Below are 138,180 nucleotides of genomic sequence, written 5' to 3'. Positions count from 1 at the left end.
TTACATTTACAAACAAACTTCAAAACAGAGTGATGTGCTATAAGTCAAAACCACCATACGTTGTCACTTAGCTACCATGCACTTTGTTCACTTCATCTGTCCTGCATCCCTCAAATTCTACTTAGTCTTTGCATTAACAAGTCTGTTCAAATCAGAGAAGTCTGAGTAATCTCAGTTAGGCTAAGCGTCTGGGGCAAGAGTGGCAAAAATCTAACTGATAAGGCGGCGAAATCCGTTTATGGATCGAGTGGGAGTTTAGCATTTCAGCTCAGCAATGACGCCAGGGGAATGTGTCCATTAGGCACAAAAATGTGAACTTCAAAGTTAATTCAGTAATCATAAAATGCATTTTTCAGGTCACCTCCACTGTAACAAGCTGATAGACTTGGGGAAAGAAGAAAAAATATTCAGCCTCAGAAATGAATGGCGGATAATCGGTTTGCAGAGATTAAACGGAACATTATCCTACAGTCCCCTAATTGCTTGTATGAACTACTTTAAAAGGATTGGATTAAAATATTTTGTGTATTGCTTGTGCCCATATCAAACATGCCTTTCAACAAAAACACCAAGGTATATATTATTTCTATATAACAACCGTATTAAAGCATCAATGCCCACGATATTGGCAGAGAATTGAAGGGTCAGTGCCGGGGAAAAGGACCAGAACTTAATAGCCACAGTGGCCCTGTCTGCCACCAAACAGCTGGATGTTGATCAAACAAGCCAGTAATGGACCAGAGAGGGCCTGGCTTCTATCATCTGGCCGTCCCACTGGACAGATGGGAATAGTGGCTGTGTGGTTCTAAAGGTCAAAGAGGGTCCCAGTCCAGGCCCAACTCCATTAGTTGTGAATGTATTACTGTAGTTCTGCACTCAAGTCAAAGTTTTGCTATTATAAGTCATGGAGGTTAAAGCATAGATTGACATGAAGTTAACTTGCTTTTCCATAATTCGCTAAGTCCCTCGGTATGCATTGGTAAAATCAGGGTCAGGTGAAACTGAGTGACTTCTCTATCTCTCTCAGACCCAATTCAACACTAACCACATTAACATACGAGTAAAGTCATACTGTATAAAAAATATAAAAAACACAACAGTTGTGATGGAAACAAGAAGTCTTGGTAGAATTTAATAAGTGCAGAAAGATAATTTGTTCATTCGACATGGTGGGATCTTTTTGTGTCTAAAATAAATTACGTGAGGTGAAGACGCCTTTATGTGCAAATATTTATATAAACCATCATATCGAAGTAAATTTGGAGTCACATGATGATGGTGTGTGGTCCTCGACTCGGGATACCATGCAGTTTTAGGCGACAGATTAAATAAATTATGAACTTCACAGGGTGGTTAAAAGTGCACGATGAGCTTAATGCCCCTTTCCAATACATATCGAGGATCTTATTCTTTGACATGATGATCGATGCTTGCAGTTTGACAAAAATATTATCGCTCTTTCCATAATAACATCATCATATAGACTAGCCTACCCACACTAGTGCTGAGCAACTAACTAAAATCTTTGTCGGTTTTTAAAGAACTAATTGACTGAGATCAGTTCCAACTGTGAGCTCAAAGCACACATTGTGCAGTTTCTCTAGAGATAAATCAGATCAAGCCCAAACTGTGCGATGTAGTAAAGAGTTGTAGTTTCAAACAGGCCAAGGTTCTACATAGTGTAGCGCAGAAAAATGTGTAATAAACTACAACGACCACAATCCATTGTGCATCTACTTGTCCGGTCTGTGTTTCTTTTACACCTGCTTCATGAAACAGACAGACAACGCGTGATCGAGAGATAGACAGCAGTTAAAGTCATCAAATAAAATAAAATGTAGTAAGTTTTTTTTAAATTAAAACATAACAAAAAGTATGTTTGAATGACAATGAGGGGCAGTATTTTTACAGCTAATGCCGGTTTGCCTGAGGCTGATGCCGTGTAGGTGTTTGTACACATGCATATACACACTCATTCAAATGCCCACATGTGCACATACACGGACACACACACGTAAATACTGTAATACATGCACTCAAACATATTTAGTTGGCCTTGCTGTTATGATTTTTGTTGTCCTTGATGTCTTTAGTTTTTTGCATTGTTGTTTTCTGTTTTCCTTTGTCTTTCTTTTAATTTTGTTGGTGCATTGGGGGGTGGGGGTCTTGGGGGTGGGGAATGGAATATTAATTTATTTAAAAATATATAATTCTGTGGGGGGAGAGGGTCTTGGATGCTTGAGGGGCAGCTCTTGGGGAACTGTGGGAGGGGTGTTGGAGGGCTGGTGGCCTGGCGGTTGGGAGCTTGGGCCGGTGACTGATGGATCGCTAGTTCGGGTCCCCGTTTTTGACCTTGTGGGAGATCTGCCGACGTGCCCTTGAGCAGGGCGTTGACCGTGGTTGTTTCTGTGTGTCGCTCTGTATGCGAGTCTGTTAGATGATTAATATGATGTAGTTGTTGAGCGGCGTCACTGCGAGTATATTTCATGTTTTAAAGAACAAGAAATACACAACTGAAATATTTCATTAAAGAAATGTGAATAAATTATGGTTAATAGTAATAAGAAGTCATGTGCAGTCACTACCATCATGGAACTTTTATGAATTCATTTATTCAGTGTTGTTAAATAATTCAACCCACATAAGTGCATTTTAATGTAATTATTATTTATTTTTTACAGAAACCAAAATCCATGATTATTTTATAATTGAACCAGAACTCAAAAAGCACTAACCCTGCACTGTATCTGCATGCTGTTGGCTAGAGAGCATGTGTCAAGACCAGAGTAGGCACATTTGCTATTTAACTCAACAGTTTGTAACAAAACTATCAGTAGAGTTGAAAATGCAATGGTAACACATTGAGATTTTTATTCAGTACACGAAAACACATTTTGAGTGCACTACGTCACGCACTGATTTTTATTTGCAACAAGTCAGTTTGGTGGGAAAATGGGCATCTTTTCTTTATGCAGATTTTATATTTTATTTATTCGCATGAAAATCTGTTGCCACTTGGATGGAAACCAAGTTAGTGGTGCGGAAAAATCCTACTCAAGGATCCAGTCCTATGATAACTGTTCATCAATTTCTGCTCACTTAAAAAGGCTTTATTTTCTTTTGATGCCAATTCATCATGCAAGATTAAAGAAAAAACTAGAAAGGTTTGTTTCATGTACAGTTACAAGATGACATGGCGTCATAACCTGGGTTGTTCTGAACAGAATGAGCCTGTCTATTGTGACAAATTTGCAGTGGAACTTCTTTCTAAGCATACCAAAATGATGATACATCTCTTTGAATTGCCCTGTGAAAGCCTAACACTAAGATCGTATTTTATAACTTAGCTAGTCATGTTCACAAATGAACAAGCTTTCAAATGTTGCCCACCTGACGCAGATTGTGATTTTTAACAGGATGTTTTTGGATTGTGTAAAGAATAATTGTGTGATGTCGGGGATTCAGGGTTGTGTTCCAAACAAAACTAAAGTGTGCGTGCTTTAGTTCCTCAACAGCAGAGCAAGGAGAGCTAAAAAAATAAATAAAAAAGAAGCACCCTATAGTTGAAGACCCTTCGAGTTAAAAGTGCATTTAAATTACTTAAGAGCTGTGCACACTTTGGAGAGGTGTGTATCCTCTCACTCAAACCCATCATTGTTTTGTCTGTTGCACTTACCCCACATTTTCCAGGAATATTCTTATGTTACTGAATGTATCCAGAGTATTTTCAGATTTCATTAACAGAAGTGCCAAAAAGTACAGTAGAATGCAAATAAAATCAAAAATGTGATGTTTGGATTTAGTCTGGTTTCAGGTGAATTGTTGTGTCCTCAATTTTGGTCTAATAATTTACCCATAATCTCCAAACTGTTTCCTTTTAATTGCTACCATGCCTATGCATATGCATTTCATATGTGGGTCTTTCTATAAATGCAGGTACCAGTGAGCATTTCTTGTAGTGGACAACTGTTTGGAGCTGTCACAAAGTCATGCATAATAATTTACCTTATTTCTTCTTCACATGAATACATTAAAGATAAACACTGAACAAAAATATAAATGCAACATGTAAAGTTTGGTCCCATTTTCATGAGCTGAAATAAAACATTTAAAAATAACTCAAATATTGTGCAAAAATTACATCCCTGTTAGTGAGCATTTCTCATTGCCAAGGTAGGCCACACCAGTAAGGTAGATGGATTATCAAGAAGCTGATTAAACAGAATTATCATTACACAGGTGTGCCTTGTGCTGGGGACAATAAAAGGAGCTGTTGCCAAAGTATTGAATGTTCATATCTCTACCATAAGCCGCCTCCAACGTTGTTTTAGAGAATCTGGCAGTACGTCCAACCGCAGACGACGTGTATGTTGTCGTGTGGGCGGGTGGTTTGCTGATGTCAATGTTGTCAGAGTGTCCCATGGTGGGTTGGGGTTATGGTATTGGGCAGGCATAAGCTACGGACAACGAACACAATTGCATTTTATCGATTGCAATTTGAAGGCACAGAGATACCGTGACAAGATCCTGAGGCCCATTGTCATGCCATTCATTCACCACCATCACCTCATGTTTCAGCATGATAATGCACGGCCCAATGTCGAAAGGATCTGTACACAATTTCTGGAAGCTGAAAATGTCCCAGTTCTTCCATGGCCTGCATAAATCACCAGACATGTCACCCATTGAGCATGTTTGGGATGCTCCCTATGTTATGGTGTGCACACATCCCAAATAATGTATGGATTGAAAATCGAATACTTCTAACACAAAGCATAACTTTAACATGATGAATCAAGACAAATCAATACGTCATTAACAGGGTTCTTCAATAACTCTGCATAATAGTTGTTTGAGGCGCATATGATCTCCGGTTGTTTAGTTATGTGGGGAAATTGTCGATTTTGGAAAGGATTTTCTGAATGACAGTCAAGTGATAAGAGCCGGAGTGATACTGCCTGGGTAAGGGGGTGGGCTCTAGACCATCCTATCAGCCAATCGGGGCTGTGTATGTAAATATCTTAATTTGTTTCCCAACGCCCACATGATCAGACTGAGCATTTGAAGGGCCAAAGGAGGCTCAGGGAAATAAATTATTACAAATGAGTTATTTTCATTAAATAAACAGTGATTTAGACATACAGTGATGATTTAAAAATAAAATTCCAACTGCATGGGGGCTTTAATAGCAGTCAAGTACCTGCTTCCCCTGTCCTTGCATTTCCTTGATTCATTGCATCTGCTTTCCTCATCTCTTTCTCAAAATACTTTTATGAGAAGTTCAGAGGTCCTTCCCCTCTCACCTTATCCAATGGGTTTTCCCCATTCCTCGCCTTCTCAAAGGACATTGGGGGAGAGGAGTCAAAGTTCCTCCCCTCAGGCAACAATGCACATTCAAGAAGAGGCAAGGAGTGGCGAAAACAAGGACAGAGGAAGCAAGAATTTGACTGTTAGTCTAAGACAGACACACACAATGCTTGAAGAGTTTACTGAATAATGATTGTATTATATCAACTATTAAAACATAAATTCTGTTGATCTTTTTCATGGTGGTTTCATGGTGGTTTGGGGCGGCAGGGTAGCCTAGTGGTTAGTGTTGGACTAGTAACCGGAAGGTTGCAAGTTCAAACCCCCGAGCTGACACGGTACAAATCTGTCGTTCTGCCCCTGAACAGGCAGTTAACCCACTGTTCCTAGGCCATCATTGAAAATAAGAATTTGTTCTTACCTGCCTGTTCAGGGGCAGAACGACAGATTTGTACCGTGTCAGCTCGGGGGTTTGAACTTGCAACCTTCCGGTTACTAGTCTAACACTAACTGACTAACCTTAAATAAAGGTTAAAAATTATTCAGCTATGTTTAGCATGACTATAAATGGAGAAGTTGACTAAAGCACAAAAAGACCTGGCAACAACACATGAGAAATAAACATGCTGTGTCCATGTTTCTTGTGACATTTTGAATGACATGTAGATGTTTTATTGCTGTTAGGTAGATTTACAGTTTCATTGTGCCTACCTAGACTTTTATTCTTGTAACTACACGTGAAGCTGCAAGAAAATCATGTTTAAATGTGTATCAAATCATTTAGAAATGTTGACCCTGATGTCACACATTGGCCCCTTTATTTATAGAAAGACCCATTTCTTCTGTAATAAACATTTAAATCTAGCCCTATCCATATAAGTGTAGTGTTGAAGACATGCTCTGGAACTTTGGTGACTAGTAAGTATTCTTTAAACCTCCCACTTTGGGCTGGATGTGTCAATGTGTAGTTCATACCATGCGTAATCTATGAGCAGAATTACTGTCTTACCTCAATTAGCGACAAATCCCTAGTTTGAAAGACACTATTTACCGGAAGCTGTGTGGTGCCATTTTCCCCACATTTTCCTCCACGTGGGCCACCCCACTAGCAATTCGAGTTTCAGCCAATGAGCTTTAGCCCCTCGCCCTTTGAGTGACAAACATCAAGATGCACACCCAGCAGAGCGAGAGAACAATGACGTAGTGCCCATAGCTGCACATATGTGACATAGTAAATAAATTAACGGTCATAACTGTGGGGGGGAACAAACAGCTGACTGAAGACAGGACGCCTGGGCATTCTTTCCGTTTCTGCAGGAAAATGGTGCTGAAATACATGCTAACACGTGCCACTACAACGTGCTGAAACCACAGATAGGAGCCAGATGTCTCTCAGGATGTATAAATCAGAAGCATCCGTTTAGATAATTTCTTGTATATTACTTCTGAGGCACAGCTGAGAACATAATTTGCTTATTGTTTTTACTGGACTGATTGACTGACCATCAGATGCAGTCCGAGGGGAGGGAGATTGCAGCAATCAGGGTGCCTCTCACCCTAATCAGTGTCCCGCCGCTCTCCCTCCTTCCGCTGAGAAAAAGGGAAAGTGTTCCAGCTCACAGCGAAACTCAAGTCGCACTGCATTATTTGCCTCATGCACCAATTCATGTCGTTACTCCTATGACCAAAAAAATGTGAATTATTCCTTGATATTAAAAGACAAGCCGCTAATAATACCGCTAAGACAAGCCGTTAAATTAAAAAAAGCTTAAATCGGAAACACTTTGCGATACTCATTCATTGCAGCTATCATGCTGGTTGTAGGGAGAAGTACAGTACCAGTCAAGTTTGGACACACCTACTCAATTCCAGGGTTTTTTCTTTATTTTTATTATTTTCTTCATTGTAAAATAGTGAAAACATCAACACTTTTTTGGTTACTACATGTATCCATATGTGTTATGTCAATATTTTATATTTTTAGATTCTTCCCAAGTGGCCACCCTTTGCTTTTGACAGCTTTGCACACTCTTGGCATTCTCTCAAACAGTTTCATGAGGTAGTCACCTGGAATGCTTTCAATTAATGGGTGTGCCTTGTTAAAAGCTAATTTGTGGAATATCTTTCCATAACGCGTTTGAGCCAATCAGTTGTGACAAGGTAGGGGTGGTAGACATATTTTTTTATTTAACTAGGCAAGTCAGTTGAGAACAAATTCTTATTTACAATGGCGGCCTACCAAAAAGGCCTCCTGCAGGGACCGGGGCTGAGATTAAAAATATAGGACAAAAACACACATCACAACAGTACATAAAGAGAGACCTAAGACAACAACTGTCCAGTTTGAGTGTTTGTTGCAGCTTGTTCCAGTCGCCAGCTGCAGTGAACTGAAAAGACAAGCGGACCCAGGGACGTGTGTGCTTTGGGGACCTTTAACAGAATATAACTATTTTTAATTTAATTTTACCTTTATTTAACCAGGCAAGTCAGTTAAGAACACATTCTTATTTTCAATGACGGCCTGGGAACAGTGGGTTAACTGCCTGTTCAGGGGCAGAACGACAGATTTGTACCTTGTCAGCTCGGGGTTTGAACTCGCAATGACAGCTCCCGAGCAGTTTTCTGTGACGCAGTTTGTCCGTGACGCCAACCATGACGCAGGGCTCAAGTAGCTTGTTAGCTACGGGGATGGTAGTCTTCAGACGTCTGGACAGAAGGCGTTGTGCTGGGCTGCTGTCCATGTTTTCAGTGGGTGTGTTCCTCCACTGTAAGATCGCTTTCCATGGGTCGTTGCTGTCGCGCAAGGCCCTGCTTAACAGGTTTTTTGCAATCTTGACAGCTGATTCTGCCTTGCCATTTGCTTTTGGGTGTCTTGGAGGAGGTCACGTGGTCAAACTCCCATTCTGAGGCGAAACGCTTGAACTGTGCAGTGAATTGTGGGCCATTGTCCGTGATTACCTTGTCAGGCTGACCTTGCCTTGCAAACTGCGCCTTGCAGCGCTTTATGACCGTCTCTGCAGACAAGTCAGGGAGCAGTTCAATTTCCCAAAAGTCAGAGTAGTGATCAACGATGAGAAGATAGTCCTTTTGTCTGTGGCTGAATAAGTCCATGCTGACGATTTGCCAGGCCCTTGTGGGCAGTTCGTGTGACATCATGGTTTCCTTTTGCTGTTCATGAGCGTACTCGTTGCATGTGGTACAGTTGCTGACAAAGTCTTTAATTTCTGCTTGCATGTTTGGCCAGTATAATGTTTCACGAGCCTGGCGGTAGCATGCATCACCTCCAACGTGACTGGAGTGTATGCGGGTAAGCATCTCTGGACGTAGTGATTTGGGAATAATGACCTTCTGACCTCTGAACAAGACGCCATTTTGCACGCTGATCTCATCTCGAAAGGTCCAGTATTCTCTCACTGTGAAAGGTGTCTCCTCTTTCAGGTATGGCCAATCTGCGAGAGCCATGGACTTCAGTGACTGTAGGCGTTCGTCCTTGTCAGTGTGTTGCCTTATCTGGGCTAGGCGGTGATCTGTGACGTTTAAGTAGTCTGCCTGATTGATCTGTTGAACATCTTGTTGTTCCTGCTGTAGCGAACAGATGGCCTGCCGCTGATAGACAGTGCCTCTGCCTGTACATTGTGTTGTTGCCCTGCTCAGTGTGTCGCTGATGTACATCTCTGGTCCTGGCTTGTAAATGACCTTCAGGCTGTAGTTTTGCAGAGTCAGGAGCATGCTTTGAAGCCTCTTGGGCGCGTTGAGGAGAGGTTTACTGAATATGGCAATGAGTGGTTTGTGGTCAGTTTCAGCGATGACCAGGTCTCGCCCATATAAGTAGTGATGGAATCGCTGGCAGGAGAAGACAATGCTGAGGCACTCTTTCTCAATTTGTGCATAGTTTTGTTCGGTGGGGGTGAGCGCTCTCGAGGCAAACGCAACGGGCTGGCCTTCCTGCATAAGGCAGCATCCAAGTCCCCTTTGGCTGGAGTCCCTCTGGATTGTGACAGGCTTCATGACGTCGTAGTAGCGCAACACTGGCATGGATGAAGCCAGAGATTTCATCTCCTGCACTGCGGCCTCGTGCTTGGGTAGCCAGTGCCATGGTGTGTCTTTGTCCAGCAACCGGCGCAGAGGCTCACAGACTGCTGATAGGTGTGGCATGAACTTTGCAAGATAGTTTGCAAAGCCGATGAGACGCTGTACTCCTTTTGCAGCAGACGGGTTTGGCATGTCGAGGATCGCTCTGACCTTGTCTGGGTCCGGCTTCAGGCCTTTTGCCGAGAGAATGTGGCCATGGAAGTGGACGTCTTTCACCTTGAACTGCAGCTTCTTCAGGCCAAGGCGAAGCTTAACTGATCGGCAGCGCTCCATCAGTGCCAGGAGCTTCACATCGTGGTCGCATACTGCTTCTTCGTCTGTGTCACCACAGCCTACGATCAGGACATCATCTGCGATGGGTTCAATGCCCTTGAGCCCAGCCAGTAACTCGTGCTGCTTACGTTGGTATATCTCAGGCGCCACCGAGACACCAAACGGGAGCTTGAGCCAGCGTTTCCGACCCCAGGGGGTCCAGAAGGTAGTCATGAGGCTGCTTTCTTCATCCAGCTTGCATTGAAGGAATGCATCTCGGGCATCCACCAAGGTGAAAATCCTGGCCTTGGGAAGCTTATAGAGGACATCCTCTAGTGTCGGCATGATGTAGTGGGATTGTTTCAGTGCTTGGTTCAGATGCTTTGGGTCGATGCAGACCCTCAGCTTCTCTGGTTTTTTCACTATGACCATATTGCTGATCCAGTCAGTTGGTTCAGTCACAGATGTCATGTGGCCATCAGCCTCATACTTGTCCAGCTGGGCCTTCACAGCCACTTTCATTGCAATGGGCACATTGCGAGGAGCACACTGGACTGGAGTGATGCTCTCATCCACTTCAAAGTGTACCTCCCCAGGCACAGATTCAACGGGCATGTTGAATACATCGTCATATCTGCTAAGTAGTTGTTCTTTGGACAGGGGTCCATGCTGGACATGATCCACGATGTGCAGGTCATTTGGTACAGTGAACTGCATCAGTCCCTGGCGTTCGCATGTAGAGCCTGAGAGGAGAGGATGTTGACTGGTTTTTACAATCTCAAACTCCAGCTTGTGTTTGCATCCCCGAATAACACATTCGGTCTCAAAGGTGCCCATAGAGCTCATTAGCTCTCCTGAGTAGAGCTTTAGTCTAGTATCGCTGGGCAATAGATGTGTGTCAGGTGCCAGATTGATTTTGTCTTTGTAGCTCATTACGTTGCATGTAGCACCAGAATCCAGTTGACATTGTTGTTGCTTGTTGTGTAATCGTAGTGTCACAAACCATTTCTTCCCTCGAGTGTACAGCCCCAATGGATTCATGCATGTAAATGTCACTTTCACTTTTCAGCTCTGAACATTGAATGACATCAACAACACAGTGAATCTTGCCCTCACTCACCCTTCTTTTGCTTTTGAGACACACTTTTGCAAAATGATTATTAGTTCCACAAGCTCTGCATGGTTTTCCGTAGGCAGGGCAGTGCTCTTTGCCACGTGTGTGTGTGTGTATTCCCACAGTATTTACATGCTACGGGGCTCTCTGTGTTCACCATTCGTGTTGAATTGCTCTGCCTCGATTGGTTTAGTCTGAATGTCTGCCTAGCAACAGCGTGAACGGTATCAACGTCGGAGCGTGGGGTTTCGATTTCCATTGCTCTCATTCTCATGTCAGTGACTTCAGCAGTGCGGCACATTTCAATGGCAGTTACTAATGTTAAGTCTCTCTCTCTCAGTAGACGCCGGCGTGCATCCTCATTTGCAATTCCCAGCACTATTTTGTCACGAATCAATTCATCTTTCAATCCCCCGTATTCACAAGTGGCGGATCTCTCTCTCAAACGGGTTACAAAGTTGTGTACTGACTCACCCTCTTCCTGTTTACAGCTTCCGAAAACGAACCGCTCATAAATTACGTTTCTGGCGGGTTTGAAGTAATTCTCCAATGCATCCAATATAGCCTTTGCATCACACTGTTGACGTGCTGTGAGGGTGAGATTGTGCCGGTAGATATGCCTGCATTCGCTGCCCATTAAACTCCTCAGAGTTGCCGCTTGTACCTCGTTGGGTTTCTCATGTAGACCGGTCGCCAGCGCATAGTCCTCGAATTCATCCCTGAAGTTGTCCCAATTAGTATTCCAGTCCCCTGTGAGAACCATGGGATTTGGTGGCGGAATGTTCGCTGCCATAGCAATGGAATATGAGATTTCTTTGCCTTCAGTCATCGACGTAGGTAGTGATGCTAGCTAGGCAGCTAACAACGAGTTGATCAGTGTTGTGAGTAGGAAACGGTGTGTGTTCGCATATGGAACGTAACTGCGCCTATCGCCTATACTGTATTTAGCTACAAAAATAACAAACGTGTGTTTTCCGAGCCACTTCTGATACCATGTTTCAGTATGATATGTTAAATAAAGGAATAACGACAGACACCAATGTCAGGTTCAATAGCCTTGTTTGTGCATTGTACGAATGGCTACAACTGGAGTCCGGGGAACAGTCCGGCTAGTCGATTACCTATCAACTAGACTCCGTAACATGCATGTCGACTATTTACGTAATTGACTATTTAGATTGAATTCAAGCCACACCTCCCTTTGTTGTACAAAGCAGTTGGGTGAGGTAACACTGCCACGTAGAAGGTAGAGGGATCAATGCAACAGGTCAATTAACAACTAAATAGCAGTATTATAGATTTAGGATGTGTCGTCCTTATCCGAATCTGTTATAGGCTATTAAATGGAGAAAGAGAGAGGTGGAGAGGAGGATGTGTGAGTAGTGTAGGATCCGGAACACCGACAGGCAATAAAACTAGACAATAACAGGTCACTTATGCAATAAACTCATGACAATTGCTTTCAGCTGATAGTATTACAGTTAGGGGTGAATGTAGACATGTTATGCAAATACATTGCTTAGCTAATTTCTAAGTGTGCAACTCATGCCTTGACCGCTGCCAACCTACATTCTCTTTCCACCACAACTTTTACAGTGTAACGTCAGAAATCAGAGTGAAATGTAACAAGACGGCTAAAACGAAAGATAACTCCACAGAGTGAGAGTGGGGATTGTGCAGAGTGTTTGTGGTCTGGTCATCTATCTATGCAGTGTCCACAGACAGTGACCTGCGGCAAAAGGCTCACCCTGTCCAGTAAGTGTGTGGCCTTCTCCCCAGGCAGAAGGCAAAGGCCTGCGGTGGCCTTGAGGACCAGAGAAGTGCTGCTCCACACAGAGGAGGGAATGCAGTCCTGGGCCACCTCCAAGATCCCTTCTTTACACTGAGAAACAACCCACAGAGAAGGCAAGGGATTAGATTTCAAAAGATAGTCAGGGCAATAAGAAATTGCCTACATTCAGGACTTACTACCTCAAATCTTCTTGGGTATGATGCTACAAGCTTGGCACACCTGTATTTGGGGAGTTTCTCCCATTCTTCTCTGCAGATCCTCTCAAGCTCTGTCAGGTTGGATGGGGAGGGTAGCTGCACAGATATTGTCAGGTTTCTCCAGAGATGTTCGATCGGGTTCAAGTCCAGGATCTGGCTGGGCCACCCAAGGACATTGAGATTTGTCCCGAAGCCACTCCTGCGTTGTCTTGGCTGTGTGCTTAGGGTCGTTGTCCTGTTGGAAGGTGAACCATCGCCCCAGTCTGAAGTGCTGAGCACTCTGGAGCAGGTTTTCATCAAGGATCTCTCTGTACTTTCTCTGTTCATCTTAGCCTCGATCCTGACAAGTCTCCCAGTCCCAGCAGCTGAAAAACATCCCCAAAGCATGATGCTGCCACCACCATGCTTCACCGTAGGGATGGTACCAGGTTTACTCCAGATATGACTATTGACATGCAGGCCAAATAGTTCAATCTTGGTTTCATCAGACCAACGAATCTTGTTTCTCATGGTCTGAGTCCTTAAGGTGCCTTTTGGCAAACTCCAAGCGGGCTGTCATGTGCCTTTTACTGAGGAGTGGCTTCGTCTGGCCTCTCTACCATTAAGTCCTGATTGGTGGAGTGCTGCAGAGATTGTTGTCCTTCTGGAAGGTTCTCCCATCTCCACAGATAACTCTGGAGTTGTCAGAGTGACCATTAGTTCTTGGTCACCTCCCTGACCAAGACCCTTCTCCCCCGATTGAGCCTTTTGACTTGGTGGCCAGCTCTAGGAAGTCTTGGCAGTCCCAAACTTCTTCCATTTAAGAATGAGGGAGGCCACTGTGTTCTTGGGAACTTCAATGTTGCAGAAATGTTTTGTTACCCTTCCCCAGATATGTGCCTCGACACATTCCTGTCTCGGAGCTCTACAGACAATTCCTTCGACCTCATGGCTTGGTTTTTGCGCCGACATGCACTGTCAACTGTGGGACCTTATATAGACCGGTGTGTGCCTTTCCAAATCATGTCCAATTAATTGAATTTACCACACGTGGACTCTAATCAAGTTGTAGAAACATCAAGGATGATCAATGAAAACAGGATGCACCTGTGCTCAATTTTAAGTCTCATAGCAAAGGGTCTGTATACTTATGTAAATAAGGTATTTCTGTTTAGTTTTTTTTTTTTACATTTGCAAAAAATTATAAACCCATTTTCAATTTGTTATTATGAGGTATTGTGTGTAGATTGAGGAAAGATGTTAAAATAGATTAAATTAGAATAAGGCTGTAACGTAACAAAATGTGGAAAAAGGGGTCTAAACTTTCCGATTGCAATGTACATGAAGTTGATTCCCTTTTCTGGATCATCAGCATATGCAGATAGATCTGGTTTTATTGCTCTGAATGTTTCATGTGCCAATTTAGGAGCCTCTGTGGGAGAAAAAAAGACAAAAACAAGAGTTTTATAAAGCCCACTGCAGAAATCTACTTATTTAATTCACAATTTAAAGGGAATTGTAGGGTGATAATGTAGATTTAACTAATGCTAATAGTTACCAAAGGCAGAGATCCATGGCAAGCTGCGTGCTATTATACAGTAGCCTACATAACACTGCCTTAACAAGTGACTTGTTCCATCTTGTCAGAATTTATACATTTCTTCTGTGATGCTTATGACCTACTGACATGTCTCTGCAAAACGATTAAGGCTATTTCAACAAACAGCAGGTGCTTGGAAACCATTAGAATAACAATCATAGATTTAACAATAATGCCAAAACAGCACTTATGTGATTTATCTTAATGTTGAAATAATGCGATAACTAAGCCATTTGGCAAAGCTTTACAGAAACTTTTTTTTTTTTTTAGGATTCCTGATAGGAGGCATCGTAAGCCTAATATGAGGCTCTAAATGGAGTAATGAATTTGTGCATTTTGTAATGGCAACATCACATAATACAAATTAAGCCTGAAAGCCTTCTCACATGAATTCAAATCTGTAATTAACACTTTTTGCTGCCTCACATGGCTGACAAATGCTAAAAACAATGCAAAAAGCTACATTTAATTGATTCCGTTTGGTAAACTACATTTGCAGATGCAGCTTATTCTATGTACATGCACCCAAACAAGTCCATGAATGGATGGAATAGAGCCTATATACATTTTCGGGTTGAGAGGTATGGAAGTAAACGTTCTACATTATTTTCTACCTCTCCCAGGCAAGGGGTGTAATATTTGTTATCACATGTACCGTACCATTGTCCTCTAGTTGAAACTTGAAGACATGGATCCTTGTCCCTGTGCTCCCAGCATCAAACATAACACCATACTGGAAACATCCGCTGACCACTTCTGAGGAGGTTGGTCTGTTTGGGCTCCCTGACAAACCCAATCTGGGGTGGAAGTGAGGTGATATTTTAGAGATGGCTGGCCTTACACCATCATAGTGGTGCTTAACAAACATCAGGTAAGCCACCAGGCAGCCCAAGAAGACAAAAACACTGATCTTCGGTAACCTCGTGGTGACTGGTGTATGTAAGGCACATTCTGCAGTTCCATACAGAACTAAAGGCTGTCATTTCTGGTGTTCCTCCTATAAATGAAACAGACATACAGCAGTTAGCCATCTGATAGAAAGCTGTTCAATAATTGACAACAAGGTTTAGCTAGCTAGGCCACCTGTACTCATAATGTTAAGATTTTCAATTCTATCAGTAGAATGTAGAAACTGTTCCAACTAGTACTAGCTAGCTACATAACTACATTTAAAAAGACACCCTCCAGTGATTTTGGAACTTTTTCTTTTGAAAAGCAATATCCCAAATATAAAAAGTACACACACTAATGGGAGAAAACATTTTTTTGAGCAAATGTGTGTTTTTTTTTTAGACAACTAAACTTCAAGTGGTATTGCATTCAAAGAGTGGCAGGTACCCTAGCGGTTAAGAGCTTTGGGACAGTAACTGAAAGGTCACGTTTCAAATCTCCCAGCTGACTAGGTAAACAAAATCTAAATGAAGTGCCTTGCTTGTGATATCACCAGCCTCCCCCTTGCTTGAGGAACAATAGAGGTGCAATAGACAACAAATGAGGAAAGCCCGCCCCATCCACTTGTGCTATGTCATGACTTACCTGTGCCTTTTGTTAAGTATATCAGGTGTTAAAGCGACACTCCAGTCTCCTCCTCATATCATTTAACACTCGATTTACATAACAAAAAGGCACATTGCAATAGGTGATCCAGGTATGTCATGACATAACACAAGTGTGTGTGTGGGGGGGGGTTCTTAGGCACAACGCATCACGGCATGCCTGGACACAGCCCTTAGCCGTGGTTTGTTGGCCATATACCACAAACCACTGAGGTGCCTTATTGCTATTATAAACTGTTTACCAACGTAATTTGGGCAGTAAAAATACATGTTCTGTCATACCAGTGGTATACGGCTGTCAGCCAATCAGCATTCAGGGCTCGAACCACACAGTTTATAAAGGTAATTAGCACAGGTGGTCGCGTTGTCTTCCGTAAACAAGCGCTGTAACATGGAGATATTGCCGTGTGAGAACCTTATCAATGTTTGAATTAATATAACGGTTTGAATATGTTTCCTCCCTGATATGAAAGACAAGGTCCTTATGCTTCCATGTTAGTGTTCAGACAAAGCTTCGGGAACTTTAACTAAAACTTCCTACGGGCCATACAGAAGATGCCTTTGTCCAACAATGACACACAATGTGTAATGGAACAGAGAGTCATTATCAAAGGCTAAGTTTCTCTTGACCTGTGACTTCTGTAAGACAAGACATGGGGTGGGTTTCTCACTTTTGCATTGCTAGTATGAATTCGTATGTACCTAGAATAGTGGCAGGCTAACTGTCACTGTATTTTAGGGCTGTGAGAGATGTCAGAAAATGTATTCGCAGCTAGCAAGCTACTGTAACTGGCGTGGTCCCTGGCTTGCTGATTTTGAAGACAACTTACAAAACAAAAGATGGATACATACCTATGCGTGGATCATAAGTAGTTACTTACTCTGCTTCCAGTTGCATGTTCGATATTCCTATTTCGGACGATGGCTTGACTAATACTCACGATATGTCAAATAATTAGCTTGGTGCACGAAACTCAACCAGAGAATTTTAAGGAGAAGGGGAAACTCCATTGGAATTTTATGAACGCTCATAGTGTAAGTTGCTCATCCGTCGACAATGGGCCGCGCGGTGCATTCCGGTAAATTATGGAACAAGGAGATCTATCAACAACAAAAAACTTACCATGAATTTAGTTAACAGAACTACACCATTAAACATTTTCCCGGATGTGGGAGAATTAATTTCTCTAATATTGTATCGCTTTTGGAATCGTGACATTACGTACTTGAGGAAAGTAGGCAGGTTTCTTGACTCATACCCTGACTTTGAGAAGGATTGCTTGACGATTCATTTAGCAACCGCGTGACGCAGCATGAGAAGGTGAACGCAATTGGTCGACAGTCTGCTGGGTGAGGCGTAGTAAGTTTCTCCACTGCCCTATCCTTTTTTATTTAAACTGTTGCACGTTGTGAAATACTCATACAATGATGCTGGACTGTTGCTCGTCTGAATATTAATAAGCTTGCCTTTCTGTGCTTTGCAAAATGTGCTTCCATGCTGGCCAGATTTATGAACAGATTTGTCTATGTACACAGTTCATTTACTCTCAAAAAAGAGCAACTTACATTGTATTCAAAATGTATTAGTATGTTTCACCCATTGCAACAAAAGCTACATTTTCAAATCAAGTAGAAGTTGTTCTCCCCGAAGCCAGGAGAGCATTGACGCTCATATGAAAATTGTTGCGTCAACGAGAACCATACCTAGCATGATAAATTAATCACTTATATAAAAGCAACCTAAAAACAATAGCTAGTATGTTAACAAAATCAATTTCACACATCATGGACACACTGGCTTAAATATGTATAAAAACTCCATCCAAGGTTAAATTTGTTTTGAAAACTGTGTCATCTTAAAAGGTTGTCCTCCACCTTGTTCATACTGCCACCGTTTTGCCCAAAAGTAAAGTTTGAAGAAGCAGAAGACAGAAAAACATCAGGCACACTTAATTTGTCTCACCGGAAAGCAGTTTCTACCTTAGGGCCAATGGAATGGATTTTTTTTAAACAAAAAGAGAACAGGTTCTGCCCTATTCTTTCTCTAATATCGCTCTATTCTTTCTCTAATATCGCTCTATTCTTTCTCTAATATCGCTCTATTCTTTCTCTAATATCGCTCTATTCTTTCTCTAATATCGCTCTATTCTTTCTCTAATATCGCCCTATTCTTTCTCTAATATCGCTCTATTCTTTCTCTAATATCGCTCTATCCTTTCTCTATCATCGCTGCCTCAAACCAACCCCCGATACCGCGTTCAAACCACTCGGAAATCTCCGACTTAAATGCGTTCAAGGCAACTGGGAACCCCAGTTCTATTGAAAACACAAGAGTGTCTGTTTAATTATGTCAGTGTGTGGTGATGATGTGGGAAGAAAAAAACAAAGAGCTCCCTGGTGTTTTTAAGACAATGGCGGACTCTGGAAAAAAACGAGATCAAATCATGACATCAGTGATCTTCATGTCGAAAAGACGGAGTTCTATAAAGATGCCAGAATTTCAGTTATTTGGATAACTGTTCAAAACTATTTTCCCAGTCGGAACTCGTTTTTTTCTCAGAGTTCGCAGTTCTTTTGAACACAGAGTAGTCAGATTTTTGAGTTTCAATTTGTTTTGAACGCTGCATATCTTCTCCCGTTTTGGTAGCTTCAATTTTATTCGTTTTGTAACTGTAATATTGATAAGATTCCTACAAAATGATCTGCAGACAAGTGTTCTTAGCGTGGTAATTAAAATTAAACAAATTTTCGCAGAGGTATTTCATTTAGAACAATAAGTATATTTCTTATAGAAATATGTCTTCGCTTTTTAAGAACTGATTTGATTATAATGATATCTTACTGGTAAAACAAACGTATAATGCATAAGGGTTGTTACTCAATCACTAAGAATTTGTATCTCTTTACAAAATCCCTGTTAGCTAGACAGTTCGCCATAGTCAGGGGCTCCCGAGTGGCGCAGTGGTCTAAGGCACTGCATCTCAGTGCTAGAGGCGTCACTACTACAGACCCTGGATTGATTCCAGGCTGTATCACAACCGGCCTTAATTAGGAGTCCCATAAGCGCACAATTGGCCCAGTGTCATCTGGTTTAGGGTTTGGCCGGGGTAGGCCGTCATTGTAAATAAGAATTGTTCATTATAAAAAGTTTAAATAAATAGTCTTGATCCTATTCCATCCAGAACTCCCATGCTGTTTAAAAGTGTAACCAGCCCTCACCTTCTTGAGACCCTTGCTTAGTCCAGTTGAGTCTCTCCAGTAGGAAAAATGTGTTTTTCCTTGCTCCCTCAGAACAATAACATATCTATAGGTTATTTATTTCAAAGGGATGTCATATCTATTCCTTAGTCCCAATTAACTGGACTACGTTTGTCTGTTGGAAAAAGGTTTGGTCATTAGCACACAAATACTTGCTTGTTAATAAGATGGTCAAACAGGTCTCTTTCAGAATTATCCATTAGTATAACCCTGCAAAAAATTACTTGAAGAAACTAAAAAAAAAACACATTCACATTACCCAGCGCTCCCAAGTGACGCAGCGGTCTAAGGCACTGCATCTCAGTGCTTGAGGCATCACTACAGACACTCTGGTTTGATTCCAGGCTGTTTCACAACCTGCTGTGATTGGGAGTCCCATAGGGCGGCGCACAATTGGTCCAACGTCTTCCGGGTTTGGCTGGTGTTGGCCGTCATTGTAAATAAGAATTTGTAATTAACTGACTTGCCTACTGAGCATCCAGAAACAGTTTGGCATTTATTTTGGCATTGTCTGCATGTGAAGAGATTCTTGCAAGATATTTGTAGATGTATAATTGAAAATATTCTTGATGACTTTTGTTTATTATAGGAAAATGTACTGCTCGGTTTCCTTAACTATAATAAGGGTAAAGAAAACAAATGTTCCTCTTAAATGTAGTTATGCTAATGGTAAAATGTCATATTCATTCTTGTGAATGTATGTATATTCACTAATAAAAAATACTACTGTTTTCTATATGGAGTTTGAGACGTTTGTATACTTCCTGTTTCCGGAAGTATACAAATGTGTTTTATGCAATAAAAAAGGCACATTTTTCAATATACTGTTGAAGATAATCTACTCTACGGGCATATCAAAGTTCCAGAATGAGATCTCTGCTAGTTGTAAAGTTAGTGCCCATATGATACAGAGAAATTGGCATAGTAGGCAATATAACCAATCACAGCTCTCCTTTTACTTGTATCATTGCACATCCTGCAAATCACCAGCAGAGGGCAGCCATTTTGAATCCATTTTCACATTCACTCTGTTTCTAATGCTTACAAATTGGATCATAACTCTAAAAGTAGCAGAGATCCCACTCTGGAACTTTGATATGCCCGTAGAGCAGTGTTTCCCACTCAGTCCTCGGGACCCCAAGGGGTGCACGTTTTGGTTTGTGCCCTAGCACTACACAGCTGATTCAAATAATAAACTAAGCAGCAGCATCATCATTTGAATCAGCTGTGTAGTGTTAGGGCAAAAAACTAAACATGCACCCCTTGGGGTCCGGAGGACTGAGTTTATGCTCTTTTTTCTGGAATTATACTCAACAATATATTGACAAAATTGCCCAAATGAAACATTTTATGTTTTCAATATTCATGTTTATATTTTTCAACATTGTCAATAAATGTAAGTTAAAAAAAAACATTTAAATCAAAGTAATACTAATTTGCTTTTACCCAATATCCCAAAATGAATCATTTAAAAATAATTATATGAAGACACAGGGTGTTACTAAAATCTGTAATAAGGGATCTTAACTCAACCGGACAGTTCAAAAGCCTAACATTTTTCCTTTACCCAACGTTTCCCACCCTTTTTTCAAAGAGAGATACAGAAGCAATATGGCACCAGCTGGTCTGCCTCTGGCAAGCTCGTGTCAGAAGCACTTCACCTCCCTCTCCAACAATCAATAGTTTTGTTAACGTTTACTAGCCTGTGGCAATGGGCCCCTCTTGCTACTCTATTCATTACCTCAATTAACGATCATTAGTCTTGATATATGGGCCAATCTGTTTTCTTTTGGTGTGCTTTCCCATGCACACACACACATGCAATGCTCTTAACGTACCCACCCACCCACACGTCTCACTCACAAAGGAGTGTGAGTACGCTAGTGTACACACACTCATACATATATAAGTAAATAAATGACTGACATTTAGGGGTCTTGGGAATATGAAAGGAGGTTGGTGATGGTTTTGTAGATATTCAATTAGAGGCCCTTATGCAAATTGTCTGCAGATGCAGAGGACGCTTTGAAAAGACCATATGCCCAGTTGTGTGTGTGTGTATCTAGGTCACAAGGTTCTGAAGGACCGACTGACCCAGAGGCCTTTCTCTGTTATCAAAGATCAATAAGGGCTGAATGGGGGTTAGTGTGAGCAACCCTACCGTCAAACTGTTGCACACTTGCTGCTATTGGAGGAGGGACTGGGCCCCTCTCTCTCTCCAAATGGATACACACATGAGTAGATCTATTGTATTTCTACCAGTCATTACATATGCCCATCAACAGTTTCTGCACAAAAGACCACACCCCCTGGATCCCCTGAATCAGCGACCTACTGCGCGCATTGTTTAACACAATTAATTTGTTAAGTGGCGGTTTGCAGGCTGCTTCAGGCTCAATTTGTCATAGCTATTCAAAGGATATAAAATGGTGCATAAGATGAAAATTCAAAAATTCATTGTGTTGCATGATGTCAGGATTTATGCCAACTGATATTCAACTTTTACATTAGAAGAAAATGGTAAAAAAACAAAAAATAGTTATTTTTATCTGTCTCTCCTGCAGGTGGTTTTTCTGAGCTTTCTCCAGTGTAAAGCATTTATACTCTCCATGAGGTAGAGAAATAGCAGTTTCCTCACTTTGTGGTCCATATACAGTACCAGTCAAAAGTTTGGGCACACCTACTCATTCAAGGGTTTTTCTTTATTTTTACTATTTACCACATTGTATAATAATATTGAAGACATCAATGCTATGAAATAACACATATTGAATCATGTAGTAACCACAAATCAAAATATATTTGAGATTCTTCAAAGTAGCCACCCATTGCCTTGATGACAGCTTTGTGCACTCTTGGCATTCTCTCAACCAGCTTCACCTGGAATGTTTTTCCAGCAGTCTTGAAGGAGTTCCCACATATGCTGAGCACTTGTTGGCTGCTTTTCCTTCACTCTGTGTTCCAACTCATTCCAAATCATCTCAATTGGGTTGAAGTCGGGTGATTGTGGAGGCAAGGTCATCTGATGCAGCACTCCATCAACTCTCCTTCTTGGTCAAATATCAACCTGGAGGTGTGTTGGGTCATTGTCCTGTTGAAAACAAATGATAGTTCCACTAAGCGCAAATCAGATGGGCTAGCGTATCGCTGCAGAATGCTGTGGTAGCCATGTTAGTTAAGTGTGCCTTGAATTCTAAATAAATCACTGAGTGTCACCAGCAAAGTACCATCACACCTCCTCTTCCATGCTTCATGGTGGGAACCACACACGTGGAGATCCTCCATTCACCTACTCTGCATCTCACAAAGACACAGCGGTTGGAACCAAAAATCAGAAATTTGGACGCATCAGACCAAAAGACAGATTTCCACCGGTCTAATGTCATTTGCTCATGTTTCTTGGCCCAAGAAAGTTTCATCTTATTATTGGTTTCTTTAGTAGTGGTTTCTTTGTCGCAATTTGACCATGAAGGCCTGATTCACGCAGTCTCCACTGAACAGTTGATGTTGAGACTTGTCTGTGAAGCATTTATTTGGCCTGCCTCATGAGAGCCAGTTTCATCATAGCACTTGATGGTTTTCGCGACTGCACTTGAAGAAACTTTCAAAGTTCTTGAAATTTTCTGGATTGACTGACCTTCATGTCTTAATGTAATGATGGACTCGTTTCTCTTTGCTTATTTGAGCTGTTCTTGCCATAATATGGACTTGGTCTTTTACCTAATAGGGCTATATTCTGTATACCAACCCCACCTTGTCACAACACAACTGATTGGCTCAAATGCATTAAGAAGGAAAGAAATTCCACAAAGTAACTTTTAACAAGGCACACCTGTTAATTGAAATGCATTCCAGGTGACTACCTCATGAAGCTGGTTGAGAGAATGCCAAGAGTGAGCAAAGCTGTCATTGAGGCAAAGGGTGGCTACTTTGAAGAATCTCAAATATAACATATATTTGTATTTGTTTAACATGATCCCATATGTGTTATTTCATAGTTTTGATGTCTTCACTATTATTCTACAATGTAGAAAATAGTAAATAAAGAAAGAAAAACCTTGGAATGAGTAGGTGTGTCCAAACCTTTGACTGGTACTGTATGTAATTTCATCTTTAAACCCCTAATAGCATTTTGTCAGTCAGTGGGTCAGACAACATGCTTAATGGTTCTGTAATCTTTCTCCTCATACAAGCAAACATTTTAATAATAATGATAATAACAACAAAAGTATGTTGAGTGTATCCTAATCGGCCCAGAGATTTACATACAAATGACATTTAGAACAATTACGTCAGATCGTTAAGGAGCACTTCCAATGGAAAGATGACGAATCCAACTAAGTTGTTAAGCGAGACAGAACTGTCTATGTGTTGAGGAAAGAGCCCCTCTGACCTGCTTCTGCTCACATCATGGTTATGATCTTGGATTCTCAAAGAAGGTCTTTGCCCCCGTAGTGCTATATGGTATCTTTTAACCACTTGTGAACAACTACTACTACCACTACTAGGCCTACTACCACTACTACTAATACTACTACTACTAACACTACTAACACTACTACTACTAATACTACTACTACTAACACTACTACCACTACTACCACTACTACTACTACTACTACTACTACTACTACTACTAACACTACTACCACTACCACTACCACTACTACCACTACTACTACTACTACTACTACTAGGCCTACTGCCACTACTACTACTACTACTACTACGAACACTACTACCACTACTACTACTACTACTACCACTTCTACTTCTACTACTACTACTACTACCACTACCACTACTACTACTACCACCACTACCACTACTACTACTACATTGCTACTAAATTGTTTACAAGTTATTGTGATCACCAGTAGCAGTATGAATATAAGTAAAAAGTAATGGTAGTGTTTTCTCAAGGTTCTAAATAACGAGTAGTTGTTGGAGTAGTAGTACTAGTAACACTAGAATATACTATAGTAGTAGAGAATACACAGTGCAAAGCATGTGTATATTGCTATATTTTAAGGATGGCCCACTTGCTCTCTAGAGGGCTGAATTCTAAGAATTTCACTCTTTCCTTTCAAATTCCAAATACAGTAAAATCAATAAGCTCAACACAGAGGATGATTGAGAGAAATATTGTCAAATAAATATCTCAATGCACAGACTTTGCTTCCCTCCATTGTGGATAGAAATGGGTTAGGCAAATTCCCCTCTTTTCACAATTATAGCATCATAGTCTCTTCTATGAAACACTTGAGTCCCAGTACATCAAAACAGCAGGTTGACACTGCTTTGTGTGTTTACTGTTAAAACTAGGATGACTCAATACTAGATATTATGTTATCAGAGAGACCTCCAGTGTATAGCCTATTTGACCATTTATGTTTCTCTAATGGCTTGTTTTCCATGCACATAGTTAAGCCCTGCGAGCAGTACACCCTGAAATAATAAGAAAACCCCTTATTAATCTCCTTATAAAGTACCAAACAGTTGTCTAATCCAGCTCTTATTGGTTATTCTAAATACACATAACCTCAGAAAAATCCACGACCTGCTGTATTTCATGGGGACAGAGCACCATTGGATGAGATTACATTTAATCGACTTTGGGAGAATTAGTCATTCCTTATTACCATAGTGGTTTTTCAACTAACATAACAGGACTTTCCTAGAAAATCCCATTGAACACACATTTCAATTTCATTTCTTCAGCTCAATCATGTTGAAGGCAACGTAAATAATCCAATGAGATTAATCAGTATACTATTTATTTTTGCAGAGTTTGGTATGGTTCAAGAAAGGCTGGAGTACAGTCTTTCAGTCTTGGGTTTGAGATTGTTGAATAAAACGGCTTTTCTGAATATTATGATCCCAATTACTGAAGAGGATGAAAGATAATAGTACATAACAATACATCATTCTTGCATAGTCAAAATGTCCACGTCTTGGGTCAGTAGTATATGAGCAAAGGACTTTATGAAACAACCAATGAAATACATAAGGACATGCATAAGAGACAAATATTTACTTGGAAAAATTAAAGGTAGCTCAGACCAGATGTCCATGCTGTTCATCTCGTAATCCATGGAGAACCCTGATTTAAAATATGAAAAGTGAAATATTCTATTAATTGTTATTCTAATATACTGTACTTACACTGAATTATATGCCTATAAATCCTTCAAGTTATTTCCTAATAATCCTCCTTATAGTATCATCATAATGGCGCTCCGGAATTGGCAGACACTAGTGTCCCTCAATTTCTTATGCTCATTAACCTAACCTAGCTTATTTTGCCGTGACAGGTAGCCTAGCAGTTTAGAGCGTTGGGCCAGTAACCGAAAGGTCGCTGGTTCGAATCCCTGAGCCGACTAGCTGAAAAATCTGCCAATGTTCCCTTGAGCAAGGCACTTAACCCTAATTGTGCTAACTGAGCTAAATGGTGCAGGTTCAAACGTCTGTGACTTTCAGGTTGTAAGTAAAAACCCATTCAAAGCTTGAACAGAAAGTGTTCTAAAGCATCAACCATGTCAGCAAACCATGAAATTGTATACAAAAGTAACCATACACCTCCACTATTTTTCAACCCATGTAGGCACAGGACCTTAGTTGCCCTTTGTGGAGGCTATTGCTATTATAGTCCGGTCCCAAGTATTTCATTTATAGCCGATTGCATTATGCAGTTTCAATTCCATTTTCTAGCGCAGGTCCTTTATAGATGGAAAATTAAAGGGATACTTGGGTAATACCACTTTAATTCATTATATAATGAATTCAGGGGGTGCAGGCAGGGGAACTATAATAATGTTGGGATAATTTAATGCAATTTTCAATATTTGATGTGTTCTGAATCGTCAGGCTAATCTGCAGACATTGTTTAATACATTAAAAAATGAAAGAATCCAAACTATGGCTAATCCCTCAGCCAATGTCCTGTTGGGGAGCAGTTGGGGATGATATATTTAGAATTCACCAAGAGACTTTCAATTAGGGAAAATTAAATTAACCTAACTTAGCTTATTTTACCGTGGCAGGTAGCCTAGCAGTTAAGAGCATTGGGCCAGTAACCGAAAGGTCGCTGGTTCAAATCCCTGAGCCGACTAGCTGAAAAATCTGTCAATGTTCCCTTGAGCAAGGCACTTAACCCTAACTTCTCCTGTAAGTTGCTCTAGATAAGAGCATCTGCTAAATGACAAAAATTGAACTCTATTGTATAAGGAGAAGGGGACAGTCATAACAGGTCAAGTGCCTTCAGAAAATATACATTCCCCTTGACTTATTTCACATTTTGTTGTTACAGCCGGAATTCAAAATGGATTAAATTATTTTATTTTTCTCACCCGTCTACACATAATACCCCATAATGACAAAGTGAAAACATGTTTTTAGAAATGTTTGCAAATTTATTGAAAATGAAATACAGAAATATCTAATTTACATATTGTAAGTATTCACACCCCCGAGTCAATACATAAAAATCACCTTTGGCTGCGATGACAGCTGTGAGTCTTCCTGGGTAAGTCTAAGAGCTTTTGCACACCTGGATTGTACAATATTTGCACATTTTTCTTTTAAAAAATTCTTCAAGCTCTGTCAAGTTGGTTGTTGATCATTCCTAGACAGGCATTTTCAAGTTTTGCCATAGATTTTCAAGCCAATTTAAGTCAGAACTGTAACTAGGCCACTCAGGAACATTCAATGTCGTCTTGGTAAGCTACTCCAGTGTATATTTGGCCTTATGTTCTAGGTTATTGTCTGGCTGAAAGGTGAATTTGTCTGGAAAGCCTGTTGCCTGTGCTTATCTCTCATTCCATTTCTTTTTATCCTAAAAAACTCATTAGTCTTTGCCGATGGCAAGCATACCCATAACATGTTGTAGCCACCAACATGCTTGAAAATATTGAAAGTGGTACTCAGTGATGTGTTGTGTTGGATTTTCCCCAAACATATTTGAGTTTAGTGTCTTATTGAAGACAGGATGCATGTTTTGGAATATTTTTATTCTGTACATGCTTCCTTCTTTCACTGTCATTTAGGTTAGTATTGTGGACAACTACAATGTTGTTGCTTGATCCTCAGTTTTCTCGTATCACAGTCAATAAACTCTATAACTGTTTTAACCATTAACCTCATGGGGAACTCCTTAGCAGTTTCCTTCCTCTCTGGCAACTGAGTTAGGAAGGATGCTTGTATCTTTGTAGTGATTCCTCTGGCAAGTGTCTTCACACACAATTTCAATCTCTCCTTGTCCCAGTCTGTAATTGCAACATGTTTCAAGCTGACCACCATTGTTCCTGTTCCCAAGAGCTCCAAAGTAACCTGCCTAATTGACTATCGCCCTGTAGCACTCACATCTGTAATTATGCAGTGCTTTGAAAGGCTGGTCATGACACACATCAACACCATCATCCCAGACACCCTAGACCCACTCCAATATGCACACTGCTCCAACAGATGCCACAATCTCAGTTCCATTTCACACTGCCCTCTCTCACCTGGACAATAGGGTGAATAAATGTGAGAATGCTGTTCACAGACTATAGCTCAGCATTCCACACCATAGTCCCATCCAAGCTCATCACCAAGCTAGGGACCCTGAAATTTAATCCCTCCCTGCAACTGGATCCTGGACTTCCTGACGGACCGGCCCCAGGTGGTGAGGGTGGGCAACAACACCTTCGCTATGCTGACCCTCAAAACGGGGGCCCCTCGGGGTTGTGTGCTTAGTCCCCTCCTGTACTCCCTGTTCATCCACAGCCTCAATTCGTTGGGGCATGGACTCTACAAGGTGGCGAAGCATTCGACATGGATGCTGGCCCATGTTGACTGCAATGCTTCCCACAGTTCTGCCAAGTTGGCTGGATGTCCTATAGGTGTTAGACCATTCTTGATATACACATGGGAATCTGTTTAATGGGAAAACACAGATAAACGGCACTTCAATCCTTTGTCTTGGCACACATACATAATCCACATTTCAGTTTTCTCAAGGCTTAAAAATCCTTCTTTAACCTGTCTCCTCTCCTTCATCTACACTGATTGAAGTGGATTTAACAAGTGACATCAATAAGGGATCATAGCTTTCACCTGGATTCACCTGGTCAGTCTGTCATGGAAAGAGCATGTGTCCTTAATGTTTTGTACACTCAGTGTATACACGCCATATACACAACCACTCACACACACTACGTTGACACTCCCACACAAAACCTGCACGCACACATTCACATACACTACATACACACACACACACATAACACATGCAGACGCATACCGCCACAACATTTAAAAAATCACATTACACAAGGCTCAGTGTTTTTATCCATGCGAGGGAGGGTGCTAGAGTATTAAAAACAGGGGTGCAAATAATTTTGACCCTTATCTTTTTAAGATTTATTTTGATTACTTGATAAACAAGATCTCTTTCTCTGAGCAATTGTATCAGTATAAAATAATATCATTTAAAACCAATTTGGAGCATGCAATATACACTGAGTGTACAAAACATTAGGTACACTTTCCAACCCGTAGCACTCACATCTGTAGCCATGAAATGCTTTGAAAGGCTGGTCATGGCTCACATCAACACCATTACATTTCAATTTGCATACCGCACAGATCCACAGATGATGCTATCTCTATTGCACTCCACACTGCCCTTTCCCACCTGGACAAAAGGAACACCTATGTGAGAATGCTTTTCATTGTCTACAGCTCAGCGTTCAACACCATAGTGCCCTCAAACCTTACCACTAAGCTAAGGACCCTGGGACTAAACAGCTCCCTCTGCAACTGGATCCTAGACTTCCTGATGGGTGTCGTGGAAATTCAGTATTGAGAGAGACTTGGTCATTTCTTCAAACAATCTTCTTTATTTAATATCGATTAATTATTGCAATAATGAGACCGTCAGCCCACCAGTCTGGACTGACTGTTAGTCTGAGAGTCTAGCCTTTACAGATGATGCAAAGTTTTTATATAGCTGATACCAAGATTGCTTAGTTAGTCATTTCTAACCTTCCCTTAAGCCATGTTGGTTATCTACACAGGATGGTTTTACTTAATTTCCCAGATGCCAGGAAGATGAGACAATGAGGCATTGTTCTCAACTCTTCCAGGCTCTCTCTATCTCGAGTCACACACACCACATCTTGTCTATAGAATGTCAGCTTCAAGCTATCTCTAGTAGAACCCATGTCCTCAACACCCAGACTAGCTGCAGGGTGCTAGAGTGAAGACCATAAAACACAGCATTAGCAGGATAGAAATATCTTACTGTTTGTTAAGGAAATAATTGTTACATATCCAACAAACAAGGTGAATACATAATTTTCCCCTCACACGGGCCACCCCCAGGTGGTAAGGGTAGGTAACAACACATCCGCCACGCTGATCCTCAATACGGGGGCCCCTCAGGGGTGCGTGCGCAGTCCCCTCCTGTACTCCCTGTTCACTCATGACTGCATGGCCAGGCACAACTCCAACACCATCATTAAGTGTGCTGATGACACAACAGTGATGACACAACAGCCTGATCACTGACAACGATGAGACAGCCTATATGGAGGAGGTCAGAGACCTGATCATGTGGTGCAAGGACAACAACCTCAACGCGATCAAGACAAAGGAGATGATTGTGGACTACAGGAAAAGGTTGAGAGCTTCAAGTTCCTTGGCGTCCACATCAACAACAAATTAACATGGTCCAAGCACACCAAGACAGTCGCGAAGAGGGCACAAACGAAACCTATTCCCCCTCAGGAGACAAAAAAAGATTTGGCATGGGGCCTCAGATCCTCAAAAGATTTTACAACTGCTCCATTGAGAGCATCCTGACGGGTTGCATCACTGCCTGGTATGGCAACTGCTCGGTCTTCGACCGCAAGGCACGTACGGCTAAGTACATTACCAGGGCCAAGCTTCCTGCCATCCAGGACCTCTATACCAGTGTCAGAGGAAGGACTTAAAAATCGTCAAAGACTCCAGCCACCCTAGTCATAGACTGTTCTCTCTGCTACCACATGGCAAGCGGTTCCGGAGCGCCAAGTCTAGGTCCAAGAGGCTTCTAAACAGCTTCTACCCCCAAGCCATAATCATTTGTTTTTCTTATCTCTTTCTTTTTTCTTTAATTTTGTAGGTATTTTCTTAAAACTGCATCATTGGTGAAGGGCTTGTAAGTAAGCATTGTTGTATTCGGCGCATGTGACAAATAAAATGTGATTTGATTTTAAATATTGAGTTGCACCCTCCTTTGCCCTCAGATCAGCCTCAATTCGTCAGTTATGCTATAAAGTAATATAAGATATCACTTACACTGTGACCCAGGCAGATTGCGTTGCTATAATATACAATTGTTGGTGAACTCTCAGATAAATGTATATTCTGGTTTCTTTCCCAGAGTGTTTTGTTGATTTATTGAGCACCATTAAACCATTACTATAATATTCCATACATGCAGGTTGGGTAGGTTACTTTCTAAATATAATCTGTAACAGTTACTAGTGACCTGCCCAAAATTGTAATTAGTACCTTAACTTTTGGATTACCCAAACTCAGTAAGGTAATCTGATTACTTTTAGTTATTTTCCCCTTTAGAGACATGTATACTAACATTTAAATAACCAATTGAATGACATCTATGACAGGATAAATCAATGTTAGAGTTTATATAGCTGACCATAAATGGATGTTGCATTCTACTTTATGGGTTGGTTATGTAGGCTTCTTCTAACCCATTGCTTTTAACTACAGATAATAATATGATTAGGCTATATCTTTACATTAAAAACCAAAGCCTGTCTGATGTCCAGGCATTCCAATTCATTTAATACCCCATGATCTTCAAGAATAGGACTTGGAAATATGGAAATATAGATTATCAAAGTTGTTTGACCTGAGCATAACCCAAAACAAATGATTTATTATCTTATCTTGTTGTCATGGAGGATTGACTGGGCTCATTGATTTGAAAAATAAATGCTGGTGTCATGGAATGACATGCTTTGATCACTACCAAAAAGTGCTATTTGCATATGAAAATTATTGCCACATGCTGCATTTGCTATAGACCTATTGTGTGCGTTTTTGTTGGTAACACTTTAATATCTAGATAATTTGCAGCTGTTTAAGTCTATCAATGGTGTCCATTACACCTATGAAATTTGCAGCACAAATTAGATTGAGCAATAAAAGCCCCACTCGTGGTCTTCTTAAATTAAACTTGTTTTTGACAGTTTGGAGCACATTTAGAAGGGAGGAACACCCTCAAACTTTTATTCCATAGGCAGGGATCGGTGCTAGACTGAGGTAAAGACAGATTCAGGTTGGATATGCAACAGATATTCACCTGTGGTTTTCCTTACGTCCACCAACAGCAGTTAGGGACCGTCAACATAGTGACAAATCAAATTTTTCACATTTCAATAGCTCTTTAACCATTACTCCTAAAACTTTCAAAACAGATTCTAGCTAACTTGATGGCAGAGACACATATTGCTCACACATTATTTGTCGATTTACATCTCGTGCTATTTAAAATGATTTATTTAAATGTTTGAAATTCAATAGCACCTTGGTCATGTGACCCACACACCTCAAACAAGGTGTATAATGTACACTAATTGGGCCTACACATTGCACACCCTTTTGTTTGTCCATTTGCATCTCATAAGATTTTACGAGAATTTGGAAGTTTCAAATTTCAATAGCTCCTTAGTATTATGACCTACAACCCTCAAACATCTTTCAGAATATCCACGGAGTAGCCTTATATGTAGAACAACCTTTTGTTTGTCCATTTTAATCTCACACGATTTTACATTAATTTTCAATAATTCTCAATGTTTCTAATTCAATAGCTCCTTGGTCATGTGACCTACAACCCTCAAACTACTTTCAGAACATCCACTCACTAGTTTCATATATTGCACACACTTTTGTTCATCCATTTTCATCTCAGGTGATTTTACATGAATTTATCTATGTTTTCATTGTTTTGAATTTCAATGGCTCTCTGGTCATGTGACCTACAACCCTCAAACTGCTGTCTGAATGTACACTGACAAGCCTGATATATTTCACACCATTTTGTTTGTACATTTTCATCTCACACAAATTTACTTGACTTTTTCAAATGTTCAAATTTCAATAGCTTCTTGGTCATGTGACCTACTGACCTCAAACAAACTTCAGAATGTTGATGGACTAGCCTTATACAGTGGCAAGAAAAAGTATGTGAACCCTTTGGAAATACCAGGATTTCTGCATAAATTGGTTTTAAAAAATGTGATCTGATCTTCATCTAGGTCACAACAATAGACAAACACAGTCTGCTTAAACTAATAACACACAAACGATTATATGTTTTCATTTCTTTATTGAACACACCGTGTAAACATTTACAGTGCAGGGTGGGAAAAGTATGTGAAATCCTTGTATTTAATAACTGGTTGATCCTTCTTTGGCAGCAATAACCTCAACCAAACGTTTTTTGTAGTTGCAGATCAGAATTGCACAACGGTCAGGAGGAATTCTCTTTACAAAACTGTTTCAGTTCAGCAATATTCTTGGGATGTCTGGTGTGAACTGCTCTCTTGAGGTCATGCCACAGCATCTCAATCGGGTTGAGGTCAGGACTCTGACTGGGCCACTCCAGAGGGCGTATGTTCTGAATGGCTTCTGTTGAAGCCATTCTGTTGTTGATTTACTTCTGTGTTTTCGGTTGTTGTCCTGTTGCATCAACCAACTTCTGTTGAGTTTCAATTGGCGGACAGATAGCCGGACATTCTCCTGCAAAATATCTTGATAAACCTGGGAATTCATTTTTCCGTCGATGATGGCAAGCTGTCCAGGCACTGAGGCCGCAAAGCAGCCCCAAACCATGATGCTCCCTCCACCATACTTTACAGTTGGGATGAGGTTTTGATGTTGATGTGCTGTGCTTTTTTTTCTCCACACATAGTGTTGTGTGTTCCTTCCACACAACTGTAGTTTCATCTGTCCACAGAATATTTTGCAATTTGCTGGTGCACTTTTGCAAACTTCAGACATGCAGCAATGTTTTTTTTGGACAGCAGTGGCTTCTTCTGTGGTGTCCTCCCATGAACACCATTCTTGTTTAGTGTTTTATGTATCGTAGACTCGTCAACAGAGATGTTAGCAAGTTCTAGAGATTTCTGGAAGTCTTTGACACTCTAGGATTTTTCTTAACCTCATTGAGCATTCTGCGCTGTGATCTTGTAGTCATCTTTGCAGGGTGGACTCTCCTAGGGAGAGTAGCAAAAGTGCTGAACTTTCTCCATTTATAGACAATTTGTCTTGTCGTGGACTGATGAACATCAAGGCTTTTAGAGATACTCTTGTAACCCTTTCCAACTTTTTGCAAGTCAAAAATTCTTTACCTTACGTCTTCTGAGATCTCTTTTGTTTCGAGGCATGATTCACATCAGGCAATGCTTCTTGTGAATAGCAAACTCAAATTTTGTGATTTTTTTTATAGGGCAAGGCAGCTCTAACCAACATCTCCAATCTCGTCTCATTGATTGGACTCCAGGTTAGCTGACTCCTGACTCCAATTAGCTTTTGGAGAAGTCATTAGCCTAGGGGTTCACATACTTTTTCCAACTTACACTGTGAATGTCACGTTCTGACCTTTATTTCCTTTGTTTTGTATTTAGTTAGTATGGTCAGGACGTGAGTTGGGGTGGGCAGTCTATGTTTGTTTTTCTATGATTTGGGTATTTCTATGTTTCGGCCTAGTATGGTTCTCAATCAGAGGCAGGTGTCATTAGTTGTCTCTGATTGAGAATCATACTTAGGTAGCCTGGGTTGCACTGTTTGTTTGTGGGTGATTGTCTATGTTAGTGGCTTGTGTCAGCACAGGTCTCATTTGTAGCTTCACGGTCATATTTGGTTTATTGTTTTTGTTACTCTTTTGTATAGTGTTCTCTTTATTAAAATTCACTATGAACACATACCACGCCGCATATTGGTCCTCTGATCCTTCTCACCTCTCCTCTTCAGATGAAGAGGAGGAAGACCGTGACAGTGAATATTTAAATAATGTATAGACAAGAAAAATACAATAATTTGTATTAGTTTAAGCACATTGTTTGTCTATTTGTCTAATTTGTCTATCATCAAATTTGATGACCAATTATTTCAGAAATCCAGGTAATTCCAAAGAGTTCACATACTTGTTCTTGCCACTGTGTATTGCACACCCTTTAGTTGGTCCATTTTTATCTCACGCTGTTTTACATTCATTTTAATTTCAATAGTTACCTGGTCATGTGACCTACCACCCTAAAACCACCCTAAAACAACACTCACTATGCCTTCATATTGTACACTCTGTTTGTCTACTTTCATCTCACGCTATTAGACTTAAATCTGTAAGCCTGAGACCCAGTAGGTGTGGACATTGCTGCACAGTGGACACCCACACTCAAAGGGAATTTGGGTAAAAAGAGAGTATCTGACTGACAGAGTAGTTAACAGTGATTACTATTATCTGTCGGAACCCCTTGTACCCTCAAACCCTTTCAGGACATTACAATCTCACCATGCAGGATATTCCATGGTCCCTAGACTCCTTTCTAACAGTCCTCAAGCTTCAATAGGATGGTCAAATACTGTGTAGCTGTTGAAATTCAGAGTTAATGTTATAATTTTTTGTAAGTCTTATGATCGAGCATAAAATGTTATCTCCAGTTTCTTGCTTTCTCAGGTCCTGTTGAGTGGACGGCATTGATGCCTTTTCAGTCTAGCTCCAGTCAGGTGTCATTATGTTATAAGCACCACGCCACCACCCTCCCGTTTCATAACACCCCTCTCACCTTCTACCATTTGTCTACACTTCAAGAACCATGAGAGCCCTCTAGCTGTAGACGCCCCCAGATCCATGACAACTGAGATTCCCAATCCACAGCCTTCTTCCCAGAGACACCGTCACGTCTATTAACCTGACAGGAAGGATGGGTAAAGACTCACATGTGTCCGCACGATACAAAAGGAATATCGGGGGCCAGGTTGTCTGAGACCCCTGCAGAGATAATATGTACTGTATTGTAACACTACCTGCAGGATCACTTTGTTCTGTATGCAAAAGTGCTGACATGCCCTTTGTTTCTTTGATGGCTGACATTAAAGATTGCCACGTTTTCTTACCAGATCAGATATACTTCGGTAGAGGGTATATGCTCTGCCAATTTGTCTGTCCATTTAGGATGTTGTGTGTATTTGTGCAACAAAATCCAGAACTCATCCTGAAGCTTTTCCCCAAAACACCTTTGTTTCTTCTCTATTAATCATAGGTCCTTATGTTTGGTTCAACATGTCTCATTCTTCACCAGTGGTGTATTTATTTCAAATGTGTGCTCATGTAAGCAGGCCACTAGTACTTCAAAGACCAATAGTTATTTTCATGGAGGACAACCTGCAGATTTCTTACATCCAATTTCTTGAATAAACCTGTAAACTTCCACAATCTGAGTATTTGCGGTAATCTTTTGTCATAAATGATTAATTATTCTATATCACAAAATTGTTATAAAAGTTAGAACTACACAAGTAACAATGACATAGCAGGCCCATCTTCACCTGTAACTACATTCAACTTTTGCAAGGTAATAATAAGGAATACACTAATAAATCCTTACATTTGTGTGACTATCTTAGAGGGAATCATGTTGTCTTTGAAGAAGAACTAGAATTCCTGAAATGTTTTATGAGTAATTTAGAATGTCTATATGACTATGTTTTTTTCCCCCTTGGGTAAGCTGAGATGCACATTTGCCCAGGCTAGTAAGCAAATGGTCAGCTGGAGACAGCAAGTCTGTTTGCCTCCAGAGAGATAACAGTTGCTATTGCTAATTGATACAGGCACCGTCATGGAAACAATCTGGCAGTGTTTATTGTCAACGAACAAAGCAACACAGGTTCTTCTATTATGAATATTCATTAACAATATGCTTGAACCAAAGGCTTTTACCCAGTCGGGCTGGAGACCTTGCTTTTCCATGTTAATGTAAACAAATATCTGTCTCATGGCCCACAGAAACTACATAGTCTGAAGCTTCAATGTAGCTTGTAGGTCTAAAGCGTTTTTGTCCTTGCTATTTCGAAACATCAAAGACTAAGCTTTTAATGTGACTCTGGTAAGTCATTTCAAATCGAAAAGCCTTGTTTTCCCTGGTACATAAACGTATACTACTAATGTCACGACTTCCACATGCTTCCACGTCACCGGCTTTCTAGCCATCGCTGCTCCATTTTTCATTGATCCATTTGTTTTGTCTTGTTCCCTGCACACCTGGTTTTCATTCCCCAATCACACTGCATATATTTATTCCTCTGTTCCCCCTCATGTCTTTGTGTGAAATTGTTTGTGTTACGTGTTAGTTGTTGATGCGCCAGACTGGTTTGCTTATACCGTGTTGTTCACAAAGATGTATATTGTTAAACATAAATTATTGTGACTGTTTGCACGTTTTGCACTTTTGTCTATGGGCTGGAGGTTTTGACACAGTTGTGTCCGTCTGTTGGTTTCTCCTGCCTCAATAAAGTGTGCGCCTGTTCACAACTTTCTGCTCTCCTGCACCTGACTCCGCTACCAGTACGCACACACCTGACAACTAACTAGTTCTGTTTAATTTGACTTTGCAACATAAAAATCTTACTGGCTGTGCAGTTCACTCTCCATCCCTGCTTTGGACAATTAATAACATGACTCTCGTACTTGACCCTTTGATATTAACAAAGATATTGGTTGATATTAACAAGGAGATATATTTTTTCTCTATCCTATTGTGTACTGCTGATAAATACTGTGGCAAAATAAAGACTTAAGGAAAGGGAAAATAATCACTCAGAACTACCAATTATTATAGGTAAATATTAAAGAAAAGGGTATACACAACACTGGACTGAACCCCCTATTTATCAAACTAATATTAATGTACATCAATATAGAAGATACATAACTAGAGGTTATGCAATATGGGTGCATATCCACTACACACTTCTTAGGTGTGTAATTGACATGACCAAGGAGCTATTGAAATTCCAAATTATGAAAAATGTACGTAACACCGCGTTAGATTACAGTACACAAACAAGAGTGTGCAATATATACGGCTCGTCCGTGGACATTCTGAAGTTTGTTTGAGGTCAGTAGGTCACATGACCAAGGAGCAATTGAAATTCTAAAGTTAGAAAAATTCATGTAAAAACATGTGAGATGAAAATGGACAAACTAATGAGTGTGCAATGTGTAGGCCCACTGAGTGTACATTCTGAACCTTGTTTGAGTTCAGTAGGTCACATGACCAAGGAGCTCTTGAAATTCGAATGTAAAAAAAAGTTTGTACTTTGTTTACGCTCCCTAACTAATTCAACTAGGAATACGGAATGCTGCTCACATTTCCACATATTAGCTTTGGAAAGCGAATTCATGTCCAAATCGTGAAAATAAGACCTGTGCAATGTTTTGCACAATTTTTCAAACATGACACATCAAGTCCACTGGTCGCAAAAACAATGATTGGTAGACAACTTGAACTTCTTAAATTCAACCATTATTGGGATAAAATACACATATACATTTGTGAACAGTCATCCACAACAACCACAATCCGTAAGGCGCAAACAGCTAAATGAGAGAGGAGCAGTGTGATTCACATCAATGCGCTATGTAGATATCAATAAGTGATATCCATATCACCAGTAGGCTAGGCCTACTACACCAGTGCTGTCGTACTTAACTCCAAACATTTATTCGAATTTGATAGTATTTGGATGCAGACAGTAGACGCACCATTAGAAGACATAGCTTGGACTGTACACTTTAAAGGGCTTAGCATGCATTTGACAGTACCTTACAGTAAAATTCTGTATTTCATATTACAGTTCACATACTGTAATATATAAACACGGTATCAAAGCAAGTATTGTGTAATGACACAGAGTACATTATGCCACCTTAAAATTGACTCTATTATACTGTAAAAAAATTAAAAAATAAGCAAATGCTCCCATAATCGTAATGGATGAATGAAACTCATTGAGGGAGGGGGTTGTATTTCACAATATTTAATGTAATTACAAGGGATTTGTGCAAGCAAATTGGGTGCTAGGTAAAGTGTTTACACATAAGTGTTTACACTTTACAGCATATTATTAATGAGTATTTGGTGGCACTTCTCGAGGCCTTTAACAACAGCTTCCAAACTGGCAGCAACTACAGGGCAAAACAGACCAAAAGGACATGGCAAAATGCTCAACCATTTAAGGTTTAAGAATTTCTGCTATTCCAATCTGTTCTTTACACAAGGTAAACTGATGGGGCACTATAAACACATAAGAGTTCAATTGGTACAGCATTCTCACTCACAGGTGCAACAAATGCAGGTTCTTTCAAGGCAAGCCTCAAAATAGGTTAATGAGCCAGACACTACAATACCATGCAACCACTAATGGTCATAAGGTTTTTAGCGTTCCAAAGATACGGTACAGGACTGTAATCTGTGGGGTTGAATTACAGTACCATTATTTCCTTGCCCACAAAATTTTCCCACAATGCATCATCATTTACAGTATGCTGCAGGAAAATGTTTCAGAGTACTTTACTGTTCTCAAATGACCGTGTTAATTACAGGTTTCCGTAATAAGCCTACAAAAGCTTATTCCTGTTCTTTTCACGTGATCCATCAAACGCATTTGGTGTGTCGTCATAGTTGTCTCTGGCTTGTGCTCAGACTCGTTTAGGCTGAACAAACTTAAATGTGTGCCTTTTTTCAATGCTGATTTGAATGTCATTCAGAAAACAGAAAGAATTTCTGAATGTGGAAGTAATCCTAGAAGTAATCATCTCGTTTTTGCAAAAGTATCTGTAATCTGGTTACAATATGTTTGCTTCTAACGTAACGCATTAGTTAGGTCTACAATTTTTTAAAAATCAAGTTACATGTAAAGGATTACATCTTATCCATTACTTCCCAACCCTGCATACATGGTATACACTGAAAATACCAAACACTAGGAACGCCGGGGCATGGCCTCTACAAGGTGTCAAAAGCATTCCACGGGGATGCTGGCCAACATTGACTCCAATGCTTCCCATTGTGTCAAGTTGGCTGGATGTCCTTTGGGTGGTGGACCCTTCTTGATACAAACGGGAAAATGTTGAGCATGACAAACCGAGCAGCGTTGCAGTCCTTGACACAAACCGGTTCACCTGGCACCTACTACCATACCCTGTTCAAAGACACTTCAATATTTTGTGTTGCCCATTCAACCTCTGAATGGCAGGCATACACTATCTGTGTTTCAATTGTCTCAAGGCTTAAAAATCTTTCTTTAATTAACCTGTCTCCTCCCCTTCATCTACACTGATTTGAAGTGGAATTAAGAAGTGACATCAATAAGGGATCATAGCTTTCACCTGGATTCACCTGGTCAGTGTGTCATGGAAAGAGCAGTAGTTGTTAATGTTTTGTATACTCAGTGTATAAGCAGGAACATTATGAGCATTCATTAAAAAAAAAATGTTTTATTGGGCTCTGAGACTGTAGACCCAAATCCTTTTCACATGCTCTTTTAGGCTGAAATGAAATTCAGAAAATACAATTGGTAAAATAAGCTGCAGCAATCAAAACTCCCCCAGTTTAATCATAAAATAGATATTGCAAGAATACATATTTCCACATAGCATATATCCTATGCAAACAATTGCAACAACTTACAGGAGATGAGTTTTTATAAAGACAGTAACAGCTTTGTGACCTTGAATATCAGAACGATACCAGAAAATACATTTCACTGATAAATCTTTTTCAATCAGATTTGTGAGAAGTGGTTGAAAAGCTGATTTAAGGAACTGTAAAACATAACTTTCCCCAGGAAAAGTCTTAAATGATTTGTGTTGCCTAAAGGTCAAGTGTCAAAGTTGTCACCCCAAGTGTCGATCAGCATGGGACATCCCTCTTCCCCAATAAGCAAGGGCCTTGATTCAACTTAAAGTCGAGCCCCTTTAAATGCCAGTCAAGACTGCCCCCCACTTAAATTAGAGTTGTTTAATTTGACTGATAACCTGTTAATTTTATTGTTTTCTGCTTACATTACATGATTACAGCAATGACCCAGGGAATCAAATCACTTATAGCATTATACAGAATGATTTATTGAGGCCAGGCCAGGCACTCACCCTCATTTAGTCAGATGACTGTTGATATTTGCTTTTAATTTAAGCAATTCTAATCCAGTACAAGACTCATTAACGTGCCAGTAGATTAACTAATTTGAAGCAGAGGTTATCCTCCCCTTAATGCCTTTTTCATGAAGGATAATCCGAGTTAACTTGGATTTGGGACCTACAATGAGATAAGCAGCAAAAATTAAGTGATGGCCAAATAAATAAGATGCCTCCTGATGCAACCTGTGGTGTGGGTCCTGGCTTTTGTTGTCTGATCTCACAGAGGATGATTGTTTTTGTAATTTATGGTAATTCCACTGGAGGCATTAAATGTGCTTAATTTGTAATGTGTGTTACTGTCAGTCATTGTAGCTCACAGCTCTGAGGTGACACTGTATTTAGGAAAAACAATTATTTTTGAGGTCCCCATTTATGTCACATACACTCTTAGAAAAAAGGGTTCCAAAATAGTTCTGCTCCTGTCCCCATAGGAGAACCCTTTTAGGTTCCAGGTAGAACCCGTTTTCGTTCCAGGTAGAACTCTTTTGGGTTCCATGTCAATCCCTCTGTGGAAAGGGTTCTACATGGAACCCAAAAGGGTTCTAACTAGAACTAAAATGGATCTACCTGGAACCAAAAGGGGTTCTTCAAAGGGTTCTCCTATGAGGACAGCTGAAGAACCCTTTTTGGTTCTAGATGCACCTTTTTTTCTAAGAGTGTACTCATGTGTAGGCTGTATCTTTTGTGTGTGCCTGCATGCTGAATTTACCATCAACCATTGGGAAATGCATGGACATGACCCATTCAACTTTCACAGTGTAAAATGGTGTGAAAGAAATTCACAATGAATTGTCTTGTGTGTAGACGTTCACAATGTGGTGTCTGTGTGGTCTTTTCACTGCTGTAGCTTCATTGATAATATATTCATTACTAAAACACATCGAGTCACTAGGGAATGACCCTAATAAAGAATAAATTATCCTATCAAGGATACAACCAATTCTGACCAGGCATCTGGCAGGGCACCGGGAGGATGTCAAGGAGCATATGCGTTACATTAGGGAGCAACTGTTTCACCTCAGGGAGGGATTGGGGGTCGTAGATCCAACCAGGCTACTTCTGTTCCCCCTGTCAGAGGACTGCACGCCCCACTGCACAGCCACATAGGCTACCCTCTTTGGAGTCTCACAACAGAGACACTCTGGAACACAGGCCAATGCTACTCTGAGCATGGATGGTCGAAGATGGCGATGCACTCTGACATCTCTGTCAGACAATCCAGTTTAGCCACGGACAGTGTAATGTGTATATGGAGAAAAAAACAAGAAGAAGGATACAACATTATTTATATGATGACATGATGATACTGTACAGTCAAATGTAGTCTGGAGAAAATTAAATGAGAATGGCAACTGTATTGACAGTAGTGTTTGCCAGTGCAAACAATATAGTTCATAAATGTCCAATACATGTCCTCTGCAATCTCTATTCTGTGCAGCATTCATTTTTGGACCAATTTTAGCATACAGTAGTTCACAAAAAAAATGCCATGTCCACTCATTGGCCACCAGGCATCTACCAATCATCTCATAGTTTTGTTACATATTTCACTGACTTTTAGGAAACACTGACCTGAACGCCCACATGGAGGTTAAATTCATTGTCATTAATTGTGAATTAAACGTTTGCATTTTAAACCGATTTTCTTCTTATTTTACTTTTCCCCTTTTTTCTAATCTGTTCTTAGCCTCATTTGTTCTAATCCTGCCACACAGTCGGTGGGGCAGGACGAAGCGGGCACACTTCTGTAAGACAGAAGCAAATGTTAATGGGAGGCATTACTGCCCTGGACACTTTCCACACATCACCCAGTAACCCCCCGCCCCTGCTTGCCTGATCCCCCCTTCATTCCCTCCCTCTGGTCTGTACCAAGCCAGGGCATGACGAATGGCTCACAAACTGCCGATAGTAGCCACCAAGGATTATCTTCAGTGTATTAAAAGGTGTAAATGAGCTATATTCAAGCCTAATGTATTTGACATACTTTTACTACATCAGACATAGCTTAATTATGTTGTTTATATAGTCATGATTGGTAAATAGACAATAATAATAATAACAGTTGAAGTCGGAAGTTTACATACACTTAGGTTGGAGTCATTAAAACTCGTTTTTCAACCACTCCACACATTTCTTGTTAACAAACTATAGTTTTGGCAAGTCGTTTAGGACATCTACTTTGTGCATGACACAAGTAATTTTTCCAACAATTGTTTACAGACAGATTAATTCACTGTATCACAATTCCAGTGGGTCAGAAGTTTACATACACTAAATTGACTGTGCCTTTAAACAGCTTGGAAAATTCCAGAAAATGATGTCATGGCTTCAGAAGCTCCTGATAGGCTAATTGACATCATTTGAGTCCATTGGAGGTGTACCTGTGGATGTATTTCAAGGCCTACCTTCAAACTCAGTGCCACTTTGCTTGACATCATGGGAACATCTAAAGAAATCAGCCATGACCTCAGAAAATAAATTGTAGACCTCCACAAGTCTGGTTCATCCTTGGGAGAAAATGCCTGAAGGTACCACGTTCATCTGTACAAACTATAGTACGCAAGTATAAACACCATGGGACCACGCAGCCGTCATACCGCTCAGGTAGGAGACGCGTTCTGTCTCCTAGAGATGAACATACTTTGGTGAGAAAAGTGCAAATCAATCCCAGAACAACAGCAAAGGACCTTGTGAAGATGCTGGAGGAAACAGGTACAAAAGTGTCTATATTCACAGTAAAACGAGTCCTTTATCGACATAACCTGAAAAGCCACTCAGCAAGGAAGAAGCCACCGTTCCAAAACCCCCTTATAAAGCCAGACTACGGTTTGCAACTGCACATGGGGATCGTGCTTTTTGGAGAAATGTCCTCTGGTCTGATGAAACAAAAATAGAACTGTTTGGCCATAAGGACCATTGTTATGTTTGGAGGAAAAAGGGGGAGGCTTGCAAGCCAAAGAACACCATCATGAAGCACGGGGGTGGCAGCATCATGTTGTGGGGGTGCTTTGTTGCAGGAGGGACTGGTGCACTTCACAAAATAGATGGCATCATGAGGAAAAAATATTATGTGGATATATTGAAGCAGCAGCTCAAGACATCATTCAGGAAGTTAAAGCTTGGTCGCAAATGAGTCTTCCAAATGGACAATGACCCCAAGCATACTTCCAAAGTTGTGGCAAAATGGCTTAACTTCTTAGGGCTATTTTCTTAGGGCTATTTTTCTCCACTTCCTGTCGTGCCCAAAGTAAACTGCCTGTAGCTCCGGCCCTGAAGCCAGGATATGCATATAATTGGTTCCATTGGAAAGAAAACACTTTGAACTTTGTAGAAATTTTAAAATGATGTAGGAGAATATAACACAATAGATATGGTAGATGAAAATCCAAAGAAAAACCAACAGAATTTTATTTTTGAGAGAGACCATCCTCTTAGAAATGCAAGAGAAATGTCATATTGAGAATTTGCTCCCTGGGTGTCAGCAGGGTGTCAACAGTCTATGTTCAAAACTTCAAAAACAAATAAGAAATATCAGTTTTAGCAGAAGGACACAGTCTTGGAAATTCGTGTTTGCTCATGCCATGAAAACAACGATTAAATATTATCTTACTTTTTTTGTGTGTTTTTTTGTTGTTGAATTTGACCCCTTTTTCTCCCCAATTTCGTGGTATCCGATGTTTAAAATCCACAATATTTATGATTATTTGAATTGCGTGCCCTCCAATTTCACCAGAAGTTGTCATCACAAAGCCCTGACCTCAAATTTGTTGGCAGAACTGAAAAATCAATGTGATGTGCGAGCAAGGAGGCCTAAAAACCATTCCTCCAGCTCTGTCAGGAGGAATGGGCCAAAATTCACACAACTTATTGTGGGAAGGTTGTGGAAGGCTACCCGAAACATTTGACCCAAGTTAAAAAATGTAAAGGCAATGCTACCAAATACTAATTGAGTGTATGTAAACTTCTGACCCACTGGGAATGTGATGAAAGAAATAAAAGCTGAAATAAATAATTTATTCTGACATTTCGCATTCTTAAAATAAAGTGGTGATCCTAACTGACCTAAGACATGGAATTTTTACTAGGATTCAATGTCAGGAATTGTTAAACTGAGTTTAAATGTATTTGGCTACGGTGTATGTAAACTTCCGACTTCAACTGTATATGCCATTTAGTAGATGCTTTATTATTGCAAAAGAGTAAAACTAATTCAGGCCTGCTACTTTTCAGTGTCACACCCTGATCAGTTTCACCTGTCCTCGTTATTGTCTCCATCCCCTCCAGGTGTCGCTTGTTTTTCCCAGTGTATTTATCCCTGTGTTTCCTGTCTCTCTGTGCCAGTTCATCTTTTCCCGTACACTTGCTTTGCTATTCTCTTTTTCCTAGTCCTCCCGGTTTTGACCCTTGCCTGTTCTGGACTCTGTACCCGCCTGCCTGACCATTCTGCCTGCCTTGACCACTAGCCTTTCTACCACTCTGTACCTCCTGGACTCTGATCTGGTTTGGACCGTTTGCCTGTCCACAACTATTCTCTTGCCTACTCCTTTTGGATTATTAAACATTGTAAGACTCCAACCATCTGCCTCCTGTGTCTACATCTGGGTCCCACCTTGTGTCATGATATTCAGAACTCCCCTTGAGTTTACATTGTTTCATGGTTCCCTGGAGACTAACCCAGGTCCCTTGGCCTGGGTTAGTCTGTATGTGGGGACTACTGCCTCCCCACTGTCCTCACATATACCTCCCATCTGTCTTGTATCTGTTGCCACGTTGGGAATGTCTGATGGGCACGGGTCTTCATTTACTAAGGAGGAGGAAGAAGAGGAGGAATAGCTAAGTGTGGTCAATGTTTTTAATCATCAAATGATAACACAAGACATCTGCTTCCAAGACCACAGTGGCACTGGCCTGGCGTCACGTCGATGAGTATGCCAGAATACCGTAATTCGCACCAAGGAATTGCTTTATTCCTCTGTTCCTGCATATTCACAGCTTAATCCCAATACATAACTTCCCTCCCCCTTGCATGCACACTCTTTAATAATCTTGTGTAAATACTGCTGTAGATACAGGTATTATCCCAAAAATATATGACTGGTACAATCTGTTGAGAAAATAAATCCCCCAACCTCACAATGAATTTGTTCAGTTTTGGATAAAAGAGAGGTAGATTTTTTTTAATCATTGCGTTAAGAATAAAGACACATGGCTTAGTCTTTGCATGCAACCCGATAGATGCGGAACAAAACCCACATTTTTGTCATTGCCAGAGAATGGAATATTAGATACTAATAACTAGGTAATCCATCAGAATAATTGCACTTTTCTATTCTTCCCTCTCAACATGGACCATATGCCTGATTCTGTACCATATGTGATCTTTTCTACCAGAAAAAAAAGTGCAATAGCATTTTTTTAAATTCATCTGCAGATTTTTATACCACAGTTATTGTTTAAATCAAGGGCAGATTTTGTTTTAATTTTCTTTGTATCACTCTTAAGGTTTCTCCATAACACTTTCAACCAGTCTTCACCCAGTTAAAGCTGGACTCTCGTCCCTTGAGTTTAGAGAGGATTTCTTTCAAAGCAGGTGGACATATCTCTAACCTTATGACCACCTGATGTTTCAATAGTTCGTAGAAAGACGATTACTTGTATCAATCTTGGTTTGAATGATTACTTATAAGGCTCAATCTGTAGTTTAAACAACAACAAAGCGATCACCCTGCCACCGGTGAAGAATGGGTCTGGAAAAATGTAACCACTCTCAAATTCATACACAGGGCTAATAATGCAAGGACTATCCACCCATAAGATGAAAATTATAGTTTTAACCATGTGTTAAGGCTATAGGCCCTACAGTGTTCATTTGATTACAATTACATTGTTTTTTAGGCTAAATTCTGGCAATTTACAAAAAAGTTCCGCCTTAGATTTTAAACAACAAATGAAGAGATATAGAGAATGCTACAAACGTATTGTGCTGTATTTAAACTAATGACAGGAACAGTGAGGGAAGTTGGTCATAGGAGCAGAACCTTGGACTCTGCCTGTAAAATCATTTTTGGTGCGCCAGCACGGCACACTCTAGACTGCCACTTAATGACTGGTTCTTTTTTTTTGTGTCCAGAAAGCATCGTTGACACTGGTTGACTGTCAGTCTGGCCCAACATTCCCTAGCTGAGGCCCATTAATGAGTCTCTCCATAATTGACTTGATGATCTCGGTGTCTAATTAGCACACTTTGAGAAGGTGGGGAGAGAGGGAAGAGGGAACGAAGGAGAGATGGAGAGCGATCACCCTGGAATGGACTGAGTCAAACAGACAGGCTTTTGGCTGAGAAGATAATGGCAGCATTGTGAGACTTGCTAACTGAAATACTTTATTTTTGGGGGGCGAAGGCTGGGGAGTCCGTTGGCTTCAGGCAGCCTATTGCGACCCATACAGACAGGCCCAATGAGGCGACTATCCGGAAAATAGGGGTTCTCTACCATGTCCCCCTGCCTAGCCCTTTCTCTGTGATGGAACATTGGAGGGGCCAGCGCTCTATATAGATAATGTTTTAGATCATGTTTTTACTGTATAGGAAAAAGGCAGAGGCCATTCATTTCATAAAGTTCATAGATCATGAATAAGAAAATAAAAATATGAATAGTTGAAAGGGACAGTTCTTTAAGTGTCCATTTAGAATGAGCATTTTGAATAGTTCATTCACATTGAGACTGGTAGCTGTCGGACCACTCACACCATATCACGCGTTATCTATTCCAGCACGGAACCCCATCCAGCTAGCATCTCTAAGCTTGCCACTCGCTGTAAAGCATAAAAGAACAGGACAACAAGGAAGAATCAAGACATGCTGTTTTGATTTAGAACATTCCTTTTGTGGACTAAAGATCCGTTCAACTGAATCCCCAACTCAAGGATCCACTCAAAATGGCTAACTCCAATGAATGAGTACGTTTTTTAAAATGAGCTTTAAATGGCAGCTGATATTTTGATTACCTAAAAGGTCTTGACATTTCCTGTGACCGTCCAGATAATCAAATGAATACCTCCAGTCACAGCTCAGCCGTAAGCAGCGACCCCGTAGACCACCATTGGATCTCTTCACCATTCAGCTGAATACCAAACTCAAGGATCCACTCAAAATGGCTAACCTCCGGTCTTTTGAGTGTGTTTTTTTAATGAGCATTTAATGGCTGGCATGGAGATTTTTGAGGTAGTAGAGAAAGCGGTAGTGGAGTACCAGGAGGAGATTTCCTGATCCAAATAGGAGAATAACTGGCTACGGAGACTGCTGCTTTATCGGAGATAAAGCTATGTAGAGAAGACTCCCTCTAGTTCTCTCTTGCTGTCTCTGAGGAGGAGGTTACCCCTGAGCAGCAGCACTATGAACAGGACTGGAGCCCCAGTCTGGTGCAGGAGGACTCAGAGCCCACACAGATTAAGGAATAACAGGAGGAACTCATGACCTGTCAGGAGGAAGAACAGCTTAATGGGCTCTTTGACACCAAAAACTCCATATTCACTACTCCCTTTGTGAAAAGTGAATGTGATCAGGAGAACCCACTTCAGTCCTTGACTCTTCCCCAAACCCAGACTGTGGAGAACAGAGAGGGTTTTTCGAGTGACTCTTAACCATTTAATTCTCAAAGCTTTTGACACTGTGACCCACCTAAAGGGTCTCCACATTTCCTGTGGCCAATATTCCCGCTAATTCCCGCTAATCACTGAGCAGATTTCAGGTCTGCTGAGCGCAACTTCCGGTGTGCATTTACTGTGAACACAGAGGTTGTACCTGCTTTAAGTTAGTTTTGACAGTGGTCAAGTAGGCTACTGTGGCTGATCATAATATAGGCCTACCAGAGTGGCCTACCATCAAAAACAATGGAGAAAATGCATCCCATAACAGGGCTTGACATTAACTGAAAATGTTGTTGTGTTGTTTGATTCAAGAAACCACTTTACAAAATAAAATTCACCATTATTCCCATACCATTATTGCAGAAAATCAGGCAAATTATACTACCCTCTGCCTATTGGGTACTTAGCTTATTCAAGCCTGTCTCCAAATACAACTCTGCCATTTTAAGACAAAAAAAGCTCTTTAACTGACTCGCTTTTCAAAGATTTCTAGAAATGCACACATTTTGTGCTCTTGTAGGAAGCAATCACTCCCCCATTGCTGACTACAAATTATCTATAACTGGGCTAATAACTCACTAGCTAGCAAAGGATATGAACAAATGTACAAATGTGCACACGTCACTACATGTAGCTCTCGCTTTGACCTCAAAACAAGGGCATCTACTTACTACCGCTTATGCTGTAACAACAGTCCAGTTCAAAGTGAATGGCACAGATCCATATATGGCAATACTCTACTTGTATATAGGCCTACTGCAGCACTGATTGTTTACAGTGCACTGGTCTGTGCACTGGTGCACTGGTTCCTTTCAATGCAATAGAATCCGACTCTGATGCGTTCTACCTACAACAAAATCTCTTGCATAGTTTAATTTGTATCGGTATGTTGCATTGGAAGTGGCTAATATTGCATTGATTCGATTACAATTCCCACAGTAAAGGGAAATGTTCATAGTGGTAACAAACGGGGAAAACTCTAGAAAGTTGAGTGAAGTTTAATCTCATGATTCTCTGCACGGGCTGATATTTTTCTGAGAGATAGACCCAGGGAGCTGTGCACCCGCGCACTAGCGCGACTTAGAGGGAACATTGGCTGTGACCCTCCTGATAATCAAAACAATGCTTCCAGTAACAGGTCTGCCGTAAGCAGCGACCCAACAGGACTTGACATCAACCCAGCACTAAATCCAGGCCCACATCTAAAAAACCTCACAGGTGTCTTGACTGTGGCGAATGCTAGCCAGCTGATGATGCACTCGAGGATTCACTAAGAGGACAAACCATTCAAAATGTGGTGACCGTGGCAAAAGATTCAATTGCAAGAAGACCCAGAACAGGCATATACTGACTCACACAGGAGATACAACTATTGAACTGTGCTGACTGTGGAAACAGCTTCAAGAGGAAGGGACACATAACTGAACATAATGACTCACACAGTGGATACATTATTTTACTAGAACTGTTCTGACTGTGGGAAAAGCTTCCAACTCAAATTAAACCAGAACAGTCATGTACTGTTTATCCACAAAGAAAGAGAAACATGCCCGAAAATGGAAAGAAGAAAGAAAATTAAGACACAGAGATCATCTGTCGAGAGATGGGAACAAAAAGGCAGGATGTCAACACTGTTAGGAAAGAAAAGCAAGAATTCTTGCTGTGAGTTTCGGATAAATTGGTGTATTATGAATTTACTTTTGTAAAACGTTCTATGTATATGCAGTTTATTTATATGTTTTATACTGATGTAATTATCAAACTGTACCAAGTATTTTAGGAAAACCATGAACCATTGTTTGAAGTCCAAGGAAATGTTGGATCCAGCTGGTCGGAAAATAGAATTTTAGGGCCCTATTCAATCAAACTTTTGTGATTTCAGTCAATTGCAACAAAGGACTGCACCTTTTGGATCCATACACTCAAAACATTTACAAATTCATATACATTCAAACATGGTAGAAGAATGTTACTTTGTATTAATCCCAGAAATGTACTTGCTTATGAATTATATTATCAGTGATAAACCACTTTTCTTGAGGTAAAATGCATGTGAAAAGTACTATAGAATGCTGTTCCGTTTCAAAGGCAGCCTTCATGCCAATATCATTTTTGTTTTCTTACCTGACCTCATTCTAATGTTATGAAGGACAGTTGTAGTAGTACTGTCGGTTTGGATGTGGCCATACATTTCCTTATTGTTTCCTCAAATGTCAGTTCTATGTCCCAAATTGCATTTTGCATAGATAATTGTTATTCAGTCACTTTTAGAGTAAAATGGAGGTTAAGAGATTGCAAAATAGTGTATGTGTGTGCTTGTGTAGTTTATTTGACAGATTGGCACGCGTACCAATTATGATTTGTGTGCCCACATGGCTCCCCAAAAGCGTGACTGGACACGTGCGGTTGCTGCCTGGTGTTTAAGAAATGGCCCAGACATGGTGTCAGTATACCGTTAAACTTTAATCATTAGCCATTACTGCTAATGCCAGTAGACAGTGTGATTGTATTGTATTGTGTTTGTGAGAAATATCCTGAGTATGTCATGTCTGGCTTGGCCTCACTTTAAGGGTGAGATTAGGAATATATAATGAGGGGAAACGCCCATTGGAAGACTGCACCCAGACTTCCAGACTACTAGGGGTCATTATATACCCTTGTCTAATTGACAAAACTTTAATCCCAGTCGAGGAGTTGTTTACATCACAGAATTAGGTTAATCTATCCTGGGCTATTTGCATAAATGTGATTTTTTAAATAATTACTGGGCCAAGTCCGACTGTGGTGGGTTGATTTGCGGGTGGATGACGTGTGGCCAGACTGTTGTCTCCTGTGCCGTTGTCTCAGATAAACAATGGACCTGCAAAACAATTAACAACACAAACAAGAAGGCCTGTTGACCAGCATCCTTTGTGTTGGTGACCTTGGGCATTATCACTGCCTGGCAGGAGAATTATTGGGCTCCAATTACTGCTATCACTTACAATGCCCTCTAGACTAAATTATTTCAGTCATATGCAGTACGGTCATTGGGTAGCAAAAGTAGAATTAATGTGAGGAAATAATTGTATGTTAATTGTTTCATTGATTAAATTAAAAGGGTTTTATGATAATGTGTGAAAATATTGTGCTGGAAACATTGTTGTACTGTTTTGTTGTTATTTCTTCAAATCCATTAGTGCTTGTCATTGTTTTCAATTAACATTGTCGATTCATGTTTTTCAATCATTCTCTTAACCATGTAACCACTGTACAGTATGGGTGTTTTATTATCTGTACGAATACAATTAGCAAGGTTGGAGAAAATCTTATGTCATTTGTCACACTGTAGATATTGTGTGCCTTCTTCCACCTTAGCAACTATCTCCAACGATTTGAACTATACCACACAATAAGATGACAGGAGCTAGTCTGAATATATATTGCACAAAACACGTTTGATTAGCATTTCCAATCACACTTGCTTATGCTTTAATACAAATTTACCATTAAACAAAATTAAGCTTTATGTCTTTTTTTTTTTACAGATGCACTGAACTGATTGCTTTTTTCCTCTATTGATGTTCTGAAGTGTGTAAACTATGTTATCAATCAGCCTCACTGTCTTGTTCCCAGGTGGGTACTTAAAGGACAATGTCTCCATTCTCATTCAGCTTCCCAACGCTTTAACGTGACACCCCGTCCTGATTAACAATTCTGCAGCCCCCAGCTGAAAGACTATATACTTTGGTTGTACTGTTGTCAGTAACAAACAGAAAGGTCCGCACACTCTTTAAGCTCCCAATTCACTGCTTTATTTCGATCTTCGTCATTTCGGATTGAAACCTAGTCAATAAAGCGTTGAATTGGGAGCCTCAAGGGTGTGTGGGCCTTTTGGTGTACTGTTGTTGTTGTCATTTGTATCAGGATAAGTAAGGTATGACCCAGATGCAGACTGTGTCGAAGTAACAATGTTTATTACAGCAACAGGGGCAAAGGTACAGGACGGCAGGCAGGCTCAGGGTCAGGTCAGGCAGAGGTCGGTAATCCAGAGACGGGGCAAAGGTACAGGACAGCAGGCAGGCTCGGGGGCAGGCAGAGTGGTCAGGCGGGTGGCCTCAGGACAGGCAAGGGTCAAAAACCAGGAGGATGAGAAAAGAGCGACTGGGGAAAAGCAGGTGCTGATACAAAAACGCTGGTTGACTTGACAAACAAGTCGAACTGGCAACAGACAAACAGAGAACACAGGTATAAATACACAGGGGATAATGGGGAAGATTGGTGACACCTGGAGGGGGGTGAAGACAATCACAAAGACAGGTAAAACAGATCTGAGTATGACAATTTGTCTTCTTTCTTAGCATTAATAAGAATATATAGCCTTTACTGTAGATTAGAGTTTGTTATTCAGAGATGGGAAATAAAACCATTGTTAAAATGAACATTTAGTCATTTTTTTGTAGTTAAGAGCCTTTAATAAAGTGATTGCCTTCATGTCTGATATGTTTTTGTACCACCCCCCCAAAAAAAAATCATAATGGAAAATAAAAAGCAATCATTGAGGGTTGCATTGTTAATAATAGAGAAAAATACCTTAATTTATATGTGACGGTGAGAGCAGGAAGACAACAGAAACAATGTAATGTTGCTCTAATGCCACCATCACACACGCTGTGACCTTTTGAGGATGGCCTCCCCTTATTGGTGATAATTACAGAAAGGAGCTGGTTTTAACAGATGCAATGCACCACCCCCTTTTCAATCCATCATGAAGCCATCCAATGGAATTAAAGTGCCTATAGAAAGTCTACAACCCCTTGAAAATGTTTAACCTTTTTTACCTGTTGCATTAAAACGTGGGAATGAAATAGATTTAGTTGTCATTTTTTAAAATGTTCTACAGAACATAATCCATAATGTCAACGTGAAAAGAGAATTCTACGAATCTAATAACTACAACATAGTCGTAGAATACGCATTCATCTTCTTTGTTAAGGCAAGCCTAAATTAGTTCAGAAGTCAAGTTTGGTTTAACAGATCACATAAGTTATAATGACTCACACTGTGAAATAATAGGGGTTGACATTATATTTTGTTATGACTACTCCTAACTCTGTCTCCCATGCAGACAATATTCTATAAGGTTGCTTAGTCAAGTATTGACTTTCAAGCAGAGATTCGACTACAAAGACAAAGACCAGGGAGCTTCTCGAAAGTCTCATAAAGAAGGGCAGTTTGGTAACATTAACAAATCAGACATTGAATATATCTTTAAGCATGGTTAAGTGAATAATTATGCTGTGCATGATGTATTAAACCACCCAGACACATCAAAGATGCAGTCTTCCTTCTGAACAGAGCTGCATGACAGAAAGGAAACTGCTTAGGGATGTCACCATGAGGCCATTGGTGATTTTAAAACAGCTACAGAGTTCAATGGTTGTGATGGGAGAAAAGTGGGGACGGATCAACAACATTGTAGTGACTCCACAATAATGAAGAAAATGACAGAGTGAAAAAAATAATACAAATATTCGGAATATTCCAAAACATGCATATACAGTTGAAGTCGGAAGTTTACATACATTACATCATTAAAACTTGTTTTTCAACCACTCCACAAATTTCTTGTTAACAAACTATAGCTTTGGCAAGTCAGTTAGGACACAAGTAATTAAAAAAAAAAAATTGTATACAATTCCCGTGGGTCAGAAGTTTACATACACTAAGTTGACTGTGCCTTTAAACAGCTTGGAAAATTCCAGAAAAGGATGTCATGACTTTAGAAGCTTCTTATAGGCTAATTGACATCATTTGAGACAGATGGAGGTGTACCTGTGGATGTATTTCAAGGCCTACCTTCAAACTCAGTGCCTCTTCGCTTGATATCATGGGAAAATCAAAAGAAATCAGCCAAGGCCTCAGAAAAGAAATTGTAGACCTCCACAAGTCTGGTTCATCCTTGGGAGCAATTTCCAAACGCCTGAAGGTACCATGTTCATTTGTAAAAACAATAGTATGCAAGTATAAACACCATGGGACCATGCAGCCGTCATACCGCTCAGGAAGGAGACGCGTTCTGTGTCCTAGAGATGAACGTACTTTGGTGCGAAAGTGCAAATCAATCCCAGAACAACAGCAAAGGACCTTGTGAAGATGCTGGAGGAAACAGGTACAAAGTTATCTATATCCACAGTAAAACGAGTCCTATATCGACATAACCTGAAAGGCCGCTCAGCAAGGAAGAAGCCACTTCTCCAAAACCGCCATATAAAAGCCAGACTACGGTTTGCAACTGCACATGGGGACAAAGATAGTTTTGGGAGAAATGTCTTCTGGTCTGATGAAACAAAAATAGAACTGTTTGGCCAGAATGACCATCGTTATGTTTGGAGGAAAAAGGGGGATGCTTGCAAGCCGAAGAACACCATCCCAAGCGTGAAGCACGGGGGTGGGAGCATCATGTTGTGGGGGTGCTTTCCGACTTCAACTGTATATGCAACAAGGCACTAAAGTAGTACTGAAAAAAAAATAAGGTGTAGGAATACGCTTTTTGGCCTAAATGCAAAGCCTTATGTTTGGGGCAAATCCAAAACAACACATTACTGAGTAACTGCTTCCTTATTTTCAAGCATGGTGGTGGCTGCATCATGGTATGGGTATGCTTGACATCAGCTAAGACTGGGGAGTTTTTCAGGATGAAAAGATACAGGATTGAGCTAAGCGCAGGCAAAAACCCAGAGGAAAACCTGCTTCAGTCTACTTTACAACAGACACTGAGAGAGGAATTCACCTTTCAGCTGGACAATAACCTACAACACAAAGCCAAATCTACACTGGAGTTGCTTACCAAGAAGACAGTGAATGTTTCTGAGTGGCCACGTAACAGTTTTGACTTAAATCTGCTTGAAAATCTATGGCAAGATCTGAAAATGATTGCCTAGCAATGATTAATAACCAATTTGACAGAGGTTGAAGAATTTAGAAAATGATCATGGGCAAATGTTGCACAATCCAAGAGTGAAAGGGCCGTAGAGATTTACCCAAGAAGACTCACAGCTGTAATCACTGTCAAAGGTTTTTCTAACATGTATTGACTCAGGGGGGTGAATTATTATCTAATCAAGGTATATTAGTGTTATATATTTCATCAATCTTTAAAAAAATGTTTTGGGGATGTGGGTACGCAAACACGCAAGCAACTGCAGCCCCTCATGATGAGTTCAGATTATTTGTGATTGCTAAACTTCTAGATTTACAAAGCTTCAACATCGGTTTTGATTGTATGATTTGTGCTAGGTTTACTGCTCATCCAAAATCTACAAAAGTGTGTGTGTGTGTGTGTGTGGGGGCATGGGGGATGTCGTAAAAGCCGATGCTCACTTAAGCAACCTATTTCCAACATGGATTGTAATTATATCAAGAAGAGGATTAATTGATTTGGGGGGATGAATAATATGTCCAGATTAAGGTTTTTAGATTCTTAGCCCTTCAGAGCTTTTATCCTGATCCAGATTTCTGCTGGTTTATCTCATTGTTTCATATCTTAACATTCTAAGGGTTTCTCGGTTTTTGGTTTTGTAATTAATTGCATGTGTTCTGTAAGCACAGCAACGTTTAATTCAATTGGATGGCTTGATGATGGATTGAAAAGGGGTCCGTGCTTGCATCTGTTAAAACCAGCTCCTGTCTGTATTCATCACCAATAACAGGTGGCCATCCTCAAAAGGTCATGTGTGGCCACATTACTCTATTTCTTTTTCTGTTTTGTACTTTTTCCCCTTTTTTCTCCCCAGCTGGTAGTTACGGTCTTGTCCCATCACTGCAACTCCTGTACGGACTAGAGACAGGCGAAGGTCGGGAGCCATGCGTCCTCTGAAACACAACCCTCCCAAGCCGCACTGCTTCTGGACACATGCTTTGCTTAACCTGGAAGCCATCCGCACCAATGTGTCGGAGGAAACACCATACAGCTGGCGACCGAAGTCAGCTTGCAGGCACATGGCCAGTCACAAGGAGTCGCTGGAGTGCGATGGGACAAGGAAATCCTGGCCGGCCCAACCCTACTCTAACCTGGATGACACTGGGCCAATTGTGCACCGCCTCATGGGTCTCCCGGTCACGGCTGGCTGTGACACAGCCTGGGATTGAACCCGGGGGTGTGGTGCCGCCTCAAGCACCGCCTTAGACCTCTGCGCCACTCAGGAGACCCACACATAACTTCATTTCTGTTCTCATCCTGACCTCGTTGTCTCTGCATCAGGACAGTCTATTATACCACTGCTGTTCTCTTTCCTGATCTCCTTGTCTCTGCATCAGAACAGTCTCTTATGCCACTGCTGTTCCCTTCCTGATCTCGTTGTCTCTGCATTAGGACAGTCTCTTATGCCACTGCTGTTCCCTTCCTGATCTTGTTGTCTCTGCATCAGGACAGTCTCTTATGCCGCTGCTGTTCTCTTCCTGATCTTGTTGTCTCTGCACCAGGACAGTCTCTTATGCCACTGCTGTTCTCTTCCTGATCTGGTTGTCTCTGCATGATGACAGTCTCTTATGCCACTGCTGTTCTCTTTCCTGATCTCCTTGTCTCTGCATCAGAACAGTCTCTTATGCCACTGCTGTTCCCTTCCTGATCTCGTTGTCTCTGCATTAGGACAGTCTCTTATGCCACTGCTGTTCCCTTCCTGATCTTGTTGTCTCTGCATCAGAACAGTCTCTTATGCCACTGCTGTTCCCTTCCTGATCTCGTTGTCTCTGCATTAGGACAGTCTCTTATGCCACTGCTGTTCTCTTCCTGATCTGGTTGTCTCTGCACCAGGAAAGTCTCTTATGCCGCTGCTGTTCTCTTCCTGATCTGGTTGTCTCTGCATGATGACAGTCTCTTATGCCACTGCTGTTTTCGTCCTGATCTCGTTGTCAGTCTTCTTCCTTACCGACCCATGGTACTCTACACAAGGCATACTGGGCAGACGGGCAAATCCTCTCTGGGGTGGGGCATAGATAGATGGGGTGTGACTGCACGGTGCACACTTGACGAACATGTGTTGTGCAAGCAGATGGACTGGACTGAATCCAGATGTTTCAGACTCTCTATTAACGTTCTTCAGGATTGGTAATCACCAAGAACGTGAGACACCACTGTCGTAACATATTAATGGAGAGAGCTACTTATTCCCTCATCAGTCAATGTGAGGGACCTCCTGCCGTTCCCTTCTTGATCTCATAGTGTCTGCATTAGGACAGTCTCTTATGCCACTGCTGTTCTGTTGCTGATCTTGTTGTCTCTGCATTAGGACAGTCTCTTATGCCACTGCTGTTCCCTTTCTGATCTTGCTGTGTCTGCATCAGGACAGTCTCTTATGCCACTGCTGTTCTCTTCCTGATCTCATTGTGTCTGCATTAGGACAGTCTCTTATGCCACTGCTGTTCACTTCCTGATCTTGTTGTCTCTGCACCAGGACAGTCTCTTGATATATGGCCAATATACCGCGGCTAAGGGCTGTGTCCAGTCACTCCACGTTGCGTTGTGCATATGAACAGCCTTTAGCCGTGGTATATTGCCCATATACCACACCCCCTTGGGCGTTATTGCTTAATTAACCTCTTTTTTAAAAATCAGGGAATCCTCCTGAGACCAATGTCCCTTTTACAGATGAATTATTTCTGAATTACAGAAATTACAGAAATATACATATCAGAATACAAATGCAAAATGCAAGCAGAAAGTAAACATGGTCATAAAAAACAAACACATTCCTCAGCAATAAAGTCTCAATCAGCTTTCTGAATTACACTAGAGGCACCAAAACATCAAACATTACGATTTTGAATAAAATAAAACAATATAACAGCCTTTTAGCCCGCGATACTTTATGCTAGAAACAAACTGTTAAATACCTGGGAAAGACCTGACTTCAATGCATATGGGGATATCATTGTTTCATTTCTTTGACAGTCAAAGGCTGAGCTCCAACCTTCTATACCCGAGGAGACAAAAAAATAGAGCTGGGATTTCATCTAATTCTGTCTTGATCAATTGATTAAGCTATTCACTTTCTGTAAAATAGACTTTGTTTAAACCCAAACAGCTTTTAGGGAAACACTTGTGACCTCGTTGGGTTAAGCCATGGAAGAAGAGTAGCCATCAGTTAAAGCTGCATCGGTAGGCCAAATACAGTGCATTCGGAAAGTATTCAGACCCCTTGACTTTTTCCACATTTTGTTACATTACAGCCTTATTCTAAAATTGATTTTTTTTAAACATCCTCATCAATCTTCACACAATACCCCATAATGACAAAGCAAAAACCGCAAATGTATGAAATAAAAAAGTTTTCAGACCCTTTACTCAGTACTTTCTTACAGCACCTTTGGCAGCGATGAAAGCCTTGAGTCTTCTTGGGTATGATACTACAAGCTTGGCACACCTGTATTTGGGGAGTTTCTCCCATTCTTCTCTACAGATCCTCTCAAGCTCTGTCAGGTTGGATGGGGAGCGTCACTGCACAGTGTTTTCAGGTCTCTCCAAAGATGTTCGAACTGGTTTAAGTTCGGGCTCTAGTTGGGCCACTCAAGGACGTTCAGAGGCTTGTCCCGAAGCCACTCCTGCATTGTCTTGGCTGTGTGCTTATGGTTGTCTTCCTGTTGGAAGGTGAACCTTTCCCCCTCTTCCTGTGCGCTCTGGAGCAGGTTTTCATCAAGGATCTCTCTGTACTTTGCTCCGTTCATCTTTCCCTCGATCCTGACTAGTCTCCCGTTCCCTGCAGCTGAAAAACATCCCCACAGCCTGATGCTGCCACCACCATGCTTCACCGTAGGGATGGTGCCAGGTTTACTCCAGATGTGACTATTGGCATTCAGGCCAAAGAGTTCAATCTTGGTTTCATCAGACCAGAGAATCTTGTTTCTCATGGTCTGAGTCCTTTAGGTACCTTCTGGCAAACTCCAAGCTGGCTGAGTGACTTCCATCTGGCCACTCGATCATAAATATCTGATTGGGGGAGTGCTGCAGAGATGATTGTCCTTCTGGAAGGTTCTTCCATCTCCACAGAGGAACTCTGGAGCTCTGTCAGAGTGACCATCGGGTTCTTGCTCATCTCCGTGACCAAGGCCCTTCTCCCCCGATTGCCCAGTTTGGCCGTGTGGCCAGCTCTCGGAAGAGTCTTGGAGGCCACTGTGTTCATTTGGGACTTTCAATGCTGCAGAAATATTTTGGTACCCTTCCCCAGGTCTGTTCCTCGACACAATCCGGTCTCGGATCTCTACAGACAATTCCTTCGACCTTGTGGCTTGATTTTTGCTCTGACATGCAGTGTCAACTCTGAAACCTTATTTTGATAGGTGTGTACCTTTCCAAATCATGTCCAAACAATTAAATTTACCACAGGTGGACTCCAATCAAGTAGAAAGCTCAATTTCGAGTCTCATAGCAAAGTGTCTGAATACAAATAAGGTATCAGTTTTTTATTTTTTATATATTTGCTAAATAATATAAAAGCCTGTTTTTGCTTTGTCATTATGGAGTATTGTGTGTAGATTCATGAGGGAAATTTTTATTTAATACATTTTAGAACAAGGCTGTAACGTAAAAAAAATGGGAAGGGATCTGAACACTTTCCGAATGCACTGTATGTCTGGGGTGGAAAGGTAGGCCTAACTTTTGATAGTAAGCACCATGCTAATGACTTCTCAGATTTAATTATTTGCAAACAGGGACATTTTCATTGCAAACAAGACACATTGATTTATCATTGGAGAAATATGATATGATGAACACATTGGTCTACCTGTCCATTCTTAGCCAGTCATTTCTGCATTTTGGTGGTATTAAAAAACATTGCACAAAAAGTTGATAAAAGGCAACAAGATACAATTGTACAGGCAAATACAATGGTAGATTCATGCAATGATTTACCTATAAAGGATATCTTTCCACCTTTACTTTGGTTCACTGTGGTCTGAGAATCCACAACCTTCTGGCCATGTTGAAGAGAGGGCCATCCATTTTCATTTCAGAAATCCGGTATCAAAATCCATGTAACCTTTAATTGTAAATAACATTCACTCCCTAAGGGTTAGTAATGATGTTAGTTACAGTGGGAGTTTTTTTTTGTAAACAAGCTAAATAAATGAAAACATGTATCAACCTAAGTGACATCAAAGAGGGACAACTAACTTTCAGGTATAGAATGCAGGGATGAGTACTAAACCTGTCTCCCGTAAAAGCGCAGTGCGCTACGATATACTGCATCTAACGGCTTTAATGAGGTGGCAGCTGCGTTCGTATCGATGATGTCGCCACAGTCTAGGACCGGTGAGAACATCGACTGAATAATCTGCGTTCTACTACTTAGCGAGAGTAATGAACTGTTTCTATAGAAAAAACACATTTTTATTCTCAGCTTCTTAACTAACCCATCAATATGCTTTTGAAAAGACGTATTTTTATCTATCCAGATACCCAGATATTTGTAAGCAGGGACACGATTAATATGGACACCATCCAAAGTACCATATGCTTAAATCATTAGAGTTCTTTTTATGTGCTCTAGAGAACAACATATACTTAGTTTTACCTGCATTCAATAATAAATTAAGGTCAATAAAGTTTTTCTGTAAAAAAATGAATGGAGACTGTAATTCAGATAGAGCCTGGTCAACGGTGGGGCAATAGCATACACAACAGTATCATCGGCATACAAGTGCAGGCTACAATTTTTTAAAGAGAAGTCAATATTGTTAATGTAAACAGTAATCAATACAGGACCCCGAATCGACCCCAGTGGGACACCTTTCGTTATGTCCAGAAAACCTGATTAAACATAATCTGTAGATACACATGGAGTTCTATCTGTCAAGTCATTTTAAACCAGTTAAATGCAGCCTGGTCTAGGGCAATTGAGGAAAGCCTCTGAATTAGCAGTGAGTGATCAACAGTATCAAAGGCCTTTGACAGGTCAGTGAAGAGGGCAGCACAATGTTGCCTTTAATCCATACAGTTAACCACTTCATTTATAACTAGGGACACAGCAGAGATAGTGCTGTGACCTGGTCTAAAACCCGACTGAAGTACATTTAGAATATGTTTCATAGATAAGAAAGATCTTGGCTGAGAATAAATCAAGGATTCTAATATTAGCTAGACACTTTTTTTTTTAAATAGGGCAAAAGTTCTTTAGTTCCCAAGGGTCACCTCCATTGTATAGAGGGAGTACATGAGCCGCCTTTCAAACCTTGGGGATAGTTGTTTAATATTTTTTATATTTATATTTCACCTTTATTTATCCAGGTAGGCTAGTTGAGAACAAGTTCTCATTTACAACTGTGACCTGGCCAAGATAAAGCAAAGCAGTTCAACACATACAACAACACAGAGTTAAACATGGAATAAACTAACATAAAGTCAATAATACAGTAGAAAAGTATATATACAGTGTGTGCAAATATATACAGTGTGTGCAAATGAGGTAGGATAAGGAAGGTAAGGCAATAAATAGGCCATGGTGGCGAAGTAATTACAATATAGCAATTAAACACTGAAATGGTATACAGTATGTGCAGAAGATGAATGTGCAAGTAGAGATACAGGGGTGCAAAGGAGCAAGATAAATAAATAAATAAATACAGTATGGAGATGAGGTAGTTGGATGCAGTGATCTGTGAGCTGCTCTGAGGGCTGGTGCTTAAAGCTAGTGAGGGAGATATGAGTCTCCAGCTTCAGTGATTTTTGCAGTTCGTTCCAGTCATTGGCAGCAGAGAACTGGAAGGAAAGGCGGCCAAAGGAAGAATTGGCTTTGGGGGTGTCATGACTTTGGCCTGGGGGTAGGTTTATGACAGTCATAAATACCTCTTCCCCCCCTTTCCCTCTCTCTACCCTACTGATGTTACATTTGCAAACACCTTGGTTAACATAGAGATTCTGGGAACATCAAAAGGTGGGGGGAAATGAACTATATTCTGGTAATCCGATTGAACATATGTGGTGGTACTTAATGAATATGATGTCAGTTCGGTTGTCATCTGAGACATTCTTATCAATGATAAGATGACATAAACTCTACAGTGGAAAGTCTACACATCAGAGTTATAGGATTCACATGGAATTGTTGTTCGATTTAAATGTTTGAATATGAAATGATTCGTGATGGGATGAAAAAATAATAATAATAATTTTAGCTTCTAAAATGTGAGATTTGGGTTTTCATAAGGTTAGGGCAATACTCAATCAGTGGCCCGTTCCTGTGAAGGGACATGGGCTATAAAACTTTTCAAACACGCCCTCCTCTCCCTTCCTATATAAAGCCTTGATGACAATGTAACCTCCTGTTCCGAGGATGAGAGGACGACTGTCACGACTTCCGCCGAAGTTGGCTCCCTTGCCTGTTCGGGCTGTGCTCAGCAGTCGTCGTCACCGTCCTAGTAGCCGCTACCGATCCCTTTTTCGTTTGTCTGTTGGTTTTGTCTTATTAGTTTCACCTGTGTGTATTTTGGTTTAATTAGCTTCCCTATATGTAGTAGTTTGACCCGCCCTTGTTTTGTGCGGGATTGTCTTTTGTTACGTGTGTACATATTAGGTTGTGGTGTATTTTATATTCTATACTGGACACCCTGTGGTTTTGGGTTGTCTGGTATAGTGTCCTGCGCCCTGTATTGTATTGGGCTTATCAGTTTGGTGTGCAATAGTAAAGCACTTTACTCCGTTACTCTCTCTCTCTGCGTCTGATTCCTGCACACACACCTAGTCCCGCGTGACAATGACGGTCCAATGTCAGAATGGTTCAGGTAATAACTACAGAACGAAGCCAACATCAGCGTGAGCTTTGGTTGCGAATGGTATGAACTTTTAACTCTTATTCACTACAGAAGTGATACCTCCTAGCCGTTGAGTTAGCAACAGCAGCTGCAAACGCAGGTTAGGAAGGAACAGACAGAGTATCCCATCTACCATATAACGACATTACTACAACGTATCCAATTTACCAGCAGAGACATTCTTCAAAGGACAAAGGACTCGGTTGGGCAACACGGCCTTCCATCTACCACCAACCTACCGAAGCGCAGCTCAGAGTAAATATTTATTGCATTTTCCTTTTCCAAATGGGCGGTAATTTAGAATGCATAAGATACTGTATTTACGATAGCACAGCTTCGCCCTTTTTTCCTTAGTCTTCCCACTCTTTTACTCAAACCCAGACCCTTTTCTTTTGTGTAACGAGCTGTCATATCTGTTCCGCGCACTAGGGACGTTTTCCTTCATGACGTAATTTGTAATCAAGTTATGATTAATTATGTGTATATGTAATTCTGTGTGATTAGTGAGGTATTTAGTAAATAAATAATTAAACCCAATTTTGTATTGCTGATTCAACTTGTTAGCCAGGGTTCGTGCAGATGACCAAGAATTTACAACTTTCAGATGAGACTGAATTAAGTTGACGATTAATATTGACTGTTATTGATGTAAAAAATTACTAGGTCTTTAAGAGTTCATTCGGAAGATAACAGCTCTGTAAATATTATTTTGTGGTGCCTCGACTCTCTAGTTAATTACATTTACATGATTAGCTCAATCAGGTAATATTAATTACAGAGAAATTATTTTATAGAATAGCATGTCATATCACTTAATCCGGCATAGCCAAAGACACGACAGGGGTGACCAGTGAGATATACCTGCTGGAGCGCGTGCTACGGGTGGGTGCTGATACGGTGACCAGTGAGCTGAGATAAGCCGGGGCTTTACCTAGCAGAGACTTGTAGATGACCTGGAGCCAGTGTGTTTGGCAGCGAGTATGAAGCGAGGGCAAGCCAGCGAGAACGTACAGGTCGCAGTGGTGGGTAATATATGGGGCTTGGTGACAAAACGGATGGCACTGTGATAGACTGCATCCAATTTGTTGAGTAGAGTGTTGGGGGCTATTTTGTAAATTACATCGCCAAAGTTGAGAATCGGTAGGATGGTCAGTTTTACGAGGGTATGTTTGGCAGCATGAGTGAAGGATGCTTTGTTGTGAAATAGGAAGCCGATTCTAGATTTAATTTTGGATTAGAGCTGCTTAATGTTAGTCTGGAAGGAGAGTTTACAGTCTAACCAGACACCTAGGTATTTGTAGTTGTCCACATATTCTAAGTCAGAACCGTCTAGAGTAGTGATGCTGGACGGGCGGGCAGGTGCAGGCAGCGATCGGTTGAATAGCATGCATTTAGTTTGACTTGCATTTAAAAGCAGTTGGAGGCCACGGAAGGAGAGTTGTATGGCATTGAAGCTCATCTGGAGGTTAGTTAACACAGTGCTCAAAGAAGGGCCAGAGGTATACAGAATGGTGTCGTCTGCGTAGAGGTGGATCAGAGAATCACCAGCAGCAAGAGCAACATCATTGATGTATACAGAGAAGAGAGTCGGCCCGAGAATTTAACCCTGTGGCACCCCCATAGAGACTGCCAGAGGTCCGGACAACAGGCCTTCCGATTTGACACACTGAACTCTATTAGAGAAGTAGTTGGTGAACCAGGTGAGGCAATCATTTGAGAAACCAAGGCTATTGAGTCTGTCGATAAGAATGTGGTGATTGACAGAGTCGAAAACCTTGGCCAGGTAGATGAATACGGCTGCACAGTAATGTCTCTTTTCGATGGTGGTTATGATATCGTTTCGGTAATCTGTTTGTTAACTTGGCTTTCGAAGATCTTAGAAAGGCAGGGTAGGATGGATATAGGTCTATAGCAGTTTGGGTCTAGAGTATCTCCCCCTTTGAAGAGGGGGATTACTGTGGCAGCTTTCCAATCTTTGTGTCACGCCCTGGCCATAGAGAGACTTTTTATTCTCTATTTTGGTTAGGCCAGGGTGTGACTCGGATGGGCATTCTATGTTATTTTTTCTATGTTTTTGTATTTCTTTGTTTTTGGCCGGGTATGGTTCTCAATCAGGGACAGCTGTCTGTCGTTGTCTCTGATTGAGAACTGTACTTAGGTAGCCTTTTCCCACCTGTGTTTTGTGGGTAATTATTTTTCCGTGTGTGTTTGTGTGCACCTCGGTTGCATCACGTTCTTTGCTGTTTACCTGTTTTGTTTTTTTGGTTGTTTCGGTTTCACTTTCATTAAAAGATGTGGAACAACATGCACGCTGTGCCTTGGTTGATTTATGACAGGGAGTTTGAGGATTACGAGCGTGACACTTTAGGAATCTCAGACGATACGACAGAGAGGTTGAAGAGGCTAGTAATAGGGGTTGCAACAATTTCAGCAGATCATTTTAGAAGGAGAGGGTCCAGATTGTCTAGCACGGCTGATTTGTAGGGGTCCAGATTTTGCAGCTCTTTCAGAACATCAGTTATATGGATTTGGGTGAAGGAGAAATGGGGGAGTTGCTGTGGGAGGTGCAGGGCTGTTGATCGGGGTAGGGGTAGCCAGGTGGAAAGCATGGCCAGCCGTAGAAAAATGCTTATTGAAATTCTCAATTATAGTGGATTTATCGGTGGTGACAGTGTTTTCTAGCCTCAGTGCAGTGGGTAGCTGGAATGAGGTGCTCTTATTCTCCATGGACTTTACAGTGTCCCAGAATGTTTTTGAGTTTGTGCAACAGGATGGACATTTCTGCTTGAAAAAGCTAGCCTTAGCTTTCCTAACTGCCTGTGTATATTGTTTCCTAACTACCCTGAAAAGTTGCATATCACGGGGGCTATTCGATGCTAATGCAGAACGCCACAGGATGTTTTTGTGCTGGTCAAGGGGAGTCAGGTCTGGAAAGAACCAAGGGCTATATTTGTTCCTGGTTCTACATTTTTTGAATGGGGCATGCTTATTTAATATGGTGAGGAAGGTACTTATAAAGAATAACCAGGCATCCTCTACTGGTGGGATGAGGTCAATATCCTTTCAGGATCCTGGGGCCAGGTTGATTAGAAAGGCCTGCTCGCTGAAGTGTTTTAGGGAGTGTTTGACAGTGATGAGGGGTGGTTGTTTGACTGCAGACCCTTTACGGAGGCTGGCAATGAGGCAGTGATCGCTGAGATCTTGGTTGAAAACTGCAGAGGTATATTTGGAGGGCAAGTTGGTTCTGATGATATCTATGATGGTGCCCGTGTTTACGGATTTGGGGTTGTACCTGGTGGGTTCGTTGATAATTTGTGTGAGATTGAGGGCATCTAGCTTAGATTGTAGGATGGCCAGGGTGTTAAGCATGTCTTAGGTCACCTAGCAGCACGAGCTCTGAAGATAGATGGGGGGGCAATCAATTCACATATGGTGTCCAGGGCAGAGCTGGGGGCAGAGGTGGTCTATAACAAGCGGCAATGGTGAGAGACATGTTTCTGGAAAGGTGGATTTTTAAAAGTAGAAGCTCGAATTGTTTGGGTACAGGCCTGGATAGTAAGACAGAACTCTGCAGGCTATCTCTGCAGTAGAATGCAACACCGCCCCCTTTGGCAGTTCTATCTTGTCGGAAGATGTTATAGTTAGGGATGGAAATTCCAGGGTTTTTTGGTGGTCTTCCTAAGCCAGGATTCAGACGTGGCTAGGACATCCGGGTTGGCAGATTGTGCTAAAGCAGTGAATAAAACAAACTTAGGGAGGAAGCTTCTAATGTTAACATGCATGAAACCAAGGCTTTTACGATTACCGAAGTCGATATAATAGTACCAGACATAACTGAGAAACCCTTAGAATGTTAAGATGTAAAACAATGAGATAAACCAGCAGAAATCTGGATCCGGATAAAAGCTCTGAAGGGCTAAGAATCTAAAAACCTTAATCTGGACATATTATTCATCCCCCCAAATCAATTAATCCTCTTCTTGATATAATTATAATCCATGTTGGAAATAAATTAAATATGACATAGTTTGCTCAAGTGAGCAGCGGCTTATACGAGTTCACCCCATGCCAAACGCACGCACGCACACACCCACACACACACACACACACACTCACACACACACACACACACACACACACACACACACACACACACACACACACACACACACACACACACTTTAGTGGATATTGGATGAGCACTAAACCTTAACACTGTTAAGCACAATTTTTATAATCATACAATCAAAACCGATGTTGACACTTTGTATACCCTTTGTAAATCTGCACAAGCTTAGCAATCATTGTAGATTAATCATTGTTTCATTATGATTTTACAGAAGATTATACTGTACTTGAATGGAAATGAATAAAAATGGATTAAACAATTCATTTTGCACTCGATTAATGTGTACAGTAAGGGGATGGGAAGTGTGGGTGTATGTGTGTGTGAATGTGTGTGTGTGTGTGTGTGTGTGTGTGTGTGTGTGTGTGTGTGTGTGTGTGTGTGTGTGTGTGTGTGTGTGTGTGTGTGTGTGTGTGTGTGCGCGCTTGCATACATGCATGCATGTGTGTTATGTGCAACCCAGTGTGCTTTAAGTGAGGTTGGTACAACTATAACATCTGCTTCACCTTAAGATCCTGCTCTTTTCATGTCCAGATTCTTAGTGACCAAGTTTCCTGGAGATAAAGATTGCTGGAAGTGTAGTCTAGGTGACTACAAGATTGGCACACCTGTATTTGGGGAGTAGCTCTGTCAGGTTGAATGGGGAGTGTTGCAGCACAGCTATTATCAGGTATCTCCAGAGTTGTTCGATCAAGGACATTCAGAGACTTGTCCCAAAGCCACTCCTGCGTTGTCTTGGCTGTGTGCTTAGGGTCGTTGTCCTATTGGAAGGTGAACCTTCACCACAAGTCTGAGGTCCTGAGCACTCTGGAGCAGGTTTTCATCAAGGATCTCTTTGTACTTTGCTCCGTTCATCTTTGCCTCGATTCTGACTCGTCTCCCAGTCCCTGCCATTGAAAAACATCCCCAAAGCATGATGTTGCCACTACCATACCTCACCGTAGAGATGGTGCCAGGTTTCCTCCAGACGTGATGCTTGGCATTCAGACCAAAGAGTTCAATCTTGGTTTCATCAGACCAGAGAATTTTGTTTCTCATTGTCTGAGAGTCTTTAGGTGCCTCTGGCAAACTCCAAGCAGACTGTCATGTGCCTTTTACTGAGGGGTGGCTTCTGTCTGGCCACTCTACCATAAAGGCTTGATTGGTGGAGTGCTGCAGAGATGGCTGTCCTTCTGGAAGGTTCATCCATCTCCACAGAGGAACCCTGGAGCTCTGTCAGAGTGAACATTGGGTTCTTGGTCACCTCCCTGACCAAGGCCCTTCTCCCCCGATTGCTCAGTTTGGCCCGAGCGGTCAGGTCTAGTGGTTGCAAACTTCTTCCATTTAAGAATGATGGAGACCACTGTGTTCTTGGGGACCTTCAATGCTGCAGAAATGCTTTGGTACCCTTCCCCAGATCTGTGCCTCAACACAATCCCGTCTCGGAGCTCTACGGACAATTCCTTCGACCTCATGGCTTGGTATTTGCTCTGACGTGCACTGTCAACTATGGGACCTTATATAGACAGGTGTGTGCTTTTCTCATAGCGAAGGTTCTGAATACTGAATACTCCCTCCCCCCATGTTGACTCCAATGTTTCCCACAGTTGTGTCATGTTGGCTGGATGTCCTTTGGGTGGTGGACACACACTGGAAACTGTTGAGCGTGAACAACCCAGCATTATTGTAGTTCTTGACACAAACTGGTGCGCCTGGCACCTACTACCATACCCCGTTCAAAGGCACTTACATTTTTTTTCTTGCCCATTCACCCTCTGAATGGCACACATACACAATCTATGTCTCAATTGTCTCAAGGCTTAAAAAGACTGTCATAAGAGACTGTCCTGGTGCAGAGACAACAAGATCAGGAAGAGAACAGCAGTGGCATAAGAGACTGTCCTGGTGCAGAGACAACGAGATCAGGAAGAGAACAGCAGTGGCATAAGAGACTGTCCTGGTGCAGAGACAACGAGATCAGGAAGAGAACAGCAGTGGCATAAGAGACCGTCCTGATGCAGAGATAACGAGATCGGTAAAAGAACAACAGTGGCATAAGAGACTGCTCTTATGCAGAGACAACAAGGTTGGTAAGAGAACAGCAGTGGCATAAGAGACTGTTCTTATGCAGAGACAATGAGATCGGTAAGAGAACAGCAGTGGCATAAGAGACTGTTCTTATGCAGAGAGAACGAGATCGGTAAGAGAACAGCAGTATCATAAGAGACTGTCCTGATACAGACACAACGAGATCAGGAAGGGAACAGCAGTGGCATAAGAGACTGTCCTGGTGCAGAGACAATGAGATCAGGAAGAGAACAGCAGTGGCATAAGAGACTGTCCTGATGCAGAGACAACAAGATCAGGAAGGGAACAGCAGTGGCATAAGATAATGTCCTGTTGCAAAGACAATAAGATCAGGAAGAGAACAGCAGTGTCATAAGAGACTGTCCTGATGCAGAGACAACGATATCAGGAAGGGAACAGCAGTGGCATAAAATACTGTCCTGATGCAGAGACAACAAGATCAGGAAGGGAATAGCAGTGGCATAAGAGACTGTCCTGTTGCAAAGACAACGAGATCAGGAAGAGAACAGCAGTGGCATAAGAGACTGTCCTGTTGCAAAGACAACAAGATCAGGAAGAGAACAGCAGTGGCATAAGAGACTGTCCTGATGCAGAGACAACGAGATCGGTAAAAGAACAGCAGTGGCATAAGAGACTGTCCTGTTGCAAAGACAACGAGATCAGGAAGAGAACAGCAGTGGCATGAGAGACTGTCCTGATGCAGAGACAACGAGATCGGTAAAAGAACAGCAGTGGCATAAGAGACTGTCCTGATGCAGAGACAACAAGATCGGTAAGAGAACAGCAGTGGCATAAGAGACTGTCCTGATGCAGAGACAATGAGATTGGTAAAAGAACAGCAGTGGCATAAGAGACTGTCCTGATGCAGAGACAACGAGATCGGTAAGAGAACAGCAGTGGCATAAGAGACTGCTCTTATGCAGAGACAACGAGATCGGTAAGAGAACAGCAGTGGCATAAGAGACTGTTCTTATGCAGAGACAACGAGGTCGGTAAGAGAACAGCAGTGGCATAAGAGACTGTTCTTATGCAGAGACAACGAGGTCGGTAAGAGAACAGCAGTGGCATAAGAGACTGTTCTTATGCAGAGACAACGAGATCGGTAAGAGAACAGCAGAGCATAAGAGACTGTCCTGATGCAGACACAACGAGATCAGGAAGGGAACAGTAGTGGCATAAGAGACTGTCCTAATGCAGAGACAATGAGATCAAGAAGAGAACGGCAGGAGGTCCCTCACATTGGTTGATGAGGGAATAAGTAGCTCTCTCCATTAATATGTTACGACAGTGGTGTCTCACGTTCTTGGTGATTACGAATCCTGAAGAACGTTAATAGAGAGTCTGAAACATCTGGACTCAGTCCAGTCCATCTGCTTGCACAACACACGTTCGTCAAGTGTGCACCGTGCAGTCACACCGCATCTATCTATGCCCCACCCCAGAGAGGATTTGTCCATCTGCCCAGTATGCCTTGTGTAGAGTACCATGGGTCGGTAAGGAAGAAGACTGTTTGTGATCAAGAGTTTAGCTCTGAGGAATCTCGGCTCCTATCTGATGACCTCATGTGAGAACATCCGCATACCATTTTCAAACTATGATGCTGACCTGAACCGTATTGTGCTGGCTTGTATATTTCCTTTTTACATTGTCCTTTCCAGCACAGTACGAGCAACTAGTGCTCAAATGTGTAACCAGATGTAATGTGTAACCAGGCCAGCGAAGTAACCTACGGCACAGCACTGCTCAGTGTAGTAATAGTTACTCTGAACAATCTTTTTTTTTTGGTCCAATCTGGCCTTTTTTGGTGAAATTACATAATTTGTGTTATGGAAGGTCTCAGTTTTCAGATCATTCATTTTACAGTATTACCTAGAATAGAGAAATGTAAGGATTTCCTTTTAAAATGTGCAGCCATCTTTAAACTTCACCTTGGCCTACCAATGAAAAATGGGCCTCAAGAACATTATACATTGATCTTACTGTTATATATCACACATAATATGATTTTACATACTGTCATATATTATATTAGACGTATGATTTTACGCTGTAGGCAGGCAGTTTGCGGGTTGCCCTACTTTATTAAAGTGGCAATTTGCAGTTTAAACAATAACAAAGTGGACACTGCCCCTTTTTTTGGTAAAACACTGAGGGATATGTAGCAATTCTCATATTCATAAACAGAGCTATGGGTGCAATGACTGACCATGCAGGATATAAAAATGATAGTTTTGACCATGTTTTGAGGCTATACATTGTTTGTTTATGTTTACATTGCTTACAAACATTGGAGTCAAACAAGCTTATATTTTGGGTTCTGATGAGTTACAACAGCTGAATTAAGAGCATGAGACAATCAATGGGTATAAATCATTAAGCCACAAATAAAATAAATCACATCAACCATAAAATCACTTGAGATTTAAAGTTTTTTTCTTCCCATATTTAGTGAGCATTTGGTTGGGGCATGGATGGGGCATTAAAATGACACCTGTCAACACTTCAGAGTGCTCTCACAGAGTTTCTCAACTAAATGCATACTAAACCATCTTTGGTGCTGGGATTCCCTAGTGGCTGGATCCTATTCAGATGTAGGGCACGTGGCCCATCTATTAGTCAAACAACCCCCATGTTCTAGGGTTAGACAGAGAAAATTAGAGCAAAAAGCGATTTTTTTGATGTGCTCTTTAAGAGATTAATAATCTTGGTGGTGGAGAATCGCCCTGAAATATTCTCTGGAAAATAATGAGCAGAGAAACATTTACTATGATTATTATTAATTTAAAAAAAATATTTAACCTTTATTTTCATCCCAGATAATCCCATTTGATTACACCATGAAACCAGCCTTGTAATCTGGCCCTTAAAATCATGTTTTTTCCTCCCTCCACTCAATTCACTGCAAGCACTCGTTTAAGAATAAAAGGGTGTTTTTTCTGCCTATTTTAAGGGAATTATTTCCATCAAATTATTTTATGTAATTTTCCTCAATTTACCCACACATTAACTCATTAAATATCCTGCTATATGGGTTTAGAAACGGGTGAAACAAATTGAATTTACCACGCCTGGTAGCCTACTAATGCTGGCGCTGGTGTATGAGTCTGGGTAAACGGGCCTGTATAGAGTCTTAGTTATTGTCAATGCTGTAAGCCTAATAATTGTTACTGCATGCCCTCTAGTCTAATGCATTGACTCGTTGAGGAGATTAATGATGGTAATGGTGATGATTTATTCAATTTATATTTTATTTTAAGGGATGAGGGATAATTCATGTTACTTACCTCTTATAATTGACATTGAAAACACTTATCTGATGTTAACTGTGGATTATCCTGAATAATCTTTTACTATTTTATATCATTTTAAATTCGGATAGTTCAATGTTAGGATGGTCCACTTATTATGTCCAATAACTGAGCCTATCATGTTAGAATCCCACGATTTCCCATAAACTATTAGCTATTTACGACCATATCGCTCTAAACCCGTGTGAAAAACACACCACATGCTCTTTGATGGATATGTGTCCTAAAAGCATATTTCACATGGCTCTGTATTCAAGTGATAGATTAAACTAATTTAATGCATTTGGTTAAGAAGATTTCTCTAATTTATTTTTAAATCAGAGACCGACTCCATACCACCTCCTTAAATGAAAAGTGACAGGGCAGACGGGGATGATCTAACTTTATTAAACGAGCACCATTTGCCAGAGTAACCTGTTGTCGTTATTCCCTTAACATGCACTTTTCTCTCTATGAGTATTCTGACCTTGAATTCAAGCAGGGCCAGTGCCAGCAATGTATGCGTTTGGGGGTGGAGATAAAATAAATGGAGGTGTGTCTACAGATATGAAATATTCTAACTTTGACTTAATTCCCTAATATGTCCACCACCTTTACATAACAGGAAACCATGAATAATGTCGAGCGAACCGGCCGGTTCCAAATGGAAAAAGCATCTACTGTATTTTCTCCTATAGAAATAACAGCATTCTCCACGCGATGTTATTTATAAATTGATAAGAGCTATTGATAAGAGTTAGGTAACTGAGTAATCCGTTTGGATAAGGGGATTGTAAATATAGGTTATTGTTTTATATATATTTTACCTGATGATGGCTGGAGATGAATGTGAACGAGTCATATGGCAGGAGAACGACCCTAAGTAATAACCACATATATTTAACTGCCAATTTAGTGTTCATTCCTTTCCCTATATTCATTGCATTCCATTAAGACCATATACTTGGACTTAGCTACCTTTATTTAATTACTCTGTAAACGCTGTCACATCCATGTGGTTGCTCAAACCGTTACTTTGAATGTGACTAGCACTAGCCATCACACAGTTCCACGATCAGTATGGGCAATTAGGGTATATTTTTATTATATCATACTAGTATATACTATTCTCCATATTATAATTATATTGTAGTCTACACTACTTCCAACCTTACCATTGATGACCAGAATGTGACAACATTCAGAATGAATCAAACCATTTTTTCCCCGATTGTGAGTAAAGGCCCTATTAGGATAGGATTCACGATTATTCCCTAAACATAAATAATGACTAAAATCTTTATTTATTTATATTTAACTAGGCCAAGTCAGTTAAGAACAAATTATTATTTACAATGACGGCCTACCCCGTTCAAACCCTGAACGACGCTGGGCCAATTGTGCGCCGCCCTACGGAACTCCCAATCACAGCCGAATGTGATGCATCATGGATTCGAACCAGTGATTACAGTGACACTTCTTGCACCGAGATGCAGTGCCTTTGACCGCTCCGCCATACGTGAGTGTTCTTTTTTAAATCTACCCATGGGTTCTGAAACAGAGAAAAATATGAACATGTTTTCATGGCTATCTTTGTATATTCTGAGCGCATTCTATACAGTCTACATTCAAGTATTGTGCCGATCAAATCCAAATGAAAGGTACACCATTTTAAAAGGGTTGCTTGAGAGAAATTAATAGTAAAACGAATTGAACAAAAACTCCCTGATCAAATTGGTAGGCGACCCAGTGGGTGTTTTCTGTGGTTTAATTGCATGTATTCAGTGTATACAAAGGAACCACACTAAACCTCATTGTGCGCCTCCATACGGTAAATCTGAATACAAACTACTGAGAAGTGTGTAGGAATGGCGTTTGTATGGTGTCAATTTCCTTCTTCGTTATCGCCAGTAGGAGTAGAGCAGATGCATATGTAAAGAATCCCGCACATGCGCAGAAGCGTCGGGATCTTAAGAGGTCATGAATAAAGGTCCATGAAAAGTGGCATCCGCTGCCACTCCGTTTTTTTTTACAAAGTACCTGCAGGCAGCAACACACCCCCTCCGCTCAATCCCTTGGGATTACCATCATTTGGTTTTAATGTCCAGATATACTTTTACACAAGGAGCTTCATTTTCTCCCGAGACCTCGTTATTAACTTTATCTAGCCTACAAAATAAAGCTGATTCTGCGTCTACGTCAAACCAATTACGGGTTTATCCTAATATCTGTACAGACAGGAAATTTGGTGAAGGGCCGGATTACGAACTCTAATTACACCGGGAGATTTTCTCCACGTTAGTTTGCTGTGGTCTAGTGAAAGTGCATTTAGAGGGACATGTGTCATCCACGTCATCATGATGAATATGAAATACTATTAAGATCGGCGCCTCGTTTGCTGCTGGCAATGGGACAACCACACACACACATTTCTGACAATTTATGGGCTAGGTCAATAAAGACCCTGAGAGCAAAATATTTTAGGCTATACTGCAAGGGACAAATACAGTTGCGGACCAATAGACACCCTGGTACTTTTCGTAAATAATTCCCTACTTCTAAAATAAATGTAAATAGAGAAAAACGTTGGTCTATTTTCAACCCTGTAATTCAAAGGCCAATTACCCAAATGAAAATATGCTTTGTTAATCCAGATAACATGTTGTCAGGGAGATTTGGACCTTTCTTGAATATGAAATGAATACCTTTCCTTTTCATTCATCAGGAGTGTCTAATAGACTAGAGTGGAGAGAGTCGAAATCAGTTGTAAATATTGAATCAGATGTGGTAAACTGTCGTTTGTAAAAGTCATTTGAATGCAAGATGTGATGTGCATGCATATGATGGACTTTCTTTGTTCCTATTTTTCAGTTAGCCATAGGCCTAGCCTAAAAAAAACTTTGTAGTGCAAAGAACATTAGAAAACAATATTTATATCGTGGGAAACATAAAAAAGTATCGTGATTGTGCATTGACAACTGACATCGCCAGGCCACGTTTCCAGGCTATTTAAATGGCTATTTAAATGTTCTCTATTCTGCAGGTTGCATCATTAGTTTGCTATAGCCTATTATATAATATTATTTGCCAAAATGAATTTAACATGCAATTTATTAAATCCCAGAGCGATTATAATAAACCAACGATTTAAACTTATTTTCAAATGTTAATCTTTTTGCGTTTTAAACCTATTTCCAGTTTGGCTATAGGCTGTCACGCTAAATAGGCTAGTCCCAAATCAACAAGCTATTCTCTCATTTTCACTACATGGGCAAACAAAGATTTTCGTTGGGATATAATATGTTTTGTCATTTACAAATAATACAACAATGACATTGAAGCATCACTGAGCAATGGCCAGAGCCCAACAACCTCAGATTGAGATACAATTAATAAACGTTTGATTGCTAAAAAAAACTCTTTCAGTTTTGGTTGATAATTGCAAAATGTCACATGGCCTGTATTCCTTCAAAATATTATTTAGAAAGTTGTAAAGCATTCATTATTGTTTGGCCTGCAGCCCTGGCTACATAAGTGACATTTGCCATCAGAGAAAAACACTTAGGACCAATTCGGATAGAGGGGACAGAGGAGAAAATCCTTATCGGATTTGATGGGAAATTGGTGGCAATTAATCCTTTGGGATTGAAAAAGGGAAACGCCTCCTTTCGGTTTGACGGGTGCCTTTTGCTCTGATTGGTCACTAGAGGTTATCCCTGGATATGACACAGGGATAAATTGTCCTGCCGTTTGTCATCTCCCGCCTCATCACCCCGAGCTACAGGAGAAAGAGAAAGTAGCGCTTTACAATGACAACCATGACAGGAAGAGATGATGGCTCGGATGAAAAGCCCAAAGTCAAGATGCTGGCTCCATCATTTGGGATCGATAAGTCACGACTTCATGGATCTGGGTTTAGGTCTAAAGGCTTTGCCATCACGGACCTACTGGGTCTTGAAACGGATCTCCAGCCTCGCCCATCCGGACCTCATGGAGTAGGAGGTAACGGGGATATTCAGAGCACTGGGATGGGATTCCCTTTCGCTGGAGGATCCTTGCCGCTTGGTCTAGGGTTTCTGTGCAGTTTGGCGGCTCAGCAACCTGCGGGAGCCCCCTGCTTCCTACCGAGTCACATACCCCTCCTTCAGTCCAGGACCGAGAGTCATTTCATGCAGAACTTGGAGCAACAAAGAGACCCCTACTCTGGTACAGCTCACTTCAAATAGTTGACTTTAAAGTTAGTGCTTTAGGGAAGCGGTCCACTTTGCATTTATTCTCAGGGGGTCCTGAAACAGACACTTCTTCATGTAGCTCAATTTATTTCAAATTTGATTGCGTTCAAGGTTGATTTAGCGCGAGACTAATATGGGAGCTGTTATTTTGGATAACATTCCAACGTGTAACTTTTGATACATATAATTATATTCAATGAGTCTATATAGCATGCATAAGCTCTCAATGTATAAAAAATGTTCAGCACAATTTTCATTTAACGTTTATTCGTTTGATTTTGAATAGATTATTTTGTCTCTAATATATGTTTTCCTTTTTCTTTTCAGAGGATGAATGTCTCTCTGGTGATCGAAACGATTCGAAAAACTCAGGGAACTCACAGAAGAGAAAGAAAAGGAGGCACAGGTTGGTACATAATGATGACAGTTTTATTGCTCCAGAGCAAAAAAAATAGAGACATTGAGTAGACTATTACATTAAACTAGTACAATGAATGCCTTTGGGAAGCCTGCTTTATCAATGCTTCCAACTTAAAAAAAAAAAATTTTACAGAACCGTGTTCACATCGCATCAACTGGAGGAGCTCGAAAAGGCATTCCATGAAGCACATTACCCAGACGTATATGCCAGGGAAATGTTAGCAATGAAGACAGAATTGCCCGAGGACAGAATACAGGTAGGCCTATATAAACATGTAGGCCTACAATGGCCATATTGATGGTTTAATACCGGAAAGTTTTCCAAAGATCTAACATTTTGTGCCTATTTTTTTTCCAGGTATGGTTCCAGAATCGTCGGGCCAAGTGGAGAAAACGTGAGAAGTGCTGGGGACGCAGTAGTGTGATGGCAGAGTATGGGCTCTACGGTGCCATGGTCCGCCACTCCATCCCTCTGCCAGAATCAATCATCAACTCCGCCAAGAGCGGGATGATGGGCTCCTGTGCTCCCTGGCTTCTAGGTGAGCCAGCAGGTTGTTTGCTTTATTCATCATATAAGACTCAAATATGTATTTAATCCATTGAATACATAGCTGAGATGTGTTTTGTATCTGTACAATGTTTGATATAGGTCTAGATGTAGCCTACAATATAACATAGACATAATAACGAGGAAGTAGGCCTAAATGTTACATTTTCGTTTACCAATAGGGCTAACCTCTACTTATATGGATTTATTTTGCTATAGGCCACGTGTACGCCGAGACTAATTGTTTTTTCTTTCTTCATTTTTATAACTTTACGCAGGAATGCACAAGAAGTCCATGGAGATAGTAAAGAAATCCCCAGGTACGCCAGAGTCTTCCCACTCGGAAACGTACTCGGAGGAAACTAAAGGGAAAGACAGCGACATGTCCTGGCCCAGCCGCGCTAGTGCTGTAGACGACAGTGAGGACATGGCAATAGACCTATCCAGCACCTCCAAGCAGGACAGCAACAAGAGCACTTTCAAATCATTGTCGCCGCAGAGGGATCTCGTTCCCAACAGTGATTCAGACGATGAGAGCTAAATTAGACGTCAATCCCCGTTGCAGACAGTGAGCTCGGACATTTGCGTGGAAATGATGCTCACCTCGAAGACAATTCCCACTGGGCACAGACGTCAAGGCAACGTCTATTCCACCTTGGTTCAACGTAATTTCACTGAATGACGTGGAAACAATGTTGATTCAACCAGTGTGCGCCTTGTGGGTTATTTTCCAAAGATGTGCAACGGTCCCATCAATTTAGGAGTGTACAGTGTACTTGTCTTATTTCTTAATACTTGTATTTGAACATATGTTTTATAACCTTGTCTGGTTTTAAATAAGATACTATTTAATGTTTTATTCCTTTCTATACTTTTGTTACATTTTTTTGTGGTATTGAAATAATATTTCAAGAAAGAAGAGAAAGGACCACCAGAAATACACATACACAAACACATTTCTCTGAAAACAATTACTGAAAATTACCAACCTTACATCTTATTTCATATTTTTGAATGTTGATGGTTAGGGTGTAAGCCCCACCGCCTGCATTTTGTATAAAACATCAACTAAAATACACAGATCATCGTTATCAATGGGCGAAATTAAGCACTTTAGTTGTGTTGATACTGAATGTCATGCTGCATTCAGAGGTCAATTTCACTGTAATGACAGCGAAAATAAGAACAGCAATATCATGAAAACAGTCAAATAAATAAAATCTTTTTTTAAATTCTGTCTTTCTTTGAGTTGTTCGTATATCTTCATTCACTTGATGTACCATTTAAATTGGTTAAAAAAAGACATACGCTGATGTAATAAGGTACTAACTATAGCGTACACTGATATAACTAACTTCTATGAAATTAATTACATTCCAAAAGGTAGACTTTGCGTGTGCACTTAAAATGTTTTTTTTAGCACACATCTTTGACACCTGCTACCGTTGCTATGTTGGTACACTTACCACTAACACACAGTTCCACATTGTTGCTTTTTTCCCATTTATTATTTATAGTCAAAAATAAATATTAAATGTTGGGAAATTCTGACAGAAGAGGACAACCAACAGAATCAGTGTATCGATGAGGCTGTATAGTGGAGCGGGTCGATCGCTTCAAGTTCCTCGGAGTCCACATCACTAAAGAATTAACATGGTCCACACAAACACACACACAGAGAGACAGCGCATCTTTCCCCTCAGGAGATGAGATTTCCTGTTGACCTAAAAACATATTTTTTTGAAGAAAACAGAGATGGAGATAGGCCTACACAGTTGGTTCTCTCGCCGCCTTATTCGCCCCAAAAATGTTAAGACTACATTAAATATTTAACAGAAATCAAAATTACTCTAAAAAACCAACTAATTAGTTCACGACATGGGTATCAAAACACAATGTTTTGCCAATGTTGAAAATGTAGGCTATTTATCTTTTTTTGGAATACAATAAAAGTATTAAAAAGATTCCAAAAACAAAATAGCACCCTGACCAATTTTGAAGATTGAAAGGCACATGATATTTCCTGTACATTAAACGTGTAACCTTTTAACCTCTAACAAGCAAACAAAACAACCTCCTTGCAGTGGCTCTATTTAACGCACCCTGTCCCAGGTTGAGCAGGTCACGGTCATTCCCGCTAAGCACGGACAGACGCCTGGTCCTGTCCAGACATCTTTTGGGGGGTGTGGTCCGGGCGATGATATCTGAATCATAGGCGTTTATGTTTGGTTCAAATTGGGTCAGGTCTGGATGGGCCATGATTTCAACATCCACAGCAACACAACCTCACATTTAATTCGTGCAAATATGTACAAAAAGTATTTCAGCAGATATGGGATATGGTCAGTTTTGTGTTTTTTTGAGTGTGGCTAATTCATGTGAAAATATATATATTTTTTATAGTACAGTATAATGTACTGTACTATACCCTCCTTTACTCTCATGCACTCTACTCTACTGAACAAAACTGTACTGTACTGTACTGAATTAAATTATACTGTATTGTAATCAAATCAAAATCCAATCAAAGTTTATCTGTCGTGTATACAGTTTAGCAGATGTTATAGCGGGTGCAGAGAAATGCTTGTGTTACTAGCTCCTAACAATGCAGGAAAATGTTCAGCAAGTACACAAATAATACATGTATTTTTCTTAGTCATTTTTATTGTAACAACAAATCTTGGAATGTCGGAACAATTCCAATTAACCCAAATAGCACTGTAACAGTAATAGAAATGCAATCTATACGTATACATACAGTGGGGCAAAAAAGTATTTAGTCAGCCACCAATTGTGCAAGTTCTCCCACTTAAAAAGATGAGAGAGGCCTGTAATTTTCATCATAGGTACACTTCAACTATGACAGAAAAAAATATTTAAAAAATCCAGAAAATCACATTGTATCATTTTAAATTAATTTATTTGCAAATTTGCAGGTCCATTTTTGAACAGTGACACAATTTGCATCATTTTGGCTCTGTACGCCACCACAATGGATTGGAAAGGAAACAATAAAGATGTGCTTTAAGTGTAGACTTGCATCTTTAATTCAAGGGTCTAGTCAATATTATGTAATTTGACAAACTAACATAATCATCTATTAAATTGCTAGTTTTAATAATTGGTTGCAAATTCTTTGCGGTCAATGACTGCCTGAAGTCTGGAACCGATAGACATCACCAGATGCTGGGTTTCTTCCCTGGTGATGCTCTGCCAGGCCTTTACTGCAGCTGTCTTCAGTTCCTGCTTGTTCTTGGACCGTTTTGCTTTCAGTTTTGCCTTCAGCAAGTAAAATGTATGCTCAATTGGATTCAGGTCAGGTGATTGACTTGGTCATTGCAGAACATTTCACTTCTTTGCCTTAAAAAAGTATTGGGTTGCTTTCGCAGTATGCTTCGGGTCATTGTCCAGCTGCACTGTGAAGTGCCGTCCAATGAGATTTGAAGCATTTGGCTGAATCTGAGCAGATAAATAGTATTAAACACTTCAGATTTTTTTTGAAAAAATCTGGTCTTCCTGCTTTTGAGGCTTGCCAATGGTTTAGATCTTGTGGTAAACCCGCTGTATTTGCCCTAGTGAAGTCTTCTCTTGATAGTTGACTTTGACACAGATATGCCTACCTCCTGGAGGGTGTTCTTGATCTGGCCAATGTGCAGTTGTAAACCGTAGTCCGGCTTTTTTTATGGCGGTTTTGGAGCAGTGGCTTCTTCCTTGATGAGCGGCCTTTCAGGTTATGTCGATATAGGACTCGTTTTACTGTGGATATAAATACTTTTGTACCTGTTTCCTCCAGCATCTTCACAAGGTCCTTTGCTGTTGTTCTGGGATTGACTTGCACTTTTCGCACCGAAGTTCATTCATCTGTAGGAGACAGAACGCATCTCCTTCCTGAGCGGTATGACGGCTGCGTGGTCCCATGGTGTTTATACTTGCGTAGTATTGTTTGTGCAGATGAACGTGGTACCTTCAAGTGTTTGGAAATTACTGCCAAGGATGAACCAGACTTGTGGAGGTCTACAATTTTCGTTCTGAGGTCTTGGCTGATTTCTTTTGATTTTCGCATGATGTCAAGCAAAGAGGCACTGAGTTTGAAACAATTGTTGGAAAAAGTACTTGTGTCAGGCACAAAGTAGATGTCCTAACCGAATTGCCAAAACTATAGTTTGTTAACAAGAAATGTTTTCGAGTGGTTGAAAAACGAGTTTTAATGACTCCAACCTAAGTGTATGTAAACTTCCAACTTCAACTGTATATTTTCCACAATATGAGGTTGGAATAATTCTGTGAAATTGTGAAAATGATGGTAATGCCCTTTTATTTGAAGAGCTATTTGAAAAGACCACCTGAAATGTCAGCCTGTTTTGGTGGGATTGAGTTTTGACATCACCATTTGGTATATTAGTTAATAGACCAATAAGAAAGAGAGTTCCAAACCTCTTTGCCAATAAAAGCTAGTTTTCAGTCCCCCCCCCCCTCAGACCACTCCCAGACAGTCGTAGCAAAATTCTTGCTTGAGAAATTGCCCTTTGCTAAAAAGCTACTTCTGTTCCTTTTTGATCATTTTAATTGAAAATTAATTAATTAATTAATTTGCCAGAAATGATTTGATATTGAGATAAAACGTATGCATTGGATCTCTCAAGTGACCAGTGTTCAATGACTCTATGTACATAGGGCAGCAGTCTCTAAGGTGCATGGTAGAGTATCGGATTGTAGCCGGCTAGTGACAGTGCCTAAGTTTCAGGGCAAGGTACTGGGCGGAGGCCAGCTAGTGAATTAAACTCTCCTGTACTGTACTCTACTTGACTCCACTGAATGACACTATATGACACTGTACACTCTATTGTACCATACTCTACTGCAGTGGTTTTCAAAGTGGGGTCTGCATTAATCTGTTGTTGCACCTTAAATTAAATGCATTTTGGACAAGGGATCCGTGGAAGGTGAGTGTGCAGTACAATACAGTATATGCTTTGGACACTTACAAGAAAGCCCGCTACAACCTCCGACGAGCCATCATAAATGGAAAATGTCAATATAGGACAAAGACAGAATCATAATACATCGGCTCCGACACTCATCGGATGTGAAAGGGTTTGCAGACTATTACGGATTAGAAAGGGAAACCTAGCCGTGAGTTGCCCAGTGACGCAAACCTCCCAGTCAAGCCAAATATCTTCTATGCTCGTTTCGAGGCAAACAACACTGAGCCAGGCATGAGAGCCCCTGCTGTTCTGGGCAAATGTGTGATCTCGCTCTCCGTGGCCGATGTAAGACTTCTAAATACGATAACACTCGCAAGGCCACTGGGCTAGACGGAATACCAGGGCACATTCTCAGTTCATATGCAGACCAGCTGACAAATGTCTTCATGGACATTTTCAACATTTCCTTGTCCCAGTCTGTAATCCCAACATGTTTCAAGCAGACCACCATTGTCCCTGTTCATAAGAACTCAAATGTAACCTATTGTCCCGTAGCACTCACATCTGGAACCATGAAATGCTTTGAAAGGCTGACCATGGCACACATCAACACCATCATCCCGGACACCCTGGACCCACTCCAATTCGCATACTGCCTTTGTAACTAGATCCTGGACTTTCTGACGGGCCTCCCCCAGGTGGTGAGGGTAGGTAACAACACATCTGCTACATTGACCTTCAACACGGGGGTCCCTCAGGGGTATGTGGTTGGTCCCCTACTGTACTCCCTGTTCACCCACAACTGTGTGGCCACGCACGACTCCAAAACCATCATCATGTTTGCTGACGACACGACAGTGGTAGACCTGATCACCGACGACGATGAAACATCCTACAGGAAGGAGGTCAGAGAGCTGGCAGTGTGGTGCCAGATCAACAACCTCTCCCTCAGCGTCAGCAAGACAAAGGAGCTGATCGTGGGCTACAGGAAATCGAGGGGCGAGCACGCCCCCATCCACATTGACTGGGCTGTAGTGGAGCGGGTCGAGAGCTTCAATTTCCTCGGTGTCCACATCACCAAGGACTTAACATGGTTCTCACACCAGCATAGTCGTGAAGAAGCCGAGAAAGCACTTCTTCCCCCTTAAGAGTTTGAAGGACGGCCCAGTACATCACTGAGGCGCGAGTTCCCCCGTCATCCAGGAACTCTATACCAGGAGGTGTCTGAGGAAGGCCCGGAAAATTGTCAATGACCCCAGCCACCCAAGCCAAGACTGCTACCATGCAGCAAGCAATACTGGAGTGCCAAGTCTGGAACTAAAAGGCACCTGGACAACTTAGAAATGCCTCTTGAGCTTAGTTCAACTGGTATACCCCATCAGAACCCAAACTACAAGCTTGTTTTACGGCAATGTTTCTATACAAACATTATATAGCCTCAAACCATGGTTAAAATTCTAATTTTGATATCATGGATGGTCAGTCCTTGCATCCATAGCTCTGTTAATGAATTTGAGAGTGGCTACATTTCTCCAGCCCCATCCCTCAGCTTTCTAGTGAAACAGTGGCAGGGAAAATGCTTTGTTATGTTTTAACTGCTGATTTCTGCTTTAAAACTGCAAACATTTCTCTTTGATGCCAAGAGGGGGGATTTTAAAATGTTCTTTCCCAGGGCCCGAGACTTGGTTAGTCCAGCCATGCACTGCAGAAGTCATTGTAAAACTTATTGTATTCAATGTAATCTCACTTTAAAGTAGAAGTTGTTTTCTGATACACTATATATACAAAAGTATGTGGACACACCTTCAAATTAGTGGATTCAGCTATTTCAGCCAGTTGCTGACAGGTGTCATAGACAAACATTGTCAGTAGAATGGCCTTACTGAAGAGCTCATTAACTTTGAACGTGGCACCGTCAAAGGATGCAAACTTTCCAACAATTCAGTTTGTGAAATTTCTGCCCTGCTAGAGCTGCTCTGAAGCAACAACGGCTTGGACCACCGAGTACGGAAGCGTGTAGCATGTAGAAATCGTCTGTCCTCGGTTTCAACACTCACTAGACCATCAGTCCGACGGACAAATCTGAGTTTGGCGGATGCCAGGAGCACGCTACCTGCCCCAATGCATAGTGCCAACTGTAACGTTTGGTGGAGGAGGAATAATGGTCTGGGGCTGTTTTTCATAGTTCAGGCTAGGCCCCTTAGTTGCAGTGATGTGAAATCTTAACGCTACAGCATCCAATAACATTCTAGACAATTCTGTGCTTCCAATATGAAAATGCCCCCATGAACAAAGTGAGGTCCATACAGAAATGGTTTGTTGAGATTGGTGTGGAAGAACTTGACTGTTCTGCACAGAGCCCTGACCTCAACCCCATCTAACACCTTTAGGATGAATTGGAACTCCGACTGCGAGCCAGGCATAATCGCCCAACATCAGTGCCCGACTTCACTAATGCTCTTTTGGCTGAATGGATGTAAGTCCCTGCAGCAATGTTCCGACATCTAGTGGAAAGCTTTCCCATAAGAGTGTATGCTGTTGTAGCAGCAAAGGGGGAGTGGAGGCTTTTATAGCAGCAAAGGGGGGACCAACTCCATATTAATGCCATGATTTTGTAATGAGATGTTCGACAAGCAGGTGTCCACATACTTTTGGTCATGTAATGTATTATGAGGGGGTCCCTGATGAATGTGCTATCACAAAATGGGTCCCCGATGCCAAAAATGTTTGTGAACCACTGCTCTACTGTGCTCTACTGTACTGAACTGTGCCAAACTGTGCTGTGCTGTTCAAACTTGTGAAACCAAATTTAGACGTCTATGATTTGTTCAGATTTGGTCTGGTCCAGACTGACCACATTTTCACTTGTTTGGGGGAAGAGCTCATTATAATAATACCTAGCATGCTTTGCAAGTGCTTGTTTTTACATTTTAATTTTGGTCATTCAGCATACGCTCTTATCCAGAGCGACTTACAGTCACTGTATTAAAATAAAGTAGATAAACAACAACATATCACAGTCATAGCAAGAAAAAAATATTTCTGTAATCATTACTGAGAATGTTATTCTAGTTGAAGTGGTCTGTTGGTTTATTCTATTACAGGGGTATGTAACTAAATCCATCCACCTAATAATGTTGTTTGTTGGAGTAAATGGTTGGTGGGGGGCTGGATAATAATTATAATAATTTCTCCAAAAAGAGAGAGTGTTTGAAATGAACAATGATTTCATACCTTGATTACGCTGAGCTACAAATCACAGAGGTCTCTTCATTTGATTTGTGTGAATACTTGGGAACAGGCTTCCTAAATTAAACTGACTGGTGATTTTACAGTCTTGTTTGACCAAAAACTAAAATGCCCCAAAAATCCATTCTTATAATGTTTTTAATTACTCGACGACCATCGCGGACCCCCTGTTGCTGACCTCTGTTCTATAGGTTGGACTACTTTGAACATAATCTCTGCCAGTTTTAAAGCTTTCGACAAGCTAACATAAGTGCATGTGACAGATGGGAGCTATAATAATTATTCTATGCTGGAATCTTCAGGTGGCTCCTCTTTCCCATATTAAATTGATTTAATAATTATTATTGTGATATAATGCTTACTCAAAAAGAGGTATTTTCAACGTCTGTAAATGATGTCTTTTCAACTTTCATTCAGAACCAAAAATGAACCTGATGTGCATTACACCATCCCCTGAAAATCCCAGCACATCTGGGCAGAAATTAATAGGACTACAGCACAAAGAAGGCTATAACAAAGCATTGTAAAAGACCACAGACCACAGAAACAATGTGTAGGACGGCTACCAATGAGTAGGCGGCTGTTCACCAGCAAAGTCAATAGCAAAAAAAATGACAAGAATAAAAAAGAGAAATGTTCTCCCTGAAGGGATTTGCTAGAATGATCAAGGTCCTCTTGAACAGTTTTCTTGTTGAGCTGGGTGAGATGGAAAAAGAGCACATGATACTGGTGGCCTTTGTTGAAGCCATAGTGTAAGACTGGCTGAACACATGTTGTAGTCCTTGGCGGGGGGTCCGAGGGGTCCTAGGCGAGAGCTCAGGTGCCCCCCCCCCCACACACACACACACACACACACAGAGCTCTCGCCTGTAGACACTAAATAAAGCTGAGGGATGGGGCAACAGAAATATAACCACTTTTGAGTACATGTAGCCAAGGATGCAATTAATGATAGTCCATGAGATCGCCATCAACATTTTGGGTGATGGGGCAAGACTGTCCAGAATTTTCTCTGCAGATTGCACTATTTTAAGCCTATGTGTGTTGCAGTGGAGGCTGGTGGGAGGAGCTCACCAGCCTCCACTGGCTGAATGGAATTAATGGAACGGAGTCAAACATGTGGCTTCCATATGTTTGACGTGTTTGATAACATTCCATTTATTCCGTTCCCACCATTACAATGTGCCCGTCCTCCTATAGCTCCACCCACCAGCCGCCACTAGTGTGTTGGGTAGTTTAACATCGTTTAATTTACATGTGCAACAGTTTACTCCCGTGACATGACCACCTTAAATGACCCGTGAAAATCAATAAATATTGCAGACTGAACCCTGAATAAGAACACTGGTTAGAGTTATCAATAATGATGAGCTGACAACTGGCAAACTAGCTAACTAACTAATAATTTTCATCATTTGGATGGCAACTGGCAGGAAATCTGCTTATCTGCTTACACATGGTATTGGGTGTGTTTATTTATTTTAGAAGCTAGTTTGAAATTGATTGACAACTAGTTCGCTAATAGTGAGCTAGTTGCATGGACTGAGGAGGTTGATGGCACCTTAAATGGGGAGGATGGGCTCGTGGTAATGACTGGAATGGAATCAGTGGAATGGTATCAAATATAGCCTCGCTCCTGTATATAGCCTCGCTACAGTTATTTTTCACTGTCTTTTTACTGTTTTTATTTGTTTACTTACCTATTGTTCACCTAATATTTTTTTTAAACTTAGAGATTGAAACTGTTGGTTAGAGCCTTTAAGTAAGCATTTCACTGTCAGGTCTACCTGTTGTATTCGGCGCAAGTGACAAATAAACTTTGATTTGATTTGATTTGAAACACATCAACCACATGGTCCTTGGATCTTGGAGGGAATGCTCAGTGCATCTGCTCTATCTATTCTAGACCACAGACTCATCAGATGTTGGCCTATCTTTCTGATGTGCCTCATACTCAAAATGTAAGTGGTTGTTTTGATGTAAGGATACCACATTGCGGAGATGTCTAACAAACACAAATGGCCTAATGGATCTCAAGTAATCCTCTCAATTTTCAAGCCCCTATAAGTACGTGAACCCCTCCATATTTTCCACATTTGTTGTGTTATGGTCTGAAAAGTGACCACATTTTATTTGTATATCTCACGCCCTGGTCGAAGTATTTTGTGTTTATCTTTATTTATTTGGTCAGGCCAGGGTGTGGCATGGGTTTTTGTATGTGGTGTGTATGTATTGGGATTGTAGCTAGTGGGGTGTTCTAGTTAAGTCTATGGCTGTCTGAAGTGGTTCTCAATCAGAGGCAGGTGTTTATCGTTGTCTCTGATTGGGAACCATATTTAGGCAGCCATATTCTTTGAGTTTGTCGTGGGTGATTGTCCTTAGTGTCTTTGTTCCTTGTTCCTTGTTCCTTGTTCCTTGTTCCTTGTTCCTTGTTCTGTGTGTATGTGCACCAGTATTAGGCTGTTTCGGTTTTCGTTACGTTTATTGTTTTGTAGGTTTTGTATTTAGATTCGTGTTACGTTTGTTCATTAAACATGGATCACAATCTACACGCTGCATTTTGGTCCGACTCTCCTTCACACCTAGAAAACCGTTACAGTATATAGGTAAATATATATATATATTTACCTATCTACATAACTTACTCCACAGTTATAAAGTGAAAAGAAACATGAGTGTTGTGTGAATAAGTAGGCCTATGTAAACCCCTGAGTGAGTACTTGATGAAAGCACCATTAGCAGCAAATAAGTATTTTCAAACAAATCTCTACCACCTTTGCCCACGAGATTCGGGAAATATTCACCCATTATTCTTGATAAATGACTCAAGTTTTGTGAAATTGATGGACAATGATCTTCAAGTCATGACCCAGTTTTAAGTCAGAACTGAGACCACTCAGGGACATTCAACAACTTAATTGTAACCCTCCAGTGTAGCCTAGCCTTCTATTTTGGGTTATTGTTCTGCTAAAAGGTGACAATTAAATCCCAGCATTAGGCTGAGGCAAAATGATTGGGCGATGCGTTGTGGTAGGTTGGCCCCGGATTAAAAGCTTTATATTGAGAACAAATAAATATTTCAGTATTACTAAAATGTTGAATTGTAACACAAAAAATGTTAGCAACTCAGTGGTAGTAGGCAGTGGTCAACCATGGTTATTGGACCTAGGCCTTCAGTGGGAGAAAAATAACACTGTACCAAACTCAAATATCAAGAAAAAGAACATAAACATACTGTAGCTAATGTGCCCAACTGAATCAAACGGGCCTGAGGCATGCTTCAGGGTGCCACTCACACAGAGACAGCACCAGCACGGATAATGCTACCAGCAACAACAAACACACTGCTTACACAACTTATCACCATCACCAAAAACCAAAGAAGAAATGGATGCTGAGGCGTTCATTTCACAACCTGATCATATTCAAGGTCAAGAGCAGAACTTTCAAGGTCAAAGGCAAGAAGTTGCTCATGGAGATATGCCAGAAGCAAGAGCACAAAAAGAACATCAAGCAGAGCCGTGACCAGCTTGTGAAAGAAGAATACCTGCTAGACTCCATGACTTTATCTTGACTTAGGGTCTTAGTTAAAGAAGGGGGAAATGTAGGACTGACTACATAGCTCATAGTTTAGTTATAGGACCACAATTACCAATGTTCATATTAACAGAAGTAACTGTTAACATCCGAACTGAGACGAATAAGCTAGCTAAGGGATAGCTTAGCTGACAGCTATGAGCACTAACCATGTAACTTTCTAATACTTATTAAACCTTGTTATGATACTACAAGTTGTAATCATTAGCCTGAGAAATACTCCTACATCTGCCTTTTCAATATTTTTTGCCAGTAGTGTATATTCGACTGGCAGGAAATTAATGGCGGGGGATGGCTTATCGCTAACCAATTTTATTTTGTTATGCCTTTCCCTAATCCTAACCTTAATCACTGAAACTACACCTAACAACTTTAACCTAACCCTCATTCTTAAACCTAACCTTAAACCTTACCTTAATAAATGTTTACCCCTATGCCGAAATGTAATGTTCCTGCTGCCGGTTGACTATACACTTCCATACTATTAACAATAAGAGATTTTTCTAGAGGTGAAGCCTAGCTTTTACTGGTTTTCATTCAATCCATCTCTTTCTCTGTTTCAGTTAAGGAACAAAATATTTGGAGCCGTGGAGAGGACTACCAGACTTTCATTCTGATTAGTGGGGTCAGTTCATGCACGAGCTACTCATTAGAATATGTTATTTGCAAGACTGAAAGTGTTGAAGTGAAGTGTTTCTGTGTGACTGAAATGATCATAACATGTTTTCTGGGAGTGCAGTCATAAATGAGGACTGGTGTAGATCTCTGGTCAATGTGGAGAATCCTGATGATGGAGAAGGACTTATGAATACAGATTTATTAGAAATATTGTCTTTCATACCAAAGAAAAGTCAAACATATTGAAAAGTGAAATGCTATTACGTTATGATTGCTCATGTTTTTGCTCCTCTAACCTCACAGGGGGAGCTGAGTCCAGTTCGTATGGAGGAGAGAAGGTCAATGAGCCTCAGCACAATGAAAAGGGATCAACATCTCAGCTCACCCCTACAGAGAGCCTGGAAAAACCTGACACACTGCTGCCCTCCCCAGGCCCAACCTCAGACACCAAAAACAAGGATAGTGATACCGTAGAGCAGAGCAAAAAGTGCAGAAGCAAGACGACAGTCAACACAAAAAAAACGGCATTCATGCTAACTTTGTGGGATGCATTTTTTTCAGCCCAGGCTGATCTCAGGAATCTTCAGTGAATAGTACACCTATTTAAGGCCAAATCATTCATCTGTGGTTACTGTGGTACAGGTTTTGTCTAAAGCGCTATCGCGCCAGACACAATATCAATCACACAAGAGAGACTGTGTGCCAATGTAATACACAGTTGAAGTCAGAAGTTTACATACACCTTAGCCAAATACATTTAAACTCAGTTTTTCACAATTCCTGACGCTTAATCCGAGTAAACATTCCCTGTCTTAGGTCAGTTAGGATCACCACTTTATTTTAAGAGTGTGAAATGTCAGAATAATAGCAGAGAGAATGATTTATTTCAGCTTTTATTTCTTTCATCACATTCCCAGTGCGTCAGAAGTTTACATACATTCAATTAGTATTTGGTAGCATTGCCTTTAAATTGTTTAACTTGGGTCAAACATTTCAGGTAGCCTTTCACAAGCCTCCCACAATAAGTTGGGTGAATTTTGGCCCATTCCTCCTGACAAAGCTGGTGTAACCGAGTCAGGTTTGTAGGCCTCCTTGCTCGCACACACTTTTTCAGTTCTGCCCACACATTTTCTATAGGATTGAGGTCAGTGCTTTGTGATGGCCACTCCAATACCTTGACTTTGTTGTCCTTAAGCCATTTTGCCACAACTTTGGAAGTATGCTTGGGGTCACTGTCCATTTGGAAGACCCATTTTCGACCAAGCTTTAACTTCCTGACTGAAGTCTTGAGATGTTGCTTCAATATAATCCACATAATTTTTTTCCCTCATGATGCCATCTATTTTGTGAAATGCACCAGGCCCTCCTGCAGCAAAGCACACCCACAACATGATGCTGCTAACCCCGGGCTTCACGGGGTAATGATGGTCATTATGGCCAAACGGTTCTATTTTTGTTTCATCAGACCCGAGGAAGTTTCTCCAAAAAGTACGATCTTTGTCCCCATGTGCAGTTGCAAACCGTAGTCTGGCTTTTTTTATGGTGGTTTGGGAGCGGTGGCTTCTTCCTTGCTGAGCGGTCTTTCAGGTTATGTCGATGTGGGACTCGTTTTACTGTGGATATACAGTGCCTTGCGAAAGTATTCGGCCCCCTTGAACTTTGCGACCTTTTGCCACATTTCAGGCTTCAAACATAAAGATATAAAACTGTATTTTTTTGTGAAGAATCAACAACAAGTGGGACACAATCATGAAGTGGAACGACATTTATTGGATATTTCAAACTTTTTTAACAAATCAAAAACTGAAAAATTGGGCGTGCAAAATTATTCAGCCCCCTTAAGTTAATACTTTGTAGCGCCACCTTTTGCTGCGATTACAGCTGTAAGTCGCTTAGGGTATGTCTCTATCAGTTTTGCACATCGAGAGACTGAAGTTTTTCCCATTCCTCCTTGCAAAACAGCTCGAGCTCAGTGAGGTTGGATAGAGAGCATTTGTGAACAGCAGTTTTCAGTTCTTTCCACAGATTCTCGATTGGATTCAGGTCTGGACTTTGACTTGGCCATTCTAACACCTGGATATGTTTATTTTTGAACCATTCCATTGTAGATTTTGCTTTATGTTTTGGATCATTGTCTTGTTGGAAGACAAATCTCCGTCCCAGTCTCAGGTCTTTTGCAGACTCCATCAGGTTTTCTTCCAGAATGGTCCTGTATTTGGCTCCATCCATCTTCCCATCAATTTTAACCATCTTCCCTGTCCCTGCTGAAGAAAAGCAGGCCCAAACCATGATGCTGCCACCACCATGTTTGACAGTGGGGATGGTGTGTTCAGGGTGATGAGCTGTGTTGCTTTTACGCCAAACATAACGTTTTGCATTGTTGCCAAAAAGTTCAATTTTGGTTTCATTCTGACCAGAGCACCTTCTTCCACATGTTTGGTGTGTCTCCCAGGTGGCTTGTGGCAAACTTTAAACAACACTTTTTATGGATATCTTTAAGAAATGGCTTTCTTCTTGCCACTCTTCCATAAAGGCCAGATTTGTGCAATATACGACTGATTGTTGTCCTATGGACAGAGTCTTCCACCTCAGCTGTAGATCTCTGCAGTTCATCCAGAGTGATCATGGGCCTCTTGGCTGCATCTCTGATCAGTCTTCTCCTTGTATGAGCTGAAAGTTTAGAGGGACGGCCAGGTCTTGGTAGATTTGCAGTGTTCTGATACTCCTTCCATTTCAATATTATCGCTTGCACAGTGCTCCTTGGGATGTTTAAAGCTTGGGAAATCTTTTTGTATCCAAATCCGGCTTTAAACTTCTTCACAACAGTATCTCGGACCTGCCTGGTGTGTTCCTTGTTCTTCATGATGCTCTCTGCGCTTTTAACGGACCTCTGAGACTATCACAGTGCAGGTGCATTTATACGGAGACTTGATTACACACAGGTGGATTGTATTTATCATCATTAGTCATTTAGGTCAACATTGGATCATTCAGAGATCCTCACTGAACTTCTGGAGAGAGTTTGCTGCACTGAAAGTAAAGGGGCTGAATAATTTTGCACGCCCAATTTTTCAGTTTTTGATTTGTTAAAAAAGTTTTAAATATCCAATAAATGTCGTTCCACTTCATGATTGTGTCCCACTTGTTGTTGATTCTTCACAAAAAAATACAGTTTTATATCTTTATGTTTGAAGCCTGAAATGTGGCAAAAGGTCGCAAAGTTCAAGGGGGGCGAATACTTTCGCAAGGCACTGTAGATACGTTTGTACCTGTTTCCTCCAGCATCTTCACAAGGTCCTTTTCTGTTGTTCTAGGGTTGATTTGCACTTTTCGCACCAAAGTATGTTCATCTCTAGGAGACAGAACACGTCTCCTTCCTGAGCGGTATTACGGCAGTGTGGTCCCATGGTGTTTGCGTACTATCCTTTGTACAGATGAACATGGTACCTTCAGGCGTTTGGAAATTGCTCCCAAGGATGAACCAGACTTGTGGAGGTCTACAATCTTTATCCTGAGGTCTTTTCTGATTTCTTTTGATTTCCCCATGACATCAAGCAACTGAGTTTGAAGGTAGGTCTTGAAATACATCCACAGGTACACCTCCAATTGACTCAAATTATATCAATTAGCCTATCAGAAGCTTCTAAAGCCATGACATAATTTTCTGGAATTTTTCCAAGCTGTTTAAAGGCACAGTCAACTTAGTGTATGTAAACTTCTGATCCACTGGAATTGTGATACAGTGAATTTTAAGTGAAATAATCTGTCTGTAAAATATTGTTGGAAAAATGACTTGTGTCATGCACAAAGTAGATGTCCTAACTGACTTGCCAAAACTATAGTTTGTTAGCAAGAAATTTGTGGAGTGGTTGAAAAATTAGTTTTAATGACTCCAACCTAAGTGTATGTAAACTTCTGACTTCAACTGTATGTGTAAAAGGTTATGCCAAAGTCCATTCCCTCAAATAACACCAGCAGACTCACTGCAGCATAAAAACTTTGGTTTTGGTTATGCCGCCCATCTGAACCGACATCTAGATACACACAAGGAGGAGAACGCATTCGGCTATGAGACTTGTGGGAAGAGATTCTGTCTGTGGATAGCATCTCCACCAACCTTCCGAACTCAAGTTACACATGATTGTAAAACACGCAGAGAGTCCCAGAAAGACACTGACCTGCGCAGCCTGTGGAAAGATATTCTATCATGCCTTTGGCCTCAAGCGACACATGTTTACTCACACAGGGGAAAAGCCACACCCTTGGGATGTTTGTGGTAAGCAATTCAGTCTCTGTTGGAATCTCAAGGAGCACCATAATGTCCACCCAGCTGAGAACCCATACAAATTTGCCACCTGTGGGAAGGATTTCGGTTCACGGGTGTCAATCTCCAGTCACAGCAGTATTCACACAGGTGAATTTCCCTTGTGGAAATAGATTACGTCTCTGCCAGTTATGAAGACTCATCATGAGACACACAAAACAGAAGATGAGGACTGCTCACACTGATGAAGAAGCTTGAAGAAAACCCACAGGCAGGTCCACAGTTTGAGTAGAATTGTTTTAGCTTTTCAGGTGAAGGTATGTACAGTATGCCTACTATGGTTATTGAATGTTAAATTAGTAAATACTTTACATTACTAAAACATTACTACTACATTAGTAAAATTAAAATAAAGTTGTTTATTAAATTCTACCTATGAATATTTTCTAGGGCATAAGTGCATGTCAATAAACATTTTAATGAATTATTAATACTGTCACGACTTCCGCCGAAGTCGGCTCCTCTCCTTGTTCGCACGACGTACGGCGGTCGACGTCACCGGTTTTCTAGCCATCGCGGCTCCATTTTTCATTGATCCATTTGTTTTTGTCTTGTTTTGCACACTTGGTTTGCATTTCCCAATCACACTGCATGTATTTATTCCTCTGTTCCTCCTCGTGTCTTTGTGTGATATTGTTTGTGTTACGTGTCATTTTTTGACGCACCAGACAGGTGTTTGTAGATTCCGGATCTTGTCACGAGGTAGCTTTATTTGTTTGAACATAATTATTGTGACTGTTTGCGCGTTTTGCACTTTTGCCAATCGGCTGGAGGTTTTGACACTGGCGTCCGTCTGTTGGTTTCTCCTGTCTCAATAAAGTGTGCGCCTGTTCACAACTCTCTGCTCTCCTGCACCTGACTCCGCTACCAGTACGCACATCATTGGCAATTACACATATTTAAATACAGTTTGTATTTTCAAACAGTCTTTTTATTTCAATATCCTACTATTAGATACCTTTTTCTGTGAGAAAACAGCAATACAATTAGTCAAACAGGTATCTTGTTGACATTGCTTTGCTTAGCCTATATGCATCATCGTGATGGTTTGAGTGGGTATTGGAAATGCAAAACACCATCACAGTTGCCATATTTGGTTAATGGTTCTTAAGATTCATATTAATATCTAGTTGTGTATTTCATGTCTAGTTTAAGCCTTAAAACCCTGCTTAATCACATATAATTCCCACTTAATGGTTCACAAACCATATAATTGCTCTACTGCCTTATCCTTCTTTTCCACATTATAGTCTAATGGCCCACTGCCTTTAATCTGATATTGTTTTGAGATTACAATGTTTTTGAATAGCAAATAGGGTAGTAGATTTCCAAATGAAATTGTATTTTGGTTTGGGCTCAATAATGGTTTATTTATCCTGTAATATTAATCCCATGATTAACAATATCAACAACAATAGCTTTAATATGATAAATAACACACATTTCCAAACAATAGTTATAAACAAATACTACTCAGATTGATTATAACATGATAAGGTGGGTGTCAAAAAATCCTGCATGTGAGTAATGGAGAGAGTTCATCAAACAATGCTGTTGTTCTGTTTCTGTCTGCAATCCAACAAGCAGAATACTTACGTTTACATGTTAGTTATTTAGCAGACACTCTTATCCAGAGCAATTTACAGTTAGTGCATTCACCTTAAGATAGCCAGGTGAGATAGCCACATATCTCAGTCATAGTAAGTACATTTTTCAATATCAATAAAGTAGCTATCAGCAAAGTCACTAAAGTCAAGTCGGAAAAGGTCAAGTGTGAGTTCATGAAAGGCAAGGGTGTTAGTATATATCTTTTTTAAAATGTCATTATGTTATGTTTATCTCCACAGCCTCATCAATATAGAATACCTCTGAATTTTAGCAAACGTACAAAAACAATACAGCTAGGCTGCACAGGCTGAGTAACTCAGAATAATATTATTCAGTACAATTACAACCATTGTATTAGTATTAGACCATTGATCATGTTCAGTGAACCAATCAGTGGTCACATTATGTGAGTGATTGCTTTCCCCATGGATTGAACAAACAGATTAGCAGTAGGGAGAAAAACAAAGCACAAAGAGATTAGAGACACCTCATTGTTAAGAATGAGGGGTATTAAATCTATTAAAATGTCATCAATCAGAATTTATCCCACAAGTCACGTTCATACCTTTACATCCCCTCGCCCAAACTAAACTACAATTATATGATGGTACTATGTTAGATCATTATAGAAAACAGGGCAAATAATCTGGCCTTTTGTTGGAATTGTCTGCTAATGGAAAACAGTGTTCGTTTATAGAACAGAATTTAATAATAATATCTGTTGTTTTGTCAAGCAGAACCGCCTGTCAAATGTTTGTTTTACTCTGTTCACAAGCATTCATCTTTTATGGTGTGTTTTTATATCACATACATCATTTATAAAGAGATCATGGGCCTAAAGCGTATTTAGTAGATAGGCCTATGCAGTGTGTTGATGAAAAGTTTGTTTCTGTCTAAATTGGAAAGTTTTTTTTTTAAACAAATGAACTATTCACTTTGGTTTAATTAGAATTCATACTATTAATGCAAGATCTGGAAATGATTGTCCATAGCATAATATATTAGTGTATTTTAGACAATATGACTATTGCCAAACCCAATACAGTTTCATATTTCAACTGGGGATTTGAGTAAACAATCTAATATTATCACACACTGAAGAGAGAAGTGTTGTTGAACAATGTGTTGGAGTTTGTTTGCAGGTTACATTGAAACTATTGCATTTGTTTTCCCCTAATCCAGATGATGGGATTGAGATTTCATTCAGGATTAAATAAAAATATAATTTCACCCTTCTGGATGGTCCTCTAGGAGGCAGCATCATTCTTGAATTTGAGAATACATGTAATAACAGAGTAGCGGCCAATATGAAAATGTTTTAAGAGTTTAAATTGAAAAGTTGTTATTTTTTAATTATAGAGGACTACAAGAGATGGTGATGAAAAATTCAAAGGAAAATGTACTATCACACATATGCAGAAATTCAATAGGCTAATCATGATTTGTTTCACACATATTGTTTTTAATATGATGAGTTTTGAGTCTTGTACCACAATCTACTAGGACATATCAATACATGAAATAGAAACATTTAAAAACATACACAGACCAAATAATAAGTCAAACCTGTCTTGGCAGCAGAGAGAATGTTTAGCAGTTTTAAAGCACATTTCCTGCAATTCTATTAGGTCCCTTATCATTTCTATATACTTTCTATTTGGTTTTAGTGGTTTAAGTTTACACACTGAAAGCGTTTTTACATCCCAATTTTAACTATTATTATTTATTTATTTTACTTTTTGGGGTTGCAATGCACAAAAAATGTCCCGACTCCCGACCCACAGTTTGGAAAACAGTGGGCTAGGCTACACTTTAGTGATAGCGAGTGCTGAAACTAACTGTCCTCTGTCATGAACACTGACCTTTACATAATACATTTTCATGAACGACTTGTTCCCACCCTTTCTGTACCACTCAAGGAAGCTTGAAAGAAAAGGATCCTGCTCTGGTCAAGTTCTGCGTGCAGCAGGGGAGCAGAAAATGGCTGCACATAAAAACGGGAGTTTGATACATATAATAAATAGAGCCAGTGTATTCTTCAAAAACGGCAGCTACCGAAAGAGAATTTTATTGACCTCTCTGAAACCTGTTCAGTGTCAGAGGCGAGCAGTCTCCAGTATCGGCGATAGGAACACGAACTTGACACCGCACTTGAGCTCAAATCTCGCTGGATGGTCATACAACGAGTTATACGAATTGTCTGTGAAAGATCCGGAAACCTTTTGGGGATCAATTGCTAAAGAGAGGCTTACATGGAATAAACCATTCGATCAAGTGAGGGACTGCGAAATTACTAGTGGGAAAATCAATTGGTTTCTTGGGGGACAGTTGAACGTTTCTGGTAAGAATTACCATCCCCTTTTATTATTATTATTGGCAACACTACATATTTACTACCCCATTGCATTACAGCCTTTCTACATAGACTGGAAGTGCGTGCTCAAGCCTTATTTTCTTCGAGGATTAAGTTATTGTATTGTTTTTGTTTGTGTGGATCTTAAGGTTTTCTAACTATGTTTAATGTACATTATGCTTACTGGACAGCCCCCCAAATACTGGACAGTAAGTTACATTAGTTCATCTATTTAATTGGCAGTGAATTGTTTGGATGTGCATGTTGCCAAGCATCCTGACAGAGTCGCCCTGGTCTGGGAGAGGGATGAACCTGGGACGGAGGTAAAGGTCACCTATAGGTAAGTTCATGCCTATGCAAGGACCTTCGGCAGGGTGGGGGACTATTATAAAGTAATGCTTATCTTGGAAAGCTTGAGATATGATATAGATTAGAGTCATCTGAATGAATTCATCCACATCATTCAGCAGAGGAGCTGGAATCTATACTGATCTGTGCAACAGAGTAGGAGGTATCAAACCAAAATACTTCACATTCCACACTGATTTAACCAAAGATGATTGCCTCCAGATGTAGGATCTTCATTTCAGCCAGTTTGCTACAGCATGAAAATAATCCTGCGGCAACAGGAATTGTGAATTATTAACCTCAAATACACTACAAGTTTAAAATGTCCTGGGTAATCAAATTAAGATCCTACATCTGTATCCTGTAAAAAGATCATCTTGTCCTCTGTCAAGTATCCATGTTAGGTTCTGTTTTTTTTAAGTTTATGCTATACTGTAAAGGGTAGGAGGAAACATGGCAGAGATTCAGCAGTAATATCTAAATATTTACAATATTCCAAATAGTTATCTAGATATGCACAGTGAGATGTTCAGCTGTGCCAAAGAAGAACTGGATAAGAACCTTGTTCTGGATCTGCATGGATATATTGTTAACTTTAATATTGTATAGTACATAAATAGCATGACATTAAACCTTTATTGATACAGGGAATACCAATTGATACCAGGGTCTCTTTTTCAATGATGTCCTGTGTTACAACAATCAGCAAATCATGAAGGCTTCAATACTCCCATTACAATTTGCATTATGAATGAGACACCATATGTACTTTATTGTTGATGAAATTAAATTATAAGGAAGTGCTGTTGAAATTGCAAAATTCTTTTTGGCTGGGTGTCACAGTTATTGTGTAAGGTGGTAGTGTGAGATTTCAAAATGAGGCCGTTCTGCAATAACGACTAAAGCTGCTTCCTGGATCAGAATGTAAACAGGAAGCTGTGGGGTTGTCCAACTGAACGTTCACTAGACATGGAACTGAAAGTGTACTGGAAGGTAATTTCAGTGCTCCCAAAAAATTATTAATCAGAGTTATCCATTGTTCAGTGCCTCAAAGAAGCCTCAAAGTCACTAATATACATCTTCCTATATGGCTTGCAAGGAGTAGGGATTTAAAGTAGTTCTCAAAGACTCTCATTTTACAACAAAATACTTATTCGGTTGTCACCATAGGAGAACCCTTTTAAGTTCCACGTAGAACCCCTTTGGGCCCTAGGTAGAACCCTTTTGGCTTCCATGTAGAACCCTCTGTGGAAAGGCTTCTAAATAGAACCCCAAAAAGTTCTACCTGGAACCAAATAAGTTCTACCTGGAACCAAAAATGGTTCTTCCAATGCTTCTCCTATGGAGACAGCCGAAGAACCCTTTTAGGTTCTAGATAGCACCTTTTTTTCCTAAGAGTGTACACTTCAGATAGTGTTTGATGGAATCAATACAGAATACATAACTTACATATGCAACAATAGTTGAGGTGACTATTGCTCCAAGTAATAACTTCTGTCTGAACTTTATACAACTTTTCTACAGGGAGCTACTTGAGACTACCTGCCGCCTAGCCAACACGCTGAAGAGGCATGGGGTCAACAAAGGTGACCGGGTGGCCATTTATATGCCAGTGTCGCCCATCGGTGTGGCTGCCATGCTTGCGTGTGCTCGTATCGGTGCTGTGCACACGGTGGTGTTTGCTGGGTTCAGCTCAGAGGCCCTGGCTGGGAGGATTCAGGATGGTGAGTGATACTAGGCCTGGACTCATGTTTGACTGAAATGAACTCTTTAGAAATGTTAGTTGCTGCAGGGGGTGCTGAGATGTTGGCCAGGGTAGGGCTAGCCAGGTGGAAAGCATGGCTAGCCGTGGAAAAATGCTTATTGAAATGATCGATTATCGTAGATTTATCGGTGGTGACAGTGTTTCCTATCCTCAGTGCAGTGGGCAGCTGGGAGGAGGTGCTCTTATTCTCCATGGACTTAACATTGTCCCAAAACTTTTGGAAATTAGTGCTACAGGAAGAAAATGTCTGCTTGAAAAAGCTAGCCTTAGCTTTCCTAATCTCATGGTCCAGTTGGTAACCCAAGAATGTATTTCAAGGACGTTTGTGTTTTGTATACAGATGCTCCCTTTAAAGCCCAAACATGACATTTGAATGGTTGACTGAACACAAGGGAAGGGCACAAGGGCATTTCAACTGTGCATGCATGTAGCTATTCAAGTTAAAATAAAAAATGAGAGATTTTCGAGGTGGTTATCTGTAATCATACAAAGCTGACATAATACTTAAGCTTTGCGCCTTTAAATAAAGCGTAATCATAGAGTTTACAGGAATTTCAGCTTTTCTATTCAAAGGCACAGGATAAATGTCTGATAGTTAAACAGGATATAGCTCCAATGGCCATGACCCCTAAAATGGCTCGACTGAATGGCTGCCAAGATCTCAGCACTCCCAAGTGAGTCATTATGCATAGAGCAATGTCAGATTTTTTAAAATTGAACATGCTCTTGGCCATTGTGTCTGGGATACACCAGTCATCAAGTTTCCTCCCCTTTTTCCCAACTCAACTCCAGTGAGAAACTAACCTGTTTTACTCAAATGCTACTAACATCATGAGACTAGGCAAGGGCTGTTTAATTTCAAGCTGCATTTTGTGGTCAGACAGAAACCAGGCCAATTTTAGAAAGATCAAACACAAGGCCAGCAGTTTAGGACACAAACTGAAGGATGTGACAGAAAGCTAGGAGCAACATGTCATCTCAAACCTTTATAACATGTGCAGTACAGTACTGAGTGTACAAAACATTAGGAACACCTGCTCTTTCCATGACATAAACTATTCAGGTGAAAGCTATGATCCATTATAGATGTCACATGTTAAATCCACTTCTTGAAGGGGAGGAGGCATGTTAAATAAGGACTTTTAAGCCTTGAGACATGGATCATGTATGTGTGCCATTCAGAGGGTGAATGGGCAAGGCAAAATATTTAAGTGCCTTTGAATGGGGTATGGTGGTAGGTGCCAGACGCACCGGTTTGAGTGTGTCAAGAACTGCAGCTCTGCTGTGTTTTTACCCTCAACAGTTTCCTGTCTATATCAAGAATGGTCCACCACCCAAAGGACATCCAGCCAACTTGACACAGCTGTGGGAAGCATTGGAGTCAACGTGGGCCAGCATCCCTGTAGAACGCTTGTAGAGTCCATGTCCTGACGAATTGAGGCTGTTCTGAGGGAAAAACGGGGTGGAACTCAATATTTGGAAGGTGTTCCGAATGTCTTGTACACTCAGTGTATACCTCAAAGAGAACCAACAGATAGCAATTAGGCCTATTGACATCTTGCAATTGTTAGAAGCTGCTTTCATTTTCTCAAAGTACTTCATATTCTCAATTAGACTGTGTAGTGATGTGTCCGCATGATCGCAGATCTCTCAGACTGTGTTCCCCATCTCCCTGCAGCCCAGTGTAAAGCTGTGATCACGTGTAACCAAGGTGTGAGGGGAGGCCGGTTCATAGACCTGAAACCTACAGTAGATGCTGCAGTGAAGAACTGCCCCACTGTCCAGCATGTGTTTGTGGCCCAAAGGACCACTAACCCAACTCCCATGGGCAAACTAGACATCCCATTGGAGGAGGTAATACTTGTTCTTCATACTTCTTATTGTGCCATGGAGGAGGTAATACTGAGTCTGAGTAGCGGGACAAGCCAGTGGCAGTCCTGTAACGGGATCAGATTACATTGCAGCCAAGCTCTGCTCACAGATGGAAGTGGTGAACTGAAAGAACCGTTTTGCGATGTTATCTGTCATGTTAATATCTGTTATGAAAGATCTCTTTATTTGTCTGTCATTTCATCTGCCATTGTCACTGACAAGATGAAACACCTTGATGTGTTTTGTCTTTAAGAACAACCTGTGTACAGTACCGTTGAACAAAGCACATAGACAGACCTACTATGAGAGTAGCATGATGACATAACACACATTTAACTTGAAGCAAATCAAGTGTAATCCCACTGCATTTAGTAATTCCACTGCCAGAAACATTCATATCACCAAAACATACCTCCAGTCTCCCACTCTTTTCCTCTCTGTCTCAGGCGATGGCCAGTGAGTCGGCACAGTGTGCTCCAGAGCCTATGGGCAGCGAGGAGATGCTTTTTATGCTCCACACGTCAGGCAGTACAGGCAAGCCCAAGGGCATTGTCCACACACAGGCTGGCTATCTGCTCTATGCTGCACTGACTCACCAGGTATGTCTTCAGTTAACCCCTCTACGGAATACTTCTTACTTTAGAGAAGCAAATGCAGGTATGGTGCCTTCCTTAAAATGGTGATGTGGCAGAAAATATGCATTTGTTTAGCTGATAAATAGAACCAACTATAAAAGGAGGAGGAAGGCCCAATTACTGTGTTGTCTGAGAATGTTTTGATGAGGGCAACAGAAAGGGGGCTACAGACAGGGCAGTTTGAACAATATAAATATTCTGCCACATGGTTTGGCATAGCTTAGATCAGAACAATGAATTCAGTGTTCCCCTTTCGTGAGAGAAGCCCCATTCCATATTCTGGGTCAAAATTAGCCCCCTTTGACTGACAAATAAAAACATCTGTTTTCTCCCTGCTTTTCGATGCTGGTGAGCATGTTGTGCTTGGTGGGACACAAAGCTTACATGCTGTTAGTGATAATAATAGAATGAAAACACAGCTATGAATCTGCATGAGATGTGCTGCTAATTTCTAAGTAGCTTACCAGCTCAGACCCGAACAGACGTTTGGCAATTGCTCGCACTGTCTCTTTTTGGCATGTTGGCTGTTTAGATTCAAATAACAGACAAAGCTGCTTTATATCTGTATTCCCCTGAAACAGACTGGGCCTCTTGGGACCATGCCAAAGAGAGACCTGTTGCTGTTGCCAGGCTGTTAAGCAGTTCTGCTCAGAGAACTATCAATGTGGCAGCCATGTTGTGTGGGAAAGCCTGTATACGTTAGCCAGAATTAGTCAGAATTTCGCAATCTTGTAATTTTGATGATTTCATTGTCTGGAAAAGTACAGCATTGCTCAATGGACCTTGTCTCTAACCTTACGTGTTCTTGTTCTTGCAGTATGTCTTCGACTACCATCCGGGCGATGTGTTTGGCTGTGTGGCAGACATTGGCTGGGTGACTGGTCATAGCTATGTGGTGTATGGTCCTCTGTGTAATGGTGCCACCACGGTCCTCTTTGAGAGCACTCCTGTGTACCCAGACCCCGGTGAGCTATAACAGTACAAGTACAAGGGCTGCACCCTGACAATATCTGATTGACATAATCGTCCACTATTAATCATTAAGATGTGTCTACAACTGTTACATTGAGACAGATGATACTTTGGCAGGAGACTTTGACATACAGCATCAACGTTTGTCCTTTCTTTTCTGGTGCTTTTTACTCACTTGTCCTCTTTACCAGAGGTCATAGAGTTTTACAGGTCGTATCCACAGAGAGATAGCCAGGTGACTTGTTACCAGCTGGGTGGGTGTCACAGCTTTTGGCAGTATTGGAATACTTATTCACTGGGCTAGGGGCAATAAGGGACAAAAATCATTATTGTTTTTGATTCTATTTTTATAGACAAGTTAGAAGTTCTATATTATTTATGCATTTATGCATTATTTATGCATGTGTTAAGATGTTCTGTTGCTATGTGTGCTAGAACTAATGTATAACTATTACCGCAATACGCAATATTTTTCTTTCTATAACCCGCGGATAACTTGTATATGTAGTGTTTGGGACAACAAGAAAACCTTAGAAATTTGAATAAAGTGGATCACTGTAGTTGTAACTGGCTTCGCTGGCATTTCTCCAGTGTTGCGTGACTCATTAACTGTCTTGATGACAATTTTGTTCTTTGTTTATTACCAAGGCTTGTCGACTGAAGGAGTGCTTCAAAGTGTTATAAGTTAATTGTTAAGGGTTGCTGTCAACTTTGTAGTGATATGACATTGGCCAATGCCCTCAATAGCCTTGGCAAAATAGGACATTTCCTGTTCTTGTTTCCGTGTCACTATTTAGTGGATTATGGAAACAGGAAGGATATATTTTGCTGATATTTGCGTGCGTGTGTATTCCTTTACCATAATGACCATGTGCCTTTGTCCCCTCAGGGCGATACTGGGAAACAGTGCAGCGTCTGGGCATTAACCAGTTCTACGGTGCTCCCACTGCCATCAGGCTGCTGCTGAAATATGAGGAGAGCTGGGTCAAAAAGTACGACAGGTCCTCCCTCAAGACCCTCGGCTCTGGTGAGACACTAGATCAGTGCCCCCTGCATAATAATTTGCCAACGAGCACACAGTTGAATCTACTAGATGAATGAAATAACTGATCAACTGCTCTGTATGCAATTGAGTTGCATTGTTGCAGTCAGTGGCTTTGCGCATTATGGAAACTTGACTTGGTTCCAGTGATTCCTGTCAGTGTTACAATGACCTTAATAAGCAATTCATCTCAGAGTTCTTGGCTATAGCTATCATCACATTCATAGGCCAACATGATCATAAGTCATATCAGTTCAAAGCATTTCATATCTTTATTATTATTGTCTTATTACTGAAATACTCTACCAGTAAAAAGGTAGCCCATTATCTAAATAATACAGAATGTTTATGCCTAGAGTACATTTCACAATATCTTAAACTAGCTCTGAGTGTGCCCAGAGCTGGGTGTACTGTATTGAATGTACCTGTCTTCTTGCAGTGGGGGAGCCTATCAATCACGAGGCATGGGAGTGGTTCTACAACGTGGTGGGAGATGGAAGATGCCCCCTAGTGGATACATGGTGGCAGACAGGTAACATCAGGGCGGCTGAACGTCTTGTCCAAGGTTGTCTGATGTGGTAAATGCTTCAACTTTAATTGCCTTAGAGATTTTATAATGCACAATTAAGCTAACATTTTTTTATTGCACTACCATGTAGGACATCATAATACGCTACATTACATGACATGGAACAAAGGGTTTAAGGGCGTAAGAAGGAGACAATCATGACTTGAAAAGCAAGCTTATTTTGGGCATCAAATGAATGCCAACGCCTGTGCTCTGATGTTGCATGCTGGTGGAGGAGAAAGCTCTGCCTCTAAGGTGCATCTTGATTTGTTATGGTGGTTTCTGTGCTGATCTAGACAATAAGTCTGTCTGATACTCTGTTTACTGGTGGCTTAACCCTAATTTGCGATTAGCACAAGGTACATCTGCACTGAAAATGAATTAAAATAATCCCCCGCTCACCCCCAACACACTTACCCCCTTCTCCCCGACTCTCCCAACCGCCAGCGGGTGGAGGCTCTCCAGTGAGGACTGGCAGGAGTGAAGTGGGGAGGGTCATGACCTAATTCCTCAAAAATCACTTTCTGGGGTTTTCTCCATGGGCGTATGTGCTAAGTCTTTTAAGGGGGGCTGGAGAGTGGGGTTCTTCCAAAGGCTTAATATCAAAATGAAGTGTAATTTTCTTGTACAGTACTGCAATTCCTTTTTTATTAAGGTGATGATCACTTATTACTAATTTGCCATAGCCACAGGGGTTCAACCCTCACCCTCTTCCCCATCAGCAAAACATAGACAATCTGTAGCGCAGCCAGACTTAGGTCAAATGCAGTACATATCAACTACTCTCCAATATGTCAGCTGCACATCCCTTTAACCCTCCTTATTGCACTTCTCCATGCATCTCCTCTCTCTCTCTCTGTCTCTCTCTGTCTCTCTCTGTCTCTCTCTCTCTCTCTGTCTCTCTCTCTCTCTGTCTCTCTCTCTCTGTCTCTCTCTCTCTGTCTCTCTCTCTCTCTCTCTGTCTCTCTCTCTCTCTCTCTCTCTCTCTCTCTCTCTCTGTCCCTAGAGACGGGAGGTGTGTGTATTGCTCCAAGGCCAGCTGAAAAGGGTGCTGAAATTGTTCCGGCCATGGCCATGAGGCCCTTCTTTGGCATTCAGCCTGTTCTCATGGAGGAGAAGGTGACCTGTCTGTGCTGAATTCAAATCAATTCAACTGTCTTGCTTTTTCTGAATGAAATGGTGAATTTGTATTATTTTTTTAACAGATTTTACTTAAGAGAAAACTTAAGAGAAAAATATCAAAATGTATTTGTTCTATGTTCATCATTAAGACACAACCTTAAATGTTTTACCTTCCATTTTTGTGAATCAAGTCCTTGTGAAATGTAGTCAGTGGTATTACCGCATTCTCCTCTGACGGCATTCTGGGACTTTGGACTCTCGTTCTTCAGAAGCCATAAAAAGTATAACAATTCAAGCTGGACCATGTCCAACTGCTCCAAGGAAATTCCACTCTTCCCCTCCTCAACTGTGTGACCTCGTACGTCGTTCAAAAGTTGAAAACAGGTTAACAATCACAAGGCCACCAGGCGGAATACCAGGGTACATTCTCAAAGCATGCACAGACCAGCTGGCTAGTGTCTTCACAGACATTTCCAATCGCTCCTTGTCCCAGTCTGTAATCCCAACATGTTTCAAGCTGACCACCCTCGTCCCGGTTCCCAAGAGCTCCAAGGTAACCTGCCTAAATGACTACCACCCTGTAGCACTCAGATCTGTAATTATGAAGTGCTTTGAAGGCTGGTCATGACACACATCAACACCATCATCCCAGACACCCTAGACCCACTCCAATTTGCATACTGCCCCAACAGATCCATAGATGACACAATCTCAATTGCACTTCAACACTGCCCTCTCCCACCTGGACAAGAGGGGAAATAACAATGGGAGAATGCTGTTCATAGACTACAGCTCAGAGTTCAATACCATAGTTCCATCCAAGCTCATCACCAAGCTAGGGACCCTGGGACTGAACCCCTCCCTCTGCTACTGGATCCTATACTTCCTGGCGGCTCGGCCCCAGGTGATGAAGGTAGGCATCAACACCATCGCCACGCTGACCGTAAAGACGGGGGCCCCTCAGGGGTGTGTGCTTAGTTCCATCTTGTACTCCCTGTTCACCCATGACTGCGTGGCCACGCATGACTCCAACACCATTATCAAGTTTGCTGATGACATGACGGTGGAGGCCTGATCACCAAAGGCGATGAGTCAGCCTACAGGGAGGAGGTCAGAGACTTAGCAGTGTGGTGCGAGGATGACAACCTCTCCCTCAATGTCAGTAAGACCAAGGAGCTGACCGTGGACTATAGTGCAAAGAGGGGAGAGCACGCCCCCATCCATATTGACGGAACTGTTGTGGAGCAGGTCGAGAGCTTCAAGTTCATTGGCGTACACATCACTAAGGACTTCACATGGTCCACACACACACACACACACACACACAGTTGTGAAAAGGGCATGGCAAAGCCTCTTCCCTCTCAAGAGGCTGATCATATTTGGCATGGGTCCTCGAATCCTCCAAAAGTTCTACAGCTGCACCATCGAGAGCATTGTGACTGTCTGCATCACTGCTTGGTATGGCAAATGCACCGCCCTTGATCGCAAAGTGCCACAGAGGGTGGTAGGGACATACCAGTACATCACCGGGGCCAAGCTCCACGACATCGAGGACCCCTATAACAGGTGGTGTCAGAGGAAACCCTGAAAAATTGCCAAAGACTCCAGCCACCCAAGTCATAGACTATTCATTCTGCTACCGCTTCTACCCCCAAGCCATAAGATTGCTATAGCCAGACTTCTAAATAGTAAATTAAATGGTACCAGAACTATCTGCACTGACTCTACGCACACCCACTAGATTCCAAGAACACAGGATGAGATGTTACTATCCTTTGTGCAAGCACTTCCAAGAGTTAATGAACAGTGAGCGTGGTGAAATTTGGGGAGCGCATCGTCAGTAGTGTACCTTTGGTTCCTAGGGTGTTTTGGCCTTTCACACTATACACCCTCCCCAAAGGCGGCCAGCGACAGGGTGATCAATCCTACGCTTGCGTCCCATTCCCAATTAGTCATAGGAGTTGCCTTGTTGTTGATAGCCAACATCCCATGGGACTATGCATGGCAGGGGCGTCCTCCTCCCTGAGTCAAGCATTGTTGACCGCATACGCATACGCACACCCACTAGACTATATATACACACCATATATACACTCACTCACACACACTACCTTGACACTCCCACACATTCACATACACTACATACGCGCACACACACACAACACTAACACACGTACACATTACACACACACGCACACTCACACACTTTTACACTCATAATTTCCTGCTGCTGCTCTGTTATGTATTTTACTCTCATTATTATTATCTATTGTGATGCCTAGTCACTTTACCCTGCCTTCATGTACATATTTACCTCATACCTCTTCACATTGATCTGGTATTGGTACTCCCTGTATATAGCTCCACATTGATCTGGTACTGGTACTCCCTGTATATAGCTCCACATTGACCTGGTATTGGTACTCCCTGTATATAGCTCCACATTGATCTGGTACTGGTACTCCCTGTATATAGCTCCAGATTGACCTGGTATTGGTACTCCCTGTATATAGCTCCACATTGATCTGGTATTGGTACTCCCTGTATATAGCTCTACATTGACCTGGTATTGGTACTCCCTGTATATAGCTCTACATTGACCTGGTATTGGTACTGTATATAGCTCCATTCTAGTGCATTTTATTACTATTTAATTTGTATCATTATTTTTAAACTCTGCCTCGTTGGGAAAGGCTCGTAAGCTAGCATTTCACGGTAAACACCAGTTGTGTTCGGCACATGTGACAAATAAAATTAGATTTTGATTTGAACTGGTCTTTTAAAGCACTAAGTACTGTACGTTAGATGCTAATTGTGGGACAGTGGTAGTTTGGTCACACACGCCTTACCACCTTTCACATTGCAATTAAAACTAGCCAGCATATGCTTCCCTTTCCTTGATTAACATATTTATTAGGGCTTTGTTGGAGTGGTAACGTGACCTCGAAACTTAATTTCCCCTCTCCGTGTCTTTTACTAGTAATTTCAGTAAACAGTAAAACTACACGCAGTACTGTATAACCTGCATGCACTGCATTTCTATCTATTGTTGTTAGCTATGTGTTTTTTGAGGTTGATCTTTATGAACAGACACATTCTTATTGTTATTATTGTTGTTGTGACATGCTTGCTGCATGATTTTTTTTAATGCACTTGTAATGTTTGTGTTTACATTCTATACTGATTTGTTTTATTAATTCAAATGTTTTATTGTGTGAGAACCTAATAAGTTATTAAAATGTTTGATTCATTTTCCTTTTATCACCAACAGGGTAAGCCTATATCAGGAAATGATGTCAGTGGGGCCCTTTGTATTGGCCAACCATGGCCTGGAATGGCCCGGACCATCTTTGGGGACCACAAGAGATTTGTGGATGCATACTTCAAACCATATCCTGGTGAGTTGGCCTAATTCCATTTCCCTGTGGGCTCCTCTCTTTTTTAAAATTTATTTTATATCACCTTTATTTAGCCAGGTAGGCCAGTTGAGAACAAGTTCTCATTTACAACTGCAACCTGGCCAAGATAAAGCAAAGCAGAAATGTAGAAGAGTAGGGATGTAGGCAATAAATTGGCCCTATAGAAGAAAATAATTACAATTTAGCATTAATACTGGAGTGATAGATGTGCAGATGATGATGTGCAAGTAGAGATACTGGGGTGCAAAAGAGCAAGAGTGTAAGTAATAATATGGGGATGAGGTAGTCGGGTGTGCTATTTACAGATTGGCTGTGTACAGGTACAGTGATCAGTAAGCTACTCAGACAGCTGATGCTTAAAGTTAGAGAGGGAGATATAAGACGCCAGCTTCAGAGATGTTTGCCATTCGTTCCAGTCATTGGCAGCAGAGAACTGGAAGGAAAGACGGCCAAAGTAAGTGTTGGCTTTGGGGATGACCAGCGCAATATACCTGCTGGAGCGGGTGCTATGGGTGGGTGTTGCTATGGTGACCAGTGAGCTGAGATAAGGCGGGGATTTACCTAGCAAAGACTTATAGATGACCTGGAGCCAGTGGGTTTGGCGACGGATATGTAGTGAGGGCCAGCCAACGAGAGCATACAGGTTGCAGTGGTGGGTAATATATGGGGCTTTGGTGATAAAACGGATGGCACTGTGATAGACTACATCCAGTTTGCTGAGTAGAGTGTTGGGGGCTATTTTGTAAATGACATCACCGCAGTCAAGGATTGGTAGGATAGTCAGTTTTACGAGGGTATGTTGGCGGCATGAGTGAAGGAGGCTTTGTTCAGAAATAGGAAGCCAATTCTAGATTTAATTTGGGATTGGGGATGCTTAATGTGAGTCTGGAAGGAGAGTTTACAGTCTAACCAGACACCTAGGTATTTGTAGTTGTCCACATGTTCTAGGTCAGAACCGTCCAGAGTAGTGATGCTAATCGGGCGGGAGGGTGCAGGCAGCAATCAGTTGAAGAGTGTGCACTTAGTTTTACGAGCATTTAAAAGCAGTTGCCAGTAGCCAGGTGGAAAGCATGGCCAGCCATGGAAAAATGCTTATTGAAATTATTGATTATCGAAGATTTATCGGTTGTGACAGTGTTTCCTATCCTCAGTTCAGTGGACAGCTGGGAGGAGATGCTCTTATTCTCCATGGACTTTAGTGTCCTAATACTTTGGGGAATTAGTGCTACAGGAATCAAATTTCTGCTTGAAAAAGCTAGCCTTAGCTTTCCTAACTGACTGAGTATTGGTTCATGACTTCCCTGGAAAGTTGCATATCGCGGAGGCTACTCGATGCTAATGAGGAACGCCACAGGATGTTTTTGTGCTGGTCAAGGGCAGGCAAGTCTTGGATGAATCAAGGGCTATATCTGTTCTTAGTTCTACATTTTTTGAATGGGGCATGCTTATTTAAGATGGAGAGGAAAGCACTTTTGAAGAGCAACCAGGCATCCTCTACTGACGGGATGAGGTCAATATCCTTCCAGGATACCCGGGCCAGGTCAATTAGAAAGGCCTGCTCGCTGAAGTATTTTTTAGGGAGCGTTTGACAGTGATGAGGGGTGGTCGTTTGACCGCGGACCCAGTACACACACAGGCAATGAGGCAGTGATCACTGAGATCCTGGTTGAAGACAGCAGAGGTGTATTTAGAGGGCAGGTTGGTCAGGATGATATCTAAGAGGGTGCCCATGGTTACTGATTTAGGGTTGTACCTGGTAGGTTCCTTGATGATTTGTGTGAGGTTGAGGGCATCTAGCTTAGATTATAGGACGGCCAGGGTGTTAATAAGCATGTCCCAGTTTAGGTCACCGAACAGTTCGAACTCTGAAGATAGATGGAGGGCGATCAATTCACATATGGTGTCCAGGGCACAACTGGGGACCGAGGGGGGGTCTATAACAAGCGGCAACGGTGAGAGACTTGTTTCTGTAAAGGTGGATTTTTAAAAGTAGAAGCTCGAATCGTTTGGGCACAGACCTGGATAGTATGACAGAACTCTGGATGCTATCTCTACAGTAGATTGCAACTCCGACCCCTTGGCAGTTCTATCTTCTCAGAAAAAGTTATAGTTAGGGATGGAAATTTCAGGATTTTTGGTGACCTTCCTAAGCCAGGATTCAGACACGGCTAGGACATCCGGGTTTGCGGATTGTGCTAAAGCAGTGAATAAAACAAACTTAGGGAGTGTCACTGTTTATTACCCAAGTGTGAGCTTTGGAGTTGATTCTATTCCAGGTCATTACTTCACTGGGGATGGAGCATATCGGTCGAAAGAAGGCTACTATCAGATAACTGGGCGTATGGATGACGTAATCAACATTAGTGGCCACCGATTGGGTACTGCTGAAATTGAGGATGCCCTGGTAAGAACTAACACACCTAGACTATTTGTTACATGAATGGCAGCTGTAAATTCAGTTGACTCACTAATAAAATCAATATCATGATAATGTGAAAGAGTCACTGTACTGTTGTTGTCAATGGGGATTTCTTATACATTTCTTGAATGGTTGTCTTCTGTCTTTTAGGATGAACACCCAGCAGTTCCTGAGACTGCGGTGATTGGTATTTCCCATGATATCAAAGGAGAGGGTAAGAATAAAAATATAGACATACAGTGCAAAACCTCTATCATCCCACATTAGCATGCACAATACACATTTGTTACAGTATGTATGTGAATTGGATATTTCTGGAGCTTTGAAATGGCTTCTAACCCGTTGAATAACAGTACACCAGGAAATGGAAAGCTTCTTAGCTTTGAGTCAAATCTCACCTTGAATCTAGCCACTGTTCCCCTTTAGTGGAATAGGCACTAGCCTTCAGGTGTGTCAATACTAGTGTAATATACCCAAAACTAAACGAACAGCCTCTTAGTACGATTTGTTACTGAGGTCAATGATATACCCTGAGAAAGTCCTTAGAAGTTTGTTCTTGGTAAACTCTTGACACTCTGCACCACCTTGTAAAGGGAATATGTGGTGCTCTTCATGAGATTAAACCAACCCACATACTTACCAAAAGAAGATCAAGATTGCTAAAATTACATACAGTATGTATATATCTATGTACACTGAAATTACATATGTGTACATCTATATGACGATCAAGTGCAGTGAAGCTTACTTACAACTTGCAATTCATAGTTATTGGCACATTCTATCAACGCTTTGTTGCATGTTTTCCTTCCCTTGTACAACAGTTCCCTTTGCCTTTGTGGTTTTGAAAGAAGACCCTTCCCTGAACCACACAGCAGTCGTTAAAGAGCTGAGAGGCCTGGTGGCCACTAAGATAGCAAAGTATGCTGTCCCTGACCACTTTCTGGTGAGGATATTCATGCTGCTTGTGGTTACTAAACTGTGCATTTATGATAGTATGTAAAACTGCTGTTGTTGAAGATCCTAGTATATGCCCTGAACCAGACAGCAGTCGTTAAAGATCTGAGAGGCCTGGGGCCACTAAGATAACAAAAAAAGTATGCTGTCCCTGACCACTTTCTGGTGAGGACATTCACGCTGTTTGTGGTTACTAAACTGTGGATTCCTGTTATTCAAGGCAGTATGTCAAATTGCTGTTGTTGAAGATCCTATTATATGGAAATGGCATTTGTTTTAAACTAATAATAGATGGTTTCTTTCATCTATCTGTTGTTTAACCTCTTTCAGGTAGTGAAGAGACTTCCCAAGACACGCTCTGGGAAGATCATGAGGAGAATCCTGCGGAAGGTGGCTATGGAGCAGACAGGAGACCTGGGCGATGTGTCCACTCTGGATGACCCATCTGTTGTCGCAGAGATCATCAAGGCCCATGCCCAGTACAAGAGCCTGAGATCTCAGAATACATAATGAAATAGGCTTTATCACTTTATCACTGCTAAGATGTTGTGCTGGCAACTTGGCACTGGTCACTTGAGTAACAGCTCACTTCACTCACTCCATTCTGAATTTTATACTGTGCTGAAGCTGAGTTAGTTTTATGACCACAGTCCTTCAGTTGTTCACTATGTATGGCTCATTTATATAAGACACAAGACACTCAAGATACACAGTACACCCCTTTCTTTCCCTTTAAGAATCATTATCATAAAGCTAATCTCTCATGAGAGATTAAGATTATCAAATGCACAGTATTTTTTAAACTTTGTTTTTTAAAGAGCCACGCCGATTGGCACGGGTGTTTTTCTGTTGCTCATGAGAAAAACAAGATTTCAGTCTGGGATGTATGTTTCCTGACCGTTGTTCAACCCATGTTAGTAGGCCAATGGACATTTTAAAATCAAAACACAACCTTCATTTATTTACATGTTGTGATGCACCGATGTTCCAAACTATGTTTTAGAAGAGACTGACTTTATGAACAAAATTATCAGATTTACACTTTGTAGTCAATTTTGACACTAGAATAACTGTTTCTTACTCATATAGATGTCACATATGCAGTTTTCAAATGGATTCTTGCTTTTTAAAGGCAGTTCTCTTTAAAGTTGCAATATGTAAGTCTAAGAAGTGGTATTTTTCCTTTGTGCGCTATTTCTATGCTTCCCCTTCTTAAGTTTCGTTTTTGGGTCTTTTAACTTTCAGTTTTGTTCACCAGCTTCAAACAGCTGAAAATACAATATATTTGTATGAAAAATATATTTCACAGGGGTTTAGATGGTAAAATTACTTTACCTGCTAGTTTTGTCACATCAACTGAAATTAGGCGAACAATTAGACTTTTAGCAACCAGGAAATGGCGATTTCTGCATCGTACATATTTTAAGTAAGAAAAGGCGCTGTAATAAATTATGAATAATTCATCCAGAATAATGGTATTTTATATATGTTATCTTTATAAAGGTCCTATTTTAACAAATGTTATGAAATAAAAATAAATTGCTCAAGGACGTGTTCACTTGATTGAAACACTTACTTAAGAATGAACTTTTTTCCCCCAGATTCATTCTTCATAATATCAATGCCATATTTAAATTCTAACAGAATGAATTGACTTTACGTTGTAAATTCTTACAAAAAATAAAGCAAGTAACAAACATGAGCACTATTTTTTTTGCCTTGTCAATTGCTGTTGCACATGTATTGCATATATACGGAATAACATATCGAATAACTATTTTGCCGTCCTTATTAGTGATTATATTAATTGACATAAACGATCATTTTTGTTCAGCAATTCCATGACATTAAATGTTTTACAGTTACACATATGCAGGGGAGGAAACGACTTCTCCGCAACAACAACAAACAACTCCAGTCCTTGCTGGTATAAAATAAATATCTGCAATCTGCATGCCAACCATTTGATCTCAATCAGTTTCATGAAAATATACATTTAGATCTTCTTAATGAGTTATATACAGTGTTACGCGAATTTTTGAGCAGATAATGTAAACAAACTCTAGCATACTGGTGCTTTGTTTCAATCAATGCACACATTTTGCCGAGTGGTGCGCGCTGTTGAGTTGTGGCCCCAGAGAAAATGTGACCATTTGCACAATCATCATAAAACAGGCTTTCTTAAAGTAAAGTATGGGTCGCGACGTGTCAGTGCGCTTTCTGCTTAAGCAGCGGTCTCTGCTCAGTTTGGCAGCTGCGCGAGAGTGAGAGGGAGGTGACGGTGTGCTTCGCGGTTTACCGGATCTTTTTCTCTGCAGTTTTCTTGAAGATTGCTCCGCGACACACACGATGCAGCGCTGTCGTTCAGGCGGCAGATTATGCCGCTGTCAGTCACTGATTTATCATTCCCACACCGCTGTCATCAAATGGACTATGATGTCAAATGGACATCAAATGGATAATAAAAAGGATTTAGAATAAATGAATTAAATTTAAATTAAATTTTAAAAAATGGACTCAAATGGATGGTAGCCACAAGTTCTGACTGAGCTCAATTGTCATGAAACGCGTACACAGCTACGAGTTTCTCTCTCTTTCATACACACTTATAACGAGGAGCGTCCACAATGTGTTTTGTGTGTGGAAGTGCTTAGTAATGAGTCTCGTATTACGAACAAATTAATAAAACGACACGTCCTGACCAAACATCCACAGCATGATGGTAAACCCAGGGAGTTCTTTCAGAACAGTGAAGAATGCTTCAGGAAACAGTGCCTCGACAGTGGAAAAGTATGTCCGCTAGCAAGGCATTGTTATTTTATAGCAGGTGATTATAAGCATAACTAAGGGAGTACTAACTCTCATAGTAGTAGATGTGAGTTTCTCTTTCAAACAATCTGGCCTTGTACACAGCTAACAGCTAACATTCGCCAAAGCAAGCTAGCTACTAATAGTGCAACCGTAAGTAACAGTACAGATGAAGATGAAAAATGATCAGGCCTACTGTACATCTTATTGTAGAAATTATTGTTGAAAACTAGTCTAGGTTGGAACTGTTGCTGTTAAAATACAATAATAATAACTGGAATAAACTGTGGCAAACACACTCACACAGTTCTGGGTTGCTCATCTACAACAGGAAGCGGTCTCCTGCCTGACTGAGAAAGCAGTAGATGTTCTGGTCCAGTTTGGCACCACATACCTATGTGAGTCAGGGTTCTGAACTCTGACATACTTAAAAAAACAAGTACATAAATAGTTTTAAGGCTGAGCATGACGTCTGTGTTGCACTGTCAAAAACAGAGCCCAGAATAGGCATGTTGCTGTTAAAATACAATATATATTTTTTAATTCTGAACTGGAATAAACTGATTCATCACATCACACAGATATAGACCAGAAAAGGACTGTGTGTGTGATGTGGTCAATCAGTTTATTCCAGTTCAGAATAAAAAAGATGTATTGTATTTTAACAGCAACACTTCCAAACTAGACTTTCTTTCAACAATAATTTCTACAGTAGGCCTAATCACTTTTCATCTATACTGTTACTTAGGGTTGCTCTATCAAAGAGCCTATGTGTGTGTTCTGTTACTCATCTGTGTGATGTGATAAATCTGTTTATTCCAGTTCAGAATTAAAATTATTTGTATTTAAACAGCAACAGTTCCAACCGAGACAGATATGTGAGTGTTTTAATTGGGGAAAATAAACATTAATATGGATGGATATTTATATGGATATTTAATGTCATTGTTATTTGTTTTTGTTTACAGTCGTGGCCAAAAGTTTTGAGAATGACACAAATATTAATTTCCACAATGTTTGCTACTTCAGTGTCTTTAGATATTTTTGTCAGATGTTACTATGGAATACTGAAGTATAATTACAAGGTTTTATTGACAATTACATGAAGTTGATGCAAAGAGTCAATATTTGCAGTGTTGACCCTTCTTTTTCAAGACCTCTGCAATCTGCCCTGGCATGCTGTCAATTAACTTCTGGGCCACATCCTGACTGATGGCAGCCCATTCTTGCATAATCAATGCTTGGAGTTTGTCGGAATTTCTTGAGGATTGACCATAAATTCTCAATTGGATTAAGGCTGGTGAGTTTCCTGGCCATGGACACAAAATATCGATGTTTTGTTCCCCGAACCACTTAGTGAACACTTTTGCCTAATGACAAGGTGCTCCATTATGCTGGAAAAGGCATTGTTCATCACCAAACTGTTCCTGGATGGTTGGGAGAAGTTGCTCTTGGAGGATGTGTTGGTACCATTCTTTATTCATGGCTGTATTCTTAGGCAAAATTGTGAGTGAGCCCACTCCCTTGGCTGAGAAGCAACCCCACACATGAATGGTCTCAGGATGCTTTACTGTTTGCATGACACAGGACTGATGGTAGCGCTCACCTTGTCTTCTCCGGACAAGCTTTTTTCCGGATGCTACAAACAATCAGAAAGGGGATTCATCAGAGAAAATTACTTTACCCCAGTCCTCAGCAGTCCAATCCCTGTACCTTTTGCAGAATACCAGTCTGTCCCTGATGTTTTTCCTGGAGAGAAGTGGCTTCCTTGCTGCCATTCTTGACACCAGGCCATCCTCCAAGTCTTCGCCTCACTGTGCGTGCAGATACACTCACACCTGCCTGCTGCCATTCCCGAGCAAGCTCTGTACTGGTGGTGCCCCGATCCCGCAGCTGAATCAACTTTAGGAGACGGTCCTGGCGCTTGCTGGACTTTCTTGGGCAACAATTGAACCGCTCTCCTTGAAGTTCTTGATGATCCGATAAATGGTTGATTTAGGTGCAATCTTACTGGCAGCAATATCCTTGCCTGTGAAGCCCTTTTGTGCAAAGCAATGATGACGACACGTGTTCCTTGCAGGTAACCATGGTTGACAGAGGAAGAACAATGATTCCAAGCATCACCCTCCTTTTGAAGCTTCCAGTCTGTTATTCGAACTCAATCAGCATGACAGAGTGATCTCCAGCCTTGTCCTCGTCAACACTCACACCTGTGTTAATGAGAGAATCACTGACATGATGTCAGCTGGTCCAGTTGTGGCAGGGCTAAAATGCAGTGGAATTTTTTGGGGGGGATTCAGTTCATTTGCATGGCAAAGAGGGACTGTAATTAATTGCAATTCATCTAATCACTCTTCATAACATTCTGTCAAAATTAATATTTGTGTCATTCTGAAAACTTTTGGTCATAACTGTATATTGCATTTGTTTTAGGCATATGGGCAATGAAATGAACAAATATTTATGAATAGTTGCATATTTTCCTAAGCTTGGGCCCCAGGAAAAACACAGAATTTCTCATTTGGGTCCAGGCTGAAAAAGTTTAAGAACCCCTGTCATAAAATATAAGTTGCTTTTTTTTTCTCTTACAGTAATGTTATACTATGCAATTATGTACGGTTGGTTATATGTACAATACTATCATAATGTGATCTTGCAGACATTGATTCAGCTTTGATCTAACTTTATTTAACAACCATCATTCGCCAGAGTAGCCTGTTCTTTAAATCTTCTACATCTGCATTTCTTGCTGTTTTAGGCTGGGTTTCTGTTTAGGCACTTTGTGACATCTGCTGATGTAAAAAGTGCTTTATGAATACATTTGATTGATTGACGCTCTATGAGTAGAGTAGACTGCGTAAGTAGAGAATTCCTAAGTAGAGAATTTAGCAAATGCGCATAAGCAGAGAGGAAAGGCGCAGCGAGAGGAATAACTGGCAGAGATACTTTTGAGGAGATGGGACACTATTTGAATGGTACTGAAGCCATTGTGTGCGTTGCCAATGCCTCGTCAATGGATCGCGCGGTTCATTCTGGGCTATTCTTGCACAAGGAGAGCTCTCTCTCTCCTTCGTGGAGTAAATGGGAGTCAATTGGGAGCTAGCTCAAAAACGCAACATTAGCATGTCTTTTGTCAACAAGAACTGCAACATTACAAATCATTTCCTAGATATAAAACAATTAACTGGTTCTCTGTAATAAGTTATAGCTTTTGAATCGTGACATTGCGTACTTTCGATGAAAATAGGCAGGTTTCTCAACTCATTCACTGACTTTGTGGGGATTGCGTGACGATTGTTTTAGCAACCGTGTGACGCAGCATGATAACGTGATTGGTCGATAGAGTGCTGGATGAGGCGTTATACGTTCCTCAATTCCTTACCCAATGGGATTCCTATCTTCTCCTTTCTCTAATATCTCTGATTTGAGTACCTGGCACCAAAATCTTCTTCTCCAGCAGGTGGCGTTGCTTGCGCTCATCAAGCGATTGGTTTATGTATGGAGGTCAATGAGTGTCGAATTTGGTTTACAAAAAAATGTAATGGCTTATTTTCTAAGTGTGGCTTATTTGATCGAATATAAGATTCGTAATGCTTAGGTTGTTGTGAGAGTACCGATATAAGTACGACACGTGACATCACGGTAAACTTTGTGAAAAAACACTTTATGAAGAGTTGTGCCTGTTGTTCCACACCCTCTCATTGGCTAGAATGGTCCCACCTGATATTACCTCTGCCCGACCGCCTTCCATTTTTTAAGACATTTATTTTCATTGTTAGAGCGGCAACTAAATATCTAGTCAATATAATTAAATAATCTGTGGCAGAAGCTTCGGGAGGAAAGGTCCAGTAAATCAGTGGAACTCAGCTTTAAACTTACTCTTGATTTGTAATAGTTGTAATAGTAGAATGCACAAGGTGCAATTTCGAAATGTGGAAGTGCATAATCAGTTCCTCTTGTCATGTTAGTCGTTGCATACCTTAGAGAGCTATTTATAACAGAAATGTCAGAAATGTCAGAAATGTCCAGATCAACTAGCCAGATTAGCGTTTATCGTCGAAGGAATGAGCGTTACCCTGAGGCCTGTACTCTGGAGCGGGATTGATTTGGAGGTGGAGGGTCCATCATGGTCTGGGGCGGTGTGTCACAGCATCATCGGACTGAGCTTGTTGTCATTGCAGGCAATCTCAACACAATGCGTTACAGGGAAGACATCCTCCTCCCTCATGTGGTACCCTTCCTGCAGGCACATCCTGACATGACCCTCCAGCATGACAATGCCACCAGCCATACTGCTCGTTCTGTGTGTGATTTCCTGCAAGACAGGAATGTCAGTGTTCTGCCATTGCCAGGGAAGAGTCCGGATCTCAATCCCATTGAGCACATCTGGGACCTGTTGGATCGGAGGGTGAGGGCTAGGGCCATTCCCCCCAGAAATGTCCGGGAACTTGCAGGTGCCTTGGTGGAAGAGTGGGGTAACATCTCACAGCAAGAACTGGCAAATCTCTGTGTAGTCCACGACGAGGAGATGCACTGCAGTACCTAATGCAGCTGGTGGCCACACCAGATACTGACTGTTACTTTTGATTTTGAACCCCCCTTTGTTCAGGGACACATTATTCAATTTCTGTTAGTCACATGTCTGTGGAACTTGTTCAGTTTACGTCTCAGTTGTTGAATCTTGTTATGTTCATACAAATATTTACACATGTTAAGTTTGCTGAAAATAACCGCAGTTGACAGTGAGAGGACGTTTCTTTTTTTGCTGAGTTTATTTCCTGATTTCCTAGATGTAGGACAGACACTTCAAAACCGTATTCCTTATGATATATTTTGTGACTATATTTCTTGCCATTTATGAATGTGTTATTCAAAGCATTTCTATAGTAGTAATGGCCAAATTCAGTATTTTACCAAATATTTTTTGATTTTTGGGGGAGACCTAAAGGGGTCCTAAAATTCAAAATCAAATAACTGAATAAAACAATTCCATATGTAATCTTAGTACCCCCCCATGCGTCAATCAAAGTAACATAATTTTAAAAAGGTATCTGTGACCAACAGATATATATCTGTATTCCCAGTCATGTGAAATCCATAGATTAGGGCCTAATGCGTTTATTTCCTTATATGAACTGTAACTCAGTAACTTTTTGGTCATGCACTCGCTAAATGGTTATATTTTGAGAAAATCATCACAAAAATACAAAACAAGTTTTGTGAATGTTACAAAAACCTTGGTCTGGTATCTAATCATGATACTTATCATGATATTCATTCATTTAAATCATGTAGGTGAAGTAGAATTTCGATAGCATACACTTCAATTTAAAACTTGCACAAGACAGTTCACAGAATTATCTTCTTTTTTTTTTTTAAATGTAGCCAATTTATTCATTACAAAATTTGGTAAATACAGGCGAATATATTGATAAAAGTCACCTTGTCTTAGAGAGGTTGACACTGTTGTCAAAACGTCAGGCCAGGGTAAGCTTACACTAAACACAGCCATTATTTTAAGTGTTTCTAAAATCCCATATGGGAAAAAGAAATGGTGAAAAAACGATTGGAACAATTTCCTTGTTTGAATGCTTGGTTTTGTGGGTATTATGACTCGTACTGTGGTACTCTATAGACCACGCTTATCCCTGTGTTCTCCTTGGACCAATTTAGACCTTCCTCAGATCATATGACCAAAGATGGTGGCTAAATTAAGATCGTTAACTCAGGTGGTAAACCATTTGAAAAAAAGGTGGTGGCTCTCCATAGACTCCAATGCGATAGTAGCAGGGTCTGGACTTCCGTTAAAATATAAACAATGAGGGAGTGGGATGTCTCGCTTCCTCTTTCGTGTTTGATATGACCTTTAAAAAAGGTCTGTAGCGCACACTCCACAACAGCAGGTGGCGTTGAATATCAATGATTAGAGACGGCACCTGTCGTCTGACGTAGAATAACAAAATGCGTATTGCGTAAAAACTGTCCACGGCCGGGAAAGCCCGTCGTTGAATGCTGTAGCTATCACTACGATGTCCTGCATGTGTCTGTCTTTACAAGCAATCGAATTATCAACCTTCTCATGTAGCAAGCTGCTTACCTGAAACCTAATTTTTGGATAGAGTGATAGTAGAAGTCTCATTTCAGTATGAATGAGCCAGAGGGACTGCGGTTCAGGAGGCTGAACAGACCGCAGATTATCACAGACGAATTACAGGAACCCCAATACAAGGGCACCAGGTAAACTAGCCTATTCTAAATAATACGCTGTTCATATTAACATCAGATACTGCTTTCCTTGCTATGTAGTATGTATTGCCTTACGCACAGATGCAGTCAACCACTGTGTTTCAGACTGCATGATTCGCATTTCCACTTGCTAGCTGATGACAGATGCAGAGGTAAACACAATCCATTTCTAGGTCAGTTTTCCACTCACTGACAGGTAACAGTGGATGAATTACTTTGCATTATGCGTGCATGGTATGAACCAAACCAGTCAGCGGAGAGAGCATTGGCCAGCTGAGTGACGGTAAGGCTTATTCAGGTTTGTCGTAGATGCATTCTCTCTGGAAAAAAAATATATGCATTTGCATTCTGTGTGTATGTTTGTGTACTGCATCATCCACTGTTGACCTGAGTTGACCTCAGATCTCTTCAAACACCCAATAACATAACATATTATTAAAACTACAGTTTGAGATCTGGAAATCTTTTCAAAATACCCATTGATTCTTGAAGAATTTCACTTAGGCCTATGATTCAGGAGTTTAACACAGTAATCAAACATGTATTTAACCAACAACATAAAGGTTATAAGCCTACTCCATTGTTTACAAACAACAAGAACATAAACTATGTACAGTACCACTCAAAAGTTTGGACACACCTACTCATTCCAGGGTTTTTCTTTATTTTTGCTATGTTCTACATTGTAGAATAACAGTGAAGACATCAAAACTATGAAATAACACATGAACTCGTGCAGTAACCAAAAAAGTGTTAAACAAATCCAAATGTATTTTATATTTGAGATTCTTCAAAGTAGCCTCCCTTTGCATTGATGACAGCTTTGCACACTCTTGGCAATCTCTCGAAGAATCTAAAATATTTCGATTTGTTTAACACTTTTTTTGTGGTTATTACATGATTCCATATGGGTTATTTCATTGTTTTGATGTCTTCATCATTATTCTACAATTTAGAAAATAGTAAAAAAGAAAGAAAACCATTGAATGAGTAGGTGTGCCCAAACTTTTGACTGGTACTGTAAAGCATCCTAATATTTATCATGTGGATGTCAGTCCTTGCATCTAGATTTCTCTATGAATTTGAGAGGTTACATTTCCTCAGCCTCATCCCTCAACTCTATAGAAATGTGTTGGGCGGGTTTGATTTATCTATGTTTTGTTTTTCCCAGTACCTACAGTGGAAAGGTATTCCGTGTGACCCTGGTGACCCTGGGAGGATGCCTGATCCTTCCATTGCTTGTAGTCTTTTTTCTGCTCGAGTCTCCTATTCACCCTGAGCTGCTCAGGTGAGATGTCAAGAATTGAAATCCTTCTCTCTTTTTTTTCTCCTGGTCTTTAGAATCATGTTAACTCTAATAGCTCAGAAATGTATGGACTTCAATGAATGTTTAGACTAATCAGCTTTACTGCAAAATACTTTAGTCAGTCTGCATAGTCAAAATTTCTGCTTACTTTTCAGCTTTTGGAAATAGTTTTGTGGAAACTGTTCTGTACATTTCTACCACAAGTCCCTCTCACAGATGTTACGCCACTGAATGACTAGGCTTATACTACTTGTATAACATAGATTATGTATAAGATACATTGTATAACATGCATACGTTAGTATGTAGAATGGTTTCAATCGTCCCTAAGCAATATAGTTCATCATGTAGTGTTCTGATGCAAATACAAAATGCTTAGCCAAACATGATCTTATATCAATAATTGATTAATTTTTGATTGAGGAAAGATTGATAAGGCACTCTGCTCATAGTCTAAATGCACGGGTGCGATTTCCTTTTAGGCGCCTCCAGTCAGTTCAGACCAGTCAGTTCAGAATCCCCCTTGTCCACTCCTCTGCCACAACCCTGATCTCTCCACAACTGCTATTAGATTGAGTGATTTGCTGCCCCAACTTGCACAGTGGCTGATCTCATTTGTCACCAGTGTCTGCCCCTCAGAACAAATAGCATGCGACTCCCTGTCCTCATTAGAATTCATTTCTAAATTCTGCATCCACAGTTAATGATCCATTCTGAGGTCTTGGGGCCAATGATTTCCTCTCTCCCTTTTCTCCACAGCACTAGGCTTCAGGGTACAGGCTAGTCTAGGGCAAGGGTGTTGATCAGTGATTCATACTGATTCTGTTTCCTAATTTGTTTTCTCTTGTGTTTTTTTTAGCCTCAATGAGCCTCCCCTTATGTCTGGGTGTTACGAGCCCAACATTAAGCTGAGGGAAGCACAGCGGCTGTTTGAGGACCAGCTTGTTGGCCCAGAGTCCATTGCCAACTTCGGAGGTCAGTATGGGGGTAAAGCATTCCAGCTGGAGTCTCGCCACATGACAATGTCCTTCACCCAGTTTGTTTGGGCTTGTGTAATGTATGGTGTGACCACAGTAACGCAGCCTGATATATCAAAAGTGATAGGGCAATGCAGTCTGGATTGCAGACACTCTGTTGACCAATAATAGCAGATGTTTAGGTTTTCCAAATGAGCTATGATAAGCGTGGTCTTATCACTGGCCACTTTAATAATGGAACACTTAGTCACTTTAATAATGTTTACATATTTGGCATTTACTCATCTCATATGTATATGTTCTATTCTACTGTATTTTAGTCTATGCCGCTCTGACATTGCTCTTCCATATATTTCTATATTCTTAATTCCATTCCTATACTTAGATTTGTGTGTATTGTTGTGAAATTGCTAGATATTACTTGTTAGATATAATAACTGCTAAACATGTGTCTGTGACCAATAACATTTTATTTTATTTCTTAGTGACAGATGGATATTTGAGATGACACATATATTCACACATGACATGACTTGTGCTTGACTGGTATTCCTCTGCAACTGTTTTGCTTTTCTGAGGTCATAATGGTGAACCGTGTCCAACATATTGCCCTGGCATTTTTTTTTTCAGTTTCTAAATGCTAATTATTATTGTCTATCTCCTTTCTCTAGATGTTATTTACACAGGTACGGCTGACGGGAAGATAGTGAAGATTGAAGGCAAGAGCATCACTGTTATAGCCAGACTTGGCAAGCCACCGTGTGGTAAGTGAGCAAGGACTAGAGCTGTGATTGATTCCTCACTCATTGCGTTAGACCTGATTTCACAAGCTTTAATTTCACAATGTTGTCTCAACATGACATGATTTAGACAGAAATGACCCAACAGTTCAATCATAAGCAACTCTTATAGCAGTTACATTTCACACATGCCTTTTTATGGATTGTTTTTATACTTGCACAACAAGGATGGCTTAAAGCACAACAAGGATGGCTTAATGCACAACAAGGATGGCTTAATGCACAACAAGGATGGCTTAATGCACAACAGGCCTAGCAGTGTGGCTCAAAACTGAAATGACATGTCAAGAAAAGTCAGAGCTCGAACTCGAGTATTTGCTCATATTAATCAGATTAGCCTGTTCAAAATGATTGAAATAATAAATAGCACCCAATAAATAAGGAATTACTTCAGATACCTCATATCCACTGGGATTGTGTGGTATGTTTTAGATGGATCCCGTGAGCAGGAGCCTAGCTGTGGACGACCCCTGGGTATCAGAGTGGGTCCTAATGGTACCCTTTTTGTAGCTGACGCCTATCTGGGGCTGTTCGAGATCAACCCTGTCACAGGTCAGCAGCACACACAGCCAATGACAAGCTTCTACATAGCAATGGCTCTATTTCCTTTATAGGATATATTTTCATATCAGTAATGTGACATAGACCGTTTTTTTTTTTGCGAGGAATTAAATATTTGTTTTTGAATTTCCCAACAATTTCACCTTTTACTCAGTATAATCAATTTCGTTGCATATAATATCTTCCAAATAAAAGTGTGGTATTATGCAAGACATTTTAGTGATGTAACTCTCACTCCTTGACTCATTGTAAAGGTGAGGTGACCAACCTGGTGTCGGCTGGGCAGATGGTTGGGGGCCGGAGGCTCTCCTTCGTCAATGACCTGGATGTAACACAGGATGGGAGAAAAGTGTACTTCACAGACTCTAGCAGCAGGTGGCAGCGCAGAGACTACCTTAATCTCATCATGGAGGCCACAGCAGATGGACGGTAACTGTTACCACATACCTTAGGGAGAGCTTTGAGCACATTCTAAAAGCAAGGTCTTGTCTTCTTTTGTAAATAGTTTATATTGATAGTTGATTATAGATTTTAGATCAATATGGGGCCTTAAAAGCAAGTGTGTTCATACATGATGTGGGTACCTTTTTTCATTTTTAAGAAAAGGAACAGTTTATAAAGACAACAACCTAAAGTCTGAGAAAAGCTGTCCATATGTAACCCTCTGTCTTTCAGTGTGTTAGAGTACGACACAGAGACCAAGGAGGTAACCGTGTTGATGGAGAACCTTCGTTTTGCCAACGGGATCCAGCTTTTCCCTGATGAGGAGTCTGTGCTGGTGACTGAGACTACCATGGCTAGGATTCGCAGGTACTGTAGTTGATCCTCCTGAGCAACACGACCAGCCTTATTTAACTAATTTACTGAGTGAAGAAATGCTACCCACAGGGGATCTCCCCCCCCATATCTCTCTCTCTCTTCCTCCTTTGGAACGATCTCATGTTTCATCAGATGCTAAGTTGTTGTGGTGGCCGCTTTTTGAACGTACTCAAAGTGCACCCACAAGGTTTTTTCCTTCTTCTCTGGTTTTCATTATTTTCCTTCCACCGTAACAATATTTCATGGGTATATTTCGCCTTTGTAATATCACACTTTTTAAAACCTGCAGGGAACACAGTCAATTCTCCCAAGCCTCACCTGGATAAATGATGCAAGCAGACTGTTGCCTCTGTAACGGAGCCCCTTCACCAAGCTGCCTGAGTAGAAAGACAAAATTAGCTTGTCCTTTCTTTTGTAGTAATGCTAGTGTGGGTAGAGGGGGGAGAAAGGGGGAGGCAGCTCCTTCCTGTTGAATTTATTTTGGGGGTGAGGGGGAATGAGTGGGAGGGAGGTGATAACTCTTTGTTCGTTTCAGCCTGTATGGTAATACAAACTGTTTGGGGACGTTTTCTATTTGCTGACCGTGCAGAATGGAAATCAGTAAATTGATTCCTTGAAAAACGGGGCATTATTTTGTATTTATTTGAAATGTTATTTTCGGTTTTCTCAGCAAGTAGATTCTTTCCTCCCTCCCATAACTAGTTTATAATAGTCATAAGTCATTTTTCTTTTGCTTTATCAATGCAGGCAGTTTGCTGAGAGAAATACCCTGGTGCTGCTGAAAACTCTGAATCTGGGTGGTCTTTCCATAACACAGACTTCAAAATATTGTGAAGACTTCGTACAAGAGTTTTTTTTTTTTTTTTTTGTCAAATGTTTTGAATTGTTTCCCATAATACCTCTCTCTGTCTGTCACACATACCGCAAGCATGAGGCAATTGACTTTCTTTCCCTCATCTCCTGAATTTCCAATTGACTGTGTGTCTGTGTCCCTCCTAGGGTCCATGTGTCAGGTCTAAATAAAGGAGGAATGGACACATTTGTTGACAACCTGCCTGGTTTCCCTGACAATATCCGTCGCAGCTCTTCTGGAGGGTACTGGGTGGCCATGTCAGCGGTGCGGCCCAACCCTGGCTTCTCCATGCTGGACTTCCTGTCCCAGAAGCCCTGGATCAAGAAGCTCATCTTTAAGGTAGATGATATGACAAGACGTGATATCATATGGTGTTATATTATATAAAACCAATAGCTTTGTGCATTTACTTGGAAGTAAAAAAAATACTACAGGGAGAACAATTTGCATGTCCAATTTACTGTGACTGAGTCTGGTATTCATTCTTGTTAGTCTGATTTTTTTCTGTGTTTTTGCATACAAGGGTTTACAGTGCCTTGCAAAAGTATTCATCCCCCTTGGTGTTTTTCCTACTTTGTTGCATTACAGCCTGTCATTTAAATATATTTTTATTTGGATTTCATATAATGGAGATACACAAAATAGTCCAAATTGGTGAAGTGAAATGAAATAAGTTCCATGTTTCAAAAAATTCAAAACAGAAAAGTGGTGCGTGCATATGTATTCACCCCCTTTGCTATGAAGCCCCTAAATAAGATCTGGTGCAACCAATTACCTTCAAAGTGACATAATTAGTTAGATTGCACACAGGTGGACTTTAAGTGTCACATGATCTCAGTATATACAGTATACTCCTGTTCTGAAAGGCCCCAGAGTCTGCAACACCACCAAGCAACTGACAACATGAAGACCAAGGAGCTCTCCCAAACAGGTCTGGGACAAATTTGTGGAGAAGTACAGATTAGGGTTGGGTTTATAAAAATAAAAAAATATCCGAAACTTTGAATATCCCACGGAGCACCATTAAATCCATTATTAAAAAATGGAAAGAATATGGCACCACAACAAACCTGCCAAGAGAGGGCCGCCCACCAAAACTCACGGACCAGGCAAGGAGGGCATTAATCAGAGAGGCAACAAAGAGACCAAAGATAACCCTGAAGGAGCTGCAAAGCTTCACAGCAGAGATTGGAGTCCATAGGACTACTTTAAGCCGTACTCTCCACAGAGATTGGCTTTATGGAAGTGGAAAACAAGTGTCCAGAAAATAAGAAAACATGTTTGGTGTTCGCCAAAAGGCATGTGGGAAAATCTCCAAACATATGTAAGAAGGTACTCTGGTCAGATGAGACTAAAATTGAGCTTTTTGACCATCAAGGAAAATGCTATGTCTGATGCAAACCCAACACCTCTTCACCCCGAGAACATCATCCCCACAGTGAAGCATGGTGGTGACAGCATCATGCTGTGGGGATGTTTTTCATTGGCAGGGTCTGGGAAACTGGTCATGGCTCACTGGAGAGACACTATCGGAGTCGGTGCAGCCAACTGGAGTCGGTGCAGCCAAACATCTTTCTGGTAAGAAGAGGGGCGGGGGCGTATGCTTCATGGTTAACGTGACGTGGTGTGATCATAACAACATACAGGTACTCAAGTCCTTCTGTTCACCTGATTTAGAATTCCTCACAATCAAATGTCGACCGCATTATCTACCAAGGGAATTATCTTAGATTATAATCACAGCCGTATATATTCCCCCCCAAGCAGACACATCGATGGCTCTGAACGAACTTTATTTGACTCTTTGCAAACTGGAATCCATTTATCCGGAGGCTGCATTCATTGTAGCTGGGGTTTTTAACAAGGCTAATCTGAAAACAAGACTCCCTAAATTTGATCAGCATATCGATTGCACAACCAGGGCTGGAAAAACCTTGGATCACTGCTATTCTAACTTCCGCGACGCATATAAAGCCCTGCCCCGCCCTCCTTTCGGAAAAGCTGACCACGACTCCATTTTGTTGATCCCTGCCTACAGACAGAAACTAAAACAAAAAGCTCCCGCGCTGAGGTCTGTTCAACGCTGGTCCGACAATCTGATTCCACACTCCAAGACTGCTTCCATCACGTGGACTGGGATATGTTTCGTATTGCGTCAGACAACAACATTGACGAATACGCTGATTCGGTGAGCGAGTTCATTAGAACGTGCGTTGAAGATGTCATTCCCATAGCAACGATTAAAACATTCCCAAACCAGAAACCGTGGATTGAAGGCAGCATTCGCGTGAAACTGAAAGCCCGAACCACTGCTTTTAATCAGGGCAAGGTGACCGGAAACATGACCGAATACAAACAGTGTAACTATTCCCTCCGCAAGGCAATCAAACAAGCTAAGCGTCAGTATAGAGACAAAGTAGAATCTCAATTCAACGGCTCAGACACAAGAGGTATGTGGCAGGGTCTACAGTCAATCACGGATTACAAAAAGAAAACCAGCCCCATCACGGACCAGGATGTCTTGCTCCCAGGCAGACTAAATAACTTTTTTGCCCGCTTTGAGGACAATACAGTGCCACTGACACGGCCCGCAACTAAAACATGCAGACTCTCCTTCACTGCAGCCGAAGTGAGGAAAACATTTAAACGTGTCAACCCTCGTAAGGCTGCAGGCCCAGCCGCGCCCTCAGAGCATGCGCAGACCAGCTGGCTGGTGTGTTTACGGACATATTCAATCAATCCCTATCCCAGTCTGTTGTTTCCACATGCTTCAAGAGGGCCACCATTGTTCCTGTTCCCAAGAAAGCTAAGGTAACTGAGCTAAACGACTACCGCCCCGTAGCACTCACTTCCGTCATCATGAAGTGCTTTGAGAGACTAGTCAAGGACCATATCACCTCCACCCTACCTGACACCCTAGACCCACTCCAATTTGCTTACCGCCCAAATAGGTCCACAGACGATGCAATCTCAACCACACTGCACACTGCCCTAACCCATCTGGACAAGAGGAATACCTATGTGAGAATGCTGTTCATCGACTACAGCTCGGCATTTAACACCATAGTGCCCTCCAAGCTCGTCATCAAGCTCGAGACCCTGGGTCTCGACCCCGCCCTGTGCAACTGGGTACTGGACTTCCTGACGGGCTGCCCCCAGGTGGTGAGAGTAGGCAACAACATTTCCACCCCGCTGATCCTCAACACTGGGGCCCCACAAGGGTGCGTTCTGAGCCCTCTCCTGTACTCCCTGTTCACCCACCACTGCGTGGCCACGCACGCCTCCAACTCAATCATCAAGTTTGCGGACGACACAACAGTGGTAGGCTTGATTACCAACAACGACGAGACGGCCTACAGGGAGGAGGTGAGGGCCCTCGGAGTGTGGTGTCAGGAAAATAACCTCACACTCAACGTCAACAAAACTAAGGAGATGATTGTGGACTTCAGGAAACAGCAGAGGGAACACCCCCTATCCACATTGATGGAACAGTAGTGAAGAGGGTAGTAAGTTTTAAGTTCCTCGGCGTACACATCACAGACAAACTGAATTGGTCCACCCACACAGACAGCATCGTGAAGAAGGCGCAGCAGCGCCTCTTCAACCTCAGGAGGCTGAAGAAATTCGGCTTGTCACCAAAAGCACTCACAAACTTCTACAGATGCACAATCGAGAGCATCCTGTTGGGCTGTATCACCGCCTGGTACGGCAACTGCTCCGCCCACAACCATAAGGCTCTCCAGAGGGTAGTGAGGTCTGCACAACGCATCACCGGGGCAAACTACCTGCCCTCCAGGACACCTACAGCACCCGATGTCACAGGAAGGCCATAAAGATCATCAAGGACAACAACCACCCGAGCCACTGCCTGTTCACCCCGCTATCGTCCAGAAGGCGAGGTCAGTACAGGTGCATCAAAGCTGGGACCGAGAGACTGAAAAACAGCTTCTATCTCAAGGCCTTCAGACTGTTAAACAGCCACCACTAACATTGAGTGGCTGCTGCCAACACACTGACTCAACTGACTCCAGCCACTTTAATTGATGGGAAATGATGTATCACTAGCCACTTTAAACAATGCTACCTAATATAATGTTTACATACCCTACATTATTCATCTCATATGTATATGTATATACTGTACTCTATATCATCTACTGCATCTTTATGTAATACATGTATCACTAGCCACTTTAACTCTGCCACTTTGTTTACATACTCATCTCATATGTATATACTGCACTCAATACCATCTACTGTATCTTGCCTATGCCGCTCTGTACCATCACTCATTCATATATCTTTATGTACATATTCTTTATCCCCTTACACTTGTGTCTATAAGGTAGTAGTTTTGGAATTGTTAGCTAGATTACTTGTTGGTTATTACTGCATTGTCGGAACTAGAAGCACAAGCATTTCGCTACACTCGCATTAACATCTGCTAACCATGTGTATGTGACAAATAAAATTTGATTTGATTTGAAGGAGTGATGGATGGCGCTAAATACAAGGAAATTCTTGTTGGAAACCTGTTTGTCTTCCAGAGAACCCATCCAACTTGAAGGAGCTGGAACAGTTTTGCCTTGAAGAATGGGCAAAAATCCCACTGGCTAGATGTGCCAAGCTTATAGAGACATACCCCAAGAGACTTGCAGCTTTAAACACTGCATAAGGTGGCGCTACAAAGTATTGACTTTGGGGGGGTTGAAGTTTTCTTGTGATTTTTTGTTTTTTTTTGTCTTGTTTCACAATAAAATATATTTTGTGTCTTTAAAGTGGTAGGCATGTTGTGTAAATTAAATGATACAAACCCCCCAAAAATCTATTTTTAAAAAAATGCCAAGGGGGGTGAATACTTTCGCAAGCCACTGTAGGATCTTGCCAGCTGGAAACTTGCCTAACAAATATTAAAGGGATACACACACCTCATTCATTGTGACCATGTGACCAGTTTGTTTGTTTATGTGTGATGTTGTCTATTTCAGTCATGTTTTGGTGCTATGACTTATTCCTTTCTCCCTCCCTCTCCCTGCAGCTCTTCAGCCAAGACATGCTGATGAAGTTTGTGCCTCGCTACAGCCTGGTGATAGAGTTGCAGGAGAGCGGGACATGCGTGCGTAGCTTCCATGACCCCCACGGCATGGTGGCGGCCTACGTCAGTGAGGCACACGAGCACGATGGCCACCTCTACTTAGGCTCTTTCCGCTCCCCTTACCTCTGCAAGCTGGATCTCAGCAAGGTGTGAGCTGAGCACAACCACTTTCTCAGACACGACCCATATATGAGACTGCTGTCTGCCTACCTAACACCTCACTACCTAGTCTGTTTTCCAATAACAGCAAATACATCAGAATTGAAAAGAATGGCTTCATGCTTGATATGCTGCATTTGCATTGCTTTTCACCAGCTTCAGGAAAAATGGACTAGTCTTCATTAAGTATCTGCACTATTAAGGCGCATTTGACTGGGATGCATATCCATCCTTTCTAGTCTTATCAGCCTACAATTAACTATTAACCCTTTAATTTCTGTTGACAGTGCATCTCAGTAGTTTCTCAATGAATGTTTTTTATTTAACCAAACAGTCTTTGGGCCAAATAGTTTGCCCAAAAATCCCCATGTAAGTACATTGTCTTTCAGGTCTGTGTTTTAGGTTGTTGAAATGTGCCAAATTTGTTCTTATTTTTGTTTTGTTTGTTTAAACCATTCAGTATCTCAACTTTTAATTTCATTTTTGCACTACGCTCTCATCTCACCCTTAAATATAACGGACAATGTTATTATTGTACTTGGAGAATTTCAAAGAGTTAATTTTATCAGTTGAAATACACACCGAGTATTATTTTAGGAGTGCCACTTTGAACTGATTTATTTTGTGTATATTTAGAAATCCAAGATCTTGTTCATCATAATAAAGGTGACGCAAAAAGATTCCAAAATAAGTATGAATCATTTCCCCTTGTTGTGATACATTTCATCTGCTTTTGTATATTGCACTGTCAACTACCTTACATAATGTAAATGTTTTGCTCGATGTTGAATGCTGCTGGCCTTCAGCTGAGTTTCCTTTGAATTAAAACAGTAATGTTTTAAAACTGGCTTTTGTCTAATATGAAAAACATGGTGCCACATTTCTACAGTTTGTTTAGCCACTTACCAGTGTTTACATACTACTGCCATAAAAGATTAGCATGTTACTGACCGACTACATGTCTTAAATGAGAGAAACCAGTGTCGGTGTACGCCTCAGCAATGTATAGTACAGGAGACATCTACATGAGAGCAGATCGAAACCCGCCCCTGCCTTAGAGCCAGTGAAGCTCATTAAAAGAGGGTGCTCAGAGCACTGCATCAAAGAGGGTGCTGGGAGCTCTAAGAGGAGAGTGCCGACCCCAAGAGCTGCCAGCTGCTACAGTTGTCAGCCTCTTCTGCTCTCTACTCGCTCCTCAAGATCAGATGCTGCTGCACTGGTTTCATAAGAGCCTTTGAATAATTAAGGTGTATCACAGACTATTAGACACAAGGTCAGGGTTCAGGTCACTGAGTGCTGAGGAAGAATGATAACCCTAGCTGTTAAACCAGCCCGGTGGAGCAAGCCTTCAGATGGACACTGTAGAAGGTTTATGTTTACATGGGCTTATATAATCGTGCTTGGTTGTCAAATCCTTGTTCATAAGGTTATGTTTTTTTTAATCAGAGCTTGTTGATTTGAGTCTGTGCAGACCCTAACTCAGGCCAAAACGTGATTATTTATAATTCGGTATATAAATTGCAAGGGTCAAAGCAGTCTACAATTTTATTATAGGATAAAATACAAGGAGTAGTTCACTATTTTACAACTTGATGTTAGATGGTTCCTCACCCTGAAAGTAGTCTATGGGACAAGAGAAACTGTAATCCATGGTTCCGTTTTCTTTAAACAGCCACTACAAACTTCAGCTAACCTTAACCAACCCCAAGCTAACAATCAATTGAAGTGATGGAAGATTTTTTAAATGTCCAAATTCAAATCAACTCCATATTTGTTCTGATGTTACTTAAAGGTGATTTGGCCAGTTCAACAAACAAAAAACATGCTCACATGACCATCACCATCACTTCCATTGATTGTTATCTTGTAGTGGATAAACATAGCTGAAGTTTGTAGTGGCTGTTTAAAGAAAACTGAACCATGGATTACAGTTTCTCTTGTCCCATAGACTACTTTCAGGGTGAGGAACCATCTAACATCAAGTTGTAAAATAGTGAACTACTCCTTTAACGTATAGTCAAACAATGGCAATTTCCATATCTTGAGTAGCAATATGATTTTCAGGCCTTTCAAGTCTAATTTACACAGCCACAACAACCGAAAGGCACCTAACCAGTTTAGTAATTTCCTCAGAATATTGAAATGAGGAAGGATTGGGTTTCATGAAGAAGTGGAAGGTCAGTCAGATGGACTGCAAACAAAATAGGTTGTCTTCATGAAGCGGAGCCAAGGCATAGTCCAAACCTCAAAGTCACAGTGGAATGTCTGAAAGACAAACATGCCCTCTATTAAAAATAATACTCTACAATGTTATGACTTTTAGCCATGATCCATTCCACTTGTCAGCCAAAATGAGTGCTGGTCTTTACCCAATTGCTATACATACAACTTTGACATACTGTATCATATTTAAATTCAATCCACACTGCGGTTCTTCCAACTTTTGTTAATACTGCACTAAAAACATAATGTGTACCGTACAATACCTGCTGTAACAAACCATCTGGTTGGAACTTGCAGTTGGCCAGGTCTGCTTCTTTGTGCCTCTTTTTGAGGCACACAGTCCGTGAGAGGTCTACTTCCAGAATGTATTTGAACCCCTTCACAAGCTGTAACAGAAACAGAAAGCTTTGTTGAACTGAAAACGTTTATGCCTCGCTGGTAAAGTCCAACTACAGTATATTGTGAACCATACCATAAGCCACACATTTTATATATGATCACTAACAGGTTTTTAGCCAAAGAGGTTCAGCATGAAGGTCAAAGTTATTGTCTGCCCCCCATACCTGTCTTTCTGCTTTCTCAATTGCAGATGGCTTGAAGAGAAAAGCATCATTGGTCTGGTTGTTAAATGAATAGGCCCCGTGAAGCACCGCCTTTAGGACCCCCTTGTTATCCGTGCTGATGTTATAGGGAGAGCCAGGCACAGACGTATACCTTTGGCAACTGACTAGAAACAAATAAAAGTGCTTACTCAACACCATTCACAAATGTTTGTTAAATTAGGGTAACAGTCTGTTTACACTCCTACAAACAGTAAATCATTTTTATAAATGTTATATTTTTGTATTTAATGATTTTAGATCACAACAAAATCACAACAAAATAAATATACAATTTCCCCCCTGCCCCACCCCAAAACAAGTATAATAATTAGCCTGAAAAACAAAACATAATAAACAAAAATATTTTTTAAATAACCAAAACAAGTAAACAGGCCAACAATCAGCATATTGAAAGGCAATATAATTAGTAACATGAGACAGGTAATTGTTGACCCGAAGAACTAATACTAAAAAAAGACTAATTCTAATGAAAAATCAAAATAAACAAGGTATCCATTGTTTGGTGTTGGCTCGGGCAGTGGACATGTACTGTACCTGACGTGTTATTGTTTTCATTTATATAGACCTACTTGTTTTTTGTTGGTTGTAACTCATCTACGTGGTGTTGACATCCCTATCTAAAATGCATTTTCACAGTCTTTGCGCGAGAAACACGCACACACGCACACACTAGACTGTGTGCTACTACTGACAGTAAGAACTGTAGCCAAAGACAAGTGGCACACAATATATTTTTCTCATACTGATAAATAGTCAGTCAACATGAGCAGAGAAATCTGACTCCTCATAAACAAACTGAAGCCAAGCCATAAGGGCCTAACCCGAACACGATCACAGAAATCAAGCAGGATATAAATCCATTACATTGCATAAGAATGATCATTAACTGTCATGCATTGCTACTGATCAAATAGGCACTTCATTATTTAAATGTTTCGTAATAACAGATATTGGTGTAGTTATGTTATGGTAAAGTAATCAGAAGTGTTAAACTGAAGAAGTTGACAAAATCCTCAGATCCTCAGAAAAGCAAGACAACCAATTGGCTTCACAAACATGACACACAAAACTTCCAACTTCAATTGAACACACACAATTTCATCCTGTTAATTAAAAGAGCTTACCAATTGAGCACAGGCACAAGCCAGAGAAGAGCAGAAGCATGTTGCCAATACCTGTTGGAGCTTTCTCAACACTGTTCTGTTTATTTTACTTCCTGTAATGCAACACATTCACCACACATTGCAGCCTAGCAAAACTTACCATGCCCCCCCCAGGACACGGCCTCAACCAATTACAACTAGCAGGTACAGTCAATAGTGAAAACTGAACAAGATAGTTGGATTATTTCATTATTTTTTTGATTGACATTCTCTAATCTTTTTGCAACAGAACATTATTTATTTTAATTAATTGTGCTTACTTGGAAAGGTGGTGCGCACAGTAAGTACATAAGAGAAGAAACCCACTTGGCACAGATGTCAATTCAACGTCTATTCCAAGTTGGTTCAACAGAATTTAATTGAAGTGACGTGGAAACAACGTTGATTCAACCCGTGTATACCCAGTGGGAAAGCACCACAAGCAATTTTGAATTGGCTTTAAATTGGTTTAAAGCTGTCTTTTAACAGAGTCCTGTGTGATAGCATCATTATGAAGACAGCAGAAAGGCAGAGCCTGGGTTGGTTGACATCACTTCCTGTGTTAGTTGAACTGAAAGCCACAGAAGTACTACCAACAGTCCAATAGGAGACTTTAATCTGAAATGACCCAGCTAGCACATAACGTTCTGAAAATCATATGTTTCTAGAGTTTGGTAAGAGTGGGGTTCTCCTATGGCGATTTTGCATACAACCGTCCCACAACTTTCTAGGAATGGTAGAGAATTGTTGCTTGTCTTTGGAGCATTCTTCACAAATTTAAGGAACTTGACAAAATAAACATTATTTTCTTGGTATTTCATTACTTTAACAAAACGTTTCCTAAGAGTTCAAACATGGTTATATTTAATTACATTTTTGGTAATGTTCTAGAAACTTTTCCCAAATGGTTTGACATTGGGAATTTTCTCAAATAGTTCAGAGAACGTTAAGAAACAAATCAAATCAAATCAAATTTTATTTGTCACATACACATGGTTAGCAGATGTTAATGCGAGTGTAGTGAAATGTTTGTGCTTCTAGTTCCGACAATGCAGTAATAACGAACAAGTAATCTAACTAACAATTCCAAAAAAAAACTACTGTCTTATACACAGTGTAAGGGGATAAAGAATATGTACATAAGGATATATGAATGAGTGATGGTACAGAGCAGCATAGGCAAGATACAGTAGATGATATCGAGTACAGTACATACATATGAGATGAGTATGTAAACCAAGTGGCATAGTTAAAGT

General features: G+C 40.9%; 4 protein-coding genes across 5 annotated transcripts; 3 read left to right on the top strand and 1 right to left on the bottom strand.

Moving 5' to 3' along the window:
* The first annotated feature begins 76,091 nt into the window (after positions 1–76,091).
* On the top strand, positions 76,092–78,754 carry LOC112253412 (visual system homeobox 1). 2 transcript variants are annotated; one of them, XM_024425391.2, is made up of 5 exons: positions 76,092–76,526; positions 76,880–76,958; positions 77,106–77,229; positions 77,331–77,511; positions 77,798–78,754. In XM_024425391.2, exons 1-5 carry the CDS (start codon positions 76,130–76,132, stop codon positions 78,058–78,060), a joined length of 1,044 nt encoding a protein of 347 aa, XP_024281159.1. In that variant the 5' UTR covers positions 76,092–76,129; the 3' UTR covers positions 78,061–78,754. The 2 variants fall into 2 exon arrangements, with proteins under 2 accessions (XP_024281159.1, XP_024281158.1); XM_024425390.2 differs by having other exon boundaries at positions 77,331–77,523.
* An 18,935-nt stretch (positions 78,755–97,689) lies between these two features.
* Positions 97,690–115,014, top strand: acss1 (acyl-CoA synthetase short chain family member 1). Its single transcript, XM_024424600.2, has 14 exons — positions 97,690–98,181; positions 98,437–98,533; positions 100,066–100,265; positions 101,985–102,160; positions 102,625–102,777; positions 103,631–103,778; positions 104,675–104,812; positions 105,267–105,359; positions 106,402–106,514; positions 109,789–109,915; positions 112,213–112,340; positions 112,506–112,569; positions 113,180–113,301; positions 113,643–115,014. Exons 1-14 carry the CDS (start codon positions 97,722–97,724, stop codon positions 113,820–113,822), a joined length of 2,199 nt encoding a protein of 732 aa, XP_024280368.1. The 5' UTR covers positions 97,690–97,721; the 3' UTR covers positions 113,823–115,014.
* A 7,067-nt stretch (positions 115,015–122,081) lies between these two features.
* LOC112252904 (adipocyte plasma membrane associated protein) lies at positions 122,082–133,780 on the top strand. The gene is made up of 9 exons (XM_024424598.2): positions 122,082–122,357; positions 123,538–123,654; positions 124,532–124,647; positions 125,321–125,413; positions 125,882–126,001; positions 126,265–126,439; positions 126,686–126,820; positions 127,829–128,021; positions 132,721–133,780. Exons 1-9 carry the CDS (start codon positions 122,266–122,268, stop codon positions 132,928–132,930), a joined length of 1,251 nt encoding a protein of 416 aa, XP_024280366.1. The 5' UTR covers positions 122,082–122,265; the 3' UTR covers positions 132,931–133,780.
* A 687-nt stretch (positions 133,781–134,467) lies between these two features.
* Positions 134,468–137,029, bottom strand: LOC112252905 (cystatin-F). The gene is made up of 4 exons (XM_024424599.2): positions 136,907–137,029; positions 135,723–135,886; positions 135,423–135,545; positions 134,468–135,201 (listed from the first exon to the last, which is right to left on the bottom strand). The coding sequence occupies exons 1-4, from the start codon at positions 136,944–136,946 to the stop codon at positions 135,115–135,117; spliced, it is 414 nt and encodes a 137-aa protein (XP_024280367.1). The 5' UTR covers positions 136,947–137,029; the 3' UTR covers positions 134,468–135,114.
* Positions 137,030–138,180: the final 1,151 nt, after the last annotated feature.

The sequence above is a fragment of the Oncorhynchus tshawytscha genome, linkage group LG06 (assembly GCF_018296145.1).
Source record: "Oncorhynchus tshawytscha isolate Ot180627B linkage group LG06, Otsh_v2.0, whole genome shotgun sequence".
NCBI classification, from domain to species: Eukaryota; Metazoa; Chordata; class Actinopteri; order Salmoniformes; family Salmonidae; genus Oncorhynchus; species Oncorhynchus tshawytscha.
The sequence above is the reverse complement of the archived record's forward strand: the minus strand, read 5'-3'. Positions and strand labels throughout refer to the sequence as shown.

What these genes read in the sequence shown, in the direction of transcription:
- acss1 (XM_024424600.2), top strand. Translation starts at nt 97,722, where the DNA reads ATGAACGACTTGTTCCCACCCTTTCTGTACCACTCAAGGAAGCTTGAA. An exon ending in GGGACAGTTGAACGTTTCTG is followed by an intron (nt 98,182 to 98,436) that starts GTAAGAATTACC and finishes TTTAATTGGCAG; the next exon opens with TGAATTGTTTGGATGTGCAT. An exon ending in GGATACATGGTGGCAGACAG is followed by an intron (nt 105,360 to 106,401) that starts GTAACATCAGGG and finishes CTCTGTCCCTAG; the next exon opens with AGACGGGAGGTGTGTGTATT.
- LOC112252905 (XM_024424599.2), bottom strand. Translation starts at nt 136,946, where the DNA reads ATGCTTCTGCTCTTCTCTGGCTTGTGCCTGTGCTCAATTG. An exon ending in CTTGTGCCTGTGCTCAATTG is followed by an intron (nt 135,887 to 136,906) that starts GTAAGCTCTTTT and finishes ATTTGTTTCTAG; the next exon opens with TCAGTTGCCAAAGGTATACG. An exon ending in TTGAGAAAGCAGAAAGACAG is followed by an intron (nt 135,546 to 135,722) that starts GTATGGGGGGCA and finishes TTTCTGTTACAG; the next exon opens with CTTGTGAAGGGGTTCAAATA.
- LOC112252904 (XM_024424598.2), top strand. Translation starts at nt 122,266, where the DNA reads ATGAATGAGCCAGAGGGACTGCGGTTCAGGAGGCTGAACAGACCGCAG. An exon ending in ATTCACCCTGAGCTGCTCAG is followed by an intron (nt 123,655 to 124,531) that starts GTGAGATGTCAA and finishes TGTTTTTTTTAG; the next exon opens with CCTCAATGAGCCTCCCCTTA. An exon ending in ACCATGGCTAGGATTCGCAG is followed by an intron (nt 126,821 to 127,828) that starts GTACTGTAGTTG and finishes TGTCCCTCCTAG; the next exon opens with GGTCCATGTGTCAGGTCTAA.
- LOC112253412 (XM_024425390.2), top strand. Translation starts at nt 76,130, where the DNA reads ATGACAACCATGACAGGAAGAGATGATGGCTCGGATGAAAAGCCCAAA. An exon ending in AGAAAGAAAAGGAGGCACAG is followed by an intron (nt 76,959 to 77,105) that starts GTTGGTACATAA and finishes AAAATTTTACAG; the next exon opens with AACCGTGTTCACATCGCATC. An exon ending in GCTTCTAGGTGAGCCAGCAG is followed by an intron (nt 77,524 to 77,797) that starts GTTGTTTGCTTT and finishes AACTTTACGCAG; the next exon opens with GAATGCACAAGAAGTCCATG.